The sequence below is a fragment of the Mytilus californianus genome, unplaced genomic scaffold, assembly GCF_021869535.1.
Source record: "Mytilus californianus isolate M0D057914Y unplaced genomic scaffold, xbMytCali1.0.p SCAF_3, whole genome shotgun sequence".
NCBI lineage: Eukaryota > Metazoa > Mollusca > Bivalvia > Mytilida > Mytilidae > Mytilus > Mytilus californianus.
The window spans coordinates 87,035,895-87,180,073 of record NW_026262679.1 but is presented as its reverse complement, the minus strand read 5'-3'; the positions used below and the strand labels follow the sequence as shown (position 1 = coordinate 87,180,073).

At 32.2% G+C, this 144,179-nt stretch overlaps 3 protein-coding genes and 1 long non-coding RNA gene across 5 annotated transcripts; 2 read left to right on the top strand and 2 right to left on the bottom strand.

The window, feature by feature from the left end:
• Nucleotides 1–6,570: 6,570 nt before the first annotated feature.
• LOC127735304 (DNA-directed RNA polymerase II subunit RPB2) lies at nt 6,571–35,161 on the top strand. 2 transcript variants are annotated; one of them, XM_052245443.1, is made up of 23 exons: nt 6,571–6,716; nt 10,035–10,261; nt 10,945–11,057; nt 11,467–11,723; nt 12,059–12,180; nt 13,593–13,757; nt 14,107–14,303; nt 21,360–21,479; nt 21,936–22,122; nt 22,623–22,766; nt 23,586–23,725; nt 24,304–24,415; nt 25,437–25,793; nt 26,495–26,663; nt 27,444–27,540; nt 28,246–28,340; nt 28,807–28,928; nt 30,167–30,247; nt 30,923–31,060; nt 31,696–31,917; nt 32,259–32,419; nt 33,871–34,066; nt 34,637–35,161. In XM_052245443.1, exons 1-23 carry the CDS (start codon nt 6,698–6,700, stop codon nt 34,727–34,729), a joined length of 3,534 nt encoding a protein of 1,177 aa, XP_052101403.1. In that variant the 5' UTR covers nt 6,571–6,697; the 3' UTR covers nt 34,730–35,161. The 2 variants fall into 2 exon arrangements, with proteins under 2 accessions (XP_052101403.1, XP_052101402.1); XM_052245442.1 differs by lacking the exon at nt 6,571–6,716 and having other exon boundaries at nt 10,013–10,261.
• A 3,552-nt stretch (nt 35,162–38,713) lies between these two features.
• LOC127735307 (uncharacterized) lies at nt 38,714–39,679 on the bottom strand. Its single transcript, XR_007998230.1, has 3 exons — nt 39,468–39,679; nt 39,055–39,140; nt 38,714–38,803 (listed from the first exon to the last, which is right to left on the bottom strand). It is a non-coding gene; the product is annotated as an uncharacterized LOC127735307 (long non-coding RNA).
• Nucleotides 39,680–70,581: 30,902 nt separating this feature from the next.
• LOC127735306 (synaptic vesicular amine transporter-like) lies at nt 70,582–115,433 on the top strand. Its single transcript, XM_052245446.1, has 16 exons — nt 70,582–70,698; nt 93,688–93,847; nt 96,203–96,542; nt 96,856–96,914; nt 99,871–99,954; nt 100,444–100,536; nt 101,199–101,288; nt 106,306–106,407; nt 107,130–107,225; nt 107,497–107,575; nt 107,932–107,983; nt 108,441–108,504; nt 109,408–109,527; nt 111,083–111,128; nt 111,791–111,878; nt 113,619–115,433. The coding sequence occupies exons 2-16, from the start codon at nt 93,715–93,717 to the stop codon at nt 113,721–113,723; spliced, it is 1,551 nt and encodes a 516-aa protein (XP_052101406.1). The 5' UTR covers nt 70,582–70,698; nt 93,688–93,714; the 3' UTR covers nt 113,724–115,433.
• Nucleotides 115,434–117,002: 1,569 nt separating this feature from the next.
• Nucleotides 117,003–125,450, bottom strand: LOC127735305 (uncharacterized). Its single transcript, XM_052245444.1, has 5 exons — nt 125,075–125,450; nt 121,251–121,421; nt 119,906–120,166; nt 119,227–119,486; nt 117,003–118,345 (listed from the first exon to the last, which is right to left on the bottom strand). Exons 1-5 carry the CDS (start codon nt 125,383–125,385, stop codon nt 117,051–117,053), a joined length of 2,298 nt encoding a protein of 765 aa, XP_052101404.1. The 5' UTR covers nt 125,386–125,450; the 3' UTR covers nt 117,003–117,050.
• Between the last annotated feature and the right edge of the window lie 18,729 nt (nt 125,451–144,179).

The following is a 144,179-nucleotide window of genomic DNA, read 5'->3' as shown; positions in this document are numbered from 1 at the left end:
TTAAAAACATGAAGGAAAAAATAAACAGACTCCACTATCAACCGTAGAACGGAGGGTGGGCACATCTTCGTATTTGGTGTAATTATTGTATTAATAGTACCTGGTACATTAACTAATGCATCTCCCATCAATGTTGTCAACTTGTCGGTACTGACTGTATTCTCACTTTCTGTTTGTACAGAGGTATCTGCAGTACAAGTGTGATCTGTTTGGGTTTCTTTATCTTTCAATTGACCAACGAAGTATTTCGGAATGGTATCCTGCAAGATTATTGTTGCTTTCAACAACTTGTCTCCATCTGAATCGTCGGTGGACTCGCACTGCTTATTTGACTTCAACTGAGCCTGTGAACGGTTGTCATTGAAATCCTGCAAAATAAGAAAAATATCGAAAAACTATTTTATAGACACAATGACATAAAGTGTGTCGCATTTGCGTTCCTGGTCGTAATTCAAAACTTATAAAATGTTGCATCGACTAACGAATGTTGAAACACCAAATGATATCATTGTCATAGGAAAAATTAACTATTGTATTATCCATGCACTGTTCATCTTAAACATTTTAAATCCAAGTGGAATTAATGCCAACCCATTCAAATTTATCCAACCAGAAAATGTAAATTCAGCAGTACAGAACATTAAAATAATGCAACCAAATCCATTCGATGTGCAATTACCTAACCCCTTTTAGGGATTCGGCGAGTCAACAACAACAACAACAACAGCATACTGAAAGATAAAAGAGGGACGAAAGATACCAGAGAGACAGTCAAACTCATAGATCGAAAACAAACTGACAACGCCATGGCCAAAAATAAAAAGACAAACAGACAAATAATAGTACAGATGAAACAACATAGAAAACTAAAGACTAAGCAACACGAACCCCACCAAAAACTGGGGGTGATCTCAGGTGCTCCGGAAGGGTAAGCAGATAAACTATTTCATTATTCATTGGTCATTAACAAAAAATATGAATAATGAATAATAAACATTTTCTTTATTCATTACTTGAATTTTGAAAACTGAAAACTGAAAAAATGAATAATGGACGCACGTCATATCATAACGGCCGTGGAGATAAAACGTAAATTTTGCATTGCACGGACCTACTGTTCATCAAATCTAACTTACAAGACTTGAGCATTCTCGTGCTATTCTTTTTGCATCTGCAATTTGCTGTTTAAACTCCTGATCCTTGATTAGAACTTGAAACATATTCAGTTCTGTAATAACGAAAAATAAAACATTGTGTTAGTTGTTATTCTTTTATGAATATTGTCATAAATTAAAGATGCACAATGAAAAGAGTAATATAAAAAAAAATGTGTGTATTAAACTTTGTCTTAAAATGAAGTTAAATAGAAAGCGAGACCTTGTTTTAACTACTTGGTGAATCGTTGAAGATCACAACAGGACTTTCAAGAAGAACAGTAATACAGCTACACTTCCTAAAGTAGTTATTTTCAGTAATCTATAAGTTGCATGTCGAGAGCATCTTTTTTTTTTATTCACAGGGTCGGGTGGTATTTATTGCATGCTGTCCAAAAAGTAGAGCGTATGGCGTTTAGAGGATGAATGATGTTGATTTTATGTATTCAACATTTAAATATAAGTACATGTACTAAAAACATGGTAAAATTAACAAAACCATATTAATCTTTTTAAAGAAAAAGAGACCTCCGATGCATAATTCAAAAGTTTTTTGCCATTATTTTCATAGAAAGCAATCAATTTTATCTGATGTAATTGTTGTAACTTTTCGGGGTATATATTAACATGTGAAGCATGATAAGACATCAACTTTCGTTTCTAACCGCTTAGTAAAGTAAAGTTATACGTGTTTTGGGTGTATACTTACGATTTGATGTCATAGGACCAACGATTTTCATGATATCTATTAAATATCCAGAAAGTTTACAATGCTCATGGATATCTGAAAGATATAACCATACATAGGTAATTGTGTGGAAAGGGTGGAGGGATGCAACACAGTTTTTGTCACATCCTCAAAAAATTTAACCGAAATTATTGATAGGTTACACGATGTGAATTGTATTTAACTTTTCAGCTTACAGCATTACATTTTAGGACAATATTAATCACATCTAATCATATCATGGAATTAGTAATTTTGCATTAAAAAAGGTTGTTTCAACAATTTTACTAAAAAGAAACACATCACAATTTAAAAAAACCATGCAAAATGAGAACGGATCAATACTATCATTTTTTTTAATCATTACATGTTGTTCGAAATCGGGAAATACAAGGGTATGCAATTCAAAATATATCCAATTATATCGAACGTTCAACAGTATTTATTTAGCAAAAATAAATATTAAGACAAACAGGATTTGTCTGTCCAATAAAACTGAATGTAAACCGTCCCGTTTTGCAAACTATATTTCATAACTTAGTCATGATAACTCTCAACTATAGGAGAAAAAGAAGCTCTGAAAAGTCCAAATAGTTCACCTCTTATTTCATTTTTTTGTGTCCGTACCAATTCGGTTGAGTTCTAATTTCATTTGAACAAAATTTGCTGGCGATAGCATTTCATATAAAACTATTTTACACAGAATAAAAGCTATTGATATCTTCACAGCAAAATCTTTCAAAGAGAATAGCTTAGTATCTTATCGTAATCAGACATAAAATGAAATGAATGATTTTTGTGTGTGTGGCAGTATAGATAAGTGAGAGAAAAACACCGCCTTCATAGGTAAAGCATGAAACTTCTTCTTCTTCAGTTATACAACAAAACTTCAGGATACATTTTGTTTTTTTGTTTGGTTTTGTTTTTTTATTTTTTTTTTTATTAACCTTATTCGTTCATATTTGCTCATTTAGGTTTTAAATGGTATGCATACGTTAGAAATAAGTTTAGAAAAACGAATTGCATTATTTTTGAGGAAATGTTTTAATGAAACGAGCGTTTTCTTTGTGATTTTTCTTTTTAAAAAATGGAATCCATGATAGTTGGTATTCATCACTAAGTAGTCATAAGATGTCGATGGAATATTGTATAACTAAAGAAGAAGATACGGACAAGATAATGCATGTAAATGAAAACAAATAGTTAGTAACTCACCCATTGTTGATTTTCACCCACAATAGGATAGTGTGTCCTACGATGATTAACGATTAACGATAAAATATCGTAGAGCTGGTTGCTAGAAATCTGTACGCAATGACGATTTATTCGCAAACGCCTTGGGCGGAAATCGACGTTAACTCGGAAACTTTCTATGACGTTACATCATTGTTTGCAAATTCACACAGCGTGACAGAATGCCTTAAACTTACAGTGTTATATGAGACCTCGCTCACTAAACCTCTGTAGCTACCGTATTTCTTAACTCCGCGTAATGGTTTCTAGAATGATAAAAATCGTATTTACATGGCATTCGTTTGTTTGACAATTTTGAGGAATTTTTATTTGACATCATGACAATCGTGAAATGAAATCGAGTACAATTCTAAACGTCAATGTATTTGAATAAGAATTATTTTTTATGGATATAAATAATTGGAACATTACAATCGGCATCAATAAATTGTATTATATCCAAAATGATAAGATTTTAACAGTCATTTGTGTCTTATGTACTGTTTTGTAAATGCTCCAAACATTATAAAACCTTATTTTTTGAAAGTGTTATCTTAAATTACCGTTACAGGAGGCTTACAGATATTGCCTTTCCGTCAAATAAATCTAAAGAAATAAGTAACTTATACAGAAAATGAGTATTAGTCGGTATAGGTTCCATTTCAAACAGAATCTATAATTGCCGCTTTACTTGGGAGGCAGAATTCGGGTTATTCGGTAATAAAAGTCAAAACAGACATAATTTAATTGTCAGTTTGTTTTCGATCTATGAGTTTGACTGTCCCTCTGGTATCTATCGTCCCTCTTTTAATGTTTTCGTTTATTGTTTTATAAACCAGGCCGTTTGTTTGAATTGTTTTGCATTTGTCGTATTCGACCCCTTCTATAGCCCCTTTTACGGTATGGGTTATGCGTAGAGGGTGGAAAGGCCGTACAGTAACATTACAGTTGCCCACGTCTGTGTTGGATAGTTGTCTCATTGGTATTCATACCAAATCTTTTTATTTTATATGATGTAACGACTAAATGCCTGCTTATTTTGAAAAAAAATGGCCAAATCAAACTTAAAGATCATTGAAACAGAATCAGTTTCTTCTCTCAAACTATCGTAAAGATTTCCCGATAAACCCTGACAATCACGCGAAGCTGAAGCCGGTTATACATATTGTTTATAATCGTCATTGTTTATAATTTGTTCCATCGATCGTCGTAACCACAATCCCGTCCTCCTTTTCCCCGAATGTGGCCTACCGAATTCGACTCATCACCGAGTTTGTACTTTCATGAGCAACACGACGGGTGCCACATGTACAACAGGATCTGCTTACCCTTCCGGAGCACCTGAGATTGACCTGGTTTCTGGCGGAGTTCGTGTTGCTCAGTCTTTTGTTTTTTATGTTGTGTTTTGTACTGTTGTATACTGTTGTTTGCCTTTTTGGTCTTTTTTTTTCTTTTTTGCCATATGGCGTTGTCAATATAGAAATAAAGAGATGTAGTATGATTGCCATTGAGACAACTATCCAAAAAGTTCAAATGAAGTGGATGTAAGCAATCTATAAGCAACCGTACGGCATTCAACAATGAGAAAAAAAAACCCATGCCGTATAGTCGGCTATAAAAGTCCCCGACATGAAAAATATAAAACAATTCAATTGAGAAAACTAACGGCCTAAACAATTTACGAAAATCAAATGCTAGTATGACAGACACGAATCAACCACAACCACTGAACTATAGGCTCCTGACTTGGCACGGGCACATAAAGAATTTGGCGGAGTTAAACATGTTTGAAGGCGCAAACCCTCTCCTAACCTGGGACAGTGGTGTAACAGTACAACATAAGAACAAACTATAAAAATCAGTTGAAAAGGGCTTTACTCATCAGATCGATACAAACCAGAAAAACATCTATCCAAAGCTCCGACCGGACGTGGCAGCTAGGATATTTATACATCCCTCACAACAACAACAAAAAACACAAAGTACAGGTCTGAGAGTACGCGCAGTTACTGAGAGCTAGTTCAAATTAAGCCAATAACAACTAAAAAATGTATCTAAGACTAAAGTATCAATCAGTACACATCCAACATCCACTGGATTTAGTACAAAGACTTCATTAACAGTCAGAGAAAAACATGATCTTATGCAATGCCAAAATTTAGGTATCGACAGATTATAGTACCGTGAATGTGCATATGTGTATAACAATATTTAGTATGGTTTTAATTTACTGATAACAAAATCAATATTTACACCAATAAACAAAATATTCAAAGATCTAATTTTAGTGTTGAATTGTAATTCTACGATTCGTGATATCGAATTCAAATTATATTTTTGAGAGGTCCTAAATGGGCTTCCGTACTAGTGACCTTCTAATCTAGCCTGAGATATGAATGATTCGAATTTTGTATGAAGATGAGATCGCCGTGGTTTTTCTGGGTTGCGAACTTACATCTTCTTGTTTATTGTACCTTTCAGGAAGTTGCCACTGGAACCAAATATAATGCTATATCAAGTCCCAGGATTGGCAGGAAATTAATAAGACTTGTGTCACAGGCGCTTGGGCCATGGACTCCCCTTTGTCTTTTCCAATTTTTTTTAATATATGTTCTTAAATGTTTCAACTTTTTTTTCACTTATACAGTGTTCTTACATGCTCTTATCCATACTATATTTCAATAACAGTTGTCGCTTACATATGCGATCTTCGTTAGCCAAGGGTTACGATCCGACCCGCTCTTCTTCAGAGAAGGGTTACGATCCGACCCGCTCCTTTTCTCGTAACCCTTGGCTGTGATGATGACATATGCTGGCCCTCCCATATATGATGCCGATGCCGCTATTGTGGAAAATGATCAGGACATAATATATGCTATTCCCAGTGGAAAATTAGGATGAGGGGCAGCATATATAAACTACTGTTATTGTAATATCAGAAGATAAGATATTTTTATTATCCATGTTAACCAAACATGTCCCCCAAAATTTGAGCAATACAATTTTAAAATGAATTATAACACACTAAAGTAAAGTAAATGATTACAATGATTAGAGTAATTGAACTTTGAAGTACATTCATTGTCTCATGAATAAGAGCAATAACACATTAAATAAATTAAGATAAGTGAAAAAAGAAGGAATATATGCTAAAAAAAATAAACACAAACAAAAATACAAAAGAAAAAGAGGGACTAATTGTGTTCTCCGTTCAAGATGTAATAACGCCCACTTGAGATTCTTCGACGTACTCATAAAGATACAAACACGGACATCCCCAATGCGTGTGATGAGTATTAGTGGATTAAAACGGGTTTGGTCTTTTATTGAAGAATGTATCGATGAAAAAATTATTAAAGACCGTAGTTGTATACTGTTTCTTTCTTTATTTTTGTGTCATCATCATATTTTATTGAAAAAGTCCGAGTACTATCGAACGGATGTTTATATCTATAAATACGTAAAATTGCCGGCATTAAAATGGCGCATTTCAACTGCGTCAGGTCGACGTGAAATCCACTGTCATCTGATACAAAAAACTAACTGAAAATAAAGAAAGAGTTGTAAATTACATCATACCAAGATGTATTTACCAGAAGAAGGTTAGCACTGATATAATTACATCGCCCCTTTAGTATTTATACCTTTTTTTAACAATAAAACATTGTAAGTTTTCAGTCTCTCTTTTGTTAATCAGTTATTATGATCAAAGCTTAGTATGAAACAGTAGATTTTTTAAGTGTTGTATTTACAGTATAAGTAAGGAAAACATTGCCATGTTTATAGTTTTGAGATAACTGAAGAATTATATTGAGAATGTCTTCCTTTTGGAGTCTAATTTGAGAAAATGATATTTGACCTACTACTACTAGTAGAAGAACCAGTAATCCCTTTTGGGATTCTGAGTCCAGAGCGATTTTCTGATTTGGACGCCTCAGAAAATCGCTTCGAACTCGGATTCCTAAAAAGGATTAAAGAACCAGATTACACCAACAGACAAAAACAACAAATCGCCCAAAGAACTTGCTTATGTGCCTTCAACATGTTCAACAGAAAAATAGTCAATTTCAGAAAGTATTCTCTGAACTAACTGCAGAAACAACAACCACAATAATAGTAAATAGAATAGAAGAATAGAATAGAATAGAAAATTTTATTTTAAGTCAGGTTTACATGAAACATTACAAACATGATAAGCTCTGTAGAGCCTTTTGCCGACAACACATACAATATTATAGTGTTATTTACTGGCTGTTTCTGTATTGGCCCTGTTATAGATTCGAGGTTAGCTGTATAGACATATTTACACTTGTATGCAAATTTGTCAGCCATTACTTAAAATCACACAAGTTCCTGCAAAACGTTGCATCACAATTTAAAAACAAATGACGTCATAATTAAAAAGTGATTGTTTAGCGACATCAGAAGGTTATTCGGAGCCAGATCTAGGGTCATTCGGAGACAAAATTCAGCTAAATACCAAAAGTGTTAATACATCTATTGGACCCGAGAGTCGTCGAGGGCCAATACAGCTGATCGAGAATCTATAACAGGGCCAATACAGAAACAGCCAGTTCATAACACTTTTATTAAATGATTTTAATCATTCGATTAAACTACGAAACTTACCGTGAAGAAGATATCTGAACTTTGTCTTTTTGCATTCATGATGGATTTTTTGTCAACTTGTCATATGTAATTTCTGATTTCTCGTCCAAGTACTTAATCTTATGCTATTACAATTCATTTTATCTAGCAAATATAAAGTAGCTGGGAAGAATAAATCAGACAGTTTAAATTTTCTTACTCTTAAATCGTCTGCGTTCTGGTGATTGATCAACGGAAATGAAACAGTGATAATAATTGAAAGTCGTTCTCGAAAAGGGTGTGAAATATTTCAGTTTCAAGACGTTACAAAACACTGAATATCATTTAAACTTATTGTATGATATTAAGTTAAAAAATATGATACAAATGTATTTTATGCATAACGATACGTCCAAAGTTAAGTAAGCTTAGGCGTAATAAAATTAAAACCAGAAGTGAACGTCCCGTATTAGCCATTGGGCCAGAGCTCCAGATAAGCTGCGTATTTGCGTGATCACGCAATACAAATAATTAAAAACCCAATGCAATTGCCCATTGCAGGGTTCAATAACCCAATTAATTCAAAGGAAAACCCAATTATATGCCAAAACAATGAGTTCTTAACGCTTTTATTCGCTATCGTTTGCGTTATTTACCCTTATCTGATTACAGTCGCCGCGTAAATCTATTTTTATAATATTTATAATTGGAAATGCCCTTTCGTTCTTAAAATAGAGCCCTGCATCAAGTAGCTGTAATGGGTCCCTGTTGGAATTTTCCGTTGCTCAAAAGGTACACGTGTTTATGAAAACATTTCGATCTTCTCTGCGTTTATCCAATTAGCGTGTGACATACTGTCATATTTTTTCGAATGGCTCGGGATTTATCATAACAAACAATGAATTAAAACGAAAGTAAATGTCCGATAAAAATATTGAATAGAAGCATGTTTTCGGCTTCTTTTTGATAGCTGAGGGAAAATTATGTTGATAACAAGACTCAGCTAGTGATTTTAGGAAGCGTCCATTGAACACACGGAATCTGGGAACTACTTTTTATTTTTATTAAAAAGTAGATCTGGCAAATAGGTGAAAGGACTGGCAAAACTTTCTTACAGCACCTAAATTTCACATATATTACATAAAAATATAAACACTTAGCAACACCTACCCCAACTATAAACTGTAGGGTGATCATATGGGATCTAGAAAGGCAATTAGTTACTGTCCAACTAGTGAAACCAGCTGCAGTTTACATAAGTTTTGAGAAAATACAAAACTGACAGAACGTTTAAAACTGGACACAAATTAAACGTACAATTGCTCGTCAGTGAATAAACCAAATAAAACAGCTAAGCACATATACAAAGAAAGAAACAAATTTAAGATGGAAACACATCTGGGGTTGATATAATGTGATTATAACATGCCTAAATATTCAATATTGTGTTGATGAAAAAAACCCAATACATTAAGGAGCTTGGTGGTGAAAAACCCAATTTGATATTTGCTTGAGGGGTGAATTGGAATTGATAATGCAATTAAAAAACTTTATCACCCAATTACATAAAAAAATGGTGGGTAAAAACCCCAATTTGTGAATTCTTATCTGGAGCTCTGCATTGGGCCAATACGGCTTTTTCCGTATTGGCCCTTTCTGAAAAGCAATATTAACTCTTGATTTATATCAACAGGGCAACATCATCAGTATTGCATATGCTGATTTATCTGTATTAGGGCTGATTTGCTCATACATGTATCATTTAATAATAAGACATATATAACATACACTTTAGACATACAAATTAAGACCTCTATATTAAATTAGTAAAATGTTCATATATAAAAGCAAAGCACAAACTAGCAAAGCACTAAACTAGATTATAAGCAGATGCAAAGCAGACGAATAATACTGGAAAAGAGAAAATCAAATTAGGCAAAAATGAAAAACATCATTATTTCAAATCAGGGTGTCCTAAAATACTGGATAAGATCAATCCAAACAAAGCAAAGGTCCTGTCTAAAAAGGGTAACAAACATAATGTAATTAACTATATGACCAATTTCACTGAATTTATACAATTACAGTACACATGAGGAGATTCAGTCAAAAATTACTGTGTTGACTGATTCACTGTGAATCTGCAGTGTGATGTGTGGTGATACACGTAACACTATGATTTAAGATCCTGTGATATACTTCCCATGATGCATAGAGTCAAATTTATGAAAAATCACCATCCAGAGAGTTTTTTGACTGAACCACCTTTTGTGAACTGTATACTACATTGTACATAATACCACTAACATGTATGAACAAAACACGTTTTGTAGATAATCATGAAGTGGAGGAAGACAGTGATGAAATCACCCCAGATTTATGGCAGGAAGCTTGCTGGATTGTCATCAGTTCCTACTTCGACGAGAAAGGTTTGGTACGACAGCAGTTAGATTCATTTGATGAGTTTATACAAATGTCAGTACAGAGAATCGTAGAAGATTCACCACAGATAGATTTACAGGCAGAAGCTCAACACAAATCTGGTGGTGTTGAAACTCCAGTAAGTCAATACAAGATCACACAAAACAAGAATGAAATTTAATATCTGAAACAATTAATATTTTATTTGGTCACATTGAAAGTTGAATATGATTGTTTTTATGACTACAATTATATATCACTATATCTATATACATTATATAGTTCTTTTTAATCTGTTTTCTGCATCTGTATATCATGTATATGAACCCACAGATACAAAATAAATACTGCATAAAATGTATACGTGCATGCATTCATGAACAAATTTCAGAAAAAAAATTACATCTCTAGATCTTACTACAAAACAATAAATAAAATGTTGGTGTCAAAAATATGCCATACATGTACATTAATTATGTAAAGCTGAATTGCCATAAATTTAGAGAAGCTACAGAAGTCATTTAGCTTTGATTAGGCCATACATGAAACTTTCTTTCTTTGAAGACTTAGTTGGTCTACTTGTGTTAGGCATTATTAATAGGCTTGTCTTTTTTTGACACAGAATCGTTGGAATTGAATTTGTATTTTAGTGAAGTATGGCTTGCATAAAAATCAGCAACATATGCTACAAACATAGTTCTATAAACCAATGGACATTAAGCAGAAGCAATAAATAATGAAAAGATGCTATGCACAGTTAACTTGAAATGATAAACAGCAATAACAAAAAAAATCAAATGAAAAAATTATTCCATTTTGCAGCCTAGATACTTGTTGAAGTTTGAACAGATTTATCTATCTAAACCAACTCATTGGGAAAAGGATGGTGCTCCTAGTCCTATGATGCCAAATGAAGCACGACTGAGGAATCTAACGTAAGTTCAATCTTGTGTACGTAAAAATGCCAGAAAAATATCAGAATAATTTTTATTGTACAAGTCTGTTATGTTAGAGTGAAAAATAAACCCAAATGAAATATTCATTTATTGAAATCATAGAAATAATACTCTCTGGTATGTTTACATTATTAATTTAAATCTGACATTTACACATGTATTTTGATTTAAAAAAAAAGAATAATGTTTGAAGTGTGGTTTGTACAGGCACTTTTTACTTCATTGGTGTATTATTAGTGATTTCCTTATAAACATTGAAAAATATTAGATTCACTGGTACATGTACTTTTGCATGGAAAACCTTTAAAAAATGTGTATGATACAGAACTGAACCAATATTCAATCTCCCTTTTATTCATTATTGAAAATGTGTGTGTATATTTTATAGGTACTCAGCACCTTTGTATGTTGACATTACTAAAACAGTTGTTAAGGAACATGAGAATCCAGTAGAGACACAACATCAGAAAACTTTTATTGGCAAGATTCCAATCATGTTGAGATCAACCTACTGTCTGTTGAATGCATTGACTGATCGTGATTTGACAGAGTTGAATGAATGCCCTCTTGATCCTGGAGGATATTTTATAATTAATGGATCTGAGAAAGTGCTCATTGCTCAGGAGAAGATGGCTACAAATACAGGTAAATAAATAAAATGTAAAAAACATTAATGTAAATGAAATTTTTTTTAAATGTTACAAATACATTTATTAGTTTTCTCAACAACAAAAATAGAGACATTTTATCCTTAACGGATCTAGGAAAACACTCATACTGATCAGTTGGAATTTTTGTTTTAGTTTTTAACAGATTCTTTATAAAATAAAATTCAAATATGAAGATTCAACTTTAAGGATCTGAAAGTATTGCATTTGATGTCTTGGTAATGTTTTTCATTTAAATCATTCAGTTTAAAGAACTTTTTTCTCATTCTGTGATATCTCATATTGAGCAGAACCATGCTATTTCTATTTCAGTATATGTGTTCCAGCAAAAAGACTCCAAATATGCATATAAAACAGAAATTCGTTCCTGTTTAGAACATTCTTCAAGGCCAACCAGCACATTGTGGGTTAACATGATGGCCAGAGGTGGTGGTGTAAGTTCTTAAATTATGATTCAAATTGTATCCTCCATTTTGTGTCATATATTTTGTCTAGACTTAAGATCTTCACTATGAAATGCAGTAAAATTAATAAGTAAAAGTTGCTTCCCTTACACTGCATGATTACTCGACTTATGAAATGCAAGTTTATTAACAGAAATGTGTTGATCCTAGTAATAAATATTTCAATGTCAATTAAGGACTTTTCATTATTCAATTTTAGAAGTCAGACAAATCTTTCGGAATATTCAGTTTACTTGAGTAGTATTAAATAAAACAGTATTATCTATGTTAAGATAGAGAACCTAAGAAAAAAGAAAAAGGGAGGACATGGCCTTGACCCGAGCACAAATTTCATACCTCTTTTTGTAAATAGAGGAACTGTATAGCTACCGTAGAAAGGCTTGTATAGTCCGCGGTTTTATTCTCCAAAATTGGACCTTCCAGATGGGGTGCGGACTATAGAGTACAATAAGCAAGAAATAAGAGAAAAATTTCAATTTCGCGGGCGAGGTGGTTTGTTTACGTCCGCCATCTTTGTTATTTATATTGTAGAGGGCGCTCTTATCATTTTTCAAACTAATAATTTTAACTCATCCATATTAATAAGTTATTTCTATTCAATATCAAATTAATACTGATAAATATAAAAACTAAACCTTTCATTACAAATTTCTCGTTTCTTTCAATGCATTGGTTGAAATAAACTGCTATCTGCTTGATTGAAACGATACAAACATAGTGAAAAAGACCACTGTAAACCAGCTTAGAATTTGTAAACTACAAAACGTAATCGGTTATTGTTCGTTCCGTTTTGGTGTTTTATACTGACTAATATGGTTTGTATTAGCTTAAGACCCTTCAAACATTAATGTGATAGATATATTAAAGACTGTTTTACAAAAGGATGGAACTGTTTTACTTTCAAAGTCGTATTATAGTGATATCTGTTATGTACGGATTTCGACTCTCACCGGTTAGTTTCTTCTTTTACACCTGCTTTTTAAACTTCCTGTTTAAACATACACAAGTTTCTAAATTGTTTTTTAAGTGAATTAAACTTATTTTAACAATCATGAAGCGTTCTAGAATCATTTACAAGCAGTTTCAGCTTCTGTTTGATGATGTTTCATTAGACCTTCTCTAACAGTTACAAAAAGTTTTTTTACCTAAAATTTCGTGGGGAGAAGGGGGTGCGGACTATGTACCAGTGCGAACTATACAAGCCTTTCTACGGTATGACAATAATAGTGCAAAGGTTTAGAAAAATCTTATATATTTCTGATAAGAATAAATTTCTATGATCTCATATTATTTCCATACATGTACATGTATATTATGATTTGCAGATATTGAAGCAGTATTTTTATTGATTTGATGTCATGATCTGGTTCATGTATTTTCAGGGAGCCAAGAAGAGTGCTATAGGACAAAGAATCATTGGAATTCTACCTTACATTAAACAGGAGATACCAATCATCATTGTATTCAGAGCCCTAGGCTTTGTATCAGATAGAGATATCCTAGAACATATTATATATGACTTTGATGATCCAGAAATGATGGAAATGGTAAGTGATATTACGAGTATTATGAGTTGCGATAACTATATAGTTATATACATTTTTTTTTAAATCATGACTGAAATACAGTAAGGTTTCATATTTATGTATCATCAAATTGGGAACACATCTTAATTTAGATTTACGGAATGATAAAAACATACATATCATATAAAATTTGGATATAAAACAACAAAATAATGATGATTGAGAGACCACAAATGCCTTTGAAAAGAGAAGTACTTGATGTATGTTTCGAGATGAGAATTATAAATCACTTGTTTCATGAGAATTTTTTTTACTCCTGTTTCAGTATTACAATGCATTTGCTTTGTTAAATCTATGGTTATATTTTCAGGTAAAACCATCTTTAGATGAAGCCTTTGTTATACAAGAACAGAACGTTGCTTTGAATTTTATTGGTGCTCGTGGAGCTCGTCCTGGTGTGACAAAAGAAAAGCGTATCAAATATGCTAGAGAAATTCTACAGAAAGAAATGTTACCTCATGTTGGTGTTAGTGATTATTGTGAAACAAAGAAAGCTTACTTCTTGGGGTAATATACACATGTCAAACTATGTAAAAATTGACAAAGTATTGTTGATGCATCTAATTTTTGTTGAGCCTTTGACATTAATGTGGGAAAGCGAGACATAGCTATCCTAGATTCCGTCGGCGGCGTCAACATTTAGGTTCAGTCAGTTTTTTTTTAGACATTAATTACTTTGTCAAACCTTCATGGAATTTTAGGAAATTTGGACAGAAGCTTGTTTATGACCAAAATACAGTAATCAGAGCAAAATTTTGAAAATATTTATTTTTATTTTTCAGTCTTTTACTGATAAATGGACTTCAAAGCTTCATGGAATTTTATGAAACTTTGGCAGAAACTTTTTTTATGATTATTGCAACCCAATGAAAGTTTTCCATAGTGCCATCTCTATCTGGTCAAGGTATTTAAACTTTTGTAAGTTCACCTGTCCTATTGAATAAATACAATAGCTATTGTTCTCTGTGTAGTTTATTCTCTTGGACCTTTAAATTTCTTCTAAGAGAAATCTATCACTCATTGATTAATTTACCTGAGTAACAAAAAATCTTCTAAATAGGTGAAAATACATGTTTTATACTCAAAACTGCATGTGATGTTGTATTTATTCAATATTAGTAAGATATTTTCAAATTGTTGAATGTAAACAGTGATTCAAACATCAATAAAAGTTAATTTCTGACAAAATTTTAGAATTTGTCCTTTTTTGTGTGTTTGACAAATAAAAACTTTAAAATTATGATGTTCAAATTAAGACCTACTTAAATGTATTCTATAACTAAACAAAAACCCCAAAAATGCAAATTTCAATGGGAACATTACTTTAAACTTTTGTTAGAAATCAAATTTTAATGATTAAATCAGTGTTTATATTGAAAAGATTGATAATATACATGTATTATCAATTTTGAATAAATACATCATCACAGGCAGTTAATGAGTATAAAAAAAGTATTTTTGTCTATATATAAGAAATTTGAATGACTCAGGTAAATTAATCAATGAGTGATAGATTTCTCTTAGACGAAATTTAAAGGTCCCAGTGAATAAACTACACAGATAACAATAGCTATTGTATTCATTTGATGGGACAAGAGGACAAGAGAACTTACAAAAGTTTAAATACCTTGACCAGATAGAGATGGCACTGTGGAAAACTTTCATCATTGAATTTATCAGCAGAAAATGTACCAGACTTTTTGCAAATATCTCCAAAGAAACATAGTGTGACTATTCATGTCTCATCACATATGATACAGGATGTTCAAAGAATTTTGGATAATGATTTAAATTTTATAAGGAGTCACTTTCAATATGGAAATATATATAAAACTGTGAACAATTCAGTGACAGTAACACTATACGTAAGTACTGGTACAATTAATGTGCAAGGTCGCAATGTTTTTACTTGGATTGATACTTTTGTTGTTAAATGTGAATCACTTGAAAAGGAAATTATTTCATCTCAACCAAGGTCATCAACACCAGTTGATTTTATTCAAGACATTTTCAATAGCTCAATAGATTCAAATGTAGAAAACTCTCAAATATCTGAAAATGAAAATCAAGAGAAGAGCCTCAATCTCCAAAATGATTCAATAACTGAACTGAAATCAAATTATATCAGTACCAACTCTATATACGAAGGCAAAAGTAGGGAGGATTTAATTAATATCATTAAACATCTTGAATCTGAACTAGTAGTGAAAAAATGCAATGAGCAATCAACACAAACTGAGTTTTCTGCTGTTTCTGTTGAGTGCCAAACATCACAAATTCAATATGTCAACACTTGTGATGCACCAACACAGACAAGACCTATTCCAGCTCCAAGACTTTCCAAGTTGAAACGCACAGAAAATAAATGCCCACCTGTCCTCGAACCAAAATCCCAACATAAAAACTCAAATCCAAATCCAAAAACTATCAACAACCATAGTTCAGAGAAGGTGACAAAATCAGGTGACAAAAATTTAATCATTGGATCTTCAATACTTAAAGGGATTAGAACTTCTGGCCTATCACAGACCCACATAAGAACATTCAGAGGGGCACAAATTAATAGGATATCAAAGGAAATCATGAATATGGACCTGAAATCATATAAGAATATTATCCTTCAAGTTGGTGGAAATGACATAAGTGGTAGAAAATCCTTGAATGATTTTGAAATGGAATATGAAAGTTTGCTCCTAGCAGCTCGTACTTGTAGTAACTCTGACTGTAACATCATAGTCTCAGGACTCCCTCCCAGGATTGATGTAGATGTTTACAGGGCAAATGTAGTTTTAGAGAGATTATGTCAACACCTTGGACTAGTTTTTATAAGACAGTATGAAATGTATATGAGTGACAGCTTCAATCAAAACAAACATTTCTATGTTCATGATGGTATTCATTTCAATCCAAGAGGAACATCAAGATACATCAGAACAATAGATAACATAATAGGAATAATCAATTCACATGATGACTGTGAGAACTGTGGTGAACTTAACCATAAAACATCCTTCTGTAGATTTAATATGAAAATTAAATGCTTCAAGTGTAATAGGTATGGCCACAAACTAAAATTTTGTACTGCTTGAAAAAATGGCAAAGAAGAAAATGCCAATTTTACATCTGTTTCAAACAAATTTGATGTACTGACAATATTATGTTCTGAATGCAATTTATTTCCATGCATGTGTAAATTATTTTCTTTGTCACAAGGGCTTCAGATTTCTGAGATAAAGAAAACTAGAAACACTAGAAAAACAATTAAAGAAAAGAATGAGAGTCATTTCTCACTTGACACAACCCAGGAAATGTCTACTGTCAAACTTTATAGTTCTAATGATGGGTTGATTAGTTCTGATAATTTTAACACTGAATCTCAGACATCTGGACAGGATACATTACTTGGTATTAAACAGCATGATACAAACTGTGTAATGTTTGATGATGGGTCTAATGTAGATAATTTTTTGTTACCTCTCCCTCAGGTCAACATAATGATTGATGTGAAATTATCCTATGTCTCTGTATTTACTTTAGCAATTATTGTTTGTATATATTATCTAATCAATTTAGAAAACCATGCATTGACAGGGAAACAAATAGACTCTAATGATAAGATTTTTAATTCTTATGGTTTTAGTAAATCCAAAGGTATAAGGATTTGTTCTCATAATGTTAATAGGATTGAAAGTAAATATGAAGAAATTAAACATAACCTTATGTTTTCTGATAACCAACCTGATGTATTAGGATTGTGTGAAACATTTTTAACAAAACACACTACTGATAATGAATTACAAGTACCTGGTTATGTATTTGAAAGAAAGGACAGAACATCACAAGGTGGGGGTGGTCTGATTGTTTATTTTTCTGAAACAATTAAATTTTTAAGAAAAAACAACATCGAAATAGGGGGTATTGAAACAATGTGGGTTGAAATTAAACCAGATTACAAAAAATCCTTTTTATTATGTTTTGTGTATAGGCCACCAAAGTCACTGATAGATTGGGTTGATGATTTTGAAAAAGAAATAAGAGTGGCAATGACCATGAATTCAGATATAACAATTATGGGTGATTTTAATTTTAATTTTAAAGCACCAAACAAACCTCCTCAAAAATGGCTGAACGTTTTAGAATCGTACAATTTTCAACAACTGATTGTAGATGCCACAAGGGTAACAAAAGATTCTAGTACATTGATTGATCATATTTATGTCAATAATCCAATTATGGTACATGAATCACATGTGTGTAGATATGCAATTAGTGACCATTACCCTATCTGTTTAACAAGGAAAGAAGCAAATATAGGAAAAAAGAATACACACAGTACAATTACTTATAGAAATTTCAAAAATTTCAACCAAGATGAATTTTTATTAGATCTGCAAATTACACCTTTTCATAAAATTGAATTTGAAGAAAACCCCTCTGACTGTCTACAATTGTTTTATGATATGTTGAACAAAGCTTTAGATAAACATGCTCCTGTTGTTAAAAAGAGAGTAAAAAGGGACAGACAGCCTGAATGGTATAACAGTGAAATCATTTACGCTAGGAATATGAGAGATAAATATAATGCACTTGGTTTATGGAGTGAGTATAGATTTTGGAGAAATAAAACTAAACATATCATAGATAGCTCAAAAAAGAATTATTATAAAAATATGGTAAAAGACTCCAATGACCCTAAAACTTTATGGAAATGTCTTCACAGTCTGAACCCAAAAGTTAAAAATACACCATATGAATTAGCCACAGAAGATAACAATACAACTAAAAGTAAAAAATCAATAGCAGAAACTTTTAATAACTTTTTCACTTCCTGTGCTGAAAAATTAAGAGAACAAGGAAGTTATACACCTGTAAACAAAGCAGATTTCAGTAATCTTGGTAAATTTGTTAAAAATAAATTACATAAACATGATAAATTTTCTATACCACCAGTGATCATGAATGAGCTATTTAATGAGTTAACAAAACTTGATATAAATAAAGCATCTGGTATGGATAATATAGGACCAAAAATCCTAAGATTAAGCGCCCCTGTTATTGCATCACCTCTCACATACATATTTAACAGAATGATAGATACTGGTATATATCCTTCTTTACTGAAGAATGCTAAGGTAACACCAGTTTTCAAGGATGGTGACAAGCTTTTAGCAACAAATTACAGACCTATATCTGTTCTTCCAACTTTATCAAAATTAATAGAAAGGCATGTTTCTAATAACATGTACAAATACTTATCTAAACTTAAACTTTTACACCCTACACAATCTGGTTTCAGGCCGCAGCATTCTTGTCAAACTGCACTTATTAATATCATTGACAAATGGTTGCAAGAAATGAATGATGGTAATTTAAACCTAGCAATTTTATTAGATTTTAAAAAAGCTTTTGATTTGGTAGATCATGACATTCTTTGTTTAAAGCTTGAAATTTATGGATTTAGTGAGGCTTCTGTTAGTTTTTTCAAGTCATACCTGAATAACAGAAAACAGCAGGTAAACATTTGTAATGTTTACTCTGAACAACAACATGTAAAATTTGGTGTCCCCCAAGGTTCTATTCTTGGTCCTCTATTGTTTGTGCTATTTATAAACGACCTTCCCTTATGCATTGAAAATTGTGAAACAGACCTATATGCTGATGACACCACTCTTCATAAATCAGGGAAAAACATAGAAAATATCCATGATGATGTTCAAGAAGATTTATACAGGGTTGAAGAGTGGTGCAAAATGAATAACATGTTCATTAATGCAAATAAAACAAAATGTTTGGTTACTGGAACAAAGCAGAAACTATCAATTCAGACTTATCAACCAAACTTAATAATAGATTCAAAAGTATTACAAAATTCTTCATGTGAAAAATTATTAGGTGTTAAAATTGACAGCACACTTAACTGGAGAAATCAAATTGACCAAGTTTGTGCTAATATATCATCCAGAATATACCTCCTTTCTAAAATAAAGAAATTTTTAGATATAAATGCAAGGAAAACATATTACAATGGGTATATTCTGCCCCTGATTGACTACTGCTGTATTATTTGGGGTGAATGTAAAAATGAAGGGATAGCAAGAATTTTAAAACTCCAAAAAAGGGCAGCAAGATTAATTCTAGATGCAGTTCCTTTATCCCCCTCAGCCCCCTTATTTAAAGAACTTGGGTGGATGACAGTTGACAATAGAATAAAATACCACAAATATTTACTTCTATATAAATGTATGCGTATGGAAGCACCAATGTACCTAGTTCAAAAGTTTAAACTGAAATCAGATAATAATCCTTACTCCCTGAGAGGCGTCACTCAAGGTAATCTGATAGTTCCTAAGCCAAAATCTGAGCTATTTAAGAAATCTTTTGTTTATTCTGGATCAGTGTTATGGAATGGACTACCAAACAAAATGCGTAAAGCTCAAAACACTTATACTTTTAAACAAAGTATCAAGAAGTACTTAACACAGTCCTGATAAGATTATGTTTTCTACAATGTATTTGTATATTCTTTTATTTATATTTGTATTTGATTTTTTGACTACATGTACATCTTGAACAGCCTTATATCTTATCATGTTAGTAATATTACATTGAACTAATTGACTGTAAATTAACTATGTGTAAATATCTGTTTTTTGATTGTATTGTAATTTGTATGTGAGGGCCTCAGGGAAGATTAGTTTATTGTAACTAACTGAGTTTACCCTCTTTAAATAAAGAATTTATTATTATTATTATTATTATTGGGTTCGCAATAAGAGATACTGTCTGAAGCAAACTTTTGAAAATATTTTTTTTTTTTTTTTTTTTTTTTTTTCTGATAGACATAGTTTTTTACAGTTAACATTTACAGACAGTCTGGGATTTAATTTTTTTGACATCATACATTTGTAAACCTCCATCGATTGTTATGAAACTTTGAGAGAAGCTAATCTTCAATACCAAGAACATCTAAAGAAAATTAAATTTTTTTTTTATATTTCTATATTTTACTGGTAAATGGACTCACTTTTTAAAGTCAATATTACACTTTTACACTGATGACAACAATAGCAGGCTCCGCAGAACCCCTTATGAAATTTTTTTTTTTGCATTTGATTTCAATATAAACTGTTACTTTTCTTCTTTTTTTCTTCAACTTATAGCATGCAAGCCTTGCTGAGAAATGCAGCAAATTCTTTCTGTTATTAAAGTTTAAATGTAAAGATTGCACTCACCAGCAATTAGTATTCATAGGAAATAGCATCCTCACTTTTATAGATAAACCTATTGACAGGCTTACAAAAATGCATCATGCCCATGCTTTTCTCTTGTATAAAAGGATAACTTAAAATCAAGGAATATTTTGTAATTGAAATATACTTATTAAAATCCAGTTAAATATGTTTGTAGAGGTTACTTCTTTGATTCTTATCAGAATTTTGATGCTGTTATTAAATTTCTGAAATTTGATTTGTAACAAAAGTTTTCTATGTAAAACAACATGCAGAAGCTAAAATAAAAACAAATTGTTTCCTGACATTTATGCCATTTCATTATTTATAAAAGGTACATGGTTCATAGACTGTTATTAGCTGCCATTGGACGAAGAGAAGTCGATGACAGAGATCACTATGGGAACAAACGTCTGGATCTGGCTGGACCATTATTAGCTTTCTTGTTTAGAGGGTAAGAATATTATTTCATTGTCCGCAATTATATTCAATGGACTAGACAAAAAAACAAAGATTCAATGTATATGTGCTACTCATTATAACCTTGAATAAAAAAATTTATATACCAAATCAACACAATATAATGATATTAAATGAAATTATAAAAAAACAAGTACATATTAATTAGTGCCGGAATAAACATGTCTTTTCTTTGGGCTAAAGCAAGAGTCTATGGTCAGAAAGTCAACCCCAAAGGTTTTAAGTGCATGCAGGTCTGTACAAATCAAATAGTATTTGGTAAGATTTGTGTTTAAATGGAATTACTAGTCTCTGTTGAGACTGGTACATGTATCTTGTGTAACAAAGAAAAAAAAAAGAAAAAACTTTCATTCCAACTAAATCTGAATTGTTAAGCAACAGTGAAGTATAATATATTACCATATTTGATATTTAAAACGTTATCTTGTAGATTGTTTCGTAACCTGATGAAAGAAGTCAGGATGTATGCACAAAAGTTCATTGACAGAGGAAAAGACTTCAATTTAGAACTTGCCATAAAAACCAGAATTATAACAGATGGTCTGAAATACTCTCTGGCTACAGGGAACTGGGGAGACCAGAAAAAGGCTCACCAGGCCAGAGCAGGAGTATCACAGGTATATTAACTTTAAATGTTTTTGTGGGAAGCTGTGTTTGGCAATTGCACCACATTTCCATTTTTTTCAAACCTATCCTTAAATGTTTGACAAAGGAAAAAATCTAATTAAATGTTTGTAATGGTTGAGAATTTTTTAATGAAAAGTAGACATAAACATTTAGTGGAAAAATGTAGTTTTATTCTTTTTCGTTAAGTCACCTTATACAGCCTTTAAATTTGTGTGGTGTCCGGTGATAAGTTGAAATCCAATGAAATCACTGCTATAAACCTTAAATATTAGTTTGATATGAATATAGATTAGACTATTTAAGTTAAAGTCCTGATGAAATATACATAATATAACACCATAATTACAATTCAATATGTCAGCAATAGTATACTATATCAGCCAGCCTTTAGAGCCTTATGAAACACTAACAATATTCATAATAATTCAAAAAATTGTGTTGTATTTTAAAATGATTTTATTTTAATTCATTTATGTTGATTGCATTATAGGTGTTGAACAGATTGACATTTGCATCCACCCTGTCTCATTTACGACGTCTGAATTCTCCAATTGGTAGAGATGGTAAATTGGCTCGTCCACGGCAGTTACACAACACACAGTGGGGTATGATATGTCCTGCTGAAACTCCAGAGGTAAAATTGTCTTGTGTGTAATTATATTTACTGTTAAAACATGTAATTACATTTACTGTTAAAACAAAATTCTCATTGTAGCATACAACTCAATTGTGTTAGGCAATCATGCAGAATTCTCAAAGCAATGTCAAGTTCAATTAGCTATTCCTCAAGGTTAATGATGTACTGTAGATTGTAACTATCTTGAATTTGAATTTGAGTTCACTGTCAAGTGAATATTTTTGAAATGACTTATATGCATAGCATATGGTTACTAGTTTTCAAATACTGTAAATGAAACTTATCCTTGAAGTGAATTATTTTTGCAACTTTCTTGAGTAGAAGAAAAGAAAACTATAAAATTCCTAAATATTTCAAACTTAGAACTTCCCTTATATAAATATGTTTAAAAGGTTGGAAAATTGCAAAAATAAATTGTCTCAATGTTGGCTACAAAGGAATAAATTTGAATAAAGGTCTGCAAAAATTTGTTGGTTAACAGTAACTGATTTTATTGGAAATACATAAGCATTTGTCTGAGACTCCTGAAATAAATAAAATGAGGTACTGTGGATTCATTAATTTTCATGGATTCAGGAAACATTGTATTTTTTGTGGATATTTGATTTCGTGTTTTTGCCAAAGTCTGCATATAAGAATTTTTTTTTTTTACTTCAATGACAATTTAAATTCATGGTTATCCTGTTCCCAGGAAGTCAAAGAAAATTGTTATCCCACGAATCATAATGAATCCACGGTAAAGAATAAAGAAAATTAAATTGTATATGATTTTGTACATACTTATCCTTTCATATGTAAACTGTATCTATTATACAGGGAGCCGCTGTAGGTTTGGTGAAGAATTTAGCCTTGATGGCATATATATCTGTAGGATCTCAGCCTTCACCAATCCTGGAGTTCTTGGAAGAATGGAGTATGGAAAATCTGGAAGAAGTTGCCCCTTCAGCAATCCAGGAGTAAGATTCTTTGATAGTTTAAAAATAGTTTAAAACTATTTCCAACTTTGACAGTGTGTTTCAAAATTATTTTTAAATACTCTCTTTCTTGATTAAAACCTTTTTTGATCTATTGTTAATTTTTATTGATTACTCATTCTCATCTCTCATTTTTAGAAATTAAATTGTTTTATCAAATTTAAAACAATGACTTAGGTTGTTTACATCATGCAAAAAAAAAAAAACCTATTTATTAAATTTATAGTAAAGGATAAGTTGTCCTAACCTGGCCACATTCTGTACGTGCCTGTCCCAAGTCAGGAGCGTGTAATTCAGTGGTTGTTGTTTGTTTCTGTTTTTCGTTCATTATTTTGTACATAAATTAGGCCGTAATTTCTCGTTTGAATTGTTTTACATTTGTCATTTCGGGGCCTTTTATAGCTGACTATGCGGTTTGAGTTTTGCTTGTTGTTGAAGGCCGTAAGGTGACCTATAGTTGTTAATTTCTGTGTCATTTGGTCTCTTGTGGAGAGTTGTCTCATTGGCAATTATACCACATTTTCTTATTTTTATACTAAATGATTTTGATTGTGTTATAGTGCTACAAAGATATTTGTAAATGGTTGTTGGGTTGGTATACACAGAGATCCAGAACAGTTGATGAGCACATTAAGAAAACTCAGAAGAGAAATGGACATCATAGTATCCGAGGTATGGTTATAGATAATTTTTATGCCCCCGCAGTAGCGGAGGGGGCATTACGTTTTACCCTTGTCCGTCCGTCCGTATGCCTGAAAGTTGGTTTCCGTTATCTAACTTAGTTTGCCTCAACCAAATGTTATGAAACTTGTACAAAATCCTTATTACCACAAAACACAGATCAAGTTTGAATTTTGGTGACGTCACTTTAACCATTCTAGAGTTATGTCCCTTTTCAAATGGAAAAATTGCTGAATTTTTCGTTTCGGTTCTCTAACTTTAGTTTGCCTCAACCAAATGTTATGAAACTTGTACATAATGCTTATTACCACAAAACACAGATCAAGTTTGAATTTTGGTGGCGTTAATTTAACCGTACTAGAGTTATGCCCCTTTACAAATGGAAAAATTGCTGAATTTTTCGTTTCTGTTCTCTAATTTAAGTGTGCCTCAACCAAATTTTATGAAACTTATACACAATACTTATTACCACAAAACTCAGATCAAGTACAAATTTGGGTAGCGTCACTTTTACTGTTCTTCAGTTATGTCCATTTATAACTTTATATGATATGCAAGCGGGGACATCATCTGTGTCCCATGAACACATTCCACATTTATTTTAAAAGTGATATTGAATAATGTTAAATAATATCACTTTTTTAATAAATTATCTGGTTTTTAAGCACTGAAAAGTGATAATGGAAAGTAAAGTTTTTACAAAGATTGACTGATTCAAAATATAGTTGCTTCCCAAATAAAAACTCGGGAAATAATAAAAAATATAATTATTTTTATTTTTTTTGTCAATAAACTTGAGGTACACGTTGATCTTTCAACAAAAATGGAGACACCTAAGGCTCAGTTGATTTATTTTGACTTCGTGTAAAATTACCATTCTAAATTTTGTTTTTGTCATAAAAGGGGGAAATATTTATTCTTAAGCCTCACATTTGTTATCTAAACCTTGAATACTGTTTGTAAATAAAATTATTGACTTTAAAGCTAACTGTTGTAAATTGTATTTTTTCAGGTGTCCATGATCCGAGATATTCAGGATAGAGAAATCAGAATCTACACGGACGCAGGCAGAATCTGTCGTCCATTACTTATTGTTGAAAATCAGAAACTTTTGTTAAAAAACAGTCATATCAAACAATTAAAACAGAAAGAATACAATAACTACAGTTGGCAAGATCTTGTAGCTAGTGGTGTAGTGGAATACATTGATCCCCTAGAGGAGGAGTCTATCATGTTGGCCATGACCCCTGATGATCTGACTGAGAAAGAAGAGGGACAATATTGTTCTACATATACACATTGTGAAATTCATCCAGCCATGATTCTTGGTGTCTGTGCTTCTATTATTCCATTTCCTGATCACAATCAGGTATTAAGATAAAACAAATTGCCAATCTGATTAGATTTATAACAGACAACCACTGAACTACACTTTGCTTACAAGGATCTGACAATGCTCTGTTCTACTTTTTGTTCTGATAATTATCATGACAACCAATGAAAATGCTGCTCTCAAATATATGAAGGTGTGTTTCATTATAACAAAACCTGATTATCCTGAAATTATCTTCAAAAGTAAAATATAGCGTTGTCAGATCCTTGTAAGTAAAGCATTACATGGGTTCTGTATATCAATTAGATTGGACATATTGCTTTCTTTGTTAGTCTTAAGAGTGCATTAGTTTTGTGATCAACTTTGTAGTTACAAAGGATAATTGGAGAGATTATAATTAGTTTTGATATTTTTCTCTTGTTTATATTTTTTTTATTATGTATATCGTTTTCATATCAATTGTTCTTTTACAGCAAAGGAATTCACTTCAACTAGTTGAATTACTGAACTGCAAGCTTGCAAACAGAGGTTCATAATAAGTGTATTAAAGTTTAGAAGGAATGACCAGACATGATCATTTTTGAATGAGAAAAAAGTTAAATTTAAATTTCTTTTTGTTTTTGCAAACTATCATATCTGTATTTGGTATTAATTACTGATGCATCTACTACTTACTCAGCACCTTTTCAAAATTGTTTCAAAAGAATTGTTTAAATTAATTTAAATTTTGATTTTAGTCTCCCCGTAATACTTACCAAAGTGCTATGGGAAAGCAAGCTATGGGAGTATATATCACCAACTTCCATGTCAGAATGGACACCTTGGCCCATGGTCTGCTGTACCCACAGAAACCACTAGTCACTACCAGATCTATGGAGTATCTCAGATTCAGAGAACTGCCAGCTGGTGAGTCACCTTGAGATATACTGGTATTTGCAGTATTAAAAATAGACAGTACTTGAAAACTCTACTTAAACCCTTCATACTGGAACATACCATTTGAAAATTTGTTTCCAGCTATTAGATTTTGATATGTATCATTTCCAAAGACATGTTTATAAGCAAACAATCACATATGAAAGACCTTAAACAAATGTTAAGAATGCCCTCTGACTTATCCATAAATAAATATTCAATCACTACCTTGAAACCTGGAAAAAACTTGGAATGTTGTTTGTGTTTTTTTGCCTAGAAATTTCAGTGACATCAGAAAAACTTGTGAAGAATCTTTCAAAAGCACACATCTTGTTTTAATTGGAGTTATTTCCAACAGATTATTTTTCTACTGAAATAGCATTTTAGTCAGTGAAAGCATGCATTCTAACATGAGTATGTTCAGTCAAATAGTTAAATCCCATAAAATTTCTGATATGACATTGAGGAGTTATGGAACTTCATTCGTTGAAAAAGCGACAGGCATATCATGCGCTCATGGCACAGCTCTTTATTGAGAGAAGTTGTAATACATAAAACAATAATTGGCACAGAATTAAAACATATTTATATTTCAAGTGCAAGTAGATACCATATGATATGAAAGTTATAACAAAAATCAAAGTGTATTTGGCAAAAAGTAGTAGTATGTAAATTTCATTATATTTGAATCTTTCTGGCATAGATTTTAAACTTTCCAACCAGTGAACTTGATTGTCATGGTTTATCATTTATATTTTGAATTGTTTGCAGGTATTAACTCTGTAGTAGCCATTGCCTCTTACACAGGATACAATCAGGAAGATTCTGTCATCTTGAATTCTTCTGCCATCGACAGAGGATATTTCAGGTAAGTGTTTTCAGGACTTACATGTGTCATATCCTTGTAAAATCAGTTTACATTTGCATACTATCTTTTCAATAGGATTATGTAGAGATTTCAAATAAAGTACACACATTTAAAAAAAAATCCCTAAAAGTTGCAATTCTGTTAATATAGGCAATGCAATTTCCCATAGAAACTCCTTTCATGGCTAAAACTGTTGCCACTTTTACTATGAAGTTTCTTAAAAAATTATATCCTAGAATGATATTTTTCATATGCACTACTATTTTTTTCAAAGGTCAAAACATAGTGCTGTGCAGCATATTTTCAACATTTATATGCCTCAAATTTCCAAGAGTTTAAACTTATACTGAAATTATTCACCACCCCTCCCTTCATTTTTGGTCTTTCAAAGAATTCAATTTGGCTGTTATCCATGTGTATTTATACTGGTAAAATTCCCAAGTTGTGTCTCTATGAGATGAAACATAGAGATCATATCTGGGAACCAGTAGGTAAACAAAATAAAATATCTATGAATATTATATATCTCCCCAAAAGCGGCGTGGTTTGTGAAACAGCTGTATTTACAAAGTGCAACTGATAGGATTGTTAAATTCCATTTCATTAAAGCATTAACATATACATTGATTTAGTATTGAAATTTTTCAGTTTTTATTATTGCACAATTTAAAGAAAACTTAATGTAATCAACTGATATTTTTACAGGTCTTTCTTCTTCCGTTCTTACAAAGATTCTGAAGCTAAAAAAGGTTTGGACCAGGAAGAAATCTTTGAGAAACCAACAAGAGAGAATGTTCAAGGTATGTTTGGTTTTCTATCATTTTGATGGATACCGCTAGAACAGTTCCATTTAAACACTCTTGGACAAAATTTAAACCCCTCGTCTTGGTCCATTTTGAAATTTTGCATAGTTTACATGTAGTGTAACCATTTGAATTGTAGCATTCGCATTGCACTATCAAAGTTACATACAGGCCAGACATATGTCTGTGTCAACAGCTTATTTAATGTATTTATAAGAACATGTAATAAGGGAAAATTATAAATCTAAAATAGCAGTTTTTCATAAGTATAAAATTTTAACATTGTAATACATGAAATTTTAGAGTCATTTTGGTAGTAAATGGTACTTTCTACTCTGTAATTGTACTTCCACACTTAAAGCTAAGAGTGAATGACATGAAAGTTGGAACTTAAAAAATAAAGAAAATATTTCAACATCAAAAGTCATGCAGGATGTTGTATACATTAATTGAATATCTACAGGTATGAGGCCAGCAATATATGATAAACTTGATGAAGATGGAATTATCTCCCCTGGAGTCAGAGTTTCTGGTGATGATGTATTGATTGGTAAAACATTGACCATGCCAGCTAGTGAAGATGAGGTAATAAACTGACTACTTACATTTAAGCTGTAAAAAAGATTGTTGCACCAAATACCATTGAAAGTTGTAACCTTCAGTAAAATGGCAATTGAGACCAACAGTTTATTTTTTACTATTATATCATATTATTGTGTTAAGAGATGGTATAAAGTATTGATTCAATTTTATACTAAAGCTGTGCTTATAACCTCTGCAGGTAGCCAAGGCTTTTAATTTTGCTCTTTTCTCAATTCTTCCATAATGTTGAATTTAAACAGTAGAGCATACTGTCATTGTCATTCTTGTAAACACTTATCTGAATATATGTGTATAAACAGTCACTGATTTCATTTTTATATTGTCACAGCTGACCTTCTTTTGATGTGATTATATACCCTGTGGTATTTAAATTTCATAGAAATTCAAGTTTTTGTTCTGGTTGAGGGAATTATGGTCGTATTTCACTTCTCGTTTGCATGGGTTTGAGAATCTGTATGGTACCAGTACAACTTAAGAGAAACTGACTTTATTTCATTTTTACGCCCCCACCTACGATTATGTTTTTTGGTCTGTGCGTCCGTTGGTTGGTCCGTCCATTCGTCCATCCGTCTGTCCTGCTTCAGGTTAAAAGTTTTTGGTCAAGGTAGTTTTTGATGAAGTTGAAGTCCAATCAACTTGAAACTTAGTACACATGTTCCCTATGATATGATCTTTCTAATTTTAATGCCAAATTAGAGTTTTGACCCCAATTTCACAGTCCACTGAACATAGAAAATGATAGTGTGAGTGGGGCATCTGTGTACTATGGACACATTCTTGTTTATCACTAACTCTGTATGCATTTAAACCAGGTCTGACCCATTTGATAAAATTTGACAAACCTTGAATTTGATTAAAGTTTTCTTGTGTAATTTTTCAACATATTGAATTTGGAACTTTGAATTGGGCAATTTTCATTTAACCATTAGATAAACAGACACTAGCACTTTGTAAAACCCTTTTGTCTACAAAACTTATCCACTCTCAATAGTTGAATTTTCAAATTGAAAAATACTGTGTAAATATCTGATTTTAATGTTTGAATAACTATCTTCAGTGAAAAAGTATTATTGTTAACGGGTGGTGTGGAAAAAATTATGTTTTGTTATTTGTACAGACATATACAGTGTAATGTTTGTTTTTTTTTTAAATTAGTTAAAAGTTTTGAGGACTGAAAACATCTTTTTTATACAATAATGTTTGTTTTTCGTACATTTCAGCTTGAAGGAACAGCAAAGAAATTTACCAAGAGAGATGCTAGTGTGTTTATGAGGAGGAGTGAAACTGGAATAATTGACCAGGTAATTATTGTGTCAGTCAGTGTCTGATTTCATATAAAAATTAAATATTTGAAAAGATGGGATACTGTTGAAAAATTATGTCCATTGAAGAACTGTCAGTGTTAACCCTTGTTATGTCATGGTTTATAGCAGGGAAATGTACTTCATGGACAACATTAATTAGTGGAGATACGTTGCTGGATGCAGAAACATTTCTTTATCATGTCCTAATCTCCGTATAGATGTGGAATTTCACTTTTTATTCTAACTTCTTTAAATTGATAATTTGTATGTCATTGAAAAGCATCTCTGTATAATAATTTATTGTGAAATTTTTTTAAGTAAATGCTAATTTGAACAGTTATGTCTGATCATTTATAAAATTGTACTTCTTAAAAGATGTTATGCAGGCAAGTTGTTTATTTTAATTTGTTTATAAGAAATAACTTTAATCAGGCAAGTTGTTTATTTCAATTTTTCTTAAAGAAATCATTTTAATCATAAAATAGGGAGTCAGATTTATAAAAGAGCACTGCTCTAATTTCCTAATCCCAATTTATGAAATACTTGTATATTTGGTATTTATGTATTTACTCTTGTGTATTTACTCTTGTAGCTATACATCATGAATTCTTTGATAAAATATGTTTACACTACTAATCATAAAATAGTTTAAACTAGTTTGTGTATATTTAGGTGATGGTGACATTAAACCAAGAAGGATACAAGTTCTGTAAGATAAGAGTAAGAACAGTAAAGACACCACAGATTGGAGATAAGTTTGCTAGTCGTCACGGACAGAAAGGAACCTGTGGTATAACATACAGGCAAGAGGTATGTTTATTGTTTTAGTTTCAAATAATGACATTCTGCTTATTGAAAAGAAAAGATGTGGTGTATCAATTCATTAAACTAAATCACTACGCCCACATGAAAGATTCATGAGCAAAGGAACAGGGCTTTTATTGCTATTTTTCATCTAAAAGTCACCTAGAAAAAATACTCTCACCTCATTACAAGTTCAAGACATTTGAGTGGAAAACAGTTTATCCAAAATATGTATTTTTAACCAGGTTTTCCAAAGGTTATTACAATGATGAAGTACAGCTGGTGGCTGCCAAATTTCAGTGTAATAACTTATGAATGGTACAACTGATGCTTTTCAAATTTGGATATGTTGTTACTAATGACAAAATGGAGGTCAAAGATGAATGTTGATGATTTTCACGTCTGCATTTCAGGAGTAACAGTCCTTGATAGGTTGGGAAAATGAACTTTATATAGTTTAATATGTTGTTTCTGATTTATGTCATTGACTAAATATGATCAATGTTTTATATGATCTGACAAAAAAACAAAATTTAAAAAAAAACCCTCTTTATCTTTATATAGATAAGAGAATCTTTAGCCATTTTTCACTGACACAACATAAAACATCAATAAATTGACAAAACGATTTTATTTTTTAGGACATGCCATTTACATGTGAAGGAATAACACCAGACATTATCATCAATCCTCATGCTATTCCCAGTAGAATGACCATTGGCCATTTAATCGAGTGTGTCCAGGGGAAAGTTGCAGCTAACAAGGGAGAGATTGGTGATGCTACACCATTTAACGATGCTGTCAATGTGCAGAAGATATCTAACCTCCTACATCAGTATGGATACCATCTCAGAGGAAATGAGGTAAATTAAAGAGGGAAAAAGTTTAAACATAAAAAAATTGATAGCTTCATAGTATATAACACACAGCTTCAATGTAAAAACAGACAGATGACCATAACAGTTAATTTTATATCACTATCAAAGTGATTTAGAAAGGTTTTATATTCATAAAGCTGTTAAAATGCAAACGATACTTAAATGCATGTTTGAACTGTCTCATATTTAACTAAAATTAATGCATTTTCTAAGATTTATTACAACATATCTAGATTATAAGTTATTTGAATTATTATGTTGTAAAAGTAATGATATTTGTTTAAAATCCTATTTTCTGTAATAAAAAATTCATTTACACTTTGTAGGTCATGTATAATGGTTTCACAGGTCGTAAGCTTAACTCCCAGATTTTCTTGGGTCCAACATACTATCAAAGATTGAAGCATATGGTGGATGACAAGATCCACTCTCGTGCTAGAGGACCATTACAGATCCTTAACAGACAACCTATGGAAGGAAGAGCTAGGTTTGTTTTTAATGTACAGTCTGTGTACAGATATTGACAGGACAACACCTGTTTGTACAATTATATTCACTGCCTTTACTTAGTGTGTGATTATAAGTGCTCTCTCTCAAAGACACAAACATTTGTATAAAAATTCTTGCAGATGAAAACAAGGTGAGAGTGATAAGAAACACAAACAAAAATTAGAAAACATCTTTCCTTATCAACCACATTGATGGTCTGGTAGGATGGTTGCCTTGAGGGTGGGAGGATGTAGGTTTGATGTGTTTGATAGCAGGTCAAACCAAAAATTTCAATATCATTCTTTGGTGCTCAGTCACATTGCAAACAGCATGTAAGGGTAAGAGAAAATACTGAGGGGCTAGGAGTTCAAATAATATGTCTGGGTCAGGAGACATATTTGCTTTTGTTTTCTTGTATTTAACACTCAGCTTGTTGATCTTATACAATGTATGGTATATTCATTTGACATGAACAACTTTGTAGTATAAATAGCTGAACAGAATGTAACAAAGGACATCTGAATTAATCAAGTGGGAAAAATATAAACCAATTATGTAATTTACACAAATTAAAACCACAGTAGAAATATAAGCTGTCAAATCACCGAGGCGTAACACTATCACATATTAGGTAGCAATACACAGAAGTTTAGTTTCGCATTATGGCCATGGTGAATTTTTCAAATTTTAAAATAAGTTTTTGTACAATAAAATTGATTTTTAGATAGTTGAAGAATAATATAGCCTTCGAAGTGGGTTTATATGAACACTTAGATTGTTTTTAGCATGTTTTATAGGCCATTTTTCTGTTTGACAGTCCGTATTTTCCTATCCGTACCGCCCATAGGTCCAGAAATTATTGTAGTGTTTATCAACAAAGATTTGACGCTCGATCTTTTCAATTCAATTATATGGAAAAACAAGCAGAAAGGCATATGAATTTTTTTGGACCTCTTGATAGATAAATGTCTATGGTTTGAGGAAAGGTATCACTCTAATTGATTGAAATTTTCCTTTGGACCAAATTTTTGAGACTTTTTTGACATTTTCACCCCCCTTTTTGCAATATTTTGTATCAAATAAATGCAGATTGTTGCCATGGTTACACCAAAAAGAGATTATATTTCACCTTTTTAACTATTGAAAATGAAATCTATTGAAGATGCTCTTTCCAGGAATATACACATGCATAACACAAATAGTAAGCCTTATTTATTAGATAGGAAGGAAAAGAGGGTGGTTAAAAATTATGAGTGTCAATTTTAAGATTTTTTCCTAACTGTATTGCTACCTTAACTCCAAACATTTTATATGTTCTTGATTTAATTTTCAATTTTTAGCTATTATTCATCACAGATATATTATTAACTGATGGGAAATATATATATAAGCATCAGTTTTAAATCTATTGCATTTAAACCAACCAACCATCAAACAAATTTTTTGTAGAGATGGAGGTTTACGTTTTGGTGAAATGGAGCGTGATTGTCAGATAGCTCATGGAGCAGCTCAGTTTTTGAGAGAGAGGCTATTTGAAGCATCAGATCCATACAGAGTCCATGTGTGTAACTTCTGTGGGCTTATTTCAATTGCTAACTTGAGGAATCAGACTTTTGAATGCAGAGGTTGCAAGAATAAAACACATGTAAGTATTTTGAAATTAAATGTCTGTATTTTAATAATAAAACAGGTTGAATAAAGATACATATAAAAGCTTGTGAAAATACAAAAAATCCAAATGTTGACTGATTGTGTGAAAGTATGAAGATGTTTCATTAGGAAGTTTCCTTGTCAACAGACTCTGCAGCAAATAGTTTCTTTCTACATCAAAATGAACTATTTATAGATGTATGATAAACATAAAATGCATTCATAATGACATTTGACACATATGAGTTGTCTCCCTTTTGCAGAGGAAAATTATCAAATCACTTGATATAATTTAAGTTTTGTCTTAATGTTTAGAAGTCAAGAGTTTCAATAATTCATCTTATAAGAAATGGAATTTATCTATTTAATGGCTATTTGTCATTGTCTGTGATAAGATTTAGTGTCTGATAGAACAAAACATTGTTATAAAAATGATAGTGTAACACATGGTATGTTCTGTATTGTAACACATTGTGTGTTCTGTATTGTAACACATTGTGTGCTCTGTATTGTAACACATTGTGTGTTGTTGCTATTGTAACACGTTGTATGTTCTGTATTGTAGATTTCACAGATCAGGATACCATATGCCTGTAAATTACTGTTCCAGGAGCTTATGTCCATGAGTATAGCTCCAAGACTTATGGTAATTAGCTGAAGGAGTTGAGTCTATCTGGAAGAGAATAACTTTGAACAGTAGCACTGAGAAACAAATGTTATTGTGCTATTGTGTCTTACATTGCTTATATACATTGCAACATAAAATCAGTAATATTATATACTTATGTGGTATGTTATACCCAAATGGTTATGCCGAGACAATTTCTTCATTTATGTTGATAACATTTAAGAAATGTGAAAATAGAGATGACAATGTATAAATACAAGTACATATTCAGCACTAAGTTAAAGCACGGTAAAACCTTATGTTGGGAACAAATGTGAACGATGGATCTAGTGCTTTGTGTAAATAGTTATGAACTCAATGTTCATATAATGAACTGGTTGGAAAGAAAGTTTTAATTATAAATATTGTAATATTTATGATTTATCATCTGTATTTGATTTCATTAAAATTGCAGAGAGATAATATGATTTATTCTTACATTTTGTTATATACTTGTCTTGAAACAAGGGGTATATTAAAGGTTATTGCTAATTCAGCTGCTGCACAGTTTGTGTAACAAGAACTTGTATACTTTGTTTATATTGGAATTTCTATGTTTATATTGGAATTTCTATTCCTCATGAAATAAGCTGTGGTACAAGAATATCTGTTCATTCATGTGTCTTTCTAAGTAGGATACATAGTTTGTATGCCAAACTCTTAACATTTTGCTGGCTTAAAACTAATTTTTCAGAATACTTATATATACATTCATAATGCTTAAACTGAATTCAGTATTGTGTCAGCATCCATCTAGCGACACATTTGGAATCACTTCTGTTGTTTATCCACAACTCCTGGAAAATGACTTGACAAAATTCAACTTAACTTGTGTAGATTCTTCTAAGGACAATTATTTCGAGATAGAAGTTGACATATCTTTCATGGAAGCCTAATTCATATTTTTTTTTTTACGCAATATGGGTTTGTTAAACATAAAATGTTATTTTTTTGTACCACCATACTGACTTGCAATGTAGGCATTAGTGTGTCTGGGAGAGTTTAGAGTACACTGAATGTGTAAAAAAATCTGAAATGATAATTCTTTGCATTGAATAATCAGATATGTACATATAGCGCCATTCATTGTTTCAAGTTCAGATTATCTTTGGTCAGGTTTAAATCCAAGTTCATTTCTCATATACTAAAATGCCTATGTGGCAAAGTGGTCTAAGCAGTTCATCTACAGTGATCACTTGTAAACTCTGATGTAGTGAGTGTGAACCTCACTCTATGTGAGCTCAACTCCAATCTTAATTTACAAGGATTTATAGTTTTCGTACAGAAGGTTGTTTGTTCTCTCTGGGTACCTTGCTTCCTCCACCAATAAAAGCTGACCACCATGATATAGCCAAGAATATAGAAAGTGGTGGTGTTAAACGCCAAAAAAAAAACCAAATCATACCTCAGTGACATTTTTGAAAGTTCAATTTTACGTTATTAAGATCAATGAAAGTAGATCACTATGACTTACATTTCATGTTCCTTTGGACTGTAGGAAATAGGACCATGTTCTTTATTTTGCTTCACAGTACAACCAATTCAAACTGCCTTTTAGTCTTTACTTGCATTTACAGAGATATCAGAAATGCAAGCCATGTGAAAAAAAGGAGTAGGGGCATTAAGGCCCAGTGTTGGCCCAAGGATATAAATTGTTTGACAACTATTTCAAATTGGCACATAATGTTTGGAAATGCATAGAGTGAAGAAATATAAATGAAAAACATAAGATTGTTTATCTGATGACGTCACAATTACGTCATAATTTGTTTATCTGATGAAGTCACAATTACGACATAATATGCACCGTTTTCGGGAAACCATGCATGATTGAATGGTTGACCTCCAATGGCAAATATTCCATGCACGTTCAGCACGAGAACAAATAAAACAACACATCATGTTATATAAGGAGATGTGGTGTGATTGCAGATAAGATAACAAGAATGTACTTCAAAGTGGTAGACAAGAATTGAACAAAGAGAATTTAGAAAAAAGCGTCTTGAATAAAGGTTTGACCTTAGGTCAACTACAGAGTACAGACTCATAAAAATGTTTTAAAAGGCAATTAATACCTATTATCTTTAAAACTTTAATATACATAGAAAAGTTATTGACAGCAAAACGACCAGCCAGATAATACCTACACATGATGCCACTTGTTATGGGGTTGTTGATCTTAAATTATTATTTTCTTCATTTTGGATAAACTAAAGTATAGCAACTGATATCTAAAAAAGGTCAGCAACACATGATCTACAAAAAAAATCAATTTAAAAAATCGTCAATTTTGATTCGGAGTTATTGTTCTAAAATGACTCTACCAGACAATTTAGTGGTATTGAAATGATGATTGTAACATACGTTACTATCATCCCATGATTGCTTTGTGCATTTGTGCATGTTATATACTTCTCCAATACACAATCTAGAAATATATAATCATAATATGAATACAAAACCATGCAGTATTTCTACAATTCCACGTCAGTCACTAGGAGAAAGTTACAAAACCAATAGGTTAAATTTATTTGATGTATAGAAGGATTGCTAGGTGTTACGGTACATGTCCCGATGGGCTTCACATGACCTTGACCTCTTTTCATGTTCCAATGCTCAAAGCTTTCGTGATTAGGTCTATCCCTCGGAAACTAATGATGAAAGGTCAACTATATTAGATGGGTATAATGATTGTAAGATTAACTGGGTTCGTCTGACCTTGACCTCAATTTAACGGTCCATTGGTCAACGTTATGTTTTCGTATTTAGGTCCGCTTTTCAGGTACTTGAAATCATGTTTGGATCCAGGATTTTGAAAAGGGGGACTGGCAAGCCAACGTTTGGGTCGATACTTGTAAAAAAACTTCTAGTATGCATTTGTCATATATGAAGCCCCATAATGGGCCCTGTTCTCTCTAAATCCTCCTCTGGAAGTGATATGTCAACTATATTGGATGTACAAAATGATTGTAAGGTGTAGATGCGCATCTGACAGGAACAATCTGGTCTCATTTTCATATATCACTGACACTTGCGTAGGAGCCCGGGGATATATGATCTTGTATAATCTTGAATGAACCTCGCTATGTACATAAGCATTTTTGGATAAGTAAATATTACAATGGTCTTAACTGACCTTGCAACAGTTGAATTTATAATGTTGGAATTCAACGGGAAAATGCAGTAAAACACGATCATGTGGCAAAATTGACAAGATCATTCATAATGAAATTTTATTGAATACTAATGTATCTTATTTTTATATACACATATGTCTCTTTCCCTCTTTCTCTCTCTCATAACAGCTGTACAAATTGGTATCTTTATGTCGTAGGCTTTGTCTAGCTGAGGTAACTTTTTATCAAATCCTTTCTGGTTTAGAAATTCCTGTAAAAAAAATAAAAACAATCTGTTGATTCGAGATGAAATACAAAGTGAGAACATTGTCAAGATGGCGTTGAACCCCATAAAAAAGAGAAAATATTGAAAGCAAGTTTTATTTTTTCAATATTTCACATCCTCTCGTCAAATAAAACAAGTATTGACAGAATATGTTGAAAGGTCATGCCATTTTTCAGCTTCCGAATATTTAGTGTACGACTTCCTTAGTTCAATGTGGATTGTGTTTAATTATTTTAAAAAACGTGGAATTTGCACCAACGAAATATGAAAGAGAGTAAAATTTCAAATCCTATTGCCATAAAGCACAGAAATAAATGCTAGGTTTAAATCTCTTTCTGAGGGGTTGGATGGGTATATTTCATTTCTGTATTTTTTTAATTTTGTTTGGCCATTTTTCTATTCTTATTCATCCCCTCAATTATTTCACTATTCTTTTTATTTAAGTACCCCGTAATTCGCCATTCTTATTTTTTTCCACTCTTCTCAATCTTTTTTTTTTGCCCACTATTCTCTATTTTGTATAACCACTCAAGACCCTCTTTTATCATGTTCTGCATCATACTTACCAAAGGAAGAGTAAACTTGTATTTAGAGCTGTATTTCTCTTTCATGTTTTCTACATTTATAGAACAATGTTGTAGACCCACTTTATCGTACCAGTACCTGCCAACAAAACACACATTTTTAGTACATAGAACTGTAAAAGTTTGATATGACAAAGAGCTTAACAGGAAAAAATGTTGAAAGCTTACGAAAAATGTTAAATACGCAATTTTATCTTCTGTTAAAATTCAAAGACTCAATTTTTGAATTAACACTGACTAAAGCAAAATAATTAACTTCCGAATATAGATTAAAAACAGAGTATATAGAGGCATTTCCTGAAACAAAATAATAAACACAGTATTACTTACTTTACATTGGTTTGTTTTAATGATGGGCCTCCTTCCTTTTTGTCCACCAAATGAAATTTCAGATATTCCCACAGACTGCGTTCCAGCTAAAATAAATACCGTATTTGTCAAGTAAAAGTAGGAACGAAATATGAAAATTCAATATATGAAGAATCTAGGGGTTTATGGTACATGTATCAATGTGAAAATAACAAGCATATTATCAAAGTTGCGACACTCCTGATTATTGTTTTTCTTTTTTTCTACATTTTCAGCCCAAATATTTGAACCATCCTACTCCCCTAAGTACATGCACAATGTCTAAAAGATCTTAATATATGACTTAATATAAATGCTGTCCTATCAATTAACTAAAACCACAGTTTAACCGTTTTATCAACATAAAAAGCAGGGGGGGGGGGGAAATAGTTTACCAGTTTTATTGCTGTTCTTGTCATGACTTCCTCGGCAAGCAATGTGTGATATTTTAATTCTAGTCTTGAAGCAATGTCTTTCTTCTGTTGGAAAAGTTCCTTCAGCTTTTTAATAGATTTCTCCTTTGATTGTATTTGATGTAAGCTTATCTTGTCAAACAAGTAATAAAAGTCGCCTATGGCTATGTCCAGACGAAACTTGTACTTTTCAACATCTCTTTGGACCAACCAACTTAGCTGTAAAAACAGACAGAACAGTTTCTATAAATAGACTTATAGGGGAAAACAAACACATCATGAAGTGGGATAAGGAAGTGTATCCGTCGACAAAGGAAGCTGGGTCCAATTATATAAGCCCAGAGAGGTTCCTCATCTCGACCCCACACAACTGTCAAGACGAGGACAGAATTTAAACAGTTTTTTTTATATATGGTATATACTGTATTTCATCTCATTTTTATGGAACTTTATATTTCATATATGTCTACCACATGAAATTTGCCTATTATTGAAGACCGTATTTTGAAATTTTTTGTCTTTTGGTTTTTTGTGAAAACAATATTTCATCACAAATATGACAGTTTTATTAGGATTGGAAAAGAAGTGAATTATCACTTTTACAAATTTCTCTCCTTTTGAATTTTATGTGTCGTTAGGTTGTCGTCTCATTGACTTAATTATTTAAAATATGTTATTGTTTTATTTTACCATATTTTATTAATTTTTCTCTGAGTTCATTTTTCAACACTGTAAAATTTTGCACTTTTTACTTACTTCTTGCTGTATAAGTAATCTATTATACATTCTTTTATGCTGCTCAATACTTCTCTTCATTTCTCTGACCTTCGTGTGATATAGACCTACATTTTTCTTTTCTAATCTGGAAAATATTTGGAAAGCCAAAGATATAATAATACTAGTACAGTGGGAGCGACCTAATCAAACGAGCAGATAAAGTCATCTAGCGTAAACTTTGCATGTTGGAGATTTATTTGTTTTAACAATCAAAATCAATTAAATGAAAATTCTATGAAAGGTATATGCAATATGTATTGCCAGTGCCAGAGACTGTACATGTCTCTGCCAGTGCCTACTACTTGGTTGGTGATATTTTGAGACAAATGGTTCAAAATCAGTCGTGTCAACCAGTGAACGCTAGTGGAAGTATAAAATCATGTAACATATTAACTAAGCTCGACTCTTATTCTGAAGTTAGAAAAAGTCGCAATATATTAACTGAAAATAAACGAAAAAAAACAAGTTAGTATTTACAATAAACTTACGTTAAAGGTAAATCAGACATTATTTCTTTAATATTCGGAATGCAAAACAAATCCGCTGTCTTCACTGTTGGATTTTGCATAATGATTCCCTCTTCAGGTTTTCGTGCGATGCCTTTTATCTCCATTGTCGTTAAGGAGATGTTCATATGGGGTCGAAAACGTCATAATGTCAACGCCTTTTCTTTGGACGTAACATAAAGAAACCGATTGACGCTGTCATGATATATATCATGGAAAAGAAAAGATACGGTTTATCAATTCATGGCACAAAATCACAACGCGTACATGTAAAACCCAAAAGAAAAGGAACAGACCTTTATAAAATCAAATAAGGAGATGCGGTATGATTGCCAATGAGACAACTATCCTTACTGAAATCCAAAATATTTCTCCATTATCTAAATATTTTAACCATTCGTCAATTAGTTTAGTAAGGGCGGTTTGACATGAATGACCTCGCCTGAAACCTGAAACATTTTTTTGAATTATTCAAGAATTCATATAACTGTGTACATACATGTCTTTCAAAAATCTTAGATATGGTATTTAAAATAAAAATTGGACGATAATTTGAGGGAACATTTGTTGGTCCTCCTTTATGTATAGCAGTAAACGATAAGATGTTAAATACTTTTGTTTATTAGAAAAGTTAGTGAACAGATACATGTAGTGATATCATCTCTGCACTAAGCTTTAAACATTTGGAACCAATTCTATCTAAACCTGCTGATTTATTAATATTAAGGTGTTTCAGTTGTTTACACACCTCTCCAACAGAAATAAGATTTAATTTAAAATTTTCTGTTTCCTTTCATTTTTTAAAAGTAAAATTTTGTAACAAAGAAAAAACCATATCTGAAGTATTATTTCCAATAAGTTTTCAGCTAACGAAGAAAGTGAACATTTACTGTATTAACAATATCGTGGGCGTTTTAAACAGTTTGATTTTCATACTGCATTTTAGATGGAAAAATATAATCCATTTTTCGATTTAACGCTTTAATATGGTTCCAAAGTTCTTTACAATTTTTTGAACTAAATATAGCGTTTTGGTAATATTCCTTTTTGAATTAAATATTAACGACGTTATTTTGTTTCGACACTTTTTAAAGTTTACCCGGTTGTTTTTAAATGATACATTTTTTGAATGATATATATCATGGAAAAGAAAAGATACGGTGTATAAATTCATGGCACAAAGTCACTACGCGTACATGTAAAAACCAAAAGAAAAGGAACAGACCTTCACAAAATAAAATAAAGAGATGCGGTATGATTGCCAATGAGACAACTATCCAACAGATATCAAAGGACGTGTCACTGTACGGCCTTCAACATGGAGCAAAACCCATACCGTAAAGTAAGCCAAATATATTGCTATTTCCTAAGTCAAAGTAACAGTGATGACTTCAACATACTAGTATACATTGTAGCAAAAACTATTACCTCACTACAAGGTCAATACTTCCCTAGCATCACTCTGAGCGAAATACGCTACTATTGTGCATTGAAGAACAAAGCTGTGGGGAAATATCAACAAATATATATCAGTTATATATATAGTCGATCGAGTGGTCTAGGGCGCTGGACACAGTGCAGGCGGTGTTGCCACGATGTCTCAGATGTAGGGTTCGAATCCTGCTGAGGGAAGGAAACAATTTTCTTATCACAAATTTGCGGATCTAACATTGAAGGTGACATAATATATATAAAGAATTTTACAAATACTGTCCCGAATTGATAGTCATATTCCAAAGCGTTGATTTCTGCAGAAAGTTGTGGAAATACAACATCAAAGTATGAACAAATACTAAATTACTAGTCATACTCCAAAGCGTTAATTTCTACTGGAAGTTATGGAAAAACAAAGCCAAAGAACGAACAAATAATGTCATAAATTTCTAGTCATATTCCGAAGCGTCGATTTATACAGAAAGTTGTGGAAAAACAACATCAAAGCACGAACAAGGCAAAACTAACAAACCAATAATATTAGCAAGTTTCATGAATGTTTTTGTTCCAGCGGAACTATTACATTGTGGCGACTTGGACAGAACCATTTTAGATGTTTTCTATTTCACCGACCAAAGGTGTCATTTGACCCTTGGTCAGTGTTTACAAAATGCAGTAGAATCATACCGCATAATGTTGCTGATGAAAACGCTACTGTTTCATAAGTTATATTTTGACTATTGTCATGAAACCATTAAAACACAGAACAAATTATCAATGTTTTACTGTAAGACAATGAGCAAATACTGTTTTTAATGTTCTTTAAGATAAGTACACGTGATGTTATTTCAGTGAATAAAAACTAGTCTTCATGCTTAAGAACTAGATAGGAACTTGGTAGGAAATTTCAATTAAAATCTGATCGAACACCAATATGTCATATTAAACTCGAAATCGATTGGCATAAAACCGCCGAACTACTCTCACATCACCGCCGTAATTGTAATTTTAGAGTAAAAATAGCAATCGAGGCACTTTTCATTAAATTACACTCGTCTCGTTATGAGGATTTAGGTCTTTTGTAGATGTCCTTTCAGATTTATGTCTCCAACCCAACGCCCACACAAGCGACAAAGGTTCAATGAACATTGGTATTAAGAAATCTTCATCAAACTACTTTAATTAATAATTGATCAAATACTTTAACCAGGGAAATGCAGGAACAGTTCTTACAACGTGTTTCTTACGGACATTTTTTTAGAAAAAAAGTCGTCGAGCTGTAACTGTGTAATAGTCTGCAAGTTAACACATTGTTTTTCCATGTTCTTCTGCGTTTAAAATATACGTGATTGAAAGTACACATATTCTATGTACGATTTATATATGGACAACAAGATACCAGAATGTAAAGATAGCACAAGAACCACAAGGTCAACATAGATATAGTGAAATTACTTTCCTGTTTGTTTACTTTCATAAAAGATTGCTATAACTTGAAGGACAATGATGAAAACATATGTGTTGATTTTAATTGTTACATGCATGGTGTTGCCATTGATTATACATGGAGAAGCCGATACGTGTCATAGACCAAACAGAGTGGAGAAATCGTTTGATTTTACAAGTCTTGATGGAACCTGGTATGTTGTTCGTGGACTGAACCAACAATTTGATTGCTACGATTGCCGTAACATTACGTTTCTGCCTCTCCCTGTACTACCACAGGCCTTCATTGCGGAGGAACATTATATTTTAAAACTAAATGACTCAACCGAACATTTTGACGTCAAATCGAGTGTGTCGCAGTGGAACGCTACAACTCCTGGGATAGTTCGATTCTACAGTTCAGCTTCAGATGCTACCTTGGAATGGCGAGTCCTTGATTACGCTCAAAACAACAGCTATGTGTATGCATACTATTGTGGAACATATAACTGGGGATATCAATTCGAGGGATCAGTTGTCCTTTCTAGAACGACATCAATATCGAACGACACAGTGTCAAAACTTGACCATATTGCGACCTCATTGGGGTGGAATTGGGACCGCTACTGCAAACCAGACTTTGATCAATGTGATTAGATTTACGAGTAACTAAACTGTACGTACGGTAACCTATATTTGCTAACTTCTCAGTCATTTTCGTCTATTGTGGACAGTTGTCTCATTTGCAATCAAACCACATCTTCTTATGTTTATATGAACGTTTATAATTAAATAACAAAAAAATAGTTTTTCCTTTTCAATTAATATTTACATTTGTTTATTTCATTAATCATAAAGCTAGATTCTTGAGAAAGTACTTATATAATACTGGTTTGCATTTTTTTTAATTTGTCACAATGAAGGTTAACAAAGACAAGCGCTCACTATGCAATGTATGACACAAATAGATATATTCTTGTAACTAAACAATTATCTAAAATGTGTTGTGTTCATAATCGCATTAAATATTTGGTTGATTTTAGAACATTGTCATTTATCTAAAACATTCAGATAGAGAAACTGAATAGCCATGTTACTTTAAATGGTAATTGAAATTTGAAGTCAAGAACTCCAACTTTTCAGAAGATAAACTAGAAAATGGGACTTCTTCAATTAGATTAAATTTTGATAATTATTATTGGCTGTCCTAATTTAAAACAAGTAGAGATATAAGAACAATTGCGATAACATTTAACAGCAAGAAAGTCACTCAGAACTTTAACAATTATGTTCTGTTCTTGTTAAGATAACATTTTCACAACGCACACAATGAAAGTAATATGGATGCTTTCATGCTTGATAAGTCTTTCCGCCATTTTTGCGGCAAATACTTGTCAAAGACCTAAAAGACTTGATAAATCGTTTGATATCGGTAGTCTAGACGGATCATGGTATTTTGTCAGAGGACTTAACCGAAATAATGATTGCTACGAATGTCATAACATCACATTTTATCCTGCACACCAGGGATTATTTTTTGCGGAGGAGTACTACATTGAGATAATGAATGCTACAACTATACACTATTCCATTGAATCTTCCTTAAATCAATGGAATTCGACAACTCCCGGGGTCATTCGCATTGACAGTTCTGATGTTAATTACTCTTTAGAATGGAGAATTATAGACTTTGGTTTAAATGACAATTATGCGTATGTATATTATTGCGGGACATATTCTGGTGGTTTTCCATTCGAGGGATCTGTTGTCCTTTCAAGAACTACTGCTCTATCTAATGATACATTATCTAAGCTCGAAAAGGTGGCAACTTCAATTGGATTAAATTTGGACAATTACTGCAAAATACGCTTTGATCGTTGTGGCCAATCTAGCGAATTGTGAGATGTAACTTATTAAATACATGTATGTAAACTTGCAAATTATGAAATACGAACTGAAAACTGAACATTTTAACAAAGATCTGTAATATCTAAACGTAGTATGTAGATCAGTCAATTCTGTAGTGATCGACCAACTAAGATGACTGGAAAAAATAAGTATACACTCTTTATATATCGGAAAACATTTAAAGACAAATCATGATAATATTAGATCTGTCTATGTTTTGTTGTACGGATTAAAATTGTTTTGTTTTTCTAACAACTCTGCTTGCAATGTATTTTTTTATTTAGAAATTTCCAAAATAAGCTGTATACTCAAACATCTGACGATCTGATTAAAATTTTAATAAGTGCCCTAACAAATCACGTTTACCACTTACAAATTTTCAAAGCACGTAATCTATATTGTAACTTAAACCAGAAGTCCATTCTTCTAATGGGCCCTGATTAAACGGAAAACACATAGTTTTATTTTATCTTTAAAGATAAAACTAGTTCTTCAGATTTTGAAAGGGTTAAATTCTAATGTTATTTATTTTACAATTAAACATGCATTCTAGAAAGAAAGGAAAAGCAACGACCGAAAAACAAACATGATTCCTATAGAAGGCTAGATTTAGATTAAGAACCTGTCATGCAAGACCTTGATCGCATTTAAGTAAGAGATAACGTTTTGAAGACAACGACACCAGTCCTGGTGATAAATATGTTCTAACTAGGGTTATTTCATTGACACATTTTGCATCAGCGGGAATGGCTCAAAAATATGTTTTATTTGCGATCATTTCAATAGTTTCCTGATATCATCCATTTCAATGGGTACTACTTGCCACCGACTAAATAGAGTTGACAAATCTCTTGACATTTAAAGTCTTGAAGTCACGTGGTATTGTGTTATAGGACTCAATGGTTATGACTACTTGTATTACGATTTTTTTTTTTAAATATATATGGTTTTAAATAATTGGAAATGGGAGGATGAGGTGTGGAAACCTGGACAATAATAATTATATATAAAAGAAACAGTGATTGAATTGCTGTTCTTAATCTTGATTGTTTTTTTAACGTCTTTCACGTTGAACTGAAGTGAAACAAGTCCGAACGCACGTCACGAGTTTCTAAATGTATTTCTCCAGGAATACTGGACACCAGTTAGAAAGACAATATACATCCTAAAATTTTAGAACACAAAATTGGAAAGGATCTAAATGGAACAGATAAAACCGCCATAGGTCAGCCTTGCCTTAGATAGTTATAACCTCTGTTATGACACAAGTACTAAATTATTGAACTGGGCCCGAATGCAAAAAGCTACTTAAGTTAAGATTTGTTCCGAACCGGCCGGGACGGATTTTTCTACATGTCCTACGATAAATTAGTATTACGATTCGATATCTTAACTTAAGTGGTTTTATGCATACCAGCCCTAGACATGAGTTTAATTTATCATTCAAATCATATTAGTATCGAAGCATTGGAAACTGAGGGGATAAAACCCTCAGTTACTGATAGTCCATGAACAGCAGTACCGACTCCTTTATAGACAGATACATGTCCGTGTGCAAGACACGTGCTTCTGGAATAATCTTTTAAATATACTAATGCTTGAAACAGAAAATTAAGAGAGTCGATATACAAAGCTTTCTAGAGCACACAATCCAAAAGGACTCAAACAAAACATTTAAAAACTTTAAACACGTCATACATGTATTAGAAATTCAATATACTTGCATCGTATCAATGAACTACATTGTGATTGAATTATATTTATCCTAGTTCCTGTAACGATATATTTGATTTAAAATATTTATGACAAAGTTGGAACCGCTTAAACGTGAGCAGGTTATTTGGATTACCATGGTTATTTGCAAAGGTCACTTTGTCAACTAAAAATGAATATATAGTTATAGCTTTAATTAGTTATAAATTTATGAGAGAGATGCATGAACTGTTTTCATCAATTCCAGTTGCTTTTTTTGGTTTTTCGTAGGCTCCAATTTGCTATTTACTAACCAATTTTATTTTCAGCCAGTTAAGAACGTTAGTTGTTTGAAATGGTTTGTTAGTTTTTGATCAATCCTGTTTCAATAAAGTAGGTTGTAGTACTTTGCAGTTTGGATATGTTGATTTTTCCCAGTCATATCTTTACAACATGTGCTTACATTGAAAACGGTTATATTGCTATAAAAATAATCGGGTGACGAGAAGGACATTCAGATAGCATTTTCTTTTCCAATATTTCCTCCCTTATACTCCAAACTAAATATTGAAAAGTGAAGATAACAAACCAAACTATAATGTAACGCATGCTTGCTTCTTGACACAATATCATTCTGGTTGATTTATCTGGTACTTGATGAAGTGACACACAAAAATGAGGTCTACTTATTTAGTACTAGTATTATAGATCGCTTTAACAACGATTTTATTTCAATACATTTATTTTTATTAGAGACTATAAATATATGATAGCTTTACAACGATTTGTGGATTTAAACTGTAGCAATGCCTATTTAAAAATACTAGACAAGGTGTGTCAAAAACTCCCAATAGACAAAACATAAAGAGGCAAAGACAACCTCTGAGGAGACTGACTTGGAACAGATACATATAGATTCTACCACTGCATCGAATGTGATACGATATTTATCCACTCGAGACAGTTAAATTTTCATATTTAAAACGCGAGGCTCGCCGAGCGTTTTAAATATTTAAAATTTAACTGTCGAGAGTGGATAAATATCGTATTACACGAGATTTGGTGGTGGAATCTGTTTCTCTAATGATTTTCAAACAATACGCAGGCAAATGTATTCCTTCTTTTCGAATGATCTGCAAAAAGATGTGTTCTTTCTATGTGACGTCATCAGGCATGGTCGCCTTTTTTCATGCCGTCACAATAGGAAATTCAGAAGAAAGCAAGAAAATTCGACGTCATAATCGGATTTTAACCAATGAAGAACTGAGATCAAACGAACCACACGTTGATTAAATTTTTTTTATACAATGGGTGCAGAAAGGGATAAATTGACGAAGAATTAGAGAAATAAGCATGTGACATGACTTAGAACAGATACATAAACATGTGACATGACTTGAAACGGATATATAAACATGTGACATGACCAGAAACGGATACATAAACATGTATCAAGATTTGGAACGGATACATTAGTCGGAACAGATACATAAAGTTAAACATGTGACATGACTTCTCACGGATACATACATTTGTAACTTGACTTGGAACATATACATAAACATGTGACATGACTTAGAACAGATACATAAACATGTGGCATGATTTGGAACATATACATAAACATGTGAAATGACTTGAAAGGGATAAAGTAACATGTGACAAGAACTATTACGGATACATAAACATGTGACATGAATTAGAACAGATACATACACATGTGATATGACTTGGAACGGACACACACACATGTGACATGATTTTGGACGGATACATTAACATGTGACTGGACTTGGAACGGATACATAAACATGTGACATGATTTAAAACAGATTTTTATCTTGAATATTTGAAAAACAAAATATTCTCTTAGAAGACACTGTGAAAATAAATCCAGAAGCAGATGATTGTACCCCCGAAAAACACTAAAATATTAACCATACCATATACTACAAAATATTAACCATACCATATACTACAAAATATTAACCATACCATATACTACAAAATATTAACCATACCATATACTACAAAATATTAACCATACCATATACTACAGTTTCAAACGAAATGGTATGAAAGCATGCAAGCTTAACGTACTTGCTGTTTATTAATTATTATTATTAATCTCTTCTATAAATCAAACTGTGGTCATTGAATATCCATCAATCTTTCACAAAGAAACTTCAAAAATATAGTATGAAAAAATACGATGCAATATCCTTATCAGATAAGTGTTTAAATGGAGAATTACTGTGTTCGTTTAGGAATCAATATAGTTTCAAAAGCAGAAGATACAAAGATTGCACAACAAAAGTACAACCACGATTGTTCCATTCGAACGCTTTACATCGCGCCTAGAGTTAACTCTCTTGGAACTGTATTTGATGTTCGTAACCACATACAAATCTAAAGAAGACTTTTGTTTCCTTTCAAAATTCTACATTTCTGTTGAAGGATTCAATTGATACCTAATATTTATATTTAAAACTATTTAACATCTAAAACTATTAAGTAGGGTTCAAAGGTCACGGTTAATCAAATTAATAACCTTTGATGATGAAAATTGTTGGTCCATATTATTCAGCAATGTTTACAACTATATGGCGTAGGTGGATTGTAAACTGTTTTTGATTTGACGCTATTTAGAGCTTGACATCTTGCATAGACACTCGTCTACATTTGTCGATTGTACGTTGACCTCTGGCTGTTCTTTGATGTTTTTGCCGTTGGATCCTATCTCGTTTAGGTATGCTCCATATCTCACTTTGTTCGTATTTATGAGGGTCTGTATAGGTCTTTACAGAATGGAGAAGAATGAACAGGAAAAAAAACCAAGTGAAAAATGGGGTGCCTCATGAAAGATATAAATAATAGAAAATCACGGGCAAGATAAATGGATAAATAGAGAAAAAATGGCTAAAAAATAAAAGAATACAGAAATAAAGAACCCCATATAGACCATCATGTATGTACGGTTCTCGTTCATCCAAAATACAGTGTAAATGATTGACACATTATGTGTATGGGATAATTTACGGTCTTGTATTCATCCCTCTTTGTCCATACCCTTAAAAATGACTTTGGAGAAACTTTATTTAACTTCTATATAAGAACTTGCATAACATAAAAGGTGATTTAGGGAAAATTGATTTGTACGGGCCTACATTTTGGAAAACATAATTAAGTAGTTATATAACATTGGCCATGATGTGGGCATTTTCGAGTTATATTATTGTAAAATTAAGAAAAATATGTACATATAAGCCATCTTATTTCAATAAATGAAAAATATAAATTCGGGTCTAAGATTTTTCTCATCTAATGCAAAACATGTACAAAACAAAAACATCAAGTTATCAACCCATTTGCCTCACCCTATCGCCATGTTTTCCTAAATTTCTGGCTGTACATGATTTCGGTAAATGTAAATCTAGAGCGTGCGAATCCAAAAACGGTATATTTTATTTTGGAAATAACCGGTTTTTGTGTGTATATAAGAGATCGTTAAGTTGTGTATTGGATTATTTTTCTCCTTACTTTCAGTTTCTTCTACTGATCTTTATAGTAATGAATTTGTCCAAAATGTTCGAAATGTTCAGTAATGAATATAATACAATTACTGTCTTTTGATGAGGTAAATATGTGGTTTTACTGCATAGCAATATAATATTTCCCACAGAAAGTAACCAAAAGTTAGCGTGCAATAAATTCTAATATTGCACTAGTGCAATAAATTCTCAAAATTTATGACGTCATCAACGACAAAATCTTAGTTTAAACCAATTTTTACTTTCAAATATTATATTGCTATACAATAAAAGGGTTATTGCATGAATATTGGGGAATATTGTCCCTCGTAGAACATATATTGCACTTTTGAAAACTGATATTCACTGAGGCCGACGGCCGAAGTGAATGTCAGTTTTCAAAAGTCAACTAAACCTCATATTTACCGAAACAAAAGACAGTGATTGTTTTATTCCGTATTCCGAGAGAGAAACTGTATGTTTTTGACAATTATCTTCCAAACCATATGTACATCAAACGAGTTTATCTGAACTATTCACGTAAAAGCACGCGACGTTTTGCGAGGTGAATATACTTTTTCCGCAGGTGAATATGTAGTTGTATTCAAAACCCAATTAGTATAGAAAAACCTACTAAAATAAAACCGATATGGAATAATTATTTATATCATATGATTTATTTGTTCCGTTATCTTATACAGTAAACATTAATTTGTTTATTTCCTGAAACGAAATGAAAAATAACGTTCTAGTATGTAATACACATGGCAACTAAGAATTTTCAGGCTGATTGACCAAAAGTAAATATTGGAGATGAGAGAACAAACTAATATAAGTTACTATCTTTCAGGTAATAGCATGTCACCGGAATATCCCAAATTCTGAACTCTATGTCAAACTTCTGGGACAAAACAAGTATTTCAACCGAAAATGCGTGGAACAAATATACTCTTTTTCTTCATTGCATGGTTACCATTTTTTGCTACCGCAGATACATGTAATCGGCCTAAAAAGGTGGAAACGTCTTTCAATGCAGGTTACATTTATGGTCCATGGTACATTGTCAGAGGATTAAATCCGGATCGTGATTGTTTTAATTGTTATAACATAACATTTTTGGCAATGCACAATAACACTTTCTATGCGATTGAACATTATGAAAAGCTTAATGACGCAATGTCGTATGTTGAATCTGATTGGACAGTGTTTCAGTGGAATGTTTCTACTCCTGGAATTCTGCAATTTGATAGTTCGTCAGGAGGAGAAACTTTGGAATGGAGAATATTGGATTATGGTGAAGACTATGTATATTCATATTACTGTGGAACAAATAACGGGACAAATCCATTTCAGGGATCGGTTGTATATTCAAAGACCAAAAGTCTTTCGAAGAAAGTTATTTCAAAACTAGAACATGTTGCTTCTTCTGTCGGATTAAAATTTGACACCTATTGTAAGCCTGATAATAATAAGTGCTCAAAACTAAGTCATCTATAGATTTATAAAAATGAATCACTGTACTGTTTAATAACTTTAAAAATAAATAATTCAAAGATATCAATGGTTATGATTTTTAACGCCAAATAAGTCAGACTTTCAAATTTGAGATTTTTCTAACAGCAGCAAGATCATGGATTATTGTAAGCGTTCGAACTTATGTCCACATTGAACCCTCGTTTCAGAGAAAGGTGTTGCCAAACCCTTTTACTTTGGCGACAGTATTGCATGTAGAATGGAGTCAGTACGTGAATGTCTGTACGAGGACTGTATCAAAATCATTGTAACTTATTTTTGGTTATTGTTCTTAATTTTTTTTTTAAATTAGTCAACTCAACTACATTATTATAAAGATAAGAAGATGTGGTATGATTGCCAATGAGACAACTCTCCACCAAAGACCAAATGAAATAGAAGTTAACAACTATAATTCACCGTATGGCCTTCAACAATGAGCAAAAACTGGTGATAATGAATTTAACAATCCATTAATACGATTTTAATCCGTTATCACGATTTTTTTAATTCGTAATCTCGAATTCAAAATATTCTTTTGGGAGTTTCTAAATGGGCTTCCGTAGTTTGCCGAGTTGATCTTTTTACATAATTTCATACCACATACTTTCAAGTATAACTTGTCATTAGGTCGTATGTCTTTTAAAACGTTGGTGGTCATGCGGGATTTTATAAACGATGGAGCTAACAAATAGTTCATATTGATTTTAATCAATTATCCAGTCAGAACGCAAGCGAGTAAAATTCTATAGGTACCGTGACAAAAGACCAAGTATTCAACAGCATTGCCAATGTCAACTAAAGACTGATTCGATCACCTGGCAGAACTATGCAACATTAAAACCATATATCACATCTTAATCTTTACTTTGATATTGTTTATAGAGCTCGTACATTGAGATTCGATCATGTTAACTTATTAATCCTTCGAGTAAACTTATTCTGAAAAATTGAAAGTTTAACATTTTTGTTCTAACTTTGAATGGTAACATTGATTTCGCTTTTCTCAGACTGTTTATTATGTCTTTACACTTAATCAATTACGTGTGTACTGATTGACATTTCAGTCTGGGATGACATGGTGTATTTATTAGTTGATTTTGGCTGTGCACTAGCTTTCATTAACTGCGAGTACTCTTAATTCGGCACTTGTTGATTGTTTCAGGTCGTGCGGTGACCTTCAGTTGTTTAAATCCTCGTAATTGGGTCTCTGGGGGATAGTTGTCTAATTGGCAATCAAATCATATAACAAAGACGGATTGTGACAAAGTTTGATCCAGATACATCAGAGAAAAATTTACAAATGACAAAGTAATCTCAGGAAGAAAAAAACTATAAGAGTCCATTGACAATTATCTTAAGCAATTACAGCAGTTAAAATGTCTTTACAACCGAATGTTCCAATTCACCTGAAACTTTTATACTGATGCTTGGAATAAACCCAAGAGATATTCTAGTTCCAGGGTCAACATAGACTCTGTAAAAAAGCAATAATTACAAGACTGACAATTATTACTTGTTCCAGACACATTAGCATAATAATGGTGTGATTAATATTGTTCCGTATATATCAAGTCTATCACGAAATCTGTCTTTTTGACAAAAAACAAAACAAATTCAATTATACATTTACAAAACAAAACACCGATTATGTAAATCTCTCCCGCTTTGTAGCAGAGTTGATAATTTTTGCCATATTATTGGCATGTTTAGATTGGTTAGTTTTGAAACTTGTCTCACGAGCAAACTTTTCCCTATTTTTTCCACAACTGTTTCATAAAATCAGCTTCATATAATAGTTTGGATTAACTCATTAAAAGGAGAGAGAACAAAATCATACACTTTATCAAATACACTGGGAAATTTTCATGTGGATTTCTTGAATAACATGAGGTAAACGCTATAGGTACATTTCGAAGGTTAGTCTTATCTTCTCTTTAAAACTATCCCAACACATTACGAGTTTAAACACGATTTATATCATCCTTGAACTATTTTCAACCTTTATTATCTTAAGTCCATGCCAATTGTCTTGTAAGACAGCATGAGCAGTCCTTCACAGATATTTCATAACTCAGTCTTGTTCAAAGTTTTGCAAGACCTTTCCTGGTCTCGGCGAACTAGGTTATATAAAATACAGCTTTCGTTAGTCGAGTGATGCCTTTCCTTCTGGACTGCATATAGCTTTTTAACACAGTACATTATAAAAGATGGCATGTAAACTGAATACCTTCCAGATCAGTTGCTTTTTTTCAGTAGTAAAGGATAGTAAATTTCCTTCCGTGCCGTCAAACCAGTATATCTTAATCGTCTAAAAAAGACGACTTTACAACAGTAATTCTAAATCGGATACTATGTTTTATGCATGGCTACATTAGAACACTGCAAAGTTACTCACCCAACTTTGTCAATATAACGGAATTATAAACAACTTTCATACAAGTGGGAAGTTTAGCTAGCTATAAAACCAGGTTTTAACCCACCATTTTCTTCGGAAAATGTCTGTACCAAGTAAGGAATATGACAGTTGTTTTTTCACTTATTCTGTTGATTAATAGCGTTTGATTTTGTCAGTTTTTATGGCCTTCCCCTTTTTGAATTTGCCGCATGGAGTCCGGTATTTTTGTTATACCTTTTTACATTCGTTTAGACTATAATGTAGCCCCGCAATGTTAGATCTGCAGATTTGAACTAAACATGATTTTCCTTAGAATTCTAAGCGGCGTTTGAACTCATGCATCGAGGATTTGGCTGAGTTGTTAAGTCTGTATCGGATCACCGTTATTGTAAAGCTCTGTGGTATATTCTATTTCATTATAATTTATTTTATTTGTATCTCGCTCCAATCCGTACACGTTATCAAAAAATAGGATGTCATAGATCAACTAATATCATATATAATCGAGTCTATTACTGACTGGTACATGGAAAACATAGTTAGATGTAATATAAAGGGAAAATACATGTTTTTGATCCAAAACTCTATTGATATCTGGTTTTGGCGAAGATTTTGAACTCATACCAGTTATAAAAATAATAGACCAGAAACTGATCTTATCCATATGGTTTTAATACAAAATCTGCTGAGTAATAAATTCTTATCATAAAAGTGGGCAATCAAGATGGTAGGGAGTGTTTTAAAAATCCAGTCAGATCAGGAATAGATTATGTGGTTCCGAATACGATAATGACAATATAGCAAGAAAACACACAAAAAACACAACAATATCAAAACGAAATTCAACGAAAACATGATAGACCCAAAGCTGTAAGCAATGATCTGCCTCTATTTAAACATGTCCATGTTTTATTAATGTCAAGTCGGAATAAATTTAAATTCTAGAAAAAGCAACAAAATCAACGGCTGATGTTATTTGAGTGAAGTATTAACCGAAACAAAGTTATGATGAAGACCATGTTACTTTTGAACAGATGAAACCAACCTGGGAACAAAGTTAGTAGCTTTATTTCTATAAACCCCGTTAAAAAAATTCGGGATACAATTAGTTAACACTCTTTAATATTGATGTTCCTGATCAGCTGGTTTGACATATTAATCTGCTGTTTTACAGCGCAATGGGTCATCAAAAATCCATCCTCATCTCCTTTGATATTATCATTACAAATGTCAATGAATATCTCCTTTCTTTCTACTGGATACTTTAATCGTTGCAAAAATTCTTATAAAAATCAATATATAGTCGCAGCTCGTCTACATGTTCAAAGAAACATCTTCCTAAAATTATCACTACCATTCTTTCTACAGTCAAAGACGCCTTTAAAACATAGTGATGATATTCAACCAATACTGTAAAAAGTAAAACAAAAATATCGAACTCCAAGGCAAATTAAAAAAGGGAAAGTCCATTAAAACTGACAAAATAAAACGCTACCTATCAACGGAACATATGAAAAACAGCTGCCATATTCTTGACTTGGTATTGGTAGTCCCCAAAGAAAATGGTGGATAAAACCTGGATTTAAAGCTAGCTAAAATCAGATGTGGATTCTTAAAAATTCTATAAAGATCCTTCACAAAATTGTTTAATCACAATCATTACAGTTTTGCAATAATACCAAAACTTTGACTTTTCTACACTGTACACTACTGTTAACCCATGCTCAATTTGAAGATCGACCATGTCTTTTGTTTAAACAGTTCTTTTTCTTCCAAAAAAGGTATCTAGATACAAGTTTCTTGTCTTATGTTACGAAAAATCTTACTTTGTGAAGAACCGCATTAATACACCGAAGACGATATTTTCAAAATGCTGGATTGTTTTTTATTAACGTACTATTTTTTGAGTTTGGTGGACAAACAGTCGGTATTCAAAAGTGAACACATATGAAGAAAAATTCATACAAAGATAGAAAGAATATAATGTGCCAAGTTCTCTTTTCAGTTTCAGATATATTGATAATTTCCTGTCACTCAATATTCCACATTTCAGTGAGTGCTTGCATCTCATATATCCCAGTAAACTTGATATTAAATATATTAGAAGGTATGCTTCATATATGCATCTTTTTTTTTGATATTTACACAGATGGAATATTTCAAACTAGGATTAATGACAAACTTTACTATTGTCGTCTTTACCATTGTCAACTTCATATTTTCAGCAGTACCATACCTTCTGTTCCATCATATGGTGTTTATAAGGGCCCCGCCTAGTGGCGGGTCGCCCTATAGTGATCAGTCTGTCCGTCCGTCCGTCCGTAACAAATTGTATCCGCTCTATATCTAGAGAACCGTTATAATTTCATACTTTATACTTGACATGTATATTAACCAACACCAGATGGTGTATCAATATGTTTGTACAACTTCCTAGGTCGAAGGTCAAGGTAAAAAAACTTTGGTTTCAGTTGACAACCCCATGTCCTATGGTAAAGGTACAAATTTTTTACCACACGTTATTTACAGCGTGGCCCACAGAGATGGCTTCCATCTCAATGATGTCTAGTTATCTTACGTTACGCGTGTGAATGTACACATTACATTTAGTATGTGGACTCCATAAACATGGGCTTATTCCTGGCGCCAAAACTGCTTCAGCATGCTTATGAGGAAGAACATATGAAACTGTTTTGAGTTCATGTTATTCCATTACATTATTTTCTAAATGCATTTACGAGATTTGAACATCGGTGAACTACTTTGACTCGGTCCGGGTTTTATTTCAAATTACTTCTGAATCCCCTAAAAATCAAATGGTTGTTCCCTGGAGAGGATTAATAGTACTGAAGACACTTATAGACAGGAATAATATCTGAGAAAATATATGCAAACTGTACATTTCTAAATTAAAATGATAATATACCTATGTAGTCACATCGACATTCTTTCCGTTTACATGTCTTTTTAAAATACGTGTCAGCTTAACGGCCGCAATTCGCTCCAGATAATCGGAGGATATATGATTATCAATTCAAGTTTTCGAATCCGAAATTTTCTCTTTCTTGTCTTTCAGAATATATCATTGTTTATTTTACTTAGAAAGAGTTCCTTCTTACAGACTCTTCTCTCAGTTTTACCATTTATACGAAAATGTCTCCTAAAAGAAAATTTAGCTTATACGTGATATTCCTCCCATGACAATTTAATCATGTTTTGAAGTTTTGCTTTGATTCATCAATATATCGTTTTGCAAAATCCGATAAACACAATATTCTGGCTTTTACAGATAAAGAATGTTAGCTATATTCATAAACGAAAATCATTGTGTGACTGTATACCACGTAACCCTGTGATATTTCATAAAATACAAATCCTGTAAAATTAATACCATATACATTTCGTCATACAGGATCAAGTGTGTCTTAACCATAGTTAAGCCAACGGGAAATAGGCACCTGACTCAATACTAGTATAACTTTATTTTTATACAAGACAATCTGGTCGCGATGTCTAGAACGCTGGACACAGTGGGGGCGGTGTTGCCCAAGATGTCTAAAGAACTTTTAGCACACGGAGCGGTGAGGGAACATCAAATTGCAAATATAAAATGCTGTCCTATTATTGCGTAAGGCTTGATTTGGGTTTATAACTATGGTAAAAAAAATCATCAACGATACAAGGCTTTTGATTGTGTTCGCCATTCGCGCGTTTCGTTCACACAAGACTCATTTTTATGTTATTACGAAGAAGAGGCGAAAGATAGCTAAGGGGCATTCAAACTCATAAGTAGAAAATAAACTGACAACGCCATGGCGAAATAAAAGAGAAAAGGACAAACAGACAAACAACAGTACACAAAAAACAATATAGAAAACTAAAGACTGGGCAACACGAACCCCACCAAAAACTTGGGGTAATCTCAGGTGCCCCGGAAGGGTAAGCAGATCCTGTTCAACATGTGGCATCCGTCTGCATGAAGATTTCAAATAACATTCTGCATTTCATGAAGTGTACGTTTTAATAAGAAAATATCTTTCAGATCAAATTAATAACGATGCAATGACCAAGCTACATATTTATATTTATATTTAAAATATTTATTAATTGTGCATATCATTCCCCATATCAAGTTAGTTCAGGGTAATAACGAGACTGCTATATAATCTTCGCATTAGCATACAATTTGATTACCTCTCTTTTTAATAATTTCACTTGAGAGGTCAAATATAATTTTCTTGAAAACAGACAAAGTAGAATTCTTTCATTAATTCGATACATTAGGAAAAAAAACACTTTATAAATTTCTTGCGTCCAATGCGCTTTTCTAGATTTAGCGTTATCATTTTTACATAAAATATATGGTTTACTCAATATGCATGCAAAAACATATCAATAATAGGTCATGTGATATACACTACTTACATAACCCGGTTCTAATGAATATAGATATATATATTTATCTTACCTCCTTTACATTTCTAGGAATATCATTGGTTGAAACCGACCGCATAGAGACCGTGTATATTTAATATAGGGTTAATAGGAGTGGTTTATCTTAATACACGGTTAGTAGAGGTGTTAAGTCCAACAACACGGCGTTAAGGAAAAATCTGAAACGTTTCATCCGAACAACAGACGAAGAAATTGATGATGAACGATTGAAATAAATGCAGAAAAACCATTAAAAGCTAACAAGTTGTTATTGTTGGCATTTGTTTTTATATAGAATAATTGAAGTAGGTTCTTTATATTAAAGACTTCGTCACTTTGATAGACCACTAGTCTAAATGCCATCTATTAAGATTTTTCGGTAAGATAAATTCGTTACATAGTGTTCTAGTGACCAAATACGGTATATATGGGGTTGTAACTAATGGTATTACATGTTCTTACTTAAATTTGAATTGATTAGTCGTTGCAGTTATCATTTAATTCCTTTGTTTTTTGTACGTTTTATACTCCTTAAACGCTTTGTTAAAAAATTGTCTTTGATGTATCTTTCTGATTTGTTCAACTATATCTGCTGATTAAATCGCAATCTGCTTCATTAATAAAAGTTATGGAAAATAATAATGTTAGAGCGCATAATCAAAAGGTTTTGTCTTTTCACAATACCAATTTGCTTGAATGTTTCTCCTAGTAGCATTTTGAAATTAACTTTTCAAACTGATCAACTTGTCGAAATTTTCAGCCAATTGCTTGATATCAGTTAAATGTAAAGCAAGTGCAGTGTAATAGAAATTATACTTACCTTTCAAATCCAGAGAATAACAAAACACGCATTTTATTTATTTTTTTTTTTGGAGGGGGGGTCTTAGTTATATGAACACTAGTTTTAAAAAGGTAAGACTTAGATATGTCATCCTCAATGATGATGACAGTTTATAAGTAATATGTTCTAAACATTGTTTCCATGTTTATCAATAACTGTTTAATATGTATTTGAATAAAGCACGGATTTTTTTGTAGGATGAGAGAGACCAACTTTTTTTTTATACAAGCTAGTGTTCCGTTATAAGTAGTGATTTATATGAATAGGATGGTAAGTCCATTAGTTTAATGTACACTGCAGTTGCTTCGTACTAACAACCTATCTAAAATATTTTACCTGTTGATGAGTGTGTAGAGATGAATTCAAATTGCAACTTTATAAAACATTTTATCAAATTGGTAATTGGAAAGAACTAAATCATTTGAATATCCACTGTAACAGATGTTTTAGATATGTAAACGAACTTCAAGATACTATAGTGTATCCCTTAAACAATACATATTGCTTAAAATCTGTAGATTCAATTTATTTTAAACCAAGATGGATATGCTCAGAATTTGTGTTTTTGTTTAAAATACGTTCATTTTATATCAATATCTAAGTAAGTCATTACACTGTTAAAGGAAGAATATGTCTGCTTCTCCAATAATAAAATGACTAGTTTCAACTGTTAAGGTTCTCATACATCCTTGGCGTTCAAATATTCGGCTTTGAGAGTTCCTGATGAAGGTAATTAAGAAAAGCGCTCCGGACGCATGAAATTTATAACGTATTGTTTTCATTTTTTTTTCAACTATGAAAATGCAATTAATTTTATGCAGTTTCTCAATTATCCTGTGAGGACTTCATTTTACACCAGTTTCCCAACAATTATGATATTTTGTGGGAAAACATTGGTTTCGCTTTGAAAAATACACATAGCGTTTTATATGTGTAATAGAATGGGAAGTTTATATACTAGTATTTAATGGTTGAAACTTTGTTTCGTAAGTTGTAATGAAATATAAGTAAACTACAACACTGTTAATTTCAGATATTACAATTGTTATAAGTAGGCTGACAGTAACTGCTAAAATCGAGCCCAGCATCGGTTGCAACACTTTGTAATCTGGCTATGATACTACTAGATAACGTTGTTGATTTTGAATACACAACAGATCCTTCAAAGAAATAATCAGCAGATATAGAACCACAATAATAAGTAAATATATAATCCTCTGCAAAATCTAGAATTCTCCACTCGGATGTAGTCTTGTGCCCCATCTGAATGCTGCTGTATTTGAGGATTCCAGGGACAGTTGCATTCCATTGTGTAACAGTATCGACAACTGTTCTGTGTTTAATAGTTCCGTCTATTGCGTTAACGTCAAAATGTTCTACCGCGGAGAATAGTCCCTGCTGCGCACGAACAAAAGTTGTGTTCTGACAGTTAAAACAATCATATATAGGGTTTTTTCCTCGAACTATATACCAAGTTCCTTTTATGCTTTCGATGTCAAATGATGTTGCTATTTTAGTCGGACGATGACACGTGACAGGTGGATTAGGGGGTGGAATGGTCATACATTTGTAATCTGTAACGATACATTTCATGAAATTGTCAAATATATCGTTTTCGTAGGAATAAAGACAATCAAACTCGCAGGTCTGATTCGTTCCACAACCAGTTATACACAACATTGCATTTTTACAATCCGAATCCTCATAGCATTCCTTCATTTGACTAGAACAATGTTCGACCATGCAAAATACATTTGGAATTGCTGCGTGGAGTACAGGTATTACTGCAAGTCCGAGAAAATACATAAATATTCCAAACATCTTTAGCAGAAGGATGTTACGATCTTTGTGTTGGCAAATATAAAGACTGACTTAAACAAATCAACCTGGTATTGATAGTATTAAATAACTGTGGCAAGATAGCCTCACATGTAGTGACCAACACTTACAAACGTTACTTAAAGATAAAGGACACTTTAACCTGTACTTAGGTACGCTCTCTAGAAAAAGAATATTTGTTTGAGGTGATTTGAATATGCTTTGAAAAAAAGTAAAATAACAAAAATAACGAACTAGTTGAAATTTCAATAGTTTAAATCAAGATTTCAAGAGGTAGTCGTCAAGAGATCGAAGCCACGACTGAAATATAGCCGAAAGCATTTAGAGATATTCCACACTAAACGGATGTCTGTATACACTTTGTTAATATCTTACTTATCGCTCCGAGGCTAACAAAAATGTGAAAAGGATATAATCAAAGAACTACCAGCAACATCGAATTTTCTAAATAACAAAAACGACAAAAAAAGTAAAAAACAAAAATATATTATATAAGTCAACCACTGATATGCCCATTGAATTGAGACAAGCATATTTGGTTGTTTTTCGTTTTTGTTTGAATTGTTTTACATCCTGTCATTTCGGGGCCTTTTATAGACTACTATGCGATATGGGTCTGTTAAAGGTGTTAAGGTGACCTATAGTTGTAAACAGCTATGTCTCTTCTTGATCTCTGATAGATAGTCGTCTCATTGGCTACCATACGACATCTCCCTATTTGATATTAAATGCAAAAAAAAAAGGAATTGGAAGACTGGCGGTTACGCTATTCGTTTCTAAAAACACTATTATATATAGAATCAACATGAAAATAGCAATATTTTATCGTCAATTTTTTTATAAGATTTTTAATCCTTTACATTCTAAAATTTAGCGAAATGTTCGATGTTCATTTTTTCTATTTTACTCAACTAATTTTCATAAGCTGCTTGACATTTTCGTTAGAAAGTTATTATCGAGTTATTTTAGTCCTATTGAGTTATGCCACATTGTATAATCATTTTAGTTCTAAAAAAACATGAATGGAGATTTTCATTTGATCTTAATAGAATGAGTTAATTACTGCAATACAAAGTGACGCTTTGGATGTTATTGCACTTCCCTTTACTCTCAGTGACCGCTTGTTATAGGAAAAACAGAAAATGAGAGGAATGCAGACCAGTGCATTTAATTTGATCTTACTTGTTATTGCATTTTATTTCCACGCCTACTGATTCTAATTAAAAATAGTTTTACAAAATGTAAATTTATGTTTTCTATTGTTTGGAGGAAGGAGTTCATAATAGTTTTCAAAACAGTTGTTTTTATAAAGTTATTCATTTCTTCTCTGTCAGCATGTACGAATTTCCTTGTTTCCATTACACTTCTGTATCTACATGTTCAATCGGCTTAGAATAGGAGGCAATATGCTATACATTTCAGTTAAACTGTAACCCATAAAGAATTTTTGGGGAGTGAACACTATTCAATGAAATTGAAATAGTTCTCGGATTTTTAAACACAACTTTTTGTTAATTTATAGCGACATTTATTTACATGGATCTGAAATATAAATCGCTACTGCAAACCCTAATCTGCTACGACTACTACGGGAATGTTTAACGACCTTGACTACCCGTGAGGGTCTCGCACGTTCGTCCCTGTCTTACCCTGTTTTTTGGCAATTGCCATAATTTATTTTAACCTTAAGGAATGTTAGTTCAGAAAAAAAATGTATAAATATTTTGACGAAATTAAATAATAAAAATTAAAAAAAAATATAAAATTTACTTAAATTAAAGTGAAAAAAGTTTATTTTGTAAAACAAAGGTTAATATAAAAAATGTTTTGACAGGTGTTAAAATATAGAATAGATTAATGGATAAATAAATGATAAATTTACCAAACATATAGCCTAAGAAAATGGTATTGGTATTGAAATAAAACCTGCCACCAAAAGCTGGAAAAAGAGAAAAAGCCAAACGGCAGCGATGTTGTTGCTGACCAGCAGCCAAGTAAAGAGTGATAATTTTGTTAGAATATGCCAAAAGTGACCAATGAATGTAATTGCAAAAAGTTGATGCGAATAGCTTGAACCAGACCATGCAAGAAGGCAAAGACGTATTTGCATTTGCTGTGCCAAATGTGACCGAGAATTTAGTTTAAAAACAAGATGTTATAATCAAATAGGCCTAAACATGTGTTTGTGAATTACGAGAAACAATAGTTTGGAAGAAGTTGGGTGTTCAATAACGACAGTGAGATGAAATAAAAGTAAAAAGAAGAATATTTCTCTGATAGATAGTCGTCTCATTGGCAACCATACGACATCTCCTTATTTAATATTAAATGCAAGAAAAAAATGAATTGGAAGACCGACGGTTACGCTATTCGTTTCTAAAAACACAATTATATATAGAATCAACATGAGTGTACGTCGAATTTTGAGTGCTTGGTTCTAGCCATCTGTAGTTGCATGATTTTTGTTGCAAACACAGTAAGTACACATGAAGGCTATCAACAGGAAGACAAACGTCCCACTTCTTTTTCTTCTCCTCCCACTAATTCCTTATAATGAAATATAATTTAGATTCAATCAAAGAAAAAGCACACACGAGTTTCTTTGGTCAGTATTTAACCTTTGACTTGTATCATCGACCATTTAAATCATTGATAGCCATGGCCTTACTTGTGTTTTGGTGCATTAAAAATGTGTACTCGTAATTGGCATGCGATATGATAATAAAGAGTTTTTGACGTTGCTTATATGAGTAATTTAAATGCTTACTGTCGGTACACCTGGTTTCACTCATGTTTAAAATGCAATTACCAATGTTTATATGTACCTAGACATTTGAGATTTGAAACTTTTTTTACCCTCAAAATCATCAGTACCAATATTTATTCTTTGTTACATATAGATATATATATATAAAACGAAACAACATGATACACTTCTAACAACTGTTATATGACGGTTTGCAGAATGTGTTTAAATCAAGTCCAGCGTTGGTTGCGACTTTTTTAAGCTTTGATAAGGTGTCATTTGAAATTGTTACTGACTTTGAATACACAACAGATCTTTCATAGAAATAATTTGAAGATAGAGAACCACAGTAGTATGAAAATATGTATTCAGTTCTATCTTCCAACACACTCAACTCAGAATGTGTTTCGAGTCCCATCTGTATACTGTTATATTTAAAAATTCCTGATGTCGTTACATTCCACTGTTCAGTCGAGCAAATGTAGTTCGGTGTTTGATAGTTCCGTCTATCGTGTTCACGTCGAAGTGTTCTACCACAGAAAATAATCCTGCATGTGGTTGTATAAATGTTGTGTTCTGGCAGTTAAAAAAATCATATATATGTTGTTTTTTTCTCACATAAAAATAATCCATCTTCCTATTAGACTTTTCCATTTCAAACGTTGTCTCTATATTCGTTGGTCGAGACATGAGTATTTAAAGGTAGAATTTCCAAGCATTTATAATCCGTCACAATGCATTTCATGAAATTGTCAAATATTTCATTTTCGTAAGAATAAAAGCAATTGAGTTCACAAGTCTGGTTCGACGTTCCACAACCATTAATACACACCATTGCATTTTTACAATCCGAATCCTCATAGCAGTCCTTCATTTGACTAGAACAATGTTCAACCATTCAAAGTACATTTGAAAAACTACTGGAAAGCTCGTCACTACCAGAAGCAAATACATTTTTCTGCTTTTATTTTTGGTAGGAATGATTCTCCAGTCAAGAAGGTATTTCTCAATAAACATGAGATATACTATTAAGGACACTACCATCGTAATACGTTGATGATTTTTTTTTTAAATTTAGTGAACTTTACCTTCATATCATGCCTTAAATGTGTGACAGTTGAAATTGGCAAGAAATTTTTTTTTAGCATTAATATTAAAAGAAAAAGTCAAACGATCACATTTATAAATTGTAATATGTTTTTAAAAATTTTCTTTTTTAAATGGTTCAGGGAAGTGTCATGGACATTTATCCAATTTTCACTTTACAGATCTTGGAGCTACATAATAATGGAAAAAGATTTATCAAAAGGCTACCCAGAAAAAAAATTAAATTCAACAAGGTGCCAACCAGTGGAAATTGAAATGCTTACTGACTGCTTGGTCAGCTCTTCAAGGAGTAGTATACAGCGGTGCGCAATCGTATCCGCCGTGTTATATCACAGATGATCGGGTCGGTTACACGAGTACGGTATGTAAACGGAGTACATGTTGAGATATGTCATACGAATTTGTTTTTATTGTGCTCAACAAAACTGTAGGAAATTCTTTATTTGTAATGGTTTTAGTTATATCATAGACGTGTCTGATTTGTATTAGATCGTGTTTAGACAAGGGTTTAGTGTTAAGTGGAATGTAATATTACGGAATCAATACCTATTGTTGGATGGTTATTGCCATATGTCATTGGTACCAGGAGCTTTGTCTCAATATTGTGTTTTGCTAATGCTCGAGATAATATTGATGATTCCATTTAAAACAGAATTATTATATTATTATTGTATTTGTCTAGAACATTGTTTTATAGTGAATAGTTAAATGCCAGAAATGGAACGAGGTATATTTTATGCATTTAACACATTTTTGATATTAACATTTCACAAGTTATTGAAATTGGCCGAAAAAGACACATACTAGTTTCGAAAATATTAAATAAAAACAAAAGATAGAATAAAGCAACAGAGTGGTGCTTTGAAAGGTAAGCAGGTCTTGTCGCACAAGAAAAGATCGTCGTGTACATAGCTCACAAGACGTAGAAAACCGACTGAATTATAATTAAAAATTCTATTTTTTCTAAATGAAAATAAGCCATTTCGTTGCTTTTTTTAAATGGTGTCTACAGTTATTTATTCGGGAAATTAAGCATAAAAAAGTAACACAACCTTAGGATACTAGTACATGTTATTCGGTATCTTCACAGGAGATATGGGCTCATAGTCTCTGTCAGTGTTTTATATCTCCTGGACCGTCTTGCGAAGGGAATATAGAGCACTGACAGGGAATATGAGCACATATCTCTTGTGAAGCTCGAATAACAATGATATTATACTGAAGTGTCCTGATTTCAATATTAATGACAGTTCTGATTTTTTTTACAGGGTATATGGGTACATATACCCTGTCAAGGTAACAGGTGAAAATGTAATTGCAGAATGCAGCAATGATTACTTGTTCTTCATTTTCTATTTTTTATGTCATGCGCATGGTCATTATTTCAGACGGCTTTTTTCATATTATGTTTAAAGTATCTCACATCTTTATATTTCTATACATGTTTGTTTTTGTAATTTCAAGTCAAATTTATTCGAAAAGGTTATCAATTTAACACTCAGCTGTAATAAGATCTTTTCATATTGTATTTTATCGGTCCAAACATTGATTTTGTTATAAAAAAATTAAAACATAATTAAATATTGTTGCCATACAGCTATAAACTTTCACGGTCCTACACGCTGTCGATACTAATATTTTGGCATTGCACTGCACAGAATAATGTTTTCTCTCTCACTGATTATGACGTCTTTTCACTAACTGGGTGTGTACTGATTGATATTTAAGTCTTGAATGCATGATTTGTTCCTTATTTGTTATTGGCTTTAAACGATCTTTTTCAGTAACTGCGAGTACTCTCAGATCGGTACTTTGTGTCTTAAATCTTCTTTTTTGTATTTGTTTGTTTGCTTTGTGTCGATCTGATGAGCCCAGCCTTTTTCAACCGATTTTTATAGTTTGTTCTTATGTTGTGATGTTTCACCACTGTCCCAGGTAAGGGGAGGGTTGGGCGCCCGGAAATTTGTTAACTCTCCTTCCCAATATTCTGTATGTGCCTGTCAGGAGTCAGGAGCCTGTAATTCAACAGTTGTCGTTTTTTTTATGTATATCATAATTGTTTCGTTTATTGTTTTGTACATAAATCAGGCCGTTAGTTTTCTCGTTTGAAGTGTTTTACATTTGTCTTGTCGGGGTCTTTAAAACTTGCTATGCAGTGTGCGTTTTGATCATTGTTGAAGGCCATACGGTGACATAGAGTTGCAAAATTCTATGTCCTTTTTGGTCTGTTGGTGGAAAGTTGTCTCATTGGCAATCATACCACATCTTATTTTTTTTGTATTTAAGATTATTATATATTGATTTAAAATACAAAAAAAAAAAATCAAAATCAACTAAAACAAATACACTCATTAAAAGAATTATATGTAATTAAGTTATTTTATAGTTATTACGCTTCTGCCCATCTGTTATTGGAATCAGTATGGTTCTTAACAAATAAAAGTTTCCTCAACAAACTTTGAGAGCATACAGTATATGAACGAATGTTTAGATCAGAATGAGGAATGTTGGTACAGAGCGTAAAAAATCTAATAATTCAGTAATATTATAAAATTTTAGTTATTATGACTTATGACATTCTGAAAAACCTTGATCCTTTTTTTAAGAATCTAAAACTGATTGACTATGTTGGTAAAGTAGACCTCTCCGTAATGTATTAGGGTCTTCTTTTAATTAGTGAAACGTTTACAGCGGGGTTAAATGGAAGTTTAAAAAACGTAATGTAAACAGTTCTCTCTGCAATAGATACAAAAAAAAAAATAAGAATTGATATGGTCGATCAATCAAGGAGCAAAAATATAGATTAATGGTTTTAAAAATTTTTGTCTTTGGTATAAAAAAAAAGACAACACAAAAGCTGTCGATGAAAAAGAGTTATTTCCCCTAACAACATCATATTGATGGAAAATTGTCACTATAGCACTGTTACTTTATCTATAATGGGAAGATGCTAAGGTGTCAATAAAAATCTCACCCACTGTAACAAACAATACTTAAACCAGAAAAAAGAACAAAGAACAAAGAAGAAGACAACAAAGGACCATAATGCTATCAGAATAGAATAGTAATACATGAACAGCACGTACACAAAGTTCATGTATATAATAGGTTCAAGAAATCTCGAGCTTCAAAAACAAAGCTGAAATAGTATAATATATAACGCACATGTTACACACCTCGTAAATGTACAATGGAAAAAGAAGAACGAAAAATCGATTTCAAATTCGATATCGTCATGTTATGTAAGCAATGTACCAACCAAAGCGTTCTCATTTAGTGATCAAATCGAACCACTTGAATTCAACTAATAACATATTAATATGAATACATCATTTAACTTATTATTGCAAAACTATCCTTTATCCTAAACAGTTTTCTTTAAAACCAAACAAGAATCAGCGTTTGCAATTGACTGTAAAGGATCTTAAATTAATTTGTATTAAAAGAATATTACTGAAACCGGAAGTCACGTGGGGAGCCGAATTAGATTGAGCATTCAACAACTTAAGCAGCAGACGTTCAAACAGCAAATATCACGCAATTGTCTCTTGTAGTTAAATAAAACTTATTTTTATGTCTGTAATCAGATTGAATTTTTCATATATAAATTCAAGAATGCTTATTCAATTTAATAAGAAAAGAAAACATTTCTGAGTTGCATCAGATGTAACAAGAAAACTTACTAAACTCTACGTCTGCTGAAAAACAAAAAACCGTCACGTCAAGTATCCCGAATTTCAATTTATGTTCATTTTTTTTTCCCAGTATAAAATCTAAAACCGCTTGTAATTTCCATGTTCGGACTGAATAAGTTGTTTTTGTTGATATTATTAGTTTTACACTATTTTGATCGTACTTTTTCTAAATCTACATTATACTGTTAAATTACATAGTCCAATTTCAATTATTTAAAATCGTTCTTATATCTTTCATTTATAATCATAGTTATGTCACATACAATTGGACGTGGTAAATATCGGTACCAATTACCAAATAAGACCAATAAGACAGTGCAGTTAGAAAAGATCTGTACCAATTACCAAATAAGACCAGTAAGACAGTGCATGTAGAAAAGATCTGTACCAATTACCAAATAAGACCATTAAGACAATTGCACAGATGTGAAAGATCTTTCATTTAAAGATTAAAGTTTTTATATCCGGCTCTTTGATTGATATTTATCAAAATGTCGTGTTTAGTCTCTTTAGTGTGTAAATAGGTATTATATATCACATATAATTATAATCTTTCAATCTTTTATGAATATGAAATAAAAAAACATAAAACATACATTCAAAATGTAAAATCTGTTAGAAAAGCCAAATTTGGGCATACACATGTATATATAATTAATAATTGTTCATCGTGGTCTTGTGACGAAATAATACACGCCATATGATTCATCTTTTCGTAACTATGTGGGGGTTTATTTTTGACTATGTAACAAATCTGTTTTGGAAGGAATTTCAATTTCAAAGTTTCGACTCATGTTGCATTCGTGACTAAATATCCTCTTTTAACGCCATCGAATTTGTAAAAAATCGAAGAGGGAAATAAATACATAATTCTAAAACAAATATCATAAATAACAACAACAAATGACAAAAATGACAAATTATAATCTGGTAAAATGTATAATTGTTTAGTTATCTACTTTTTCTATTTGCTCTCTTTTCAAGTTTTGCTGTAATGATACTATAGCAGAAATGGGTTTGAGATTTAAACTCGATTCTTATAATGAATAGCCATTACTGAAATCAAATCAAAACATCTATTGACAAGAAGGACAAACTTAATGCATTTATTAATAGGGAAGCATCGACCGCCATTTAACGTATACGGTCCAGCGTTTCTCATTGGTGTTAGGCGTTGGTACGTAATGAAGCCCAATTCCTATAAATATTGATGCTACGTTCAAAAACCAATTTCTGACTGTTAATGATTAAAACAACTTTAGAACATGCTTGCTACATCGTTCATAATGGGAAAATAATTGGAATTTCTAAACTATTTTAAAAACTTATCGTCAGTAGATAGAGTATGTGATAAGCGAAACAATTTAAAGTGAGTACAACTTTAGAATATTTAAATATGGCTACTAATTATATTTTGCAATCGTTGTTAACATCTCTTAATTTTCATGTTAATAGGCACTAAAAGAACATTCTTCATAATTTAAATCATAGCATCTCTTAATTTTCATTTTGATTAGTACTAAAAGAACATTTCCCATAATTTAAATCATCGATCATTTTGTTATTATTATTTTTTTTTTTATTAATTGCAGACGTTTTTAATATTAGGCCCAAAATAACTCTATTTGATTTTAATCGCGTGTTTCCAAAAATGATATCATATATATATGCTTCTAAAGTGTAATGTAAACAAAACAAAATGCGAAATGTCATGTTTTTAAAATTGAATAAATCTATAAATGGAAGGATTACGGTTGTTTCAAAATCTGTGCATATAAGACAAGAGCTATTCTGGAAATGGTCAGAAAAAAAACCAAACAGAATCTCTTTACATCGTACTTGCTGACATAGCATTTGTAACTTCAGTTTAGGAACGTAGAATTCCATTCGGAACAAAGTCCTTCTTTTGACAAACGTCAGTTCATCATAAAGGTATGCCATTTGGTAAAATAAATCTTTTTCCATTTTCTTAGTGCCAAACCCTAAAAAGATTTTGGTATTGTGAAGATTCTTATAATTTTTTTTTCTCTTATGAGTTTTAAACTTACCTTTTCTACCATTTATTTAAGTGGTTTATATTTGAAATAAAACTACGTTTCATCTTCTACTTTAATTTGCGTTTGCGATACGGACATGCAATGCTTACAACTCGATGTAAATTATTTACAGTCACTGCATTATTTCTGAACAAAATTTCTGAGTTTAATATAAGTGAAACGACGGGTTTTACTGATGAAGTAGAAACAGGTTTTGGCCATAGTGTTATTTGTTTCTCTTCGACGTATAAGTTTTGAATGTCCCCTTGGTATATTCCGCCTCTGTTTATGTTTTTTAGGCAACTGTGCTTACCCCCCGGATATTGGTACGGTTCGTGTAGCTTGATCTCTCGTTATCTGTGTAGTGTTTTTTGTTTGTATGAATTTTTATTCAAACTAACAAACATTATTCTTATGATATCATGCTTGCATTTTCAAAGGTACCAGATTTTGGCGTACTAATTATCATCCAATGTCTGTCGAATAAAAACATGAATTCAAGGTCAACATAACCTCAAGAATATTATAGCTGGTTAATTTGACAAATCTGAATGTTTTATTATACACACAAGAGCAACAACAACCATACCAAGTTTTTGCTTTATTTGTTTGTTTGTTTGTTTTGTATTTTATTTTACGTTTTTATTGGTTATCTTTTTTTTTGCTTCAAAATTGTAAATATGTTATTAAAGTTGTAAAACGATTTAAAGGAAACGGTTTTGAAGATTAAGTCTTTTGAATGTCATGGTGCCATTTTTTATGTAACAATCAAATGAAAACAGCTTAGAAGATACTTCTTATCATAAAGGGTTAAGGCTATCCTGCATAATATCTGGAAGCTTACAGGTAACTTTCTTCTCAAAGATGATACTTCTTTTGTTAATATGCTATTATCCCAAATCCTGACACCCAATATTTACCACATTAAATTCTAACATTCCTGTGGAATATGACACATTTTTAACAGCATCTATATCTTTTAACTGTCATTTGTTTAAAAACGTATCGATTGATACCACTTTTAGGTTTAAAAGAACTATTAACAGCTCGAAGTAAAATATTGTAATATAAAGCGTTACTAAAATTAAAAATCAAAATCAAAAATTGTCTTCAGTTTTTTTTTATAGAATAAAAGATCAATTTAAAGGTGTAGGCGGCCGGAACAAAGGCTACATCTGCTTTTATTTCTATGTAGAATCTATAGTTAGATAAATATTTCTTGTATATGGGTAAGCTACAATTGCGGGGGCGTTCACTGTATGGTTATGTGGGCTAATAAATGAACACCCACGATTGTTCGATATGCAAATAATGTGTTTCATACAGACAATATCTCAAATAATTAATCAGTTTTATCAATTAAATTGAATTTCCGACTAAAAGGCGTAAATCTGAGGCATCAACTAATTTTATTTATTCCATTAAAAAACCCTTCGGCTAAAGAAAATTTTCAAATCTAAAACTTATGCAACTTTCATTTGTCTCCGAGAGTGACTTAAAATGTTTTGAGATACAATATCTACTAATTTCCTTTGAAATTATAAACTCAAAGTGCCTTATTGGACAATTAAAAAAAAGAAAAAAAGAAGAAAAGCTTACCAACTATAGAACAAATGAATAACGTTTGTTCTTATCCTGATTTCATGCTTGCATTTTCAAAGGTACCAGATTTTGGCACAAGCCTTCCCACATGTACATGTATAACAGTCATTTATGGTTTCATGCAAGTTTTATATGAAACTTTCAATATTGGATAAAAATGAATTGTTTTTGCGTTATTTGAAGGGTTTTCTTCGTGGACCAATCAGATTGTTCCTTGTATGCTGTTGTCATTTATGGTTTCATGCAAGTTTTATATGAAACTTTCAATATTTGATAAAAATGAATTGTTTTTGCTTAATTTAAAGGTTTTTCTTCATGGACCAATCAGATTGTACTTTATATGCTGTTATGTACTTTTGACAAATATGGCTTTCCTATATCGTTTCTTTCTAAGTTCTAACCTCTCACATTGTTTCAGCACTTGACTTCTCTAAACGTTCCTAATGAAGGTTCAACCAAAACAGGTACCGAGTACATTGATATTGGTATAATGTGTTTATGTTACTATTTTAAGTCGTTTTATTGACAAGAGATTGTATATGCTACTTGAAAATTTCGATATAGGTCATTATTTTTTGTTAATCCTCTCTTAACCTTATTTGATTTAACTCTGCTTAACGCTCCGTTATCACTCTATTACAACGAATTCAGAAAGATTCATGTTGAAATGTAACTTTCACAATGTTTGGGGATTCTGTTACGTTTATTTTAATACTAAAACCTTCCACTATGGCAGAATATTTGGTCCCGGGTGTAGTACTATCCGATGGAGATTATCCCAGGAACACGTGACAAGGGAAGGGATTCGGTATAATGCGACAATAGACTGACAGTTCAGAGCATACCTTCCACAAATTTTGTACATGGCACGTAAATGGTCTAGATAAAATATTTTAATTGTGAATTTTGGGTTTATATAAGATACATATCAATAATTTAATTTCGGATGTAACACGTCCTCTGATTGGCTGAAAGTTTTTTGTCAATCAGCTCATAAACATAATTTTTTCATGTGACCGTGACGTCGTCAACGTTTTTTCATGATTTACTCCTTAAAAATGGAATTTAGAATTAAATTATAAGGAATGACTGTTATATTTTTTTCTGTCTATTCGAAATAACCTCAAAAATGTGGTGCACACTTTTAAATAACACCCTGCGCGGGTTATTCATAGTGCACCACATTTTTGATGTTATTACCTCATAGACAGAACAAATATAACAGTCATTCCTTAAATAATTAAATTAACATTGCAATTTATTCAGGCGAAGTTAACTAAAACGTAGACAAATTAGGTATTTTAAGTCACGTTTTGGATTTGATGCTTCTAGCTATTCATGTATTTGATAGTCATCATATCCTAAGTTTTTCCTGAATCATGCGTATTTCCCTGCGTTTAAAGATTAAGGTCGATATAGACACTTAAATTCATTTACTATAGACTTTCCTTAGAAATACCGGAAACATTGTCTAAATGTATTTACATTTCAATCTAATTTTAAAAAAAATAAGTCACCATAATCTTTTTCAAGACGAATGGGTTTCTGATTACTATAACTGATTATTTCATACATTTATAAACTGAAATCATAGTTAGTGATCTAAACAAAGCCTAATCAGTATGTTTTACGACTAAAGAGACGATAAACTTTTAAATTTGTTAACTATCCATTTTTATGTAGACTCTAGTTCATTCCAGCAGAACCTACATATCGAGAATATATTTCAAAGTTGAAACGGTTTTTCTAAGCTCGCGTTTCTTATCATCATTACCTTGACAGAGGGCTGCTCTTTACATGTAAGCTACAAATTCCAGGCTTATTGGACGTAGAGATGAAGTCTCTTCTTCTAAAGTTCAATTGATGCCAAAATGGTTGACCGTACTTTATGGAGTATTTGTTTCACAGATGACTACGGTTATGCTCCAGTTGTCATAGTCACAATCCGGCAATACTTTCCGCGTGTATGACATAAACAAATGTGACTTATAATCGGGTTTTACTTGCTATGAGCAAAACTACTATTCTTCTAGTGGAACAGGAGCTGCTTATCCGTTCGGAGCATCCAAGTATGATTCGGACATCTAAGTTAAAAATGAATAAAATGTCACGTCGACTAAAAATGCCTCGAAAGGAAAATTTTAATTTGGAAGTTTGAAATTACAAACTTCTTTGTCAAACGTGCGATCAACGTTTTCCGAGAGGAGATGGAATACTAGTATATAAATACATGCAATTGTTTTTCATCATATTCCAAATACCACTGTATTTCAGTATTAGACAGGTTGAATTGTTCGCTACTGATATATGTTTTGACATCATAGATTGCTCTTTGGCATATTTAGATAGACCAACTAGGACACTCGGGGACATATTCTATAGGAAATAAAATAAAATCCAAAGAACAGTCATGTATTTCGATTTACAACAAATATAAACGATAACAAGGATAATTAAAAACACTGAAATAGACTACACCAACCACTAACTTCCAACCGAGTCCCCGAAAAAATACCAGACATAAGAACAAAGACAAACATCAACGAACACCGCACGGTCTAGATAGCTTGATGCTGGCGCTCAATGTGATTGGGTTAAACCAGTTAAAATCCCTCCCCTTTAAGTAACAAGGCTGTATGTCGGAAAACTAAACCACATTGCTAAAAACGGAGCGTCTTTTGTTCCGTCTAGCAGGAAGAATAGGTAAAAATCTCTATGTTTCCGGCCATCCGTTTGCGCATGCTCAAATATCAGCAGCAGTGTCATGAGACGCGGAAAGTGTACCGGATGAGGTACCGGATTGCATACGCACGTTGCAATGGACGGTTTGAGAATTGAAGATCGTGTTTTACATTTAAAGATGTCCGTAAGAAACTTAGAGAGAATGTGATTGATTTAAAAACAAACCTCTATAGGACAGACTCCAGAACATAAGCATGTGCATTTAAACTGAGAGGAATAAAGCGCGAAATCAAACTGAAATTGTTGATTTATCCCATAACCCTTAGGTATCAATGGAGGGAAAACGCATAAACACAATTCACAGGAAAACGACTAAATAAAATGTACTTGGCTGCATGATTTGTAAGTTCTACTACAACGGAGATCTATGAACATGCACTGATATGCCTGGACTGGGAATAGTATACCAAGTTTGGGGTAACTTTGAAACCCCCTTTTTATATTATTCTGTTTTATTTATTTTCTTAATAAAACAATATTATATTTTTGCTATTATAAAAACAATCTTACTTTGGGGGCAGTTTACATGTACATACCCTTTTCTCTTATTTTCTATGTGTTAAAAATCATCTTACATTTTAAATAAAAAAATCGAGCAAAATCATTTGACGACTTCATTGGAACCAAACTTCAAGGAAATGATAAATTCATGATCTTTTTTTAGCAATTATAGATTTCCGTTGAAGCCATAACTCACTGGTTCGACTCCTAACCTTGCAGGAAATTCATAGGTAGAACATAAAAAGAAAGAGGAGAGGCATGTTTGGCCCCAAATCCCCTAGAAGCAAGAAAAGAAAGACTACATTCTACAATGGGTACCACTAAAACCACTTAACCAAAATATATTCATTATTCATTGTTATGTACGGCCGGGAAAATAGCATTATAGCAGAGAAAAACTATTCTTCTGGATGGCCGGAAGAATAGACATTTTTAGATATTTTCCCGGCTAGCCAGAAGAATAGCCACTGCATATAAAAAACAAGGAAATAAATAAATGGCCCATAATTAAGAAAGAAGGATCAAACTGTGCTAACTACTACAGGAAGCTAGCTAAGGTAGCTACAGCTGTTGCTTGGACACTGCCTCTGATGAAAGCACAAGTATCTGAAACAACACCTCTAACAGGTTTCATGGCGTCTTATATATAAATTTAATTGAAATGGGTAGTATTTGTGAAAGGCCAGTAAATATTTAAAATCGTCAGAACCATTTTAGCTAAATTAATATATATATCACGCCTATAGAACATGTTTCTTTTTCAATGAAAGCCTACGTTTGACTCTTTTCTTCCAATTATTGTCATTTTCTCTTGTCTGTTTTACGACAGTCTTTAGTTTTTCACGCCACCAGGTATATTTAGTTATATTCTTCCCGGCAATATTTATCGGACCACAAATCGATAAATTAACATGTTAAATATCCAATTTTTAACAGGAATACCATCATATAAAGTAACAAATGACAAATGAATATATCTTAACAAACAATCGAGAATGATAACACATTTTTCATTTGGGAAATTATAAGCCAAAATCTAATAGCCATAAAGAATTAGTTGTTCGAAATATTAGATTTTGTCATAGTGTTTATTTGTTGTTTGTTTGTTTTTTTGTCTGTTTACTTTTTGTTTCTTTTTATATTTGTACTTTTTATTCCGTTAATGGCGTTACATGTACTGATATTATAGCATGTATAGCAAATTAAAAGTTTAACTGATTTAAGAGTGAAAATTGAAAAAAAAATTGGTAACAAACCTGTCATTCTTTGGGACTACTGATCTTTATCTCTTTAACTGTCCATACCTAAAGGATCAATGATTTTATTGGTACCTTTCGTGATATTACACTGATACTGATGTCGGTCAAGTTTTGTGGCATGCATATAGTACTTTAATAATTTGAAACCATTTGATAATCTCTATATGTGCTTTTCGTTGAGTGTATCTTAATATTTGAAGTCCGTGATTTACCCCGTATTTGCTTTTGTAAAATTGTTTTCGTACATGTACCAAATTTTCTCTTGCGCTAACAATATCTGTTTTGTACCACCCTTTTCCGTCCTCAGCAATATCAATTCATGAGAACCTCAGCTGCCGCAATTACTGGCACACAAAAATCGCGCTTATAATATGCTTTGAGGTGCTACCATTATCCTGCAATCAATATTTCTATTGATATCTTTGTCTCAATCTAGACTAAGTATTCCATCTTGTTTAAAATCATAAACTGTTGACAGGTTCAATAATCAACCACTTCTAGTTGAAGAATGGCTGCAAATTATTTTACATTTGATATCCTTAACTGTTTTATACAATCTGCGACACCCATTAGTTATAACAATGCATGTTTTTAACTAACTTAGAAGTCTCACATTTCTGTCATCAGCGCAAAATGCAGACAGTCTTTTGTAGACCACTTTAAAATTTAATATAAAACTATTAAAAGTGCATTTTTGATTGTAAATGTAAACTTAATTACTGTAAAAAATAAATAAAACACAAAAGAACAAAACATCAAAGAGCAAAGACAGTTTTGAACAAATAAACGATTTAAATCAATTGGAAAACGCTCCAAATATAACAGGACATAGTTGTGAAAAGGGAATTGATATAAAACGAACAACGCTAGACTTCAAATCTTTTAACGCCTGATTGTAATAATTTCAGTGAAACATGTTATTTTAGGTGGATAATTTCTGCTATCTGTTCTGTTTGCTTCAAATTTCCACCTAAAGTACGTAGTTCCTTTCAGAATATAAAGATACCGTGTTCAACATAATGTTCTTACAAGCCCTTCTTCTACCAAAGAAAGAATCTTTTGTTAGACTTGACATGATAATATTACTATAATAGCATGTATTTAAAAAAAAAGGGGTATGAATTGAGTATGTTTGGGATCGACCCCACTTACTTGATAAAAAAAACATATATAAACTCATCGAAGAAACCAGGCTTATCACATGTATTTGGTTCGCCAAACGCGCGTTTTGTCTACATAAGACTCATCAGTTACGATCGAATCAAAACAGTCGAAAAGCAAATTCAAGTACAAAGCTGAAGAGCACTGACAAAAAAAACCTGTAACCTTTATTTATATTCCAGTACAAAAGTTTAAAAAAACTATAATTCATTGATATCCTGGTTAAAAGTATTACGTCGTAATGACGTTAACTGGATCACTTCACTTAAAAACTCGAAGCTATAAAACCATTATCGTGTAATTTCATACTTTCTTGATCAAACCGCAATGGTTATTTAAACATCAGATTTAACCACTCACATTGCTATCGCTAAATGTTGTAGATGTTTCAGTTCGCTGTGTTTGTTTTTCTTGTGTAAGTTTTGTTCGAAGGACGTAGAAACCAACATTTTCCATCAATATTCATACTTTTTAATGCAACTTAGTTTTGGTACGACAGCAATCTGCACCGCAAAACATTATTCGACCATTTGTTACAGCTATCAGAAATTGAAATCGATTGTAACACAAGAAGAATTTGTCCGTTATGTAAACAATTCCAGTACCCTAATCCTCTTTGATGAGATATGGAAATAGGAGATATGTATAGGCAATATTAATACAAGGCTTTTCTATCGTACTTATATGCATAAATATGCATACGGTGTCTCGAAATATTACTTTATATGCGTGGAGGGCTAAATTGGTTAGGTTTTGTTTCGGAATATTATCAATACTTTTATATTAAGAGCTAGAGATGGCGAGTGGTCGTGTTAGCTTGATGACTTTCATTCTGTCATGTCAGCGATTCTTGATATTTAATGTAATTGAAAAGAAGAAAAAGAATATTCCGGTAATATCTTGACAATTACTGTCGAAACTAAAGTTGTCCACCATAATAGAATATACTAATAGTATAATTTTAATGTATTTCAATACACTTACCTCGTTATTCGTGTATTTGATGTTTTGAGTCAAAGTTGGCTTAAACTTGTGACATCTACCCCTCCCCTCCCCCCCCCCCCCCCAAAAAAAAAAAACAAAAACAAAAACAAACCCCGCTTATGTATATAAAGGGTCTTTATCCTTTTTGATTAAAAAATAAGGAGGTATGGTAATACTATGATGACCAATGAGGTAACTACCCAAAAAGACCAAATGACTAAAATTTAAGTACCCTTTTCTGTTCTGTGTCTCCACCAATCAATATGTATAAGTAGCCCTTTTCTGACAAAACTTTGTATTTTGTTGTTTACTAAAACTAGAAAAAATTACAAAAATGTAACTTTTGCTGAATGAGAAATATATTTGGACCATTTTGAGCCTAAGTTTACTTGTCAATGAATTTGCCTTACATTTTTTAAAGCAGATTGCTAAATAGTTTCTTTCTGAAAGCTTCAGAAAACTAGGGTTCAATTTTCGGAACGCCATGATCTGTCATGGAAGGATGATAGATGTACGATTCAGGATATATATATATAGTTCTCATAATTTAAATTAAGGTTAAATATCAAGAGAGCTGTGAAAATGGAATACTTTGGGTGATTAGATAGGGGTTTTGAATTGGTGGTATTACACGTACAATATGATTTGATTTTGAATTCTGGAATAATCATTGTCAGGCATGCTACCAAAAGTTGTGCACATAATATGTGAATTGTTAAAGACCTAACGGACAGATCGATATTGTATTTGAAAGAATTATTAACGTTTTTGATATGAAAAATTGTTATGTAGATATTTATATAGATTAGACCGTTGGTTTTCCCGTTTGAATGGTTTTACACTAGTAATTTTTGGGGCCCTTTATAGCTTACTGTTCGGTGTGAGCCAAGGCTCCGTGTTGAAGACCGTACTGTGACCTATAATGGTTTACTTTTATAAATTTTGACTTGGATGGAGAGTTGTCTCATTGGCACTCATACCACATCTTCTTATATCTATTCAATGTCTCTTTCAATTTAGTGAACAAAAGAACAGAGAGTCGTTTTCTCACATAAAATTCATTTCAGCAAAACGAATTTCACTAACACAAGTGCCAAACTCGGATACTTAGGAAGAAAAAGCTGGTTTTTATCTCGTTATATTAGATAACAATGAAGGCTAAGAGTCAGCTTTGATTATTGCATATTTAGTTTTATTGTCACCATTATAGTTAGCTTAATCAGTTTGATATATCCATATCAGTTTGCTGCAGGTTTGCTAAGAATTTTACTGATATAATCTTTCTTGTGATTCAAATATTTACGTATCTCTTTTTTGAATTAACTCCAGGAGATGTACCCTTATCCTAAAGGTGTTTTATGATGAGTTTTCAGGGTGGCTTAGAGTCGACAGGTTTGGCATCGAAGAAGAGATATTTTTTTTTAGGAATCGTGTAACCAAAAATGTTCTTAAAATAGCCCTAACAATCTCGGGTATTTAAATTTCAGTTTGAATTATACTGATGACGAAGTCCAAAAAAATTAAAACTTTCAGTATAAAATATCTAAATAGATCTATATAAGGTTAATTGTTAGGAACACCATAAAACAGTGTAATGCAATGAGTTTGGAACTTGTAATATACTGTCCTTATACACATACAAATATTGGTTCCAAATTGAGTACATGTAAGAGAGGGGAAGTCCATAAAATCTGACAAATTCAAACGTTCGAATATACAAACCAACAGCACGAACGCAAAACAACAGTCATGTTCCTGACTTGGTAATATCATTTTCTGAAGAAAATGGTGGATTACACCTGTATAGCTAGCTGAACCTCCCACTTGTATGACAGTTGTTTTTAGTTCCGTTATACTGACAAAAGAGAGACTTTGGATTTCCGACAAAATAAAGCAATGTATGCCAATGGATGACATACTAACAATGGTATCTGATCGGATGAACTTCACGGGATAATTCGGTTAACCACTGAACAAATTCAATAATACCTAAACTTTTAAGTAGTAAAGAGTATGTATGCTTCCTGAGATTGTTTAAGTCTATTTAAAGCATCAATGGACTATAATGTTGGATTTTTAATTGATGTAGTTGATAATGACGTCATTACATTAACAGACCAAATCGAATATTCCATTCATGTTTTATATTATCCAAATCCAGTTGATACAAATATTATACAAACAAAGTATAAAATAATTTTTAAACGAAAATTTTAACCAATAAAATGAAAAACCACTCACGTGGTGTATATATTTGGAACACATTTTCGAAGAGTAAGGTAATGTTTTCATTAATGTCGAAGAAATTTTTTATTTTTAAAGTTACAAGATTAAAATCAAACTGTTTAGTAATACTATAAGTGCGTCAGAATTGACAATAAACATCTCTCTTTTAATACTTCGCGCTCTTTAACGGATTTTGTAGGCAAATACGACGGATGTCGCATGCAACGTAGGATATGCTAACCCTTCCGGATCATCTATATCGATATCCCCTCCGGTTTGATCTTTATAGCTGTATCGTTGCTTTCTGATTTGTCTTCTATGAACCTTGTCGTCTGTATATCGATTATTTATTCTTCCCTTTGACTTTTTCGACCTGTTTAACTTATTCAGTATACCAAAAATAGGTTTAACTTATGTTATAATCTACATGGAATCTAAATATGTAATTTTTACAAACGCAAAAATTTGAACCACTTGCACGTAACGTGTAGACTACAAACTCTGCTCTGAAGTTAACTTCGCGACAATCGAACCTAATATAGGTAAACTTGTTCAAAGAAAACTCTAAAATAGAATCTACAGCTAACCAAAGAAGAGAATAGTTTTCATTTGCCAATGTATATTTTGAAGCGTTTCATTGTTGTTGAAGATAATGTTCAAAATTCGAACGTTTCAAATGCTGGTGTCTATAAAGATTTGGTCCAATGCAATTCTGCTCTCAGGCAGGATTTTATATTGCTCAGAAATCAAGATATAAAGAACAATTATAAACGGAGCAACGCGGACATTTTGTATCCAAAAAGGCATATTGTCTTTATGTCGTTAATATTGTTGAGATGTCTCATTGACGTTTTTAACCTACATGTCCATTTCTTCATATTATGATAAGGAGAAAAATTTCGGACGATTGAAGAGTACATTGGAGAGGTATTCCCGCAAATGTTTGATAGTCATTCAAAGAGAAAACTTTGTATTTCCATATTTCAGTATTTCAAACTATTAATATAAAATGGTAGAAGGGTTGATTTGGTCTTAACACTTCTTTCGTGAAACATCATAAAGAAGTACACTATTTCTCTCAAATCGTGAAAAAGGAACATACTATTTCCAGCAAATTTGTGTATAAGTATGATGGTATGCATTAAGACAACAGAAATAAAATTCTTTCCATTCTCCCAATAGCCTTCGGGAGCTCACTTGGTAGTGGGTCTCATTGGGGTCTAAGCGTGACCCGGGATTGCCGATTTTTTGTAAGCGTTACACGTGAAAGTCAAATTATTTTGCCGTGAAAACGGGAAATGAAGTCTAGCGGGATACGGGAAATTACAAAAAAATGAAAATTGCTTACGTACATAGTGTAAGCGGGATACGGGAATCTGACAAAACAGTAAGCGGGATCCGGGATCAGAACCCCCCAATGGGACCCCCTTGGTAGCACCTGCCTCATAATTATAATTGTGTACTTGAAAAAAAAAACTACTGTCAATTCTCCTTTTTATAGTTTGTAACAAAACGATTTGATTGGTTTTTTTTTCATTGAAATTCTATACGACTATACTCAAAACCCTAACTTAACCCTGTCATATCTTACACCAGGGACCATGTCAGTTGTTGACCGTTTAGGGTATGTTATATTCACCTACCTTAGCAAGCTAAGCTATATTTGAAGAATTATAATATTAAAAACTTGGTCAATGCCGCTGATGGTGGACTGTAAGATCACTATAGAATACCATCAGCCCATTATCTAGAGCTTATAGGTCCTGATTGAATGATTATGATCGTGAATGTTTCAGTTAATCTAATAATTATACAATTTTACTTATTCTAATATAGCAACTCCCTAAGGTACAGTTGATCTTAGATGGTTTTGGTCGTTTTATTTATATCTTAGATGGTTTGGTTGTTTTATTTAGATCTTAGATGGATTTAGTTGTTTTATTTTGACACTTTTTGGTTTTGTAGCTCAATTTAATTATGCGTATAGCGTATTGCTTGCTATATATAGGTCCTGATTGAATGTTCTTATGCCATGTTTATTTGCATGGGATATTTAGCTGTAAACTAACGACTTCTTTCATTTTGATAAATCAAACCAACTGTTTATTGAGCATGACTTAAATCAGAGACGAGAAATTGAGAATTGCAGATACCAAAAATTAATAACATCAGAAAAATAACCGGAGACCAGAAATGCAATAATCACTACAAGATCATTACTCTTTATTTAAGGAACATCAGATCTATTAAACCCAAAGAACTATGTAACTGATGGTACTCGGGCGAGTTGTTTAAAATGTAATAATAGACTGGAGTATTGATAGATACATGTGGTGCAAGTCGATAGGGATCTTAGGGGTCTGATCTATGTGCTGCAAGTCGATAGGATCTTGGGGATCGGATCCATGTGCTGCAAGTCAATAGGAATCTGATGCTTGTTTTTTAAGACAGGATATTAAAAATAACTACATGGTAATACATAGGTGACTAAGCAGACTTTGGATCGGGGTGTGGAAAAAATGAATATATTAGCAACTTAATATAATTTTTTATGTTATAGTTATTGAATTGTTTGTCTTAAAATTGGTAGAGAGGAAATATTAGAGTTCCCAATTTTGGAGTGAGGGTCTGTAGTCCCTTTACCCATTGTATTAGTCTTCTCAAACTTTATGTTATAGTTATTGAATTGTTTGTCTTAAAATTGGTAGAGAGGAAATATTAGAGTTCCCAATTTTGGAGTGAGGGTCTGTAGTCCCTTTACCCATTGTATTAGTCTTCTCAAACTTTAGACCGCGAGCATACCTGATGGTACTCGGGCGAGTTGTTTAAAATGTAATAATAGACTGGAGTATTGATAGATACATGTGGTGCAAGTCGATAGGGATCTTAGGGGTCTGATCTATGTGCTGCAAGTCGATAGGATCTTGGGGATCGGATCCATGTGCTGCAAGTCAATAGGAATCTGATGCTTGTTGTGCAAATCAATATAGATCTGATGCATGTGGTTCAAGTCGATAGGAGTCTGATGCATGTATGTGCTGATATGCAATTTTAAATCTACAAAGAATTATATGCTTTTTCTTTGCCGAGATTTCAATTGACGTCAACTGTGAAAGAATCGAACTTTTCATTCATGCTTTTTTTTCAAACCGAGGAAGCCGTTAATCGGTAACTATCATTTAACTTTTAACAATACATTATGCCATGTTTATTTGCATGGGATATTTAGCTGTAAACTAACGACTTCTTTCATTTTGATAAATCAAACCAACTGTTTATTGAGCATGACTTAAATCAGAGACGAGAAATTGAGAATTGCAGATACCAAAAATTAATAACATCAGAAAAATAACCGGAGACCAGAAATGCAATAATCACTACAAGATCATTACTCTTTATTTAAGGAACATCAGATCTATTAAACCCAAAGAACTATGTAAATAGAAATCCAAATAAACAAAACAGTTCTTGATTTATCCGCACTTCAACTGTATTTTTTACCAATGTTAGCTGAGAGAGAGTACGTGTTGCAAGAAACGATATGTAGCTTACCGATACAATCGACATATTTTATAATTGAAAACAAAATCACTGCGTTTTTTTAAGACAGGATATTAAAAATAACTACATGGTAATACATAGGTGACTAAGCAGACTTTGGATCGGGGTGTGGAAAAAATGAATATATTAGCAAGCAAAATTAAAACGAATGATTTTGTCCAGCTATACGTATTAATGATTGTTATGGAATTTGAAAGGTCAATATTTAATAATTTTTTTATGTTATAGTTATTGAATTGTTTGTCTTAAAATTGGTAGAGAGGAAATATTAGAGTTCCCAATTTTGGAGTGAGGGTCTGTAGTCCCTTTACCCATTGCCAGTGTGTTAAAACATTTATTTGTGGGAAAGCTAAAGAAAACAGTTAAGATGTAAAAACTAAAAGACAGTCAAAGAGATTATTAAACTATACTCTATCTGCATTCGTTTTACCAATGTGTGTATAGAGGTTTGTCTTGTTTTATGTTTCAGAATTTTAAGGAATTGCTTTATAAGCTTTGCTTATAAATTCTGGACATTTATATGAATATAGGTAGATGTATAGGTATACATGAAAATAACACTTAAATAGTTTATAGATCAAAAAAAAAATTGAACTACAAAAACCATCATAGATTTAGAGATATCTATGCTACCTCTATCGTTTTGTAAATTTACATTAAGGAAATAAAAATGTCTATGTCATCATGACATAGTCTTGACAGCCTACTCTAAATGTATTTTACAAAACGGCTGACATTACGCTATCGTATATTCACTATAGTTGTCACGAGTCGTTCCTTCTAATGTTTAATTTATCTGATTTGATTTAAAATCAGTAGAGAAATAAAATTTCCATAATAAAGACATTATTCTGAATCGAAAACACAATACATGAATATTGGCTGGTGGGATACTGGAGAAAAAAAATCTCTAATCAAACACGAGACCATCTTTATCTTGAAGCAAATTGCTTCCAAAACAGGATTGAATTATTTATCCATGTGTATTTTATAAATGACAATAGAGAGCGGTATTGTCATTTAGTCTTCCGGTAATTAATTAATTCATTATGAACAGGCACTCCTGGTCTTCTTCTGATATGAACATCTCTAAGAGACTGAAGTTTTCTGTCAACACATTGATCACTCCATTACTGCTGCATTGTCCTTTTATAGTTTTAATCTCTAAACAAATTGTTGAAGGAAGTCGTCAGGCGGAAATAAGAGTATTCTGGAGACGATATTTGACAAATTATTTATAGTAATCCAATGCACTTCGGTTGACATTTAAAGAAATAGAAAAAAAATCCTGTGTAAATTTGATAATCCAAGTATAAGCATTTTGACGATTTATGAGGACAAAACCTGGTTTGAAATGTCTTTATGACTGAAATCTCTCACTAGTGGGTATTTCCTTCACTTTTGACTGGTTTCGATGTTCTAAAACCGTTGCTTCTTATTGTTCCCACTGAAGTCCAATCCCGAGAAGTACCTCAAACAAAGCAGCTTTGGGTTTCTTTTACTTTTATATGTATATCATTTTGTACAGCACTAGGTCGATACCTCTGCTGATGGACTATCAGTCCTTGACGGTATCATCAGCTCAGTAGTCAGTACGTCGGTACTGACATGATTTATAACAAACTTTTCTCAAATAGTCCGTTTAACTTAGTGAATTTTGAAATTATAAAGAATAAAGGTTCCAACTACTTATCCAAAATTGTCCTAAGATGGATTTGGCTATTTTTTTTAGGTCCTTTTTGGTCATATAGCTCTTCAAATGTTTCGGTTCTTATACATCCTTGGCTTTCAAATATTCGGCTTTGAGCGTTCCTGGTGAAGGTAAATCCAGAAAAGCGCTTCGGACGCACGAAACTTATAACTTGTTGTTTTCATTTTTTTTCATACACAAAACTGAAAACTGTTGCTTCATTATATATGAACATTGCCTTAATATTTTTTCCTATTTTGAAACCATAAAAACTTGCATTTAAAATAACATGGATCAAAGAAGTTCCGTGTACATGATGATATTCATACTGTTGTTGTAAGAAGAAAACGGAAATAAAACAGCAATATATATTAATTACGCAAAAATTGAATCGTTGTTCGTTTTCTTTTTTTTTATACGTCGTTGTAATTGAAATAATTGATCTAATACCGAGTTGTTGTTAATTGGGTCAAACAATAGTCTGGTATTTTATTATAAAGACTATCGATGTATGATGTAAATTTACATTTTTATGAGGTTATTAGATAAAATTTTGCTCGTGTTTATATAAGCATATTGTATACCAATGTCCATTTATCAACAAACACAATGCAGTTGATAACAGTTTTATTATGCAATTTCTCATATTTCCTTTTATTCAAACAAATAAAAAAAACTATAGATATTTGACCGTTTTTGTTTTCACCAGTCATTTATTCATGTGTTGATTTAATGAATTAAATCACTGATAGCTGTAACAATCAGCGGCAAACAAGATCTCTATTGTTAGTGTAAATTGACAGGACAAATTTGTAAACAAAACCAATAAAATCAATTGAAAGCTTTGGTGTTCTGATGTGATAGCTGATAGTAATGACTTCGAGTATTCAGTAAAGATCTCATTTTGTTTGTCATGAAATGATTCCTAGACCGTAAAAACAATACAAACCGAGTGTCTGTCTGGTATAGTAAACAGATTGGTCGACCGAAACAAAGTTGTAAGAACGCACTTGTAAACGTATAACGCATTAATGATATTATTATTGGTTTTGAAATTGAAATCAAGGAAAAAATTAACTTGTTATAGTTAATATCTTTAAAGCAGTTTTAAGACGTTGACGAACAAATATTTCATGAAAGAGTAATGATTGCTAAATTAATAGTTTATTTTTTTTTGAAAGTATGAAAATAAAGTTCGTTTGATTTAAAAAAAAAAAATCTACGAAAAAGATTTTCGGAAACTGTGTGAAAAGTAAAATGATAAAAATACCGAACTCCAAGGAAAATTCAAAACGGAAAGCCCCTTATCCAATGTCAAAATCAAAAACTCAAAGAAATCAAACGAATGGAAAACAACTGTCATATTTCTGTTTAGATACAGGCATTCCTTATGTAGACAATGGTGGATTAAACCTGGTTTTATAGCTAGCTAAACCTCTCACTTGTATGATAGTCGCATAGAATTCCATTACATTGACAACAATTGTGTGAGCAAAACAAACATTCTTTGTTTAATTCGCATAACTATTATTCTATGTACATTTACTTTTGCTGTCAAACGTCGTTATCAAAGTTCTCTCCCCTTATCGCAATGCAACAGAATTCCAAAAAGTGTATACAATGTATTATACAGTTTTTAACTGAATGTCTGGAAAACAAAATCATTTTAGATGCACATTTATCTATGGTTTCTGGTATATAATATATCAATTATGAATAAATGTTTTTTTTCTGTTTCTAGAACCGTACAAAATATTACAATAAGCCGACAAGATCCCTACAGCTTCCCTAAATGACATTAAAACTGAATTAAAAACCAAATCGTAACCTATTGACGTCGAAAAAACTACGCAAGACTACTTATTCCGTTCCTCTTCAGTAATTTAGTGTTAAGTTTAGTTGGAAATATCCAAAGCATTTTCATATTTTTTAAATCAAAATTCTTTTGACTGGTTTTCGAGAAATGGAAGAGAAATATGCATTTTCGCCTCGTTTTTTCATACATTCTATACATTTATAGATCTGTTTCACAAATTTTTGATTAACGTAATCTCTGAAAGAATAAATGTTTTATTTTTTTTTTTCGATATTCAATTCCAAGGAGTTGTTAATGCATTCAAAAGTGACGAAAGTCTGAAATGCTTCCAAATACGTATACGCTGCCTTAATCTAAAGTTATAAGTAATTGAATATTGAATTATAGTAAATTAATTTAGACAAAGATTAATACTCATTTATGTAAATTTAACACTTTAAATATAAATATTCAAAACTACATTTGTATGATTAATTTTGTCGCGTAATACTTTTTTTTCTAAACATATTTCCATAAAATGTCTGGTTATGCTTCTGCCGAAGAAAATGAACTATATGATAAATTTATATGAGCATGCTAATACGGTATGCATAAAACTGTAAGTTGCTCAGGAATTTACTTAAATTGATTTTACTTGTCACATCCAACGATTCGTAAAAACTGTTTGTATATTTCAAAAGCAATCTCACCAGCTTCGGTGAAACAAAGCAGGTGGAAAGTCATATATATATAAGGAAAACTGTTAATAAGATGACGTATTGTGACTAAAGGTGTAAAAAGGAATATTGATACGGAAACTGATCATAAGTTACTGCATCCGTGATATTACTCGATCGTTCTAACTGGTAAGTTTTCTTATGACTGTATTTCTTTGTTGAAATAGGTATTTGTTTTACAGTGATAAAGATTATAACACAATGTTGACTGCTGTACCCCAATTTTTGACATTTTTACCTATTATGTCTGTTTGTTTTGCTCACAAATTATTGTCAATATAATAGAATTCTATGCGACTGTCAGAGGTTAAGCTAGCTTTAAAACAAGGTTTGATCTACCATTTTCTACAAAAGGAAATGCCTGTACCAAGTCAGGAATATGACAGTTGTTTTCCATTCGTTTGATGTATTTGAGCTTTTGATTTTGCCATTTGACAAAGGACTTTCCGTTTTGATTTTCTCTTGGAGTTCGGTATTTTTGTTATTTTACTTTTTATCATATTTACCCTGACAAATGACTTGAATGTGCTCCCCCGTCATAGAGAAGCAATAGTAATGAATAACATGCAAGTTGGACAATTTTTACATCTTTACTCTAATACTTTCTAAATTCGTTATAATTACAAATATTTGTATTAAATATATTTTTTTAAGAAACTGGAACTCTTGGAGAAAAACGGCCATGGTCGAGCAGCAATACATGTGAGCTGCACATAGTCTACCGCCATGTAAACTAAGTGTCTATATCATTTAAAATACGAATTATTTTTATAAATTGCTTACGTACCGTGAAACGCATAATACACAGAAAATCGCTCTTAACTCACTATAAAAAAATAACAAAAAAAAAAACCCCGCAAAAACTGCAGGTACGATAAAACTACCTGTAATTTTCGTATTTTAGACAACTCAGTTGTATCCATGTAGCAAGTGGAATTCGTCTGAAATATGAAGTTATGGCTTTCTTGATGATATAGCATTATGTTGTTTTTCTTACAAACTTCTTACTGCTGTTATATCCTATTTGTGACTTAATGTTAGTATGTTAGTATCAAACCATCAACCATATTCTTGATGCTTCACAATTCAAAGTTTTATAACATTTTAAACCGAGTCAAACTCATAACTATTACTTTTTCAACAGCTAGCAGTATATTAAAGTTGAGTTCACTAGTTATTTTGTTACTTCCATATATGTAACCTACGATACCATGGAAATATTATTATATAAAGTATACTCTGTATAATTAATCTTACGGTATAATAGTTTACTCATCAAGCAAGACTAATCATCAATGTTGAGATGAAAAACCAGGCCAAACTAATGTTTTTATATTGTCAATTCATATAGCTCCATACCATAATATTTACAGTAGTTTTTGAAAGCTTATACGAAATGAAAGCAAGTAACCATTACATTTTAAGCAATAAGTATTTCCGCGTTTCTTGCAAATTGTGATGGTCACGTTCTTTCATTTCGTATGAATTTTCAAAAACAACAAGGGTGTCTGGGGAATAGATTATATGATCACTCTTGGTCTTCCGACTGGCAGTAAAACTTTTGCCAAAGTGGGGCATCCGTTTGGTTGTTCTGGTTGTACAATTGTGAGCAGCCACGTCTGGTTAGAATGGGGACGTTATATCCAATGCCTCATGTAAAGAGAGTGCCACGACCTTCTACCTAGACGACCTTTATAACAGGACCTACCTATTGTATTTATTGTAAATTTGTTTTCGTCCTGAACATGCATGAAAACCAACAACAATCAATCAATCAAAAACAGAATTCAATTATAAGTGTTTAGCGCATTTGCTTGCTTCCTCAGTGACATTTACCCCAGCTCTCCTTTAATTTGTTTATATGTGCCTCATATGGCATAAATACACACAATGTAATGAAATCTGGACCATTTTATTCGCTGATACATATTGATGCATAAACAGAACTTCAACTTAATGTGTACGATCCCAAATACAAGGATCGCGTAAAGACATGATGCAGTATTTAACCAAGTTCGGTAAATGATTTAGCTGAACTATTTGAATTTGGGACTCGGTGGCCGAGTGGTTAAACAAATGTATCACTAGACTAGCCTGTCATCGCTGAGGTTATAATGTAATTTCGTACCCCGCACTCGGCAGGTGCGCTCGACTCTAATCTTATTTGACTTGGTTTGTCAGTTTCCTGCCGACGGTCGGTGGTTTTCTCAGGGCACTCCGGCTTCCTTCACCAAAAAAATAAAACTCAACACCACTCTACAGCCAATAATGTTGAAAGTGGCATTTAACACCAAACAATCAATCAATGATATGTTTTTCATTCCACTGAAATTCCAAATACATTCGACTTTAGGAATAACTTGGAATACAGAGATGTCTTTCTTTTTTGAGTAATCTGTAATATTTATAATTTATAATTACGTCAGCGACAATTTGAAGCAAGAAATCCTTGATGTTTTTGAGTAAAATAGCTTCCCTTTGATCTTTAAGCGATCAATCGACAATACAATGGTCTCCCATCGTCATTAACATCGATTAACAATTTGCTAAATGTGAGGGTGTCCGAGTACAAACTCGATATTGCACCCAAACTCTTCAAGTGACTTCCGGTTGTTCATTGCGTTTTGTAGGATGGACATAAGCGACCTTCTGCGTCAATACCGTCAAAGAATTAAATACTTGTATCAATAAACTAATGTAACATGCCGTTATTTGACTTCTGTATTCAATATGGAAACATTTACATTAAAAAGATTAATCAATAAGTCAATTAGCTTGCGAATATTAAGATACTTTTCTATGAGCCAACACTACCGTAACAAACAAGCTTTAATCTCATTAAATGGCGGTTTTGGTATTTGATGTATTCTAAGCAAATGTTCATCGTTTATACACGACGAGACAATTAAATAGATGTAGCTTCGGAGATATACTCTGAAAAAAAACCAAGAGTAACCGTATCTTTTAAAAATCAAAATAAAAAGTTGCAGACTAATTATTCCTACTTTCAATAACAAAATATTTTGAAATAAGATGGTTGAATAGAAATTCACAGATTTTAAAACAGTCATGGTGCCATAGTTTTACGTTTACACAGCAAACTGATAAAGTTACGAGACAATATGTGCCTATAAAAGAATTGTGTATAAAGAAATAAACAAATGTTGTCCACATGTAATTACCAAGGCGATTGTCATCTTCAAAAGATAACGGTAAAAAGACACGTAAACCTACTGTATTCTGAAAAAATAGGGGAGATACCAAAGTGCAATCAATTACCATAATTGTTTTTAAAACATAATGTAACATAGTCAGAAATTCAAAAAAAAAACAACGAGAAGACAAACGATATTCTACAAAGAATTACACAGAAAACTAAAATTGAGCAACACAAAACCGCCAAATAGAACCTGGTTTAAAACTAAGGTACTCCAGAGTGGTCAGCAAGTTCCTACTCCACGACTGAAACATTTTATGGTGTCCATTCCCTTTTGAAAATTATGGAATATTCATTTGAGAAGACTAGTTTATGGAATTTTGGAAAAACCTATATAACATGACATATGAAATACGTATATAGAAATTGGATGGAAATATGATAATTATAGATGTTTCTATTCCGTTGTCTGACGAAGACATTCAAAGTTTACCGAAGATGTGTTATAAATTTTACATTGGCCTCTTGGAGTAAAATCACTAAATCGTACCCATATGTATATTTATCACAGTTTAAGCTTATACAAAAAAAAAAGAAACTCCTAGCATGTATGTCGGTATGTTTTCTTTCCTGTCCTCCGTACTATTAGTTCTGTGCCTATTTACCTTCCCCTTTTCTTTGTATCACCGCCTTTGTTTCAGACATGGGAAACACGGGGTTGTGTACACCAGACTACTGCATCTACCTAATACATTTTTATACAATAATTCACGATTTCAAGTTACTTATATTACTATTTCAAGCAAAAGTTATCACGAGTTTATACTATAGTCTGCAATGCAAATCAGTTTTAAATGAGTACACGCATTAACTTTAGATAATAAGATATTCTTTTTTTACTTTACAGCGCAAAGGAACTGGAAATAGAACAATCATGATTATCAAAGACATTGTATCGCCTGCCAAAATGTCTGACTGCCTAACAAAATGTCGTCAATCTCGTAAATTAGTTCTAGTTATAGTATTCATAGCTCTTTTCTTAGACAATATGCTTCTGACTACTGTCGGTGAGTAATTTTATAATGGTATTCATAGCTCTTTTCTTAGACAATATGCTTCTGACTACTGTCGGTGAGTCATTTTATAATGGTATTCATAGCTCTTTTCTTAGACAATATGCTTCTGACTACTGTCGGTGAGTCATTTTATAATGGTATTCATAGCTCTTTTCTTAGACAATATGCTTCTGACTACTGTCGGTGAGTAATTTTATAATGGTATTCATAGCTCTTTTCTTAGACAATATGCTTCTGACTACTGTCGGTGAGTAATTTTATAATGGTATTCATAGCTCTTTTCTTAGACAATATGCTTCTGACTACTGTCGGTGAGTAATTTTATAATGGTAGAAAGAATATAATTTTGAATATTTTTTAAGAAGAAAATAATTGTATTTTAAATCATATGAATCATAATCAGTGTTTATGTAAAAGGTATTTTTCTAAGTTTAGATAATTTGAAAATGAAAAAAAGTCATGTTCATTTTGTTAATTGACTTACATTGCCATTCATTCAAAAGAAGTCCTGTAGATTTCTTTTGAAATTGTAAAGGTGATGAGAAACTTAAACTTCTTACGCCCAGGAGCAAAAAGTTAAAAAAGCGAAAATGTCAAACGTTTGAAAGCAGAATGTTTTTGATTTTTATTCAAAGCCGTTATATCAAAATTACCTAAGTGTAGGTATTCTCCCACTAGATATAATGAGTATAATCGCAGTGTTAAGAAATACGGGTTGTTCATTTCAGCTTCAATTTTCATAGTGTATATTTTTTTTTTTTTTTTTTTCAGTACAATTTGTATTTTAAACATACGGTAGTATGGATTAAATTAAGCGAAACAGGTCACGTTTGAACAAAAAGTTTAACATTCCATTCATGTATATCTGTAAGCCTTTCCTCCTTCCAATATAGAATTTTTGCAGAATAACTATTTGGTCATATTGTTCAAGATCCATTTGAATTTGTACAACACTTCCAGTTATTGGAGTTTTAAAATAAACTATCCATTTAGGTTTTGATAGTGTATGATTTGTACTTACAACAGAAATACAACGGACTGACAACAGTAAACTTTCAACCGGGATCCTCAGTTGCTGCAATTATATGCATTTTCTTGTGACGAGTGCCAACAGTACAGCAGGAACTATTTTTTATTTTATGTGTAGTGTTTTTTGGGCTGTTGTTTGTCTGATTCGCCCCTTGGATCTTCTCTTTTTAACCGTTTATAATACACTTGGGTTCTTTAGTGACACTGTCGTGACTATAACCATTTACTAGAGGCTGTATGTTATCATATCTGAAATGTCATGCATGAAGGTTATCGATGGTACATAAACAGTAATGAATAATCGATAAATGTACCTACTTTGTCGGAAAACATATTTTTGTACAAGCTTTAAGGATATGACGTAAAATTAAACGCCGAGCTTTTCTCTAATCTAATATCTAATACAAATATTTTTTTTGTATTTTTTATAACAATAAACATAGATCTATGTTGTTTTCATCAAGAATTATAATTATATATATATAAAGAAAATAAAATGTTTATTTTGTTTTCTTTGTTTAACAAAAAAAAAGGTATTTATTTAGACATGTTAGAGGAAGACCGTGAAATGGTCAGCAAAAATGAAGCGATGATGTAAATAGTAATTTGATCAATTTTGCTAAAATTGGTCGGATTACAGGACACTATATTCGCATAATACATGTATATATACGAATATTTTTTATGTTAATATGATCACTTTTTAAAATGCTGACCTCTTGAAGTATTTGGTTTTTTTTTATGTTGTTTGGAGGCTGTCTCATTAACATATACTCAAATCTTCTTTTATTCATACTCAGTATATACTTAAGGATGTTCGTTTCTCTGTTTCAAAATAACAAACTTTTTAAAATACTGTTATAAATTGATAGTATATAAATAGAGAAACTAAAAAAAGCAGAAAAAATGAAGGGTCCGTGTGCTTGTTTTCGAGATATAAGCCATTGAAAATTTGGCGGGAAATAATTCTCTCTAGATTTATCATACATTTAACATTGGCACCTTTTTTCTTTCAAAAACGATGAAAAAATAACAAGGATTTTATAAGATTTTCAAAGGTAACATTTAAAACTATATGTAATCAAATTCTGGAAAGAAAAGTAGGGTTCAATGGGCACAAATGTTTAATGGCACTACATGGATAAAACCAGAGGATTTCGAATATCTGGTAAAAATTCTAAAACAAGAGGAGCGAGCATCCTTAAAATGTTTACGAATCAATTCTAGAAGACAGTTTATAGTATTTACAATTATTATTGTTACTTAAACATAAATGAGCAGTATATTATACAGATCTGTACATGTTTTCCTTTTCAGTACCAATTGTGCCAAATTTTCTACGTAAATTAGATTACCCGTATGAAATACAGAATGTGACTACGTACTACACAAAAAATATTACTGAAATGTGTTCAAATAAATCTTTAAATATGTTTCAAACTGTGACAAAAAATTACAATGCCTACACAGCATCGGAGTACATATGTGAAAATATAACAATTACACCAATAAATGTGACAAGTTATGAGACTATGACAGTGCCAACAATTCGAAAGGCAGAACTAGGAAATGAGAACGTCAAAGTCGGCTTAATGTTTGCATCGAAGGCAATTGTACAGTTGATTACCAATCCGTTCATAGGACCTTTAACGAACAGGTATATTTAAGCAATTAATCTGATTGGTTAGGTTGATCAATAATTTGGTAATTGCCATTTTTTTGCAATTTTGCTGTCAGAGCTTTATTAATGTTTTTAGATATGTACATTAAAAGGACATAATGTTTAGAAAATACCAACATAATTCATAATTATTCGTTGATTTTATACTGTTTTAATGGAAAAGTAAAAATATTTTTTTATAGAAAGTTGTCATTAAATTACACACCAAATGATTTTGCTGTAACTATAATGCCAGATTGTATTAACTACAAAATGATATATGGCATAATTATTCAATACTTTTTTGCAGAATTGGTTACACTATTCCACTCTTTACTGGTTTCTTTGTTATGTTTGTATCCACCATTAGTAAGTAAATTAAATATTTGAAATTGTTTTCTTCGAGTAAGCATGCTTATATGTCATTTGGTCTCTTGTGGAGAGTTGTCTCATTGGCAATCATACAGTACCACATCTTCTCATTTTCATATTGGCATATCACTCTTCGACAAGTTAATCGGCGCTTTTTACCAGTTAAGCACACGGGAGCGATGAGTTTGAATTCTCTAACATTACGTCAAACAGAACAAAATTATACCCTCATGTTTGAAGTTGTGATTGTTATTTTAGAACACAACGTCAAGGGTCGGAAAAAATTAGACACATTTGGGAATAATTTAATTTTGGATGTAACGCGTCTTCTGATTGGCTGACGTTGTTTTGTTTATCAGCTCATAGACTTAATTTTGCCATGTGACCGTGACGTCATCAACGTTTTTTTCATGGTTTACTCAGGTTTAAAATGGAATTTAGAATTAAATTATAAGAAATGACTGTAACATTTTTTCTGTCTATTCGAAATAACATAAAAAATGTGGTGCACACTTTAAAATAACCCGCTACGCGGATTATTCAGTGTGCACCACATTTTTTATGTTATTTCTTCATAGACAGAAAAAATATTACAGTCATTCCTTAATTAAATGGCAAATGTTTTGCAGTAAAAACAACATAACGCAACCTCTGACTATATACGTATTATTAAATGCAGATAAGCACCTTTCTTTTTATATATCTTGATGATTAGAATTCGAACTTTGTTCTTTGCTTAAAGATAACATCAGGACCGATAAAATTGCTAAATTGGACTATTTCCGCTAATTATATAAAATTTGAAGGTCACTGTAACCTATATGCGTATGGTATAAAATCTGACATTAGAATATGTTGGAAAGACATTATGTCTGCAAAATATATCTATACTCATTTATGCTAACGATTCTTAATCTTTTTTTAACATTATCGAAAAGTTATAATGCAAAATTATGCTACTGAAAATAAGAACCAACGAAAACATATAAACTTAATGGTCAATGGTCTCGACTATGACCAATAAAGAAAAAAGATCTGAACTCTAAATTATTCTCATGAATAATGGATGCTAATTAAGATAGAAAATTTAAGGGAAACCAGACGTTATTGCTCGTAGAGGATATCTCGAAGAAGTATAAATCAAGTACAATGAATCTTCTTTCTTAAAATATGTGTATAAAAGGTGTAATCTGTTACAACGGAACAGAAAGAATATGGTGTATCAATTCATGATAAAAAAATCACAACGCACAAATACTAAAACTATGAGCAAAGGGAGATCACTTTCGTTGCGGTTTCTGGTCTATATTTTTGGCCTTGAGCATCACTGAAGAGACATTATTTGTTGAAAAGCGCATCTGGTGCAAAAAAATTGGTACCGTAAATATTATTAAAGTCGCATGGAGGCCTTTAGATACAAAACTCTTGCCTCAGTTCAAGTCAATACGGTCCCTATAGCACCGATAGATGACGACCACGTTACATTTGTGCAATGAAGAGATATCGATGCAGGGTAATATCAACAAAATTCAACAACACTTTTTAATTTGGTGCGTTCGATGAGGAACACATTTTGAACTATGTATGTGAAAAAAATCTAAGAAATACTGTCATAAATTACCCGACAAGCTCAATCTATAAACTGAAGAAACAATACAAAAATTAAGACAAAACGCGGCATATATGTGTTACTTAACTTAGCAGGAAGCTACGCACGTAAAGGGCAAACAATTTGGTGGACTGGACTGGAATTTGTTACAGATTTCTATTTCATTGCCTTAAAAATAAGTAAAAATACAAGATATTGGAATACAAAAATTACAATTTATAATAAGTTTGATACTTTGCCTTCTAAAGTTTGCAACAAAAGCCAGTCGCTATGTTTCTTGCTTAACGAAAATATGTAATTTGAAACATTGGAAGTAAAGTTCGAATGAATGCCGATCGGTTTGAGGCAAGATATTGTTGACAATAGCAGCAAAACTTGAATCTCGAAAGAAACAACACAACAAGCAACAATTGGGAAAATGAAAGTTATAACAAGCAAAAATACCATGTCTTCAAATAATTCAAAATGGTGTGACTAAACATTAACCAATCTGTTTCACCAAAACATAAAATGTATAGTTGACGATAAATGTAAACGCCATGTGCAGATTTAATTTGAAAAAAAAAATGTGCTTTACTAATCGTTATTTTTTTCTCGCTAAAACCTATAGCTTGTAGTTTTGCAAAATAAAAAAGTATAACAAAAATACCGAACTCCAAGATAAATTCAAAATGGGGAAGTCCATGAAAACTGACAAAATCAAACGTTTGTCTTTATCAGTCAATGGAATGAATGGAAAACAACTGTCATATCCCTGACTTGGAACACAAATTTTCCGAAGAAAACCAAGTTTTATAGCTAGCTTGTATGGCAGTTTTATTATATAGGTCTGTTATATTGACAAATTGTGTAAGCAACGCCAACAGACATTATAGGTTAATGTGACAATAATTGGGATTCAGCAGCCAAAACTGTGAAAACATACACCACAGACATATACAACCCGTAACAACGCAACTGACTAAATATTTCAAACAAATATACACAAAGACGCCAACAAAAAAGTGTTTCAAGTTGATAGTACATACATTATATTGTATACACTTCTCGATAGAGTACTGAAGTACAAATTTGGTAAAATAAAATGACAAGGGTAAACAAAATGAAAACAAAACACTATAAAAACCTCTTGCGTCGAAATCGCACATCTTGCACCACCTGCACCAGGAACGCCCGAAGCCAAAAAAAACATATATACCGAGTCACGTCGAGAGTGATACGACCAAAATGAACATAATAGAACAAAGTAAAAAAACTGTAAAGTAAATAAAAAGATACACAACTTCGGCACCTAGAATCTATAAAATGGATATTATACTGATCTAAATTTAATTTCTTTTTCAGTATTTGCATTTGGAGAGAATTATACTATTTTATTTATAGCCAGGGCCGTCCAAGGAATAGGTTCTTCTTGTTCAAGTGTAGCAGGTAAATTTTTGCATAATGTATTTAGTGTATGTGCAATGTTAAGTTAAAAATTTAAATTTGCAGTATGATATACCAATAGCACTTTTCACGACTTCAAGAAAACGATTTAGAGCTTAGCGAACATGTATCTGCATATATTATTAAGACGCCTGTCTATTGTTGAATACCGATTGTTTATACATTTACTACTGTAAGTGTATACTTGTATATTTTCTAAATTATAAGTTAATAATAAAATAAAATTGAGAATGGAAATGGGAATGGAAATGGGGAATGTGTCAAAGAGACAAAAACCCGACCAAATAGCAGAAAACAGCCGAAGGCCACCAATGGGTCCTCAACACAGCGAGAAAATCCCGCACACGGAGGCGGGCTTCAGCTGGCCCCTAAACAAAAATGTGTACTAGTTCATTGAAAATGGACGTCACACTTAACTCCAAAACATATAAATGACCTAAAACAATTTATCGGATTTTTGTTTCGCTTTAGGTATGGGAATGTTAGCCGACCGATATCCCGATGATAGAGAACGTGGAAATGCGATGGGTATAGCTTTAGGGGGTCTAGCAATGGGAGTTTTAGGTAAGTTTCTTATTTACGAATACAAATATGAAGAAACTGATTTTGTTGTTTTGTATAAGACTGAATTTAAAAATGCTTTTTGTAATTAAAAGCATAAAGATTGTATACATTGGTTTAATGGAAAAGAAAGGATGCGGTGTATCAATGTATGACGTAGTTCAAAATTACTATAGGCGCACATAAAAAAGCAAAGAAACAGCCTTTTATTGCCTTTTATTTTCATCTCAAAGTCACAGTGAGGCATTCAAACTCTCATCTCACTGCAAGACTAAGACAGACCCTAACATGTGTTTGATCGAAATTTTTGCTTTATATCGATAAAGCTACCACGTCCTCGGTTGTCTGTTGGTTGGACGCTTACATACAGAAATCAGTTAAATATATACAAATACTGATAAAATTGAAAATGGAAATGACGAATGTGTCAACGAGAAAACAACCCGACCAAAGAGCAGAAAACAGCCAAAGGCCACCAATGGGTCTTCAACACAGCAAGAAAATCATAACATGCATTGTAAAAACGAATTTCGTATTAAAATCTATTGCACTATTGACTATTTACCTTATTTATTTTGTTATTTATAGTACAATGATAGTTGACATATTCTGGTTTAACCTGTTTTCTTTGTTTGATATGCTATGTTCTTATTGTTTTAAAATAGTGGGTCCAACATTTGGTGGATTTATGTACGAGTTTGCAGGAAAAGAAGCACCATTTGTAGTTTTAGCAACACTTGCACTTATAGACGGTGGTATGTATCATTTTCTCTTGAAGTTAGTATGCTTATCAAATTATCTTCTCACCGACAAAGCTACCAACTAGGTTGTATATGTTGGTTGGACGCTTGCCTTAAGTACTGTAGGTTGTGGGTTAAACCCAGCATAAGCATGTTCACACGAAAGTTTTTCAAACTCTTTATTTCTTTTAATCACCTATTAACCGTTATTTGAAGTAAATATTAGTACAGACCTGGTTAGATTCAGGTCAGAATAATACGTCCAACATGTCTCTCTGTGGACGGTTAACTGGTTAACTGGTACGTTTATAATACAACCCAACGCTTAAGTATGGTAGTGTCCAGAGGGTGGATTCATATTCATTCAAATGCACAGTTATACTAGTACCGCAATGGGGTTGATAAGATAACCTTTTTTATAATGGTTGACGGTTTGATAGCTTACGTACCGTTTTTTCCTGTAGCACTCCAGTCCTACTTGTTAACCTTCTTATCATAGATACCTATTATATTAAATGTAAAATTGATGTTACACGTGGAAGATTTGTCCAGGAAACAGCAATGAATCGGTTAATGTAAAATCCTTTGAGAAAACATCAAAGAAATATATACCATTTTTCCTCACTTCCTTGCCACTATTATTTCAATAAATACCATTGTCAACCAACAACGAAACGTTTTCAGTCACTTTTCATAATTGCAATACAATAGAGGGAGATACAAGTCAGCCTGATTTGGCACAGAAGCTTTACAAGAGATTAGATAACGAGATTCGCTTGTAAAGGAGAGGCGTAAAATAACAAAGGGATATCCAATCTCACAAGTCGATGACAAATTGAGAACACCGTAGCGAAAAAAATAACATTAGTAGGGAAAAAACAAGAGCAGCGAAATGACTAAAAGACAAATAGCAGTATACAAACATAAGTTTGTTAAGAATCTTAAAGGTCCAACACAATATTATCGCAGTGCTTTCGAATCAATATATGCTTTGGTTAAAACATCATACATTGCAATCAAAGAACACTGGGACATATGAAAGTCACAAAATTACGATATCTATCCACAATACCGCATTGTGCCTTAGAATTAGTGTTTTAAATGATAACAGATACATTTGTAATAACAAACACAAGTCTTTTGAATACTTTACACTATATAACTGAAAGCATGGTGGTTGACAAGTGGTATTTCTGCTCAAATAATGCTGTTCTTCAATCGCATTTTCCTTTTTTTTTTAGCCTTTTTGCATGAAATCATGAGACTATGACTTTTAGAGAAACCAATCTTATCGCATTTCTGTTTTATTACTTTACTTCAGAGTTAAGTGTGTGTTAGGATATATGCATGCACCTTTGATTCCGAGAGTTAAAAAGATGTTTAGGTTTTTACCCCCACTCCCCACTCCCAATAAAAAATGCAAATAAATTAGATTGACTCTATATTAATATGCCCTTATCGCGAACAGCCAATAAACGTCATATATTTACCCTCGCTGCAATTCCAAGTGAAAAAGGATTGGAAGAAAAAGCCCTTCCAAAGCCTAAAATGTATCAGACCAAATCCCAAGAGTCTGACAGAATAACTACTTACAGCAACCTGATCCCTATCCTTAATAATTATTGGGGCTTCTCAGAGTAAAATGGTGATAAATAAGTTTATGGGAACTGTTTCATTTATTTGATTGCATTTTATAGGAGATATTTGATTTCTGATTATTGATTTACCCGTTGGTCTTCAGACAGATCACATTAGACATTCTCTTGATCTACAATTCACTAATAAACAGTTAAAATATTACTTCCGATCTAGAAAAGATTGCTTTTAATTCTGATCGGTAATTGCATTTTCCTCGATCTTTTCAAACGAATTATGTTGCATAAATCTTAAAATTCAATGCACGTCATCTAATATGTGACATTTGAAATAAGGACATTTTGCTTTTGAGTCGCCTTAACCTTTATCGTTTTTATCGAACAACTTTGTTCTAATGACAGGCTAACGTAGTTAATGGTCATTGGATGACAGTGCAAAATGAATAATGCAAATTTGTAATTGATATAATCCCGTTTTTACTCTCGAAAATTTTCCATTTTTGACATAAAAATGATGACCCCGAAAAAAACTTTCGACTTGTTATCGAATTAATTTATCATACTACCCTTTGATACGGACTTATTTTTTTTAATATATCAATATCAACTAATAGATTTATGTAACTTTGTGAATAGGACAAAAAGTTCCCTAATCATACATTGTACTTTTGAACAAATTTTATATTAAATATAGTATGTATATTGTTACACGTTTTACGAGGTTGAAATATGCTTGATAGTTAAGATTTTGATTTAGCAAGTAAAAACTATGATAAAAGAATTAAAAATCATAAAGTTTGCGCTCGACTAAGATGAAACAGGAGGATTACCAAAAATGTTATATTTGTAAATTAACAATAATCGTATTCATAATAAGATTATTTCTTCATTTATCTATTCTATTCTATTTAATTTTATTTATCATACATTACTTCACACTCTATTACTGGCTATCGGTACGGCAGATCGATGCAATAGGTAATCCAGATCAACATCTGAAGTGTACGATTGCAAGATCCATAGTATTGCAATGATAATCGGGAACTCAGACGAAAATTTGGTGTACACAATATCAAAAATACTTCTTCCACTGAATTTTAACATATCAATCGGGAACATATATCCTATTTCATCTTCCGTACCACTAGGCAGTCATTGGGTGTGTACATAATTATATTAAATAGAACAAAAATGCACAAAAATTTCGTTTGTGGACAAACAAATAATGAAAATCAGAGATAATCATTACATTCTTACGACCTTAAGAATGGATACAAAAGATGCAGTTAAGTCTGCCTCATATCTTGACTTACATCTAAAAATTGACAATAAGGGTCGGTTGAAAACATAACTTTACGACAAAAGAGATGATTTCAGCTTCCCAAATGGAACTTTCCATTTCGATGTAGCAACATTCCAGCAGCGCCTGCGTATTGAGTATATATCTCCAAGTTGATACGATATTCCAGGGCTTGTATTTTTTATCATGATTTCCTTGATAGAGGGTTGCTGCTCACAAGGAAGCTATTAACCTAGGAGTTCCAAGTGGTGCATGAAGTTGAAATCGTTCCTTCGTAAATTTTACGGACACCATCACGAGATGGTTTACCGTTATGGATTATCTGTTTCACAGATGACGACGGATATGTTCCAATTGTCGTAACTACAATTCCATCCTCTTTCCCCCCGAATGTGACCTAACGAATTAGACTTATCAAAGGGTTTGTACTTAAATGAGTAACACGACGGGTATCACATGTGAAGCAGGATCTCCTTACTCTTCCGGAGCACATGAGATCACCCCCAGTTTTTGGTGGGATTCGTGTTGCTCAGTCTTTAGTTTTCTATTTTGTGTTTTGTGTACTGTTGTTTGTGTTTTGGTCTTTTCTTGCCATGGCGTTGTCAGTTTATTTTCCACATATGAGTTTGAATGTCCCTTTTGTATCTTTCGCCTCTCTTTAAAATAATTCAACACGAGAATGCACTTTGATTCACATATACTAGATGGTTTGCATACTCGCAATTCAATTAACTTTGTTGAAGTCGTACATTCTTGCAATCTTTTACGATGTTAACTATTTGAGTTAATTGTTTTGTTTGTTTTATATGTATAATGAATAAAAAAAAATATAAAATGTGGTAACAGGGTATTTTACTTTGCTTATATTGCTTTAATATTATTTTCCCTTGTAAAGCAATATAATTCATTGTATTGTAGAACGTGACAAAATGTTAACTTACATATTGGCTTTAAAACTGTTTCCTTATTGAAAGAAAAACATGATATTCATGGCATTGAAATGTTCCCCATGCAATCAAAGGGCATTGCACTAGTATTGTTGTATTATGTTTTCCCTAGTAGAATGTATAGTAACTATTCATGCAAAAACTGTTCTACAAGGAACAATATTCACTAGCATTCTTGCAATACTCCTATAATATAATTGCACGAGTCAAGGGATTATGTCTTCACATTCGCCAATGAACATAATGGAGATCATTAAAGAAAAACGACGAATGGTTAGGTACTATTATAGACGAATAACATCGTAAAAAAAGTTCCAATGCTGTACTTGTTTTGTACTTAAGCCCCTATTGTCTTTAAGAAAACAATTGTGTACATCAACTTCTTCTATTTTATGTGGATGAAAAAAAATTAAAAATTGTTATTTATAGATTAACACGTCCATCATTTTTGAAAATCATTCGACGGTCTTTGCCCTGCACTGACGTTTTGAATTAATTAATGAACGTACTTTGTGCTTGACATGCAAATTATGAAATAAAGGATTTAATAACAACAAATTACCTAAATCTTTATCAACCTTTTTTAAGTCTGACAAACAAATTTTAACGGTATAATTTGTTCATCAAGCTCTTAAATTTAAGTAAAGTCAATGCAAACTTTTTGCTCTGATAAATACTTCTATACATAAAGATTACCATTCTGTCGAAAGAACCTTCAATGTAACATTCATCAATAAACTTTAAGCGATCAATATTTTTCTATAAACAATAAAGCATATCTTTTAAATGTTTTGATTTGTTTCTTACTGTATTGTCTTCCTGTCACGCCACTATTCCAATTAACAGGTAGAATTAATCGCAAATAGCACGCTTAACTCTTTCACGGTATTCCATTGGCTGTCGTTTTTCGGTTCCGCAACGGTTTTCGTCTCATTAACGCAAATGAATTCGTTGTTTATCTCTTTAAAGTTTAAAGCATTTTCTTCACTAAAAGAATTTTTATTTTGAAACTTACGGTATAACCCTTTGAATATTTGACGGAAGCAATACATTGTGACCTGTAAATGTGTATATTCCCTTTCTCGACACCCCCCCCCCCCCACGTCAGTCTTTAAATTGTAACAGTTATCTTTTTGTCAGTTAAACCATATTGCCATGCAAGTAAATTGATACGTTATTCTATATTATAGTGTTACAGATGTTTGCCTTGAAGCCGTCAGTAAAACCAGAGTCACACGAAGGAGAGTCTTTAGGAACACTTATCAAAGACCCGTATATTCTTATTGCTGCTGGTTAGTACATACTTACATGAAGAAATGTAGTCCATATTTTATTCAAATTAAGTTAGACATGGTTGATTTCACTTCTTAAATGTATAAATTCGGCTGTTAAGTTTGGATGACGACACAAAACTTATTTGGTTTAACATGGCACAAATTTTTTTCTTGGGGAAATTGGGATACTTTACAGCTTATATACTAATTTAATTAAAACGAAAGCCGTCTTAAAGATAAGTATAATCAGAAGTCCATTTCTAGGGCCTAGTAATGGACTTCTGTTATCATATTGTATTATATTTTCAGCCATATTTTCAATAGGTACAAAATAAAATATTGTATATGTTAGTTTGGTGTATATAAATACATGAGTAAAATTTTTACAATGAAAAGCAGTGACTGTGTCGATTAAAACCCCAAAAGATGGCAATAGAATACGAAAACAATTTATATTAGAAGAAGGCGCGTCTAAAGTTAAGTAATAAAATATATCTTGAAGGAGTTTATTGATGTGAAAACTCGACCGACTCGCTCAGAAACCAACTTTCGGACTTTATATTAAGTTTGTGATTGAAAGTTAGTCATAAACTGACATGGATAGCGGACGCTTCTTAAAACACACAATCATGTGACATATTCTAATAAAACTTGTAAAACTACACGATATGTAAAGCTGATTTTAATACTTCGAGTATTCTGATCAGAGTAAATGAAACTTTCTTTGTTCTTTTAAATAGGTTCTATAACATTTGCCAACATGGGTATTGCAATGATGGAACCGTCTTTACCAATTTGGATGTACGAGACGATGGATGCACCTGAGTGGCAACAAGGTTTGTGCTGTTATCTTTTATTATTGTAAAAGGGATTTTATGATTGCAGAGTACGCTTTTTCAATTTGCCAATGCGTTTGGTTTGAAAGACTGTAAAAGTACTTGTTTCAGTGACGCACTCTTACCTGGTTTAATCAAACCTTTCCACAATGGTAGCATAACGATGGGAACGTTAAACTAATATTGAAATCTTCATACTTAATCTTTCATTAATTTATTATGCGACACACTTTTATACAAAACTATTAATGAAACTTTTTTTTAATTTCAGGTGCTGCTTTTTTACCTGCAAGTATATCATATTTAATAGGAACAAATATATTCGGGCCATTGGGTCATAAAATAGGAAGGTAAGATCATTTTTTTAATAGTTGTTCTATAAATTTATTTTAAAAAGATTTTATAGTTACTGAATATGTTTACCAATACTCACATCCTTCCACTTTTAACATCTACATTAACAATCAGATTTGACAAAATATAAAAACAAAAAACAAAAAACAAACAAACATAAAAAAGTTTGCAGAATAGGAAAGAGTTGAAGGATAAAAGGAAAGAAATAACTTAATATAAGCTGATTTTATATATTTTATTATCGCTCAGTTGAAATTAACTTTCTACCTGACGACATAGTACAGAACAAAAGAGTCACAACTCGTGGTATAATTTTGAATTTCATAACTCATCTTTAACATTTTATTTTCAGGTGGTTATCATCGTTAATTGGAATGGTCATAATAGGAGTATCATTAATATTTGTAAGTTTAAAAAAATATTACTCAAGAAAAATTAGAATTGAAAACAATCATACTCATTCTGACAAAAATCAAAATGTCGAAAACCTAATTGACAACACGTCACGAACACATCCTTTTCATCCAAAAAAAAAAAAATGTACACTAACACACGACAATTTGCATGAATATATTGTTTAAGAGCAGTGGATCTTAATTAATGCTGAAACCAGTTGAAAGATTTCTCATCATTGTTGGTAAAAATGTTGCCTAAAACTTAATACAAGCATAATGAGGAACAATTTTCGCAGAAGGTTATAAAGTATACTAGCTTCTTTTAAAAATACTCGTTAGAACTGAAGAAACACTGATGTCAAAATTTCAATTATGAAATAATGAATTTCCGGGTTCTTTTAAATGTGGTATTGAAGACTTTCGATGCGGGATATGATTTGTATGTTATTTTCATTTTGTTTTTCAGATACCTTTCTCCAAAAATATTTATCATTTAATAGCACCAAACTTTGGCTTAGGATTTGCAATAGGTAAGTAATGGTAACTACGGTTATATTACAGAATAAATAAATTGAGGTTTGAACATCATTGTTGGTTTGAGCATAAAATATAAATAAAGGTTTTGTATTATGCATCTTTCATAAATTAATTCAGTTTTTTGCATATCATTTCTAATGTCAAGATATTTTACTGCTGAAAATGGTATTTGATAACCAAGTCAACAGTTTCTTTTGAAATGTTTGATAAGATCAAATATATCTCACTGCATATTTTGAATAAATTCATGGGTACTTAATGTTTACCGAAGACATACGTGTTCAAATAGCTGGCATAATTTGGAATATATTCTTTTAAACATTTATATTATATATGACACGGTGTCATTTTATCAAAAATAAAGGTTTTAGAATTCTATTATATTTCTAGCTAAGATATAAAAAAAACTCCAGTACTTTATAAGTTGAATTTGTGTAATAGTTTATCTATATCGAGTTGCCAAACGAGCAAATTCAAGGACTCGTGATTAAGTGTACTCGGTGTACGTTTGTGTACCTTAACCACAAACCCACACACTTATAAATTAACACAACCAATGCTACTACTGGAGTAGTAAGAAACTGCTTCTCTCGATTTTTATTGAAATTCGTGTTTCTGAATCATCAGTTTTCTGTGTAGTTTTGTCTTTGGACTGTTGGTTTGTCATTTGGTCGGTTTATTTTTTGCCATAGTGTTGTCTATTTATTAAAATCATGTATTTTATAGTCCACTGTGTATCTTATCTCTCTTTTTAAAATACACGAAGGGTGAGATGTACATTTTCCAATAAATGATACCGGTATTATCTTCAAACATTTTTTATATGCAAACTTAAATATGATGTTCAACAATCATGATATTATTGTCTTCATAATAGAATACTTATTATACTTTAGGAATGGTAGACTCCACAATGATGCCTCATATGGGGTATCTAGTAGACCTTAGACACGTGTCTGTTTATGGCAGTGTTTATGCCATTGCAGATGTAGCTTTCTGTCTTGGATTTGCTGTTGGTATGTATGCTACTTAAAAAAGTTTAAGATTCGAAAGAAACAGCGAATGACCCTTTATTTAACCAGTAGACCTTGACAGAAAGAGTGAGACAAAATAAATCACAATACGATATGAAGAAAACAAGAGTTTGATGGACAACACAGATCCTATATAAACTTCTGGTCCTTCAGAAGGACTAAATTGGGGTGTGAGGTGTCGGAGATAAAAGCAATTAATAACAAACGTCAAAACTAAACATCTATTCTGAATGATAATGATATTGAGAATGGAAACGGGGAATGTGTCAAAGAGACAACAACCCGACCAAAGAGCAGAAAACAGCCCAAGGCCACCAATGGGTCTACAACACAGCGCGGGAAAATCCAGCACCCGGAGGCGGGCTTCAGCTGGCCGCTAAACAAAAATTTGTACTAGTTCAGCGATAATTGGACGTCACACTGAACTCCGAAACATATAAATGAACCAAAATTAATAAAACATACAAGACTTACAAAGGCCAGAGGCTCCTGATGTTGGACAGTCGCCAAAATGCGGCGGGTTTAAACATGTTTTGTAAGATCTCAACCCTCCCCCTATACCTCTAGCCAATATAGATAAAGAATGGTTTATAACGACCACTGTCTGAATATATATACTAAAATCAAATGAAAATGAAAATGCAGACAACATGAACGAAAAAGGCGTGATTGCTTCTCGTCATGGGAAAAAATCTATGAAAAAAACTACCACGTTCATAAAGAAGAAAGAAAAACAAACAAAACAAAACAGAACAAGATGGCTAAATCTCTTCGAATTCATTCATAATAATCAAACTCACTACAAATCATATATCACTTTTTGAAGAGAATACGAAATACTTATGAAAATGTATTATATGTACAGTTAATGTTTTGTTTGCAGTATAAGCGAAAAGGTTTATTTTGGAATCGCATGACAGTCTAAATGACCTTTTCGTGACGTCTATGGATGTCCTGGACGAAATCAATATGAAGGAAGCACACCATTATATGTTCAAATATTCTACAGCCCAAGTACTAATAGACATCCTGAGACGTTACAAACTTTGTATATTTTTAAGTCATCGAGTTAATATTTCCAATAAAATACTTTATTATATACTTAGTAGTAAATACAGGTAAATTGTATGTGTAATACAATTGATGACAATCGTGCTGTATCACATCCGTGATGATATCGATATCAGTCACGGTTGCAAAGGCTTTATCAAACCCCTAATCTGTATGACGTCACGTAATCGATATCAGTCACGGTAACAAAAGCTTTATCAAACCTCTAATATGTATTACGTCATGTCTCGTGAACAATACACAAGAGAGATTAGTTGTACTTGAGGTACATGTATATAATAAAGTGTATATGATATGGTTTTTTCAATATCACACACCGTATCAACCCTCAACCAATATAATCCCTCGAGCAGAGTTCTTGAGATTATATTGGTGTCTCGGGTTGATACAGGTGTGATATTGAAAAAGCCATATGATATTTTCTTACTATTTATCTTACCTCTAAATGACTGTTATTGGTTTGTAGGTCCAGCGTTAAGTGGAACTATAGTAACGCACATGGGATTTGGTTGGTAAGTGTTTTTAAGCCCAAAAAAATATCCTTTTGGAAATTTTGAAAATACTGAAATCCTTGCAGTGTACTTATAACCATGTGAGAATTTGTATGCCCCGCCTACGATAGTAGGGGCATAGTTTTCTGGTCTTTGTGTCCGTCCGTCCGCCCCGTTTAAGGTTAAATATTTAATTTACGGTAGGTTAAAGTTTTGGTTTAAGGTACTATGTGGTCACATCAACTTTAAACGTGATACTCGTGTTTATTAGGAAGTAAACTAATAGACTAATTTACTAAAACAATGATGTGCCAAATTAGTGTTTTGACATAGATTTCGCTGTTCACTGAACATGCAAATGTGATAATGCTAGCGGGGAATCGTGTCCTATTTCTAACTATTTTTCTTTGTTTTATTTTGTGCTTAAAATATTATCCTGATTGACACATAAAAAGGACTTCATTCAACATTTAGATTAAAGTGTATATCTTATTTTCAATGTTTATTGTTTTATTCATACTTTTATTTCTTTATTTGTTTTTGGAGGTTGGGATCAGTTAAGAATATTCCGTGCAATTCAATTCTTGTTGAAACCCGAATAAACAACTAAAAATATAAATTCGTTTTTATTTATAAAAAGAATAAAAAAAAAATATTAATAATAGTTATCATGTTTATTCCAGGATGTTGTGGATTATAGCAATATTAAATTTGCTTTATGCACCATTGTTATTCTTCATTCGAAACCCTCCAGGAAAAGAAGAAAAAATGGTGAGATACAGAATTTAACTTAATTCTGAAAACATAGTTGTCTAATTATGAAGACTTTGTCTCAAGTTAATGTTCTCCGCGTGTTTTTGTTTTAACCAGATCAATAACCCACTGTAATGAATGATTTGGGTGGCATAGAGACAAAACGTATTCTGTTCTCCAAAATGTATACGTGTATCTATCTATTGAAAAAAAAACACTTATTCATAAATACTGTTTTAACACTGAAACAGGACTTCGAATCGATGGAATGCTAACTGCGTATAAATAATTTTGACTTTTGAATGGTCATTTTCGAACTTTGATTGAATACGCAAAAGGGTAGAACATCTTATATCGGTGGCATGGGTATGTGGAAAGGTAGACCATTTTATATAGATTGCACGGTATCATAACTTTTCATTTAATATAGCTTTCTAAGATTTACTTGACGAGCTAATGTTGGTATGGGCGTTAATGATGAAGGTAAATTCAGAAGAGCGCTTTGGATGCAACACATTTATAAAGTGTAATTTTATTTTTTTTCTAGAGCATTTGTCGATATCGTAGCTGCTGGACTGCTAAGTTCCCTATGGTACCTAGAGCTCAGTACTCGTTGCTTCGGTACTGACATGATTTAAAACATTCGTTTGCAATTAAAAATTCTCTGTTGATAAATTATTTAAAAAACAAGGTTTTACATTTCGTAACTACCTCATGCAAAGTTGACCTTAGAAGGATTTGATTATTTTTTAAGCCATTCTATTTTTAGGTAGTTATACATCTTAAGCTTTCATTTTTACAGCGGATGACCTTGAGGGCATTCCGGTGTTATGTTGCCGCAGACATTTCTACCCACGTGACTTCCGTTTTTGACTGATAACCGAACGTATTTTGTATAAATACGCGGATATTATCGAGTGCAAAATAACATTCCTTATCGCTTTTTATAAATTCATTTCTTCAATGAATACTCATGAAAATAAAGAACATAAATAAATAATATGAAAATGTTTTGTCGTGAGAAATATATATATATATAAGTAAAAAAATCATTAATATCTATGCACACGTACCGAAAAATTGTGTTTCCGGATAAATATCTCTTATCGCTTGTTATATATTAATTTCATCAATACATATTCATTAGCGGGAGAAATATGAATGCCTACTAAAATCAAACCTATTAGAAAAACGAATTATTACAGAAGAGTGTCTATCATGCACTTGCACTGCACTATCATTAGAATAGTAGAAAAGAATGATGGTATAAATGGATGAAACTTTGCCGGTAGAGTTATTACTAATAAGATGATCTGCTATACATATACAACTGTTGTACAAATATTAATCTAATATATAACAAACAGATTATACTGATAACAAATGATTGTCCCATGATTATATCGCTACAATATAATAATTATTACGGTGAGGTTGAATTCTCTGTCATTTATTCATCATCCACACAGGAACTTGTCTCAGAAAAAAAGATCGATGTACCTTAACTTAACTTTCAGGTATAGAGATATTTTATTTTTTCTGAGACAAGTGCTTGTGACCATCCACAAGAACTTGCAGTCATCCGATGTTCAGTACTTTATTACTTTGACTGTTGTTGGTATGAGCGTTCCTAGTGAAGATGAATCCACAAAAGCGCCTCTGACGCAACACATTTAAACAGTGTTATTTTCATTCGACTATATTCACGAATTACCATAATTAAGTCTTTGCTGATTATATATACATTTTCTTTTTCAGTCACTGATACTTAATGACAAATGTCCAGTGCAGTATGTAACTTATAACCAGACAGATAAAAGCAATGTAACGTCCGATGACGACCAAGACTACGACGATTATTGATAAAATTCATTACTAATGTTCAAAGATTACTGATAAAATTTATTACTGACAGAGTATATGTAATAAAATTGAGAATGTGTATGCCTGATGTCTCATTCACTTCAAAAGATTTCCGAAATATAAAGTATCATGCAATATGGTAAAAAAGGAGGACTTGTGTGTACAAATGTGTATTATAAATTAATTCCATACACTATAAAGTAATTATATCTAAATTTTTGATATAGAAAAAAGGTCAGTGAAATTAAAAATGGGTTAGAAAAAATTTAAAGCAAAATAATTAATTCTGATACTGAAATAGAAATAAAATTTTGTCTAATATAAATTAAAAGAAACCAGCTAATATAAATATTTGAAAAAACATATGTTATCAACTTAGTGAAAAGATCTAGAAGTACATGTGTACTTAAACTTCATGTATAGCAATTATATTTCATAGTCATGTGTTCTTTTTACAAAGTTTCCATCATGTATTATTTTTATTATCTTATTTTTCAGATCTAAGATAAATGAAATGTTGTTTTCTATTAAACAATTAGATATTAAGGATACAAATGAACTTTATATAGAATAATAACGAATTATTTTTCTATAATGATTATATAAACCGAAATAGAAATGACACAACTGTATATTACAGAAGAAAAGGACATATGTATGTATCATGTTATATTGCTGAAAATTATTGTCAATCTTGTTATTTTATTCAAAGTGATGTGACTAAAATTTAGGCGTTAATAGCTTTAGAAATCATCAAATGTTGAGATCGTTCTAGTTTTTTTATTTGTTTGGGGGATATTTTTTATACATCAGAACATATACCAAGGTTTTTTTCTATGTCTTGGAATCTAGAAGAAAAAATGTTGAAACACATATCTACTGATGGTATGCCATGTATGCAAAAGTAATAACTTATTGCTTTTATGGGACAGTTGAATTGATTTTTTTAAATGACAATCACTTTAAAAGGAAGAACAAATTACTGGTATGTTTTAAATAATATCAATAAAAAAGAATAACTTAGACAGTGTTCAGAACCCAAGTGAGTAGAGGAATGTAATATATGAATCAAAGAATCAAATGGTATGTAACATTTGGAGGTTCTGGATGGGGTCCTTCATTTCTGTATTCTTTAATCTTTTATGTCTTTTTTTGACTTTACATTTTTTGTCCATTATTTTCTATTTTTTTTTAAATTTAGCACCCCATTAATCTCTATTCTTTATTTTGTTTGCCTTTATTTTTCTCTACCCTTTATTTCTTGGGATAATTTTTCTGTAGATGTGGCCCATTATTCTCTATTCTGTAAAACCTATCCAGACTCTCATGTAGTACAGTTGTTCTCTGATTATAAAACAATTTAAATACATACTAATAAACAGATAAGATAATACTCAGAATATAAAAGAAGAGATTCAAAAATCTCAGTCAGCCTAGTTAACGCTCAAATATTTATGAAAACCTATTTTTGGAAGTTAAATATCTCATCAGTATTATGATATTTAAAAAAAAGTTGGAACAGAAGACTAATTCAAATAATATTTTATATATCAAAGAGTTCCAAGTTTATTCTTACGTTATAAAGATTCAAATGTTATTGTAAATGTTTTTAAAAAAATGTAATAAAAAGTTAATCATAGGATGGAAAACGTAAAGAGGAATAACTCTTTAGGTTGATGAAGTTTGGTTTATACACAATATATGAGGGTCTGGATTTTAGGGGGGGGGGGGGGGGGGTGTCCTTCATTTCCGTATTCTTAAATTTTTCTTTATTCTTTATATTTTAGCACCTCATTATTCTCTACTCTTTATTTTTTTGGTCCATATTTCTCTATTATCTATTTATATCTTTTGCCCATTATTCGCTATTCTGTAAACCGCCATCTACACCCTCATATCTTCTTTTATACATAACACAACAAAGTCATGAAAATATGTGCAATATGGTATATACTAGGCACAATCTTTTCCGATATTCGTGCAGTATTCTGTTTTTGTATAGCAAAACGTCTGAAAAACAACCATGTTAAGCTTCAATCTGTTCACGTGGCCGTTTTATGCAATACTGCATAAGCGTATGGTAATGTTTAGTAACGTTCTACATGAAAAAAAAACATTGCTATACAATATGATTATGATTTTATTATACTAGCAGATGATGTCTTTAAGTCGTTGTGTTTGTATGTTCGTTTGTTCTTTCGTGCCTATTTTCTATACCCAACTACTAAACATTGCTTGAATTTCAATGAAACTTTCAGAAAATGCTCACTACCAAAATGCCATCGTGCAGCTTCTACTAGTACTTATTAATTTATTGAATTCTAATGGTTCCCAATTGAAAAACATGAATTTTTCCTATAAAATGTTTCCCCCCTTTAGATATTGCAAATTTCTATATATTTTTTCTGTCCAAATTGGACTTTTTATCGTGGATATAAAGGAAACGGGCGGACTTGAAAGTATCTTGCGCTCCTGGAAGATGTTTTAAGGATTGTGTCATATCTATTTGACTTTTTGGAGAAACGGTATACATTAATTGTGAAAATAGTCACCAAATACACACGTACAATTAATAAAAGTGTTATTGGCTTTTATTGTTCATTTTAAGGACTCTGTAGTGCCATGGTCATACGCTAAAGAAGCGTAGGGTAACAATCTTTTGACTGTAATTGTTAAATAAAGCAAATTAACACATTAAATGTGGAGAGTAATGAATGATCTGTACTGCCTGTTACGTAAGTTTATCAATTAAATATTTAGAATTATGTAAATTACTGTTGAATAAAATGACTGCCATGCATTGAATTTTAAGTTGTTTCTTTTTGTTATGAATTATTATCTTTTTGTCACTCTACCTGAGAAGATTTGTCATTGCCTTATTCTTTTGCACAACTTCAAAGATCAAGGCGATATGCAGCTACTTTAATATAAAATGTATCGAGATGGTGTTTGCTTGTCAATGGGACAACTATCCATCAAAGATATGCTTTAAAAAACCGCTGCAATTGTTTGCCCCTGTCCTAAGTCAGGAATCTGATGTTCAGTAGTTGTCGTTTGTTGATGTGGTTCATAAGTGTTTCTCGTTATTTATATAGATTAGACCGTTGGTTTTCCCGTTTGAATGGTTTTACACTAGTAATTTTTAGGGCCTTTTATAGCAAGGCTTCTTGTTGAAGACCGTACTTTGACCTATATTGGTTTACTTTTATAAATTTTGACTTGGATGGAGAGTTGTCTCATTGGCACTCATACCACATCTTCTTATATCTATTTAATGGCTATCGTTATTTCATTTAATTTTTTAATGTTAAACTCATGCAGTATTATCTAAGCAGGCGATGATGGGTTTTGATCTGCAACTGTTGGTTTTGGCTTTGAGACCGTTTCTGCTTTCTTTTGTATGTTTGATGGTGGAGGATTTGAGACCGTTTCTGCTTTCTTTGGTATAATTGATGGTGAAGGTTTTTTCTTTTGACGTCTGGATTTCGTGCTTGTTTGAACTGTTTCCTTTGTTCTCACCGTTTTAAGAGGAATGTTGCTAGAATCCACAGAACTTTCACTTTTCACCGGTATTTTATTATCCATCTTTTCAGTATTTTTTGCATCCTTATTCATTTGTCCTGATTGGTCAGGTTTCGGAAGATCCGAATTAACATTTTTTACCCCTATTTCGGTTCCTTGATCAGTTGATACGGATTTCGAAGGTAAAACTGTTTCAGTATTAAACAAGTCGGGTTGATTTTCAGATAGATTATCTGGTACGTTTTCCACTCTTGTTTTCCTAGTTTCAGTATTTATAAGGTCAGGCTCTCCTTTTGTTATTTCATTGTTTGTTGTCTGTCCTTTAGATGCGTCAGTTTTACCCTGACGTGTTGTCTTCTCTGGTTCTGTAGATTTTGGTGGAACGTTTTGAGGTTCCGAGACCGGAGTTTTGGTCAACAATGAAGTTTCAGTTCCCTTTCCTTCGGAACCAGATGAGATGGAGTCTTTTTGAAACAACTGTTCTGATGGAACAATAGGATCTTTTGGAACAACTGGTGGATTTGAAACTGGTTTGTCTATTCTTTTAAATATTGGAGGGTCTTTCGGTTCAAAGCTTGGAATTCTCATTTTATCAATAATTCCATTCGAAGATTTAAATTGTATTGTGCCAAAGTTTATCAGCATTGCTGCAATTCCATCAGTTTCAAAGAAAAAATCGTCTTTACTTGATTTTGGATATAAGATAAGATCAGTATAGCCATATTCAGCGATCAGTTTATTTGTATTATTAACTTCATCAAGTATAAACACATCAATTTTCCCGTATGCGTCATTTGCATAAATTCCTAAATAATCATCTAATTTTCTCTTTGGCATTAAATTCTTTTTTATAGTTGGCTTATTTCTCTTTGGTTTGACCGGTAGCCATGGGTCTGGGAAGGAACATATCAAGGTGGAATTCAACCATGGAGTAATACCCAAATACGTATCTGCTAAATACTGGTGTAAACTGTACCGGAACAGGAAGTCATCGTCATCACCTGTCATGGCAGTATAAATTCCGACATCCATATCGGGAAAGAGTGTAATCATATTCTTGTAACCCCATGATGAACCAGTATGTGTTAATATGTTGTAACCTATAAAATATCAAATATTTTCAGTTAACTGTCCCGCTCGATTGGCCTTTATGGAATGCCTATGTCACAAATTGATATCATCAACTACCTTAGCCACAATCCTTCTTTCGCATCCTATGACATCACCAGATACGTCTTATTACCAGATTTTTATTTATCAACAAGAACTGCTTACCCTTTCTGAACAATCGAGTATTCCCCTGGAATTAAGTTTGGTTTGTTTTGTTTTATTGTTTTGTTTTGTTTTGTAGTTTTTTGTTGAGTGTTTAATATTTTAGGTCTTAGTTTGTTTAGCATATTATTATGTATTGAAAGTCTGAAATCCAGAAAGTATACTTTTGCAGTGGTAACACATACTTGTAAACTTACTTTTCATACAATATAAATCAAACTCAATTACTAACAGTTGACGGTTTATGTTACTTCTTTGCTTTGCTTGTCTCAAAATTGTTGACCTAAAGTTTTAATACATAGTATTTCTTTCTGTATTGATTTTCTCTTTAGAAGTATTTCCCATTTTGTCATGTCGAAGCCTTTTATAACTAACTGTACGGTATATAGTTTGGGTATATAGTTTGCTAATTTTTGAAGGTCGTACAGTGACCTAATAAAATACATAGTATACATCCTTGTGCTGTGGTCTCTGGGGGATAGTTGTCTCATTGGTAATCAAACCACTTCTCCTTGCATGTATTTGCACATGCAATTAAAAACTTTTATTTCATTTAACAGTCGTTGAAATTACATACAATATTAATACATGCACATAACTTAATGATGAAATAAGATATCAATCATAATACATTTTGTACTATTATAAACCAACGTACATACATTTGTATAACAATAATTTAATTATTGTACATAATTTGTTACTTTACCTCTATAATGTCCTGTTCTCCATCCTAAAGCATATCCAGTTTGACTAAATGTTTCTGGTACATTAGGTTTCGTATAATATTTCGACAATGACGACCTGGCCAACACATTCTCTGGTCTATGAGTATCTTCTAGTGCATCTTCGGACATTACTCGACGGCCATCTTGATTCTTGCCATGACTCAAATGAAACATCATCCATTTTGCCATGTCTATCGCGCTGCTGAGAATACAGTTCGCGCCACATAAGTCACTCCATCTCCTACAATATAATTAAAACTAAATTTAAAACATATATGTAACAGGAGGTGTATGATATACGTAAAAAACAGTAACCTTATAACAGAGGAGAATCAGAACTAGATATGTTTATTATTAAGTCATTTGCAGTACAGAATAAAATGAAAAGGAAATTCTGATGGTAATATAGATTTGAGGAATATGACAACAGTTCTCCGTTTATATGATTTATAGTTTCCAGCATTGTCATGTTTTTTTTATCACTTTCGGCCTTTTGGACTGATGAAATATTGTTGTTTTCTTTTCTTACTAACAATATAACAAAAATATTTTCAAGAAAACTGCAAAATAAATAACTTAGTTTGTAAGATACCAATGCAATTCAAAGTCTTATCTTATTCAACTTCTCTGTTCTCGGTAAATAATCATTTCAAATGTTACCTTGACAATTCAAAAGGGACCGGATGAAGCTCTCCATAAACATCTAGGTAACCCTGGGCCAGGTCAATTAAACTTTCATTGGCAGTAGTGAAAAAGTCGGAATCTGTCATTCCCAGTTTTTGAAATAAATGGTTCTTAACTAAATCTTCATATTTTGCTTTGCCAATTTTTTCAGCAAGTCTTGCAGCTTGTCCATACATAATATTACTGTAGTAAAAACTGTCCCTGAATCTTCCTCTTGGTTTTAGCTCCTTTAGACGTCTGTTCAATAAAACAAAATAAAACAAGTCAGAAACCAATTATTGATTGGCTTCAAATAAAAATAAAATGCTTTAAAAACACATTTCATTTACATTAAATACAGTTACGTTGCATAACTATAGGTAGGACTTGCGCTATGTATTCATCTATTTAGAGCTAATTTCCTAATGCTTGTAGAGTAAGACTTATATTTAGATTCCTAACCTCCAGGATAACATCCAATCAAATCTAAGTATAATGTATACAGGTTTGACTCCGCCTTCTTAATATATTGTTTACAGATGTCAGATTTAATTGCAATGCTTGAGCAAACATTTATACAAACAAAGCAAACAAGTCAACCAAAGTCTCATTCTATAATCATTAGCTCTTAATTGTATACAGAAATAACTACGGAGTGTTTAACAACCATGACTTCTCATGATGGTCTCACACGGACGTTACTTACTTAAAAGGTTTATTCTGGTGTTTTACTTAGCTGGTAGATTTTATCATTTGAACAATGTTAAATTGTTGTATCACCCTTTAGACAACAGACAACAGACCAAGTAGACTCAACACTTTTATATAAGTTGACTTACTGCTATAATTCTATTACATGATTCAGCATTTTGACACAGACAAAATTCTATACGTTGCTCATCAGTATACCTAACCACGGCTTATAGGCATACTGGTCGACCTTTCAGCAGCAAAATAACAATAATAGTCTAGTGATTCATTTGACATTTGTCTGAAAAATTTAGTTTATCCATGTTTATGGTTCACAAAACGTCATCTTTCGCATATGCTTCGGTCATCAGAGCCGTATAGTGACCGGAAACAAGTTAAAACATCCAGGAAGAACATTTATAAAAGTCTTATATTAATCCTTTTTTTTCCACGTGCGTGACTTTCAAATGGACGGATGACGCACGTTTGGCAAATTTACACATGACTGATAGGAACATTTGAATAAAAATGTTCCACATGTGTTTGTTTTTTATAAATATACATCCTCGTGAATATCCTCGTACTGACAGCGACTCGAAAGTAATTTATTGCTTACATGTATTAACAATTCATCAAAAATATTGAAACTTACCTGATTAGATTTTTCCTATTCAGTGTACTATCAAATCGTATAAAGTTATGCATTGGTATCCCCATTCTGTGCGACAGAAGGTCCCTAATGGTAGCGAATTTAGACCTAAGATAGCCATCAAAGACCGGGTGGTTTCCATAAAACTCTGCTACTCTGCTATTCAAACTGTACCTGTTATCAACAAATCAATTTTATTAGCATTGATATCAATATGCAGAGGAATTCTCATTGTAAAGATGTGTATATTGAAATATAACCTGGCATCCTGACCCAATCTTATACTTCGTCGATAGGTATATTGTCAGCGTTAGCAATCAGTGAGCCAGGACGCCCGGCTGATTAAAATAACACTTTATACGTTTCGTGCTTCCAGGGTGCTTTTCAAAATTTATCTTCAGCAAGAACGCCCAAACTTGAACATTTGAAAGCCAGGGCTATATGAATACAAAGAAACGTTAGAAGCTTTATGATCAAAGGGAATCTAAAAATAATAGCCTAAATTCATCTACGGTCAACTCTGCCTGAGGTAGTTGGAACTTTTATTAGTTTCTTTACAATTTCTAAATTTATTTAATGCTAAAATTTAGTAAAAAGTGTCATAAATCATTACAGTACCAAAAGCACCGACTACAGAGCTGATGATAACCTGACAGCAGTGATATCGATCCAGTGATAGTAAATGAAAATAACAGTTTATTAATTTCGTGCGTCCGAAGCACTTTTCTGGATTTACCTTTGAAAGCCAGGGATGTATAAATACGTACAAACATTAGGAGCTATATCATCAAAAATGAGTTGGACCCTTAGTATCTTAACAGTTTCTCAACAGAGACTACTGAGCTGATGGTTAATGATTAAAAGTCCACTAGCAGTGGTATCGACCCATTGATAGTAGAAGAAAATAACACTTCTTGCGTCCGACGCGCTTTTCTGGGTTTACCTTTATCGGGAACGCCTAAACCTAAGGCATTATATTTTTTGGACAAATCAAGCGAGAAAAATGTTATATTTTTCATTAACTAACAGAATATGCCAAAAATAACAAAAACCGTATTTCGGTAACCAATTTTTAGGACATGCTGTTTCGAGATTATTTTTTTGAAGAAGAACATTGAACTATAATATATTAGCAACTTTGTAAACAAAATTTATACTAAAAAATCAATAATGATCAAATAATTGTTAAGAAAACAATTTGTCAAAGTGGCTTGGTACTTAAATGGCTTCATGGTGCCAAGAAAATATATCCTTAACATGATTTAATTTTGATAATCTTCATTTATCAAGGCTTATGAACAATTTACTTAACTGTAACATGAATAAATATAATATAAAGTAATCATTTCAAGATCTTTCTCTTATATATTAAAACAATTATAAACAAATTATTTGTGACTTTTTGTCCTATCAAATTTGTGACTTTCTGTCCGTTTACCGATAAATCGGGTTACCACAAAAATGGTGGTCGTGTTAAGTTTTTTTTTTCATCTTATGTAATTGTAAAGATTACCAAAAGAGAGGCGAAAGATACATAAGGGGTATTCAATTTCATAAGTAGAAAACAAACTGACAATGTCATGGCAGAAAACGATCAAAAAGATAAACATCAGTACACAAAACAAAACGGAACATAGAAAACTAAAATCTGAGCAACACGAACCCCAACAAAAATCGGGGTGGTCTCAAGTCACGGCTCCTGGAGGGTAAGCAGATCATGCTCCAGTAGGTTGCGAATAATGATAAGCTACATATTTTCATACCAGATCAGCCTCACGGGATACGATAAAATTTTGGTATTACATTTGCGTGAGCAAATAGTGTGCAGGTTAGTTGAGGGAAAATGTGAGGTTGAATGAATATTATAGGTCACCATACGGCTTTCATCAATGAGCAAATACGGTCATTGTTACCAAACATAGTAATAAATTTATAAAATCTAAACGTAGTTTTGCACGATAGGCAAGACGTTTGAAGACCTAATGGGAATACTTAAGGAAAAATTCAGAATAATAATTAATTTTGAAATCTAATACTAATGTCTTTTGAACATTAATATTCATATCACATTACAATGTTTTTGTTCTGAATATGCATTTAATTTGCAGTTGGACGTTAAACAGCCATCCATCATCATTATCTTATGAACACATGAACTACGTTATTTAACATGTGTTATACTTTGTTAATATAAAACGGGCCAAAAAGTGGTCTTATTGTACCGGCTTCTTCTTTTCCGTTAGACCGACACAAACCTTATATGTAATAAATTGTTTGCGCTATATATCAGTTAAAAATTATGACTATACAACTAACAATCACGTTAACTAACAAGCTACATTACCTTGTATACTGTCATCAAAGTTCATGTTTTTTTTTAGTATACACCATTTCTTTTAGAAGTAAAATGACCTCGGGGGGGAAACAAGTCCTAGTTCACAATATGATATTTATTTTAACACGCGTAAAGAACACACTGTCTATGAAACGACTGCCAACAGCGGGAAAAGGAAATGACAAATAACACATCTATTTTTGTTTGACTTGAACTTGTTTATATCAATGCAACACATTTTTGATCACGTTATTACAGTAGAACCGACATATGTGCCGTCCCTTGTACAACCTTGGAAGTATAAGAATTCCATGGTACAACTTATACACTGACTTATATATGAAAAATGACTGATCTACACAATACTATTCGCGTGATATATTTTTGATAAGATATATTATGAATGTTTTCGAACTTAAAAACACCAGATCTCTGAAGGAAATTAAATAGCATCTGTTCAAGTTGTTAAAATACTATATATATACATATCCAATATATCTAGTCCAAAATTATAGATAGTAGCAGGAGACCTACTATTAACTAGTTGGCTTCGTTGAAACATTTTTTCTGGATATTGTCTATTTTCGGGTTATGGATAATCGGATAAAGGTAAATGACCGATAAATGGATAGTTTCGATTTAAGGTATGCAAGATAAAAGCGCATGGAAGCCATGATGCAATCTGGAACCGGATATCCAAATGCAACTAAATGCTCAGCCAGCTGGTTGAACTGGTTTAATCCAGCACACCATACGTAGAATGAGGTGTCTGCGTGATAACAAAAAATATCCCTTTAGCAGGTGCAGATGAAATATCCCTTTAGCAGGTGCAGATGAGACACAAGTAATTAAACTGAGAAATACACATACTGAAGTAACTCATATAAATAAAAGGAAACGAAGGTATGACTTCAACCCAACAAAATAACAAAAGGACATCTACAAGTCACGACAACAGACGGTTCTTTGGGTATTTTGGGGCTAAAATCTGCTGTATAATTTTAATCTTCCAAGATCGTTTTTTTTTTCGCTGACAATTCTATGTCGATTTAATTACTTCTAAGGACCACACAACTACAGAGTGGAAAGATCAGAAATCATTTTCAAGAGGTTTTCATAGCACTACGTGGAATTATGGTACAGCAAGTAGTCTTTATTTGTAATTGAATTAAATATATTAGTTTTCAAAACACATTAAATATTATATTGTATTATCTCACCTGCAAGCTTTAACAAAATGATAGACAGGTCGCAACAATATTCCTCAATATTAGTAAATTAACAAGATAGTGCAATTTTATGATTGTGTAGGGATGCATTTTTCTAGACATATAATAATAAGTAATTCAAGTTGTTTTATCTTCAAAGAGTTTGTCTGAACATATATTTTCGCAGTTTTAAACATAAAGATATTTTAACTTACTCATCGATCAAAGAATTTGTTTGAACATAATTTTTTCGTGGTCTTAATTTTAAAGATATCTAAACTTACTCTCTACTGTGGTCAGTAAGTTTTGCCAAGAGTGCACTTGTAAACCCCTTCGTCAATGATGCTATTCCAAAAAGTGTGGTATTAGTGACTGGTTCCTTGCTATCTAAAGAATCCACTCCAAAGCCATCAGCAAATACAATCTTCCCTTTCTTCACAATAGACACAGATAAAGCTGGATTGTTTTTACGACAGGCAAAGGAATCTTGTATTGTTTGATGGACTTCTTCAGTGTCCGGTAATTCCACAGCACATAATGAAAACTTTAGGAGAAACCAAGCAAAGAAACTCACAGACAAAGCAACGTCCTTCATCGCCTTATCCTTATAGGTCTTAGTTTAATTGTAACTTATATTATATGTATATTTAATGGTATAATTTATATTCGTCATATTTCGTCATTTGTCATGTTTCGTATTTAAAATAATTCATAAACAATTGTTGTTTTTACAAGATTAATATCCTTAAGCCTTTTGATGGACATATACTTTTCTTGCCTCAGGGAACTTATAATACAGATGTATTTTAGGAATACCAAACTTGTATTTTAGGATACTGGATACTTTTAGCATAGCTATTATAATATAAGAAAATGTTAGTATTAAATAAGAGTAGTTTACCGTAAATTGTTGTTAAAACTCGTAAACCATTTTGAATATACAAACCAAGTGAAAGGAGCATGCGAGGGAATCGCAGGAACTCAAAATGGGGCGAGACCGGGTGCACCACCCGCAGTACAAGCTCACCTGACTGTCAGACTCAGAAAATTTGTCGTGTTATCTATTATTATATCGAAAATCTCATATTGAGGAACCCCAAGAGTGACTGGGGTCTAGAAATATGGTCACAGTGGTCTTCTTCCGACCGACAAAAGCTCTTACTTGTATAAGTGGGACATTCGTTAGGCTGTGCGGCGTGCATAAATTCGCAGACATGTCTGGTCAGAATGGGTACTTTAAATCTGATTCCTCTGTGCACGTTAAAGAACCATTGCAACAAGTCTTTGAGGGGTTCGTATGTGGCCTGGTGCAAGGCAAAATTCTGTTTTTATCAAAATCCATTGTGAATATTTCATATACATGTGAAGACACCTTGTAAAGAACTAAATTAATTGAGATTGGAAGCTCTGGTTTGTTGTGACCAAGCTTTTTGATTGATTTATTGTTGTCCAATATTTCATACATATTCAGGGTGAGATCAAGTAGGGAGTAAATTCAAAAGGCAGGAGCTGTAATGTGGGTCGACCGGGATGATGGGTGGGAATTTAGATTCTCTTTTGGTTGTGGCCCGTTTTCTATTCTCGCATGAACACGTACGGAGTGTGATACGAAATAGTAATTCGAAAAATGCGTTAATTTGATTGGCTTATCCAGCATCATGAAACGATGTTGCGACACTTCAATTGGCTATTTGTTAGGTCACTGATGATTTTCAAAGTAAAGCGATGTACATTTCCTCCATGGCAACGGAAATATGTGATTTCTTCAATAAGATACAAAACACTCACATTTTTCACCTGAAAATCTTATTTTTGTCAAATTTTATTTCATTCTGAAGCGAACAAAACGTTTTAAAATGTCCGAAGAAATGACGTCATACTGGTATGTACAAAAAGACTATATCAACGAGTCACGGACTTTTCTAATAACAAAAAGAGAATTTTTAAAATAAAAGAAATATGTTTAACAACTTGAGGGAATTGGATATGATCGCTTGATTTCAACTCGAAGGAATTGGATATGATCATTACATATTCTCATTATTTAATTTAAATTTGATTTATAATATAGTAAATAAATAATAAACTCGCCAAAAGATAGTTTATTATTATATCGAAGTTAAATAACTCGAGTTGATATCAAACGATCATGTCCTATTCCCTCGAGTTGATATCAAGCGATCATATCCAATTCCTTCGAGTTGTTATCAGGCGATCGTTATGAAACATATAATTTCTAATTGAAGAGGTGTATTTGATATGCATAATAAAATCCTAGCAACGGACTGATTAAAAGGGTGTTGCAAGGGTTCTTTAACGTAAGGAAAGCGTGACACTCACAACACGTGGCATAGGATTAATACGTTCCTAATATCTAGTCTTCGGGCTATCTTAGCGTGTGTCCCTTTTAGCATAGGTAACACTGCAGGATGTGTCAAATTCAAGGGAATACCATATTTTTGGGCAGAATCAATTTGCGCCAATTACAGTTTTGAAAAGGTATCAATTGCGCCACTCTTTATTTTTCGGATGATATCAATTGCGCCAATAAATAGAATCAAATTGCGCCACATTCACCTGTACATTTTTACCTATAGCATAAATGTAACATGTACTATGAATAACCTATCAACTTTAGATTAAACTCAACACTCATCAAAATTGAGAAAAAATCACCAAGAAATAAAGTGTTCAGTAACAGAATAGTTTTTCACATGAAAAGATGTCTGATATATCGTTCAAGAAAATAAAGTTTGATAGAGGAAAACCTGTCATCGTTGTCGAAGAACACAAATTTCGTCAGGCATTTGTTCAGAAAATTGAAAAATTAGATGGAGATGTAAAGTTAAGTCGTGCTGTTCTAGGCTTTTTACAGATGAATCTAGTACAGTTATATTGTGTAGGGAATTAGATCATTTACATGAAACTTATACTCAGAACTAGAAGGACAGATTTTCAAAACAGCATGCAAACGAAAAGCAACTGATATATTAATACAGTGTAACCTGTCTAATCCGACACCTGAGTATTCCAACATCCTGCTTTAGCCGACACATATTCATGGTTCCAAAATATGCCTATCCTTGCAGAAAAAAACCTGAGTATTCCGACACCCTGCTTAATCCGACATTTTTTCTGGTCCCCCAGTGTGTCGGATTAATTCTGAGCTCTTCAAAATTGACGAAGAAGATTTAGAAAAAAAAAAAGATTTTAAATATCTCAATTCATGTACAGTGAAAGAAGGAAACTGAACTCATCTCAACCAAAACATCAAGCCAATTTCACAGAATTCTTTGTGATATTGGTGTTGTAACAAACGAAGACGATGACTTTGTTTTGTGTAAAATTGATTAAAAATAGATAAATTCATAAAATTGGCGCAATAAGATGATTTTTCAATTGGCGCAAATAATACCTATAGTTTTTAAAATGAAGTGGCGCAGAAGTAGCATTGGCGCAAATAAGTTGTGTCGCAAATGAGTTCATTTTTGGCGCAAAAAAGATATCGCCCATATTTTTATACCCCAATTATTCCTTGTGATTGTACTGTATATGCTTTCTTATATAAAGTTAAAACCTTAGATGAATTTGACGAGGAAAGGCATCGTCTGCTTACATAAGCTTTTGTACAATTTAGTTGGTTGAGTTCTATATAAGGGGATCGGTACGGTACAGAAGCGTTCGAATTCCAGTGATTGATGATTGCCTGAATTCGTCTCAGTAGACAAATTCAATGTTTTGTGGCATGTGAAAACTAGATTGACTAGAACTAAGACTGAAGGCTTTGAAGACCGTAAAGAATTATAGTTTTAAACAGCTATTTATTATGTCATCAATGTTTTCAATTTCGTTTAGCCTTATATTGTAAAAAGTAAAATAACAAAAATACCAAGGAAAATTCATAACGGAAAGTCCTTTATCAAATGGCAAAATCAAAAGCTCAAACATATCAAACGAATCATATCTTATGTGTTTGGTCTATATAAAATAAGGAGATTGGTATGATTGCCAATGACCCAACTATCCAATAGAGTCCCAATGACGTGAATTTAAGCAATTATAGGTCACTGTACGGCTTACAACATTGAGCAAAAACTTTCATTCTGCCAATAGAAATAAGAAGATATTGTATGAGTGCCAATGAGACAACTCTCCATCCAAGTCACAATGTGTAAAAAGTAAACAATTATTATAGGTCAAAGTACGGCCTTCAACACGGAGCTTTGGCTCACATCGAACAGCAAGCTATGAAGAGCCCCAAAATGACTAGTGTAAAACAATTCAAACAGGAAAACCAACGGTCTAATCTATATAAATAAAAGAACAGAGTTCCAATGTCCCCCGCGTTGCACATATTTTATATATCCAAGGGGCATAACTCTTTTAAAAAATGTCGATCGTCCACCATTATAGAACTTGTCCGAGATATTGCTGATATTAACCTATAGTATAAATTTTATAAACATCTGGCAAGAATTGTACCCGTGAGAGCGCTAACGAGGCCATTTTTCATAAATTTAATACTTCCAAAGGGCATAACTCTTTTAAAAAAAGTCGACCGTCCACCATTATAGAACTTGTCCGAGATATTGCTGATATTAACCTATAGTATAAGTTTAATAAAAATCTGGCAAGAATTGTACCCGTGAGAGCGCTAACGAGGCCATTTTCTATAAATTAATATTTCCAAGGGGCATAACTCTTTTAAAAAAGTCGACCGTCCACCATTATAGAACTTGTCCGAGATATTGCTGATATTAACCTATAGTATAAGTTTAATAAAAATCTGGCAAGAATTGTACCCGTGAGAGCGCTAACGAGGCCATTTTCTATAAATTAATATTTCCAAGGGGCATAACTCTTTTAAAAAAGTCGATCGTCCACCATTATAGAACTTGTCCGAGATATTGCTGATATTAATCTATAGTATAAGTTTTATAAAATTTGGCAAGAATTTTACCTGTGAGATCGCTAACAAGAATCGCTAAGAAACCATACAGAGGCCGTCAAGTTTTGCCAGCATTATATAGCAAATAAATGTAATATCATCTTTCATGCACTTTGATGAAAACAGATGAACATTTCATCTTTTAGAAATATTTATTGCAATAAATAACCTGAGAAATAAGAATTGGTGTTAGCATGTTCTATCTGCGATAAAGATCCTCGATGTTCCATATACACTTTATCCCCTTTCTTCAGATCCATCAAAACTGTAGAAGTTTGAGAATTCCACGACCCTCCACTACTTGTGTTGCCCAAAGTGTATGGTGTGCCGTTTAATGTAATCTGATAATAAAAATCATAGGTGTCGAATCCGACAATAGTACATAATATCTGATAAGTTCCCTTTTTTGGTGCTGTAAACATGCCCATTGTTCCCTTTGTTAATCTTTACATTATAAAACTTGATAACTTCTCTACCTGATGAAGTAACATCACTCGTCAAGAATGCAAAGAAGGCTGGTTTGTCGACATTTTCTGAAAACAATTCAACTATTTTTTTCAAAATCAGTATATAATACAAATTTGTGGTCTACCGAATATTCGACTTTGTGCGTCCTGAATATGCATAGAATATTTGTCACTGGTGGTTTGGAAAGCAGAAAAAAATCAGTCAATTTTTTGTTTCATTCCATACTCTTCTCATCACAAGCAATTTATTTAAGCAAAATTTATATACACATTGTACATTCAAATAATTTGATATGTTTTAAGCATGATATAAATCGTAAGATAGAATACAAATGATTTTAACCATAAGACTTGTACTTTAGAAAACCAATTTGCAAAGAAAATTGACAGATTTGAAAATTTTGACTTGAACAACTTTTTTTTACCTGTTTATATTGAATCACATAATTACGTGATACATTTGATGTATCAGTGGTGTTACTAACAGTACAATTCTACCATAACTTTATTTCATATTTCCGCCTGACAAATGAATTAATTTTTTTATGACATTTTTTGACCAGGTTAATTCAATTTAGCGGTCCAACTAATTTAGGTTTTCTTTTGTTTTTATTGGGGGGTGGGGGTGGGGGGTGGGGTGGGGGGTGGGGGGTGGGGATTTTAACATATCAAAAGTCAAAAGTTTAACTGTTGTTTTTTATCAAGTTTTATGATATATAAAATTGAGAATGGAAATGGGGAATATGTCAAAGAGACAACAACCCGACCAAAGAGCAGAAAAGGGCACCAATGGGTCTTCAACACAGCGAGAAAATCCAGCACCCGGAGGCGGGCTTCAGCTGGCCCCTAAATAAAAATGTGTACTAGTTCAGTGAAAATGGACGTCATACTAAACTCCTAAACATATAAATGAACTAAAATGAAAAAAAAACATACAAGACTAACAAAGGCCAGAGGCTCCTGACTTGGGACAGGAGCAAAAATGCGGCGGGGTTAAACATGTTTTGTGAGATCTCAACCCTCCCCCTATACCTCTAGCCAATGTAGAATAAACAAACACACTGCAATACGCACAGTAAAACTCAGTTCAAAAGAATTCCGAGTCCGATGTCAGAATAGGTAACAAAAGAAACTAAGCAAAATGACAATGTGACTTAAATTAACAAAGGACTACTAGCAGTTACTGACTGAAGATTGTTATGTTTGGCTGAAGATTGAGAACAGATAAACCCCCCTCCCCCTTGTCTTTTGGCAGTGATGATTGCAACCCTTGTCTTTTCTACATCGAGTAAGTATGTCAAAACATGATGCCTGACATTTGATATAGGAATAGTAATTTCAACACAACATTAGAATCAACGGAAGAAAACTCCCTTTCGATTTTTTTATTTTTTGGCACTGTCGTCCCAGTGTCATGGGACGTTAACCGTTAGATTTATGACAATTTTTCACAAATTTTCGCGCACTCACTCGAGTATTTCTTGATTTATTTCCACAAAACTTTATTGTATGGTTACGATTGATAGAACAATGAGAAGGGAGCCCTCTTTGGATTTTTTCAAATGTTCCTGAATGTCGTTTCATAGTTACGGGACTAAAATTGTCAGATTAAAAAAAATCACATATTGTACCATAACTTGAGTAAGCTTCGATTAATTCACTGGAAACATAATTGTTGGAATTGGTGAATATAACGAACCGTTTGATTAAAAAAAATCTGATATGTCATTTTTGAGTTATGAGACTTTGACCGTCAGGTGAATAAAAGGCAGTTTATATATCATCTGCTACTAGCTCCAATGCTTTAATCAAATTTAACACTGTATTAGGACCCGTGACTATAGATTCACTTTTGAAATTGAAATTGAAAATTTTCTAGTTTGTCATTCGTGAGTTTTTGGACTTTTAACAGTAATTCTTGACGCAATATTTATATACCTGAGCCGTATACTCATGAATGTTTTTCTATAGTCATTTTATTTGCCTCTGATTAAAAGCCTTTTAAATATCCCATTTTATTCTTGCAACAATTTGATTATGCGAGATAAGATTGTATCATGCGCTTTTGGCGCAACTGCCTGTTGTTAATGGCATACATGAGATCTACATAATGACATAAACTATGGCAAGCCAAAAGTGTCATAATTTCAACTTTGCAATTCATAAAATGTGTAAATGTAACTCTGTAATTTTGAAATTCCAACTTTGCAATTTTTAATATATAACAGTGCAACTCGACATTTGAACGTTTGAGAATTGCAACTCGAACTAGGCAATTAATTTTGATGTTCCGTAATTGTTACATGGAAAAGTTTTTGTAATAATGTGTTTATGTGCTGCACAAGGTCATGTTTTTCTCCGACTGTTAATGAATCTTTACACTAAATCCATTGGATGTTGGATGTGTACTGATTGATATTTTAGTCTTAGATACATGATTTTTTTATTGGTTGTTATTTGCTTTGAACTTGCTGTCAGAGTACTCTCAGATCTGTACTTTGTGTCATTTTTGCTGTTAGGGATGTATAAATACCCTTGCCACGTCCGATCTTTGTTTTTGTTAGATGTTTTGTGCTTTGTATCGATCTGATGTATTTAGCCATTTTCACCTGTTTTTTTTATAGTTTTTTCTTATGTTGTGCTGTAACAACACTGTCCCAGGTTAGGGGAGGGTTGAGCGCTCACAAACATGTTTAATCCCGCCTCATTCTTTATGTGCCCGTCCCAAGTCAGGAACCTGTAGTTCAGTGGTTGTCGTTGGTTCATGTCTGTCATACATCGATGTATATGTTTTTGTAAACTGTTTTGTTATGAATTAGGCCGTTAGTTTTCTCAATTGAAATGTCGGGGCTTTTTATAGCCGACTATACGGTATCGGTTTTTTTCACGTTGTTGTAGGCCTATAATTGCTTGCATCCACTTCATTTGAACTTTAGGCGATATTTGTCTCATTGCCAATCATACCACATCTCCTTATATGTATATTTTGTAACTTGTACATTTGTGATATGTATATTTGTAATTCGAAATTTGGAATATGTCAATTGGCATCTTGCATTTATGAGGGGGTGGACAGGGGGTACCATTCTCCCACCTCCCGCCCCCTATCTCCCACCTCCCACTTTTAGAATCTTTTTTTGTCTCCCACCTATTTTTTGTCTCCCCCTCCCCCCACCTCCCACCTCCCTCAAAAGCTGTCTACCCCCTCATTTATGTTTTTTGTAAATTGTATTCTTCAGATGAATATTTGTAAATCGACATTTGTCTGACGTGAATAAACCGGCAACATTAGTATACCGATCGCTATGTTACAAAGGTGCTACATTTCTCATTATGGCAACAGATTCAGAATATTTCACTGCTTGATAACTCGGCCTTAAACAAACTCGGCCTATAACAAAGACGGACTATTACAAAATCTGAGTATAAGAAGAATATAAGTAAGATAAACCATGTTATTTATTCTATCTGAAACTAATCATTAATTAATGTACAAATTACAAAAGTACATATTACAAACAAATGTACAAAAATGTACCATGTAGCTAAAACAGAAAACAGAAAAAATTAAAAATTTTGAATTACATAGTTGCATAGTTCTCAAACGTTCAATTGTCGAGTTGCACTGTTACAAATGAAGAATTGTTAAGTCGGAATTTCAAAATTACAGAGTTACAATTTAAGAACTACAAAGTTGGAAAGCCATATGAAACAACATTAACACTAATTGCACATTTACTATGTTTTTGACATGTAGAGCTTTTTAGTTTACTGATAGCAGGACTCTTTTTTTCTTTTGAAAAACCACGGAAGAATTATATTGATAATATACAAGTTTTCAGCAACTGCGAGTCATTTCATATCTGAGATTTGGCAAAACCTTTCGGAATTTTGGGTCCTCAATTCTCTTCGTACTTTATTTTGCCCTTTTTACTTTTGTTGACAAAACGCACGTCTGACGTAGAAAATTTAGATCCTGGTATCTATGATGAGTTTATTTACATTTACAACCACTAGGTATATGCCACTGCTGATGGAGGTTTCATACCCAAGGGAAACAGAAGCCCAGTAGTCAGCACTTCTGTGTTGACATGAATTATCATTGATATGGTCATAATCATAAATTCACAGTTAACAAAACTTTGAATTTTTCGATATACTTCTATCCCAGGAATATATTACCTTAGATGTATTTGGCAAAACCTTTCAGAATTTTGGTTTTCAATACTCTTACACTACGTACTTTTTTTGGCCCTTTTAAGTTTTTTTATTCGAGCGTCACTGATTGGTCTTTTGTAGACGAAACGCGCGTCTGGCGTACAAAATTGTAATTTACATCAGTACAACTTTTTTCGGTGGCTATTTTGTTTTTGCTTTGTATGGATTTGTTTATCCCGACGCATTCTGCGTGTGACTGTCCCTAGCCTGTAATTCAGTGGTTGTCGTTTGTTGCTGTTTCGAATAAATTTTTTTTTGTAACCAGGCCGTTAGTTTTTTCGTTTGAATTGTTTAATATTTTGCGTGTCGGGTCTTTAATAGCTTTTTACAGAGGATGACCTTGAGGTCACTCCGATGTATTGCTATCGCCTAAATTTCCATTATGCAAATTAGTTTTGGGATTTCAACCGATCTATAAAAATTATAGATCCGCGGTCATTACAAGGGAAAAAAGTGCATTTTTATACCTGCGATTCCGTTCTCCGTTCGTACGATGTTTCATCAAAAAATGGAATCATTTCAGTTGTTGATTTAGTACTGAAAATTTGAGTGATATATCTCCTTATTAAATACGGTTTTATATGTTTAATTGGTGTTTAAGAAAGAGGTCAGGTGCTCATGCTCATTCATAAAATTATCGTTCATTCATGAATTTATCGTAAAATCAAAATCACTACACAGGTCACACAGGTTGTATACGTAGTGTCAAATGATTACCTGTTATCTAAAAATAGACAAACTTAACTGACTCCCCTTACTATAGTGTGTGATACATGTAACATTTTGTGAGGGAATTCGATGTTTGCTATACCACTGTTCATTTCAACGCACTTTATGACGATACCACTTTATCAATATGAATGAAATTTTTTGCAGTGTTTTAAGAAATAATTTTACTTTAAAATCGTGTATCATTTGTGAACTTTTAAATGTTTTACAAGGACGAATTTTCTGTATAAAGTCAATAATTGTGTGAACTTTTGAAGCCTAAACTTTTTATAGCCTTAAATACGCTAATGAAAGATCCGAAAACTATACCCATACAGAACGACATTTTTTTGAAATTGTAGCAAAACTTTTGGTTGACAAATTTTAATTCGTTATTGCATAAATATCAACTTGAAATATCTGTCAGTAAATTAAATGACCTGCAAACTGGACACTGGACCAGTCCATATTACGTTTTATCAATGAATAGAATTTTTTTTTTATTTCCCAAATTACAGGGCCCATAAAGGGCATAAAATCAGATACAATTGATTTACATAATTGGTAACAACAACAATAATAGCAGCATATAAATAGATATTTAGTATATAAGCATTGGCCAGAATCGGATGAATGAAACTTAAGGTATGAAAGGTAACAATTGCCACTTTTTATCTTTTCACATAATTTTCCACATACACATTAGATAAATTATTTTTGATAGCCTATTGCGGAGAAAAAAGAGAAAGTTTACTGTATTTACGTTCTATTCCATTAAATACGCCATTTTTCGAAGATAAATGCAGAAAACATTTTATGCACGGCTACGCCAGGTAAAATTGTTGTTTATCCTAACAAAAAAATACAATTTTCAGTTTCATTAGAATATTATGATAATAATAAATCCCAAATTTATCATAGTAGTCATTAGATAAAGTCCTTATATGTCCGATCTGCCTATTTTTGGACATCAAAAGAAAATACAATCGTTTTTAGGTCAATTTCGTCTACCTCACACAATCTTGTTAGGCACTATAATGAAATGGACCTGAAATTTATTTCACATGTTTCCTGAAAATTGATAAATATCAAAGCAACATAAAGCTGTTTGTTCTAGTTCGTATAATGACAATTTAATGTCATGTTTGTTTGTGATGACCCCCCTTTTCGGGATTGCATCAGAATTATAGTTATCTCGTATCGCATGAGGATGACACATATCAACTGAGCAATTATGTTTGGGACTTAGTTTTAAGAAATGATGTCAAAGTAACATTATGAAAATATTTTTAGTAAGCTGAAATATATATTTATTTTTTTACATGTTTATGTCTTGTACGATATTTTATTTCTGTCCCGTTTTTCAACATTTGCGTCTGGAAAGTTGAAATGTTTTAACTGAATGGTTAATTTAAATTTATTATGAAAATTGTTAAAATTAAATCAAATAAGGAAATTATTGCCCAGTTACAAACACTACCAGGGGATAATCCATAATGATTTTTTTTTAGTTATATGTTTCAGCACATGTATAATTAACCCCAACTTTAGCCTGGTAAACTTGTTGTCTCCTTGTGAAATATAAAACATATTTAAAATGATTTCCTGCTAAAGTCTTTTATTGATATCAAGTTAAAACCGTCTTGCTTCTCACTAGTCAACACTCCTGTCCTGTCAGGTTTAATTCTTATATATATGGATGAAAAATAAAAGTCCACAAAACATTAACATGACAGCAATTGCTTTTACAGCCTTTAAGGCTTTGATTTTTTTTTACAGAAGAGTGTCCACCATGCACTTGCACTGCACTATAATAATAGTAGAATAGAATGATATACAAATAGATATAAATTATATAAACATGCAACCGTAATATTAATATAATATATAACAACAAACCAGTGTATTCTCTGGAACTATTATTATATTAGTATAATAGTCTAAGGTATACTGATTTGTATCACTACAATATAATAGTTATTACGGTGAGGTTGAATTTCCTGTCATTTATTCATCATCCAAGCACGAACTTGTATCAGAAAAAAAAATCTGTAAATTAACCTCAGTTCAGGTATAGAGATGTGATCTGTTTCTGTGACATGTGCTTTTGACCATCCACAAGAACATGCGGTCATCTGATGTTCAGTACTTCAGTACTTTGATTGATCATTGTTAGAGACCGTTCGGTGACCTATTGGTGCTACATGTAACTTCCACGTTATTTTGTCTTTGGTGGAATGGTATGTCATTGGCTATCATATGACATCTTCTTATTTTATACAGATTTTTGTTATTTTTCATGTCAAGGATTACATTATTGCTGGTTTTAAACATATCTAAGTCCTTATTATTTAAAAGTAATTATACATAATCGAAGCCTCAGATACATTGATTACCTTTCTCAGCTATCCGTTCCTCAGAAATTCGTCTGATTTCATTACTTATGCTGACGGTCAGAGTCTTTACAACATTTTTAATGTATTGCACTGGAAAACATGAAAAATTCAATAATAAGAATTTATACCCATTATTATGAAAATTAATCACATCTTGTTATGTTAGTGATCATGCATGTATTAATAATTTTTTTTGCTGAAAAATTCCAGTTGTGACAAATAACAGCCCTCTAATTGTAAACATATGGTTTTTCGGCCTAATTTGCCATATATATAATGCATACAGTTAAAACATTTCAATGAACACTTTCGGATGAAATATTCATAAATAAGCAAAAATCATTGTTATTTTTATATAAGTAGAAATTAAGAAATTAAAAGAGATGATACTTGAAAAAAAATCTTAAATTGTTTACCTGTATGTCCATGTACAGTTTCTTTGTATTACCTATATGTTACTACCATAGGTACTTGGAGAAAGGACCATTTGGTATTGGTTATAAGACCTACAATACTAAACTATTTGTATCAAAGCCAATTCAATACTTCAAGTGTCAGGGGTTCGGACATATGGCAAAATCAATGTAGAAATTAGATAAAATGCATTAAATGAGGAGAGGAACATGACAACGAACAGTGTAACTCAACAATTTTGAAGTGTGTAAACTGTAAAGGCAATCATATGTCTAATGACAAGGAATGTCCTGCAAGGACTCAGCAAAAAATGGCCCTTAAGTTGGCGAAATCAGATAAAATTTCACTACACCAAGCAACTAACCAACTTAAAACTAATGTTCAGCCTAAACAAGGCTTAATGTGCTATCCAAGATCAAGTTATGCGATATATTATTTATTAATTTTTCTATAAACAAATCGCATTGTCGTATTCAATCTAAATTCAATTCAAGTATACAAGTTTAAGATTTTTTAAAAGCTTTGGAGTGCTTCGCTGTATCATACTTTATTAAAGTAAGATATGGTTGTCTAAGTATTAGATAGGTGTTATTTATCTCCTTAGTCCATACATTCATAAGTGTGGTATTTTAAGCGAGTCTTTATTCATTTTTGACGCAATACCTATTTGCATATCGATATCATATTGCATGTTTTCCTACACAGCCATTTTACTAAATCGTTATTAGATGCCTCCTAAATACTGCAGATCATTCTCTGAACAATTCTAATGCACAATTCGGGGGTACAATGTGGTCTTGGCGTATCTGTTTTTTTTATATAACATTTGGTTATATAACATGGAATACATATATTCTGACAAAATCTTTGAAGAGTATTGGCAGTAATATGTACTTTTAGTTTTGGTGTATATGCATATAAAGTCACATGAACTAAACGCGAGATTATAAAGCATGGTAAACCAGTTATGGCAAAATTATTCATTGATCGGTTATCGGATCGGATTCATAATACCAATACTTGAATTTTGTCCATATTAAATATCTTCTCCTGTCCGGGACATGTTCCCAATTCTATATCTCATTCAAGCCAATAGAATCTTTCCCACATCATAAAGCAACCAATGAGAACCGATATGTGGGGCTCGTTCTTTAAGCGAAACTTAAATCGACTAATGAGTTTGAATGTCCCTTTGTTATCTTTCACCTTTCTTTTTTAACCCTAAACTGGTTTGTTTGTTTTTAAGTACAATAAAAAATAAGATATGGTATCGTAATACTAAATCTTAAAGATAGCATTGAAATTTTTGACGTACTTTTTTACGATTGGTCACATTAATAAAAGTAAATAAAATTAATGATGAAGGTAGATGCCTTTGTTTCCTGATACTTTTTAAATTGTCTGAAAAAGGATTAATTTGCCCTAATATTCTATACAATTATCTTATAACTTCGGATTCTATACAATTATCTTATAACTTCGGAATGATTTTCTAAAATATAATCTTCATGAAATTATGAAATTAAGAAACCCATATTTATCGAAAAATAAGAAAGGTTGCCTTTATCAGTACTGGGAAATACTAGTTAAATATTTTTACCCTTTTTATAGAAAAATTCCAAAGGAGATATAATGTATACATTTTATAATATCGATCTATATTATTCACAATCGTCCTGAAATATTTGACACTGGGTACGTTAAGCAAGCATCAATCAATCGATCAATCAATATTTATTCACAAGAACAGGCAAGTCTACTTACATTCAACCTCTAAAACCACTTATAAGACACAATTGAATTTAGAAAAAAAATCAGCAAAATATAAATGCATTCAAACTTAACACTAACGCAAAATGTTATCCTTACCCTTAGTATCCAACTTGCTGAGATACAATGAAACCTTTTGAGCATTATACTTAAAAATTGAATGCTTATTGAATGTTCACAGATGACGACGGATATGTTCCAATTGTCGAAACTTCAATCCCGTCCCCTTTTCCCCGAACGTGACCTACCGGATTAGACTTATCACTGGGTTTGTACTTACATGAGTTACACGACGGGTGCCACATGTGAACAGGATCTACTTACCCTTCTGGAGCACCTGAGATCACCCCCAATTTTTGGTGGGGTTCGTGTTTCTCAGTCTTTAGTTTTCTATGTTGTGTTTTGTGTACTGTTGTTTGTCTGTTTGTCTTTTTCTTTTTTAGCCATGGCGTTGTCAGTTTATTTTCGACTTATGAGTTTAAATGTCCCTTTGATATCTTTCGTCTCTCTTTTTCTTTCTGTAATGTTATTGTCGTCTGAAATGCCAGGTATCCCTCTATCACAAAACATGACAAATATCTCGAATACCAGACATTCATATCATCATACTAATGACAATAGCAATAATATTCATACAACACTGATTAAGCATACAAAAGGGTATAGGTACATCTTGCTTTGTTATTATTGAATAAAGGAACAAAAAAATAATTTGATGAACTAAATGTAGTGTTATCTTTTATGCCATTTGCTGAAAATAAGACGAACATTTAATCTTTTAGAACTATTTATTGTAATAAATAACCTGAGAAATAAGAATTGGTGTGACCATAAACTTTCTGGGATCTACCCCAATGTTCCACATACACTTGATCCCCTTTCTTCAGATCCATCAAAAATCAGATCCATGCTCCTCCACTGCTTGTGTTGCCCAAAGTGAATGTGGTGCCGTTTAATGTAATAGGATACTGAAACTCATGGGTACCGAATCAGACAATAGTACATGATATCAGATAAATTCCCTGTCTTGGTGCGGTAAACCTGCCCGTTGTTGGGTTGTAGTTGTTCCCTTTGTTAATCTTTAAATTGTAAAACTTGATAACTTCTCTATCTGATGAAATAACATCATTCTTCAAGAATGCAAAGAAGACTGGTTTGTAGACATTTTGTGAAATCAATTCAACTATTATTTCAAAATTAGTATATTATGTGGTCTACCGAATATTCGGTTTTGTCCGTCCTGAATATCCATGAAATGTTTGCCACTAGTGTTAAGGGAAGCAAAAATGAATTGATCGATTTTTTGTTTCATTCATTTCAATGCTATAGAAAAAAAGCTATGAATACAAAGAGACGATTTGAACGATATTAATCGATGTGTGCTGTTAAAGGATTATTTCCAGAGTATTTCATACGTCCTAAATACATCCTTACGTTTTCGATAAAATAAGAAAAATTGACCAGTTTAGTACATTTCTTTAAACCTGTTGTTAATCCTTGACCCTTGACAAAACAAAAAAGGAGCAAATGTAAAGCCAGACCCGAACAATTAGAGCTATGCACAAAGGTGATACAAACATTAATTTAAAATAATTATCAAATTAAAATAAAACAGTATTCGTATTTCCGTGCCTAGTGTCTGATGATAATCTCGTTTGCGTATACTATTTTGCTACGTAAATCTTAACATAAAATAAAGGACAAATGTATACACTCAATCGTTAACAGTATTTCATTTCATAATTGATCTTTCTTCATTATCTAAAACTATTCAGAACGTCAGATTGGTTTCTTCAAATCAATACTTGATATGAATTTTGAAATGAGCAAACATTATATGCTTTTGCTAGAATCTGCATATAATTTAAATGGTCATAATACTATGAACTGAAAATATCCCCCGTAGAATAATAGTTTTTGTAGTTACCTTGAAGTGAGGCTACTCGAGGATCTTTCAATTCAAAGTGATTCCAACTCTTGCCGCCTGGATTTGGAACCTTTATAGATTGTTATATAGAATTACCGAACACATCTAATGCACTTTTCCGGAAAGAAAATAGAAGTTTTAACCACTGATTGTTGTTTTCAGTCATTTCTGTATTTGTAAAAAGTTTCAAAGTGTTATATAAAAAGGTTAACTAAGATTTTCGTGCTGCAATATATATTTCTGAGAGTTTTATCAGGTAAGCACGAGACCCAATGTTTTGAAATCCCAAAAGGACCAAAAACAGAAAAGACAAAAAACTTTGTTTGATGAAGTTTTAACCATTGTGTTATCACGAACCTGATTTTTGCTGACATAATTCATCATATAACTCAAGCTTATATTGACGAGATATACTAGGGGGATGGTAACGAAAAAAGGGGCAGGGTGCAACATCCCGGATTAAGCTCAGAAGATCTCACTTGAAATCATTAAAATATATTATTTAAACATTTAAAAAAAAAAATAATTACCTGTTTTACATGGCCTCTTTGTTGCCAGCAATGACATGGCAACATTAAATAAAGCTTTTTTTAACCCATCCGGTGGATATTTTACTACTGTTGTGGGGAAATTAATTTCGGATGAATGCTAAATGAAATTATTACAAATTTTATTGTTGCCAAACCATTAAATATTTCAAAACGATTTATTGTTAAATAAAACATAGATAAAATGATTAAACGATTAAACAGAAAGATATCTGCGTTACGATTATAAAAAAGTAAGTTTTGCAAGAGAATTGATCTCCTAAAATGTTTCTTTTATTAAAGTTAAAAATGATGAATATTACAGATAACATAAGCGTTGTTACAACATTAAGAGCTAGTCTATCAACAGATACATTGTATACTAGTCGGTAGAACACAAATGCGTATAATGGATTATTCATATGCAGTGTGTAAATTTGAATTCAAAGAACAAGTACGATAAGCGCATTTTTCCTCCATTACAACAATCAAAAATGTCCGGATTATTCAAAATTCCAGTTTCTAAATAGTTGAAATAATAAACAAAAAAATGGAATGTTGTTATGGCGTAATAGAAATTCACCAATAAAGCGATTTGGTAAATCAGAAATTATTTTCAGACTTGTCAATATAAATTTCTAAATATCACATGTCAGATGTTATCTTCTTTAAATAGACATGAATCTGAATGTCCTCAATACAGCAGTAGTAAAATATTGCTCTATTGAAATATTTCTGTTTTCCATTTGGACGAATGAAGAATATCAAAAGCCAGATCATTATCTTTTATTTTGTTTTTTGCTTCCTTCAAATCGTCTGCCGTCTTTTTCATTTCCCTTTGAAGCTCCATTTAAATTTGTAGATGTAAATACTGGGAACATTTTTGCAGAATTAGAAATCGAATAAGTTTCTTTTGTGACCTGCACGTGTGCTTTTTAGAAGATTTTGACAAAATAAGATGAAGTTTAGTTGTTGGCAACTTCGAATAGATTGTAAACAATAATCAGCTTCATAATTCTGCTACATGTTTGTGTGCATTAAGCCAGAGTCGTTACTTCTTCATGGTCATGACAGAAACTGAAAAGAAACGAACCATGTTCAGGGGATGCTAAATCGATAGCTCGTTCGTCGGATTCATCGCATGTTTTAAAGTTTTTTTCTTTTTAAAGCAATGGTCCAATGCAGGTCAACGTCTGGATCCAAATTTACACTTCAAAAAGTTAAGTCTGTCATGCAGTTGCAATGTATATTGAAATTGCAACATTTCATTGACTATTCGGCAGGTCAATGATATCTTTCAAAGATCACAAAGGACTATGTTTCCCTTGTCTGATGTGAATGCTTGACATCGTAATCGGACTTATGACATCAACCTGTTTAGGTACAAATGAAAAGAACAATATCTTGCGGAATTTTCTTTTTACACAAAGATAATTTTCATAAGAGAAATAGGTTTAAAACTCGTGATTATCGCTATATTAACTCTCGTTATTTAATTTCAATAACAATTATATTAATAAACTCGCCTAAGGCTCCTTTATTATTTTATATTTTATTGATATTAAATAACTCGAATAGATATCAAGCAATAAAGGCCTCCACATAAGAATCAAATGGTCGCCCCCTAACCGACCCAAAATAATACTCCAAAAATACAACATATTAAACGACAAGTAATGAATTTTTTTCGGATTAGCTTCTAGTGACATATTGGTGTCTAGAGCGACAAACTAACATTTTACACAATAAAAATAAGTAATTTAAAGTTGAGATAGAGATTCTTCAAAAAGATCCTATGAAATAATTGAGTGATAAAGATTACTGTAACATTCATTAGTACTTAGTGAAATTACAAGTCAAATGCATGTAAATGGTAAATATATTCACCGGAGATTCAAGTCCGAGTAAACATCAATAAAAAAGGAAGAGATGTATTTAAACCAAACAGTGTAACATTACACCACCCAGCGAAATGACAATCCAAAAGATCGAAAATAAAAAAGTGGACATTTTT

What these genes read in the sequence shown, in the direction of transcription:
- LOC127735306 (XM_052245446.1), top strand. Translation starts at nt 93,715, where the DNA reads ATGATTATCAAAGACATTGTATCGCCTGCCAAAATGTCTGACTGCCTA. An exon ending in TATGTTTGTATCCACCATTA is followed by an intron (nt 96,915 to 99,870) that starts GTAAGTAAATTA and finishes TTTCTTTTTCAG; the next exon opens with TATTTGCATTTGGAGAGAAT. An exon ending in TGGCTTAGGATTTGCAATAG is followed by an intron (nt 108,505 to 109,407) that starts GTAAGTAATGGT and finishes ATTATACTTTAG; the next exon opens with GAATGGTAGACTCCACAATG.
- LOC127735305 (XM_052245444.1), bottom strand. Translation starts at nt 125,385, where the DNA reads ATGAAGGACGTTGCTTTGTCTGTGAGTTTCTTTGCTTGGTTTCTCCTA. An exon ending in AATAGGAAAAATCTAATCAG is followed by an intron (nt 120,167 to 121,250) that starts GTAAGTTTCAAT and finishes TTTATTGAACAG; the next exon opens with ACGTCTAAAGGAGCTAAAAC. An exon ending in GTCCCTTTTGAATTGTCAAG is followed by an intron (nt 119,487 to 119,905) that starts GTAACATTTGAA and finishes ATTATATTGTAG; the next exon opens with GAGATGGAGTGACTTATGTG.
- LOC127735304 (XM_052245442.1), top strand. Translation starts at nt 10,013, where the DNA reads ATGAACAAAACACGTTTTGTAGATAATCATGAAGTGGAGGAAGACAGT. An exon ending in GAAGATGGCTACAAATACAG is followed by an intron (nt 11,724 to 12,058) that starts GTAAATAAATAA and finishes TTTCTATTTCAG; the next exon opens with TATATGTGTTCCAGCAAAAA. An exon ending in AACAAGAGAGAATGTTCAAG is followed by an intron (nt 28,341 to 28,806) that starts GTATGTTTGGTT and finishes GAATATCTACAG; the next exon opens with GTATGAGGCCAGCAATATAT.